The following is a 143,559-nucleotide window of genomic DNA, read 5'->3' as shown; positions in this document are numbered from 1 at the left end:
AAAAGTTGTTCTAGGTAATGAACAGGTACATGGTGGAGCAAAGTTGTAGTCTAAGGAGGTGTAGTCTAAGGAGGTGTAGTCTAAGGAGGTGTAGTCTAAGGAGGTGTAGTCTAAGGAGGTGTAGTCTAAGGAGGTGTAGTCTAAGGAGGTGTAGTCTAAGGAGGTGTAGTCTAAGGAGGTGTAGTCTAAGGAGGTGTAGTGTAGTCTAAGGATGTGTAGTCTAAGGAGGTGTAGTCTAAGGAGGTGTAGTCTAAGAAGGTGTAGTGTAGTCTAAGGATGTGTAGTCTAAGGATGTGTAGTGACGTGTAGTTTAGTCTAAGGATGTGTAGTCTAAGGATGTGTAGTGACGTGTAGTTTAGTCTAAGGACGTGTAGTCTAAGGACGTGTAGTCTAAGGACGTGTAGTCTAAGGACGTGTAGTCTAAGGATGTGTAGTCTAAGGATGTGTAGTCTAAGGATGTGTAGTGACGTGTAGTTTAGTCTAAGGATGTGTAGTCTAAGGATGTGTAGTGATGTGTAGTGTAGTCTAAGGATGTGTAGTGACGTGTAGTTTAGTCTAAGGATGTGTAGTCTAAGGATGTGTAGTCTAAGGATGTGTAGTGACGTGTAGTTTAGTCTAAGGACGTGTAGTCTAAGGACGTGTAGTTTAGTCTAAGGATGTGTAGTCTAAGGATGTGTAGTGACGTGTAGTTTAGTCTAAGGATGTGTAGTCTAAGGATGTGTAGTGACGTGTAGTTTAGTCTAATGATGTGTAGTCTAAGGATGTGTAGTGACGTGTAGTGTAGTCTAAGGATGTGTAGTGACGTGTAGTTTAGTCTAAGGATGTGTAGTCTAAGGATGTGTAGTCTAAGGATGTGTAGTCTAAGGATGTGTAGTTTAGTCTAAGGATGTGTAGTGTAGTCTAAGGATGTGTAGTGACGTGTAGTTTAGTCTAAGGATGTGTAGTCTAAGGATGTGTAGTCTAAGGATGTGTAGTCTAAGGATGTGTAGTGACGTGTAGTTTAGTCTAAGGATGTGTAGTCTAATGATGTGTAGTGACGTGTAGTTTAGTCTAATGATGTGTAGTCTAATGATGTGTAGTCCAGTCCAATGATGTGTAGTGCAATGATATGTAGCGTAGCGTAGACTAAGGATGTGTAGCGTAGACTAAGGATGTGTAGCGTAGACTAAGGATGTGTAGCGTAGACTAAGGATGTGTAGCGTAGACTAAGGATGTGTAGCGTAGACTAAGGATGTGTAGCGTAGACTAAGGATGTGTAGCGTAGACTAAGGATGTGTAGCGTAGACTAAGGATGTGTAGCGTAGACTAAGGATGTGTAGCGTAGACTAAGGATGTGTAGCGTAGACTAAGGATGTGTAGCGTAGACTAAGGATGTGTAGCGTAGACTAAGGATGTGTAGCGTAGACTAAGGATGTGTAGCGTAGACTAAGGATGTGTAGCGTAGACTAAGGATGTGTAGCGTAGACTAAGGATGTGTAGCGTAGACTAAGGATGTGTAGCGTAGACTAAGGATGTGTAGCGTAGACTAAGGATGTGTAGCGTAGACTAAGGATGTGTAGCGTAGACTAAGGATGTGTAGCGTAGACTAAGGATGTGTAGCGTAGACTAAGGATGTGTAGCGTTGACTAAGGATGTGTAGCGTAGACTAAGGATGTGTAGTGTAGACTAAGGATGTGTAGCGTAGACTAAGGATGTGTAGCGTAGACTAAGGATGTGTAGTGTAGACTAAGGATGTGTAGTGTTGACATAGAAAATAGAGGAAAACCACTTCCCTGATAGCTCTGTTATATCTGTTAGCTCCGCTATGACACAGAAAGCAGTTTATTTCTGACAGTAATTATCAGTGTTTTCCCTGGTGGAAACTAACCTCATTACCCTCAGCCCCAGTCTTAAAGTGGTAGCTGTGTGTGTGTGTGTGTGTGTTCCTACCTTGTTGACCTCAGCCCCAGTCTTAAAGTGGTAGCTCTCATCTCTACCACTCAGCAGCTGCAGAGCCTGATTCACATGGTTCCTAGCATCCTGGATCTGAGGGAGAAACGGGGACAGAGTCAGTATTATTAGATCTGAGACAGGGTCAGTATTATTAGATCTGAGACGGGGACAGAGTCAGTATTATTAGATCTGAGACGGGGACAGAGTCAGTATTATTAGATCTGAGACGGGGACAGAGTCAGTATTATTAGATCTGAGACAGAGTCAGTATTATTAGATCTGAGACAGAGTCAGTATTATTAGATCTGAGACAGGGTCAGTATTATTAGATCTGAGACAGGGTCAGTATTATTAGATCTGAGACAGGGTCAGTATTATTAGATCTGAGACAGGGTCAGTATTATTAGATCTGAGACGGGGACAGAGTCAGTATTATTAGATCTGAGACGGGGACAGAGTCAGTATTATTAGATCTGAGACAGAGTCAGTATTATTAGATCTGAGACAGAGTCAGTATTATTAGATCTGAGACAGAGTCAGTATTATTAGATCTGAGACAGAGTCAGTATTATTAGATCTGAGACAGGGTCAGTATTATTAGATCTGAGACAGGGTCAGTATTATTAGATCTGAGACAGGGTCAGAGTCAGTATTATTAGATCTGAGACAGGGACAGGGTCAGTATTATTAGATCTGAGACAGGGACAGAGTCAGTATTATTAGATCTGAGACAGGGTCAGTATTATTAGATCTGAGACAGGGACAGGGTCAGTATTATTAGATCTGAGACAGGGACAGGGTCAGTATTATTAGATCTGAGACGGGGACAGAGTCAGTATTATTAGATCTGAGACGGGGACAGGGTCAGTATTATTACATCTGAGACAGGGACAGAGTCAGTATTATTAGATCTGAGACAGGGACAGAGTCAGTATTATTAGATCTGAGACAGGGACAGGGTCAGTATTATTAGATCTGAGACAGGGACAGAGTCAGTATTATTAGATCTGAGACAGGGACAGGGTCAGTATTATTAGATCTGAGACAGGGTCAGTATTATTAGATCTGAGACAGGGTCAGTATTATTAGATCTGAGACAGGGTCAGTATTATTAGATCTGAGACAGGGTCAGTATTATTAGATCTGAGACAGGGACAGTATTATTAGATCTGAGACAGAGTCAGTATTATTAGATCTGAGACAGGGTCAGTATTATTAGATCTGAGACAGGGACAGGGTCAGTATTATTAGATCTGAGACAGGGACAGGGTCAGTATTATTAGATCTGAGACAGGGTCAGAGTCAGTATTATTAGATCTGAGACGGGGACAGGGTCAGTATTATTAGATCTGAGACAGGGTCAGTATTATTAGATCTGAGACAGGGACAGAGTCAGTATTATTAGATCTGAGACGGGGACAGAGTCAGTATTATTAGATCTGAGACAGGGTCAGTATTATTAGATCTGAGACAGGGACAGGGTCAGTATTATTAGATCTGAGACGGGGACAGGGTCAGTATTATTAGATCTGAGACAGGGACAGGGTCAGTATTATTAGATCTGAGACAGGGACAGGGTCAGTATTATTAGATCTGAGACAGAGTCAGTATTATTAGATCTGAGACAGGGTCAGTATTATTAGATCTGAGACAGGGTCAGTATTATTAGATCTGAGACAGAGTCAGTATTATTAGATCTGAGACAGAGTCAGTATTATTAGATCTGAGACAGAGTCAGTATTATTAGATCTGAGACAGAGTCAGTATTATTAGATCTGAGACAGGGTCAGTATTATTAGATCTGAGACAGAGTCAGTATTATTAGATCTGAGACAGGGTCAGTATTATTAGATCTGAGACAGGGTCAGTATTATTAGATCTGAGACGGGGACAGAGTCAGTATTATTAGATCTGAGACGGGGACAGAGTCAGTATTATTAGATCTGAGACAGAGTCAGTATTATTAGATCTGAGACAGGGTCAGTATTATTAGATCTGAGACAGGGTCAGTATTATTAGATCTGAGACAGGGTCAGTATTATTAGATCTGAGACGGGGACAGAGTCAGTATTATTAGATCTGAGACGGGGACAGAGTCAGTATTATTAGATCTGAGACAGAGTCAGTATTATTAGATCTGAGACAGAGTCAGTATTATTAGATCTGAGACAGAGTCAGTATTATTAGATCTGAGACAGAGTCAGTATTATTAGATCTGAGACAGAGTCAGTATTATTAGATCTGAGACAGAGTCAGTATTATTAGATCTGAGACAGAGTCAGTATTATTAGATCTGAGACAGAGTCAGTATTATTAGATCTGAGACAGGGTCAGTATTATTAGATCTGAGACAGGGTCAGTATTATTAGATCTGAGACAGGGTCAGAGTCAGTATTATTAGATCTGAGACAGGGACAGGGTCAGTATTATTAGATCTGAGACAGGGACAGAGTCAGTATTATTAGATCTGAGACAGGGTCAGTATTATTAGATCTGAGACGGGGACAGAGTCAGTATTATTAGATCTGAGACGGGGACAGGGTCAGTATTATTACATCTGAGACAGGGACAGAGTCAGTATTATTAGATCTGAGACAGGGACAGAGTCAGTATTATTAGATCTGAGACAGGGACAGGGTCAGTATTATTAGATCTGAGACAGGGACAGTATTATTAGATCTGAGACAGGGACAGTATTATTAGATCTGAGACAGGGACAGTATTATTAGATCTGAGACAGAGTCAGTATTATTAGATCTGAGACAGAGTCAGTATTATTAGATCTGAGACAGGGTCAGTATTATTAGATCTGAGACAGGGTCAGTATTATTAGATCTGAGACAGGGTCAGTATTATTAGATCTGAGACAGGGACAGGGTCAGTATTATTAGATCTGAGACAGGGTCAGAGTCAGTATTATTAGATCTGAGACGGGGACAGGGTCAGTATTATTAGATCTGAGACAGGGTCAGTATTATTAGATCTGAGACAGGGACAGAGTCAGTATTATTAGATCTGAGACGGGGACAGAGTCAGTATTATTAGATCTGAGACAGGGTCAGTATTATTAGATCTGAGACAGGGACAGGGTCAGTATTATTAGATCTGAGACGGGGACAGGGTCAGTATTATTAGATCTGAGACAGGGACAGGGTCAGTATTATTAGATCTGAGACAGGGACAGGGTCAGTATTATTAGATCTGAGACAGAGTCAGTATTATTAGATCTGAGACAGGGTCAGTATTATTAGATCTGAGACAGGGTCAGTATTATTAGATCTGAGACAGGGTCAGTATTATTAGATCTGAGACGGGGACAGGGTCAGTATTATTAGATCTGAGACAGGGACAGGGTCAGTATTATTAGATCTGAGACAGGGACAGGGTCAGTATTATTAGATCTGAGACAGGGTCAGTATTATTAGATCTGAGACAGGGTCAGTATTATTAGATCTGAGACAGGGTCAGTATTATTAGATCTGAGACAGGGTCAGTATTATTAGATCTGAGACAGAGTCAGTATTATTAGATCTGAGACAGAGTCAGTATTATTAGATCTGAGACAGAGTCAGTATTATTAGATCTGAGACAGGGTCAGTATTATTAGATCTGAGACAGAGTCAGTATTATTAGATCTGAGACAGAGTCAGTATTATTAGATCTGAGACAGAGTCAGTATTATTAGATCTGAGACAGGGTCAGTATTATTAGATCTGAGACAGAGTCAGTATTATTAGATCTGAGACAGGGTCAGTATTATTAGATCTGAGACAGAGTCAGTATTATTAGATCTGAGACAGGGTCAGTATTATTAGATCTGAGGGAGAGATGGGAATTTAGGAATGTGGCCAGGTTGGGTATTTAGCCATAACACCAGGGTGTACACTCCTACTCTGACATTAAATGCCAAGGGATTTTGAATGACCACAGAGAGTCAGGACACCCGTTTTAACGTCCCATCTGGAAGACGGCACCCGACGCAGGGCAATGTCCCCAAATGTAATCAAGGTTTGAAATGATTATGTTTTAGTCTAATATTATATCTGTTTAGGGTTCTTGTGGTCAATGCTTGTTGCACCCTCGACAACTACTATGATTATTATTATTTGACCATGCTGGTCATTTATGAACATTTGAACATCTAGGCCATGTGCTGTTATAATCTCCACCCAGCACTGCCAGAAGAGGACTGGCCACCCCTCATAGCCTGGTTCCTCTCTAGGTTTTTGGCCTTTCTAGGGAGTTTTTCCTAGGGAGTTTTTCCTAGCCACCGTGCTTCTTTCACATGCTTTGCTTGCTGTTTGGGGTTTTAGGCTGGGTTTCTGTACAGCACTTTGAGATATCAGCTGATGTACGAAGGGCTATATAAATACATTTGATTTGAATTCACAATCTATAAATATTTGTTTTATTTTGTTCTGAATCCCAACCCTCCTCTCAACAAAAAGTTGGGACTGAATCTAGTTGATGATCCTTGGTTTAGAGGCTGCAACAAAGGCCTTTCACTGTCCTTATGCACATGACTTTACAACTTGAAACACACCACACACACAGTACCTGTTGTAATTTCCAGTGCTTATCATCCCTGAATGTGAAATGCATCACTTGGTTGCTTTTAGCAGTTTTCAGATTGATGTCCTGTGAAGACAAAAGGTGAACATTACAGAAAGAACCTGACATAGTAACATGTTCTCTCTACTAAAACACATTACAGAAAGAACCTGACATAGTAACATGTTCTCTCTACTAAAACACATTACAGAAAGAACCTGACATAGTAACATGTTCTCTCTACTAAAACACATTACAGAAAGAACCTGACATAGTAACATGTTCTCTCTACTAAAACACATTACAGAAAGAACCTGACATAGTAACATGTTCTCTCTACTAAAACACATTACAGAAAGAACCTGACATAGTAACATGTTCTCTCTACTAAAACACATTACAGAAAGAACCTGACATAGTAACATGTTCTCTCTACTAAAACACATTACAGAAAGAACCTGACATAGTAACATGTTCTCTCTACTAAAACACATTACAGAAAGAACCTGACATAGTAACATGTTCTCTCTACTAAAACACATTACAGAAAGAACCTGACATAGTAACATGTTCTCTCTACTAAAACACATTACAGAAAGAACCTGACATAGTAACATGTTCTCTACTAAAACACATTACAGAAAGAACCTGACATAGTAACATGTTCTCTACTAAAACACATTACAGAAAGAACCTGACATAGTAACATGTTCTCTACTAAAACACATTACAGAAAGAACCTGACATAGTAACATGTTCTCTACTAAAACACATTACAGAAAGAACCTGACATAGTAACATGTTCTCTACTAAAACACATTACAGAAAGAACCTGACATAGTAACATGTTCTCTCTACTAAAACACATTACAGAAAGAACCTGACATAGTAACATGTTCTCTCTACTAAAACACATTACAGAAAGAACCTGACATAGTAACATGTTCTCTCTACTAAAACACATTACAGAAAGAACCTGACATAGTAACATGTTCTCTACTAAAACACATTACAGAAAGAACCTGACATAGTAACATGTTCTCTCTACTAAAACACATTACAGAAAGAACCTGACATAGTAACATGTTCTCTCTACTAAAACACATTACAGAAAGAACCTGACATAGTAACATGTTCTCTCTACTAAAACACATTACAGAAAGAACCTGACATAGTAACATGTTCTCTACTAAAACACATTACAGAAAGAACCTGACATAGTAACATGTTCTCTACTAAAACACATTACAGAAAGAACCTGACATAGTAACATGTTCTCTCTACTAAAACACATTACAGAAAGAACCTGACATAGTAACATGTTCTCTCTACTAAAACACATTACAGAAAGAACCTGACATAGTAACATGTTCTCTACTAAAACACATTACAGAAAGAACCTGACATAGTAACATGTTCTCTACTAAAACACATTACAGAAAGAATCTGACATAGTAACATGTTCTCTACTAAAACACATTACAGAAAGAACCTGACATAGTAACATGTTCTCTCTACTAAAACACATTACAGAAAGAACCTGACATAGTAACATGTTCTCTCTACTAAAACACATTACAGAAAGAACCTGACATAGTAACATGTTCTCTCTACTAAAACACATTACAGAAAGAACCTGACATAGTAACATGTTCTCTACTAAAACACATTACAGAAAGAACCTGACATAGTAACATGTTCTCTCTACTAAAACACATTACAGAAAGAACCTGACATAGTAACATGTTCTCTCTACTAAAACACATTACAGAAAGAACCTGACATAGTAACATGTTCTCTCTACTAAAACACATTACAGAAAGAACCTGACATAGTAACATGTTCTCTACTAAAACACATTACAGAAAGAACCTGACATAGTAACATGTTCTCTACTAAAACACATTACAGAAAGAACCTGACATAGTAACATGTTCTCTACTAAAACACATTACAGAAAGAACCTGACATAGTAACATGTTCTCTACTAAAACACATTACAGAAAGAACCTGACATAGTAACATGTTCTCTACTAAAACACATTACAGAAAGAACCTGACATAGTAACATGTTCTCTCTACTAAAACACATTACAGAAAGAACCTGACATAGTAACATGTTCTCTCTACTAAAACACATTACAGAAAGAACCTGACATAGTAACATGTTCTCTCTACTAAAACACATTACAGAAAGAACCTGACATAGTAACATGTTCTCTCTACTAAAACACATTACAGAAAGAACCTGACATAGTAACATGTTCTCTACTAAAACACATTACAGAAAGAACCTGACATAGTAACATGTTCTCTCTACTAAAACACATTACAGAAAGAACCTGACATAGTAACATGTTCTCTACTAAAACACATTACAGAAAGAACATGACATAGTAACATGTTCTCTCTACTAAAACACATTACAGAAAGAACCTGACATAGTAACATGTTCTCTCTACTAAAACACATTACAGAAAGAACCTGACATAGTAACATGTTCTCTACTAAAACACATTACAGAAAGAACCTGACATAGTAACATGTTCTCTCTACTAAAACACATTACAGAAAGAACCTGACATAGTAACATGTTCTCTCTACTAAAACACATTACAGAAAGAACCTGACATAGTAACATGTTCTCTACTAAAACACATTACAGAAAGAACCTGACATAGTAACATGTTCTCTACTAAAACACATTACAGAAAGAACATGACATAGTAACATGTTCTCTACTAAAACACAGCCAAACACTGCCAGTGAGACTGTTTACAGAGAATAGTGTACAACCAGAGAAAGGAGACTCACAGCTTGAGTCAGGGCTTCTCCCTGTAGAGTCAGTACTCCTTTCACCTGGTCCATGCTGCGAAGACAAGACAGCAGGACTCACAAGACTGTAATAATGACACTGTGGAAGTCCCAGATAGAACCCTATCCCCTACACACTACACTACTGTTGACCTGAGTCCTATGTCATAATGTCACCTTGTCATAGACTCAAGTCCCGGCAGATTAGAAACTTGTTGTTGATGTCTGTAAACAGAAGGTTGTGTAATGTATAAATAAGCCCTCCACTATAACAAATGTTAACAGACTGGGGTTTCCCCTCAACCAAGACACATACAGTACGTACAGCCATGGACCTGAAGCACACACACACACACACACACACACACACACACACACAAACACACACACACACACACGAGATGTTGGGACTGGCTTCTGCACTTTAAATAGGTGCAACAGGGCATCAATAATAAGCCTATTTTCGTGCTCTATAGATTATATCACATTACCCCCCCAAAAAAGACCATTAGAAAATAACTTGCTTTGGTTATGCATGTTGTGTGAGAATTTTATATATATTTTTTATTTATTTTACCTTTATTTAACTAGGCAAGGCAGTTAAGAACAAATTCTTATTTACATTGACAGTCTAGGAACAGTTGGTTAACTGTCTTGTTCAGGGGCAGAACGACAGATTTGTACCTTGTCAGTTCTGGGATTTGATCTTGCAACCTTTCAGTTATTGGCCCAACGCTCTAACCACTAGGCTACCTGCTCTGACCACTAGGCTACCTGCTCTAACCACTAGGCTACCTGCTCTAACCACTAGGCTACCTGCTCTAACCACTAGGCTACCTGCTCTAACCACTAGGCTACCTGCTCTAACCACTAGGCTACCTGCTCTAACCACTAGGCTACCTGCTCTAACCACTAGGCTACCTGCTCTAACCACTAGGCTACCTGCTCTAACCACTAGGCTACCTGCTCTAACCACTAGGCTACCTGCCACCCCTCTAACCACTAGGCTACCTGCCACCCCTCTAACCACTAGGCTACCTGCCACCCCTCTAACCACTAGGCTACCTGCCACCCCTCTAACCACTAGGCTACCTGCCACCCCTCTAACCACTAGGCTACCTGCCACCCCTCTAACCACTAGGCTACCTGCCACCCCTCTAACCACTAGGCTACCTGCCACCCCTCTAACCACTAGGCTACCTGCCACCCCTCTAACCACTAGGCTACCTGCCACCCCTCTAACCACTAGGCTACCTGCCACCCCTCTAACCACTAGGCTACCTGCCACCCCTCTAACCACTAGGCTACCTGCCACCCCTCTAACCACTAGGCTACCTGCCGCCCCTCTAACCACTAGGCTACCTGCCGCCCCTCTGACCACTAGGCTACCTGCCACCCCTCTAACCACTAGGCTACCTGCCACCCCTCTAACCACTAGGCTACCTGCCACCCCTCTAACCACTAGGCTACCTGCCACCCCTCTAACCACTAGGCTACCTGCCACCCCTCTAACCACTAGGCTACCTGCCACCCCTCTAACCACTAGGCTACCTGCCACCCCTCTAACCACTAGGCTACCTGCCACCCCTCTAACCACTAGGCTACCTGCCACCCCTCTAACCACTAGGCTACCTGCCACCCCTCTAACCACTAGGCTACCTGCCACCCCTCTAACCACTAGGCTACCTGCCACCCCTCTAACCACTAGGCTACCTGCCACCCCTCTAACCACTAGGCTACCTGCCACCCCTCTAACCACTAGGCTACCTGCCGCCCCTCTAACCACTAGGCTACCTGCCACCCCTCTAACCACTAGGCTACCTGCCACCCCTCTAACCACTAGGCTACCTGCCACCCCTCTAACCACTAGGCTACCTGCCGCCCCTCTAACCACTAGGCTACCTGCCACCCCTCTAACCACTAGGCTACCTGCCACCCCTCTAACCACTAGGCTACCTGCCACCCCTCTAACCACTAGGCTACCTGCCGCCCCCAGAAGGAATGTAAAGGTAAATAACATAACCCAACATGCGTTTCTAATCTATGTCATGTGTTAACAACAGATCTTCATTAGGCTGGACGAGACGGGGTTTCTTATAATGTACATTATATTCATGTTTTCTGTCTTACATTGTCTATTGTATTGCTATGAATCAAGGAGACACATTTAATGTTTTTAAAATGGCTAATAAAGAATCAAAGTCACTAACTCAACCAATCAATCCCCCAACTGATCAATTAACCAATCAAATCAAGCAATGAATCCCTCCAAGTCTTACGTTGAGCTGCCCAGGATGAAGTTCTCCTGTTTCAGTTGGCTCTCCAGTCCTGGGGTGGGAATGAAGAACCTCCTGGATGCCTCCTGGTGACATAAACATAGTACACAATCTAGTACACAATCTAGTACACAATCTAGTTATATAGACACAATCTGCACTGAACAAAAATATAAAGACACCATGTAAAATGTTGGTTTCATGAGCTGAAATAAAAGATCCCAGAAATGTTCCATACGCACAAAAAAAGTATTTCTCTCAAATTTTGTGCACAAACTTGTTTACACCCCTGTTAATGAGCATTTCTCCTTGCCAAGATAATCCATCCACCTGACAGGTGTGGCATATCAAGAAGCTGATTAAACAGCATAACATTACACAGATGCACCTTGTGCTGGGGACAATAAAAGGCCACTCTAAAATGTGCAGTTTTGTCACACAACGCCACAGATGTCTCAAGTTGAGGGATCGTGCAATTGCCATGTTGACTGCAGGAATGTCCACCAGAGATGTTGCCAGAAAAGTGAATGTTCATTTCTCTACTACAAGCCACCTCCAACCTCGTTTTAGAGAATTTGCAAACCACAGACCACGTGTACGGCGTTGTGTGGGCAAGCGGTTTGCTGATGTCAACGTTGTGAACAGAGTGCCCCATGGTGACAGTGGGGTTATGGTATGGCCAGGCATAAACTATGGACAACAAACACAGCTGCATTTTAATCTATGGTAATTTGAATGCACAAAAATACCGTGACGAGATCCTGAGGCCCATTGTGAGGCCCAATTTTTTGCAAGGTATGTGTGATCAAGAGATGCATATCTGTATTCCCAGTCATGTGAAATCCATAGATTATGGCCTAATGAATATATTTAATTTGACTGATTTCCTCATTAGAACTGTAACTCAGTAAAATCAGTTAAATTGCTGCATGTTGCGTTTATATTTTGGTTCAGTATAGTAAACCTGTACACAATCTAGTTACAGCATTGTAAATATCTCCATCAATAACTCAATAAAATGTCTTGAGAAGCGTGAATACAAATAGCAATCAACTCTGACAACAGTACACCAAAATCAAACAACATTTGAAGAATTTAGTTACACAACAACCTAGCCAAAGTTGAAATGTCTTGAAATGCATTTGTTCTACATGGTTTATCATTAGTCATGATAATCTCCTGTTAAAGTATCCTCCTCTATGGCTATGGGGTCAGTGTACCTCCTCTATGGCTGTGGGGTCAGTGTACCTCCTCTATGGCTGTGGGGTCAGTGTACCTCCTCTATGGCTGTGGGGTCAGTGTACCTCCTCTATGGCTGTGGGGTCAGTGTACCTCCTCTATGGCTGTGGGGTCAGTGTACCTCCTCTATGGCTATGGGGTCAGTGTACCTCCTCTATGGCTGTGGGGTCAGTGTACCTCCTCTATGGCTGTGGGGTCAGTGTACCTCCTCTATGGCTGTGGGGTCAGTGTACCTCCTCTATGGCTGTGGGGTCAGTGTACCTCCTCTATGGCTATGGGGTCAGTGTACCTCCTCTATGGCTATGGGGTCAGTGTACCTCCTCTATGGCTGTGGGGTCAGTGTACCTCCTCTATGGCTGTGGGGTCAGTGTACCTCCTCTATGGCTGTGGGGTCAGTGTACCTCCTCTATGGCTGTGGGGTCAGTGTACCTCCTCTATGGCTATGGGGTCAGTGTACCTCCTCTATGGCTATGGGGTCAGTGTACCTCCTCTATGGCTATGGGGTCAGTGTACCTCCTCTATGGCTATGGGGTCAGTGTACCTCCTCTATGGCTATGGGGTCAGTGTACCTCCTCTATGGCTATGGGGTCAGTGTACCACAGCTAGGTCCAACCCAATATTGACAACTCAGCCGTGTTAAGACACCTCAGTGACACCATTGTCTTGTGATCGGAGCTCTTTGATCCTATGGAGCCAATACTTAGTTGTTGGGTGAGGTTGATCCTACTGATCTTGGATCAGTTTGGGATTTCCCCCCACTAACGGTAAGGTTAGGATAGGGAGAGAGGAAGCTGATCTTAGATCTGTACCAAAGAGAAACTTCACCCCAGAGTTAATATTTACCTTCAGTATATCCTGGAGCTGCTTCAAAACAGCATGAACCTCCTCTTTCAGCAACCAGTTAAACTCCTCCTCCTGAAGGGAAGGAAGGGAGGGAGGGAGAGAACGAGAGGGGTGAAAGGGAGAGAGAGGAGACAAACAAGATAGTTATTGTGGTGGTCAGCAGAGATAGGGATGGTCAGCAGAGATAGGGATGGTCAGCAGAGATAGGGACAGATAGATAGGCTTATTCAGTTCTAGAATGATCACATGATCATGGTTCCAATTACAATTCCACTGGTGTTCTGAGAATGCTGTGGGTCTACTTCCCTGAATGCAGGAATCATAGCATTACAATGATTCACTCTAATTCTATGGTAGAAATGTCATCTGACAGGAAGCAACAGAGACATGTTGCTCTTGTGCCTGTGTATCTACATACATACCAGTAGCTTTAAGAGACCTGCTTCTGTATACTAGCTAGCTATATAGAAAGCCCTGCATATATCTTCTCTCACTGGGGAGTTCTTGGATGAAGCCCACCCTTGAGGACTGAATGTGACGCTTGACACCTATGGATCTATAGGTGGAGCGGTGTACAGAAAGCTAGATATATGGGGTTGGCAGGGCAGCAGTGACCTCACCCATCGAAGGCTGTAAATGTGACAATCATTCAATGTGACTTATGAGGACTTGGATCATACTGTATATCACGTTGTCATTGACAACCAGCAGAACAGAGCTTGCCGACGCAAGGCAGCAGAGCAGTTTTATTCTTGGCACTGTCAGGCGCTACGGCAGTGAGTGTACAAAACATTAAGGACACCTTCCTAATATTGAGTCGTACAGGGATGCTGACTCCCATGTTGACTCCAATGCTTCCCACAGTTGTGTCAAGTTGGCTGGATGTCCTTTGGGTGGTGGAACATTCTTGATACACACAGGAAACTGTTGTGCGTGGGAAACCCAGCAGCTTTGCAGTTCTTGACACAAACCAGTGCACCTGGTACCTACTACCATACCCGTTCAAAAGGCACTTCAATCTTTTGTCTTGCCCATTCACCCTCTGAATGGCACACATACACACCATCTCTCAAGTCTTAAAAATCCTTATTTAACCTGTCTCAAGTCCTCTCCTTCGTCTACACTGGTTGAAGAGGATTTAACAAGTGACAAGAGATCATAGCTTTCACCTGGTCAGTCTATGTCATGGACAGAGCAGGTGTCCCTAATGTCCCTTTTAATCACGCAAGAAGATCGCATGAGAAAATATACTCATATAACAATAACAATCAATAGTTGGCTAGCAAAATAGCTAGCTAGACGTCGGTGAATAACTAGCTAGCCAAGGTTAACCCATTTATGTTGTTAGCTAGCTTGTCATGATACCGACCCTTCTAGTTCTGCTTACCAAAACAGCCCTCTCGGCTTGGCTTGGACCCGACATCTTTGGTAGTTCAGATAAAGATCTTTGAGGATTGAGCATTCCCGCAGGCAGACTGGTCCACCAAGTATGTAAACCAGAAGATCTTCAACCCGTCTTCTTCTAGGGTTGTGTTTACGTTCAGCAAGATAGTTTAGTCACACATTAACAATTAATCTTGGCCCCGCCCCCTAATCCCTTCTTTGGGAATGCACTTCCGGTTTGCGTCACATTAAACCATTTTCCGCAGCAGGCCAAGAAAAGCGGAAGAGAGAGGTTGGAGCAGGCAGTTCTTACTATACCTCAGTGAAAGGCAGCAGGCCCCTAAGCTTTTCTCCCTCGGTCGACCTCAAAACACAACAGTACTGTTTAATCAAGTACCGATTGCAATCTATATCAACTGAATTAGATCTGTGTTCCCTTGTGAAAACAATATGTTCTCACTACTGTGTGTGTGAGTTTCATGATAACACACCATTTAAATCACTAGAGGATTTAATAAACTGCACAAAAAGCCGTGATGTTTCACATAAATATCCCAGATCCATACAGTTTCACCGTCCCTGCACAGAAAGGGCCCAACTGTCATTTCAACATCACCTGTATAAGCCACATAAAGACGAGGTTTACAACAGATTCATTTAAAACAGCTAACACTGAACAGAACAATCTACAGTATTAAGACAGTGTTTCATATGGTACCCTATTCCCTATGCAGTGCACTACTTCACACCAAGGTCCATAGGGTAGTGTACAACATTAGACCGCGGGCCATAGGATAGTGTACTACTTTAGTCCAGGGTCACTTTATAGGGAATATGATGCCATTTGGGACACATCAGATGATTGACAGTCAGTAGAGGAGTCTAACCAAAAGTATTTTTATATTACCCTTTATTTATAAAGCGTACATCCACTCAACCAATATGGGCTATTTACAAGTCATTTGTTTGAATGTTTCCTACTAAAAACAGTACTTAAATCTTTAAACTATTTCCGTGTTTAAACAAATTAAACCTAAAAAACTTAATTTACATCTTGTTTGGCAAAAGGAAAATCTACTTCTACAAATGGGATGATCAAGACCTTGCGACATGAAAATTATATTAAGCCAAAATCAGATGTTATACATGTTCAATTGTGTTTTAACAATGAGTTGAATAGTTTCACATTTTTCCAAATCAAAATGAACTAAAACAGAAAGGGATAAAATCATTATTGAAAGTGAGCAATATTTTATTTTGCCAGGACAATAACCCATCTCAAGCAGGTTACAAGGTCTTTCAATGGTGACTAATTCTCTTTAAAGTAAATTATTTTGTTATGTTTTATGTGGCCTAAATTCCCCCACTGCCATTCAGGTAACAATTGCCTGTCTTCTCATGGCCCTGCCAGGTAACCCTTTGAAGGAGAACGTAAAAGGTTGTAGTTTGGGCCCTGAATCTCAGGGAGCGGTTATGATTCAACTGAAATTCACATTCTGTAGTTAGACAGTTTCCTATATGGTGATTGATCTGGTAATAAATACATCTTTCCTCCTTAGTCTGATCCCAGATCTGTTTGTGGTCTTGGCCAACTTCCTTGCTGTACTTGTCAAGCCCAACATGTTTGATATGACAATGAGTTGGCATGACAGCACAAACAGACTGGGACCCAGGCTAATCTATCCCCACTGCAAAGGGCAACAGTTGAGGTACAATAACCCAAGTCATCAACCCAAGAGATCTATAGTCATGTTAAAATACAAAACAGGTCGCTAAGCAACGTGGCTCCAAAACATACATGTACAATAAAAAGTGATCGACTTGCCTGTTTTTAATAATGTTAGACCACTGCATGGGTTTTAAACGTGATCCCCTTAATGTCCTGGGATGAGTCCAAATGGAACCCTATTCCCTATCTAGCGCAATACTTTTGACCAGATTTCTGGTCTAAACAAGTTCACTATAAAGGGAGTAGGGTGCCATTTGGGGTGAATCCCGGTTAGAAGAAGGATTAAGTCATTACTGTATTACAAGGCGTCAGAATAACCTTATTAATATAACCTTATTAATATAACCTTATTAATATAACCTTAAGGGAGCAGGTTCTCTAACAAGCTAACACAACAAACAAAACACTGTTCAGATTCAGACAACTACGGAAACAACTCCAGGCCAAACTGCACCAAAAGAGAAGTAGAATAGAGAGATCTAGAGCGTCTAAAAATAAATAAATACATGTCAGAAGATTTCAAATGGTTCCAATATTAAGGCAATGCAGTGGCATTATTCCTCTTGGTGCTTCTCAAGCCTTTGCCCTCTTTTTAAAAGATAATATCAACAGCTTTATACGTTTATATGAAATTCTGGACATTCTAATTAAAGATGACATTTTCACACATAGAATTAAATAAAATGCAAAGAAAGAAAGAGTGATAAATTAATCCATGGCCCGTGCAGCTTCAAAACCCACCCGACAGCAACAGGCAATGTGTCGCGTTCCATATCACTACTGAACATCTTACCTTGCGTCAGCAATGGGGCCGTATCCCAAAATCTGTTCTGAACACCCTGCAGTACTTTACCATCAGAAACTTGAACAACACTATCGACAACAAAACGCAAATATGTGGGGGGAAAAAGCTACCTTCTGTGGACCATTCTACTAGCATTATTAGAAACCTCAGTCAGTGCAATGTTCCAGGTGGACTAGTTCGAGGTTCCCATCACGTTACCGGGAAGGAATAGCTGCCTCCCAGATGACATACTATTCCCCATGTAGTGCACAACTTCTGACCAGAGCCCTATGGGCCCTGATTCTGCAGAGTTGGGTATTCAGCTTCATGCACGAGGAAATCATGGACCCTGGTCAAAAGTAGAGTACTATATAGGAAATAGGATGGCATTTGGGAAGTACACCAATATCTCTGGTGCCAGGCAAAAATACTTAATAAAATGGGAATAAAAATGTATAAAAGATAAGTGTGGTCCAGAGGAGAGGAGGACAGGTCGAGGAGAGGACAGGGAAACGACAGGTCGGGGGGGAGAGGACAGGTCGGGGGAGAGGACAGGTCGGGGGGGAGAGGACAGGTCGGGGGGGAGAGGACAGGTCGGGGGGGAGAGGACAGGTCGGGGGAGAGGACAGGTCGGGGACAGGCTCTTCAGGAGGTTTAGTGAATGTAGGCTCTGTAGACAGCCGACATGTCGTTGTCTGACTGGTCCAGTGCTTTAGCCCTCTTGTAGACCTACAGATGACACAGACAGAAATGCTTAGTATGTATCAAAAAGTAACGTTGTCATAAAGTGAGACTAAACATACAACTTTATTGTTCACGGAAACAGAATTTGGTCCAAAGAAAAGGAGAGGTGTTCCAAAAGAAACAATCTCACTGGGTTAGAAAACATGAGAGATGAGATGCTTGTTTAATTCTTCTCTGGTAAATATGAGGTTTCAATCAGTCTCTGCGTCCCAGGGGCCTCGTGTCCCTCAGTGTCTCTATGCCCCCCCCCCCCGCGACAGGTTAGGAACCCGCGTTCCCCCCGCGACAGGTTAGGAACCCGCGTTCCCCCCGCGACAGGTTAGGAACCCGCGTTCCCCCGCGACAGGTTAGGAACCCGCGTTCCCCCCGCGACAGGTTAGGAACCCGCGTTCCCCCCGCGACAGGTTAGGAACCCGCGTTCCCCCCGCGACAGGTTAGGAACCCGCGTTCCCCCCGCGACAGGTTAGGAACCCGCGTTCCCCCCGCAACAGGTTAGGAACCCGCGTTCCCCCCACAACAGGTTATTATATATCAGTTAGTAATGTTGACATATGTACACCTTATGTAGAATACGTATATATCCCATTTTATATACTGCAAGTCCTGGGCTAACACTATGGGTAAAATATCTATGGGTATGTGGACAGTTATACCGTTTGAAACAGCTAAGATCTACCCCCAATGCCATTTGGAATCTCATTTTGTGTGTGTCAATCCATTTTGTGTGTGTCAATCCAACAACATCTTACCTCATTGGCTGCTGCAGCCATAGGGGTCGGGTGATTGGCTGTGTCGCCCATGGAGATGGCTAGCCTCAGATCCTTCTGAATGTGTTTCAAATAGTAGTCTGGTTTGAAGTTTCCCTGTAGGATATCTGGAAAGATCCGGGGGGGAAGACCTCATCATTACCAGTGGAGAGATGTAATGAAACATATGTACCATTTTGAATAGTTTAAATCATAGACGAGGAAGGTATTACAACATGAACATGTAACAATCAGGGGAACTTCTGTAACCATCAAAACTGGGACATATTTCACTAACTAGGCAAGTCAGTTAAGAACAAATTCTTATTTTCAATGACGGCCTAACCCTCCCCTAACCCGGACGACGCTGGGCCAATTGTGCACCACCCGATCACGGCCGGTTGTGATACAGCCCAGGATTGAACCAGGGTCTGTAGTGATGCCTCTAGCACGTTGCTTGTGCAAGTGTTGAATTCACTATGCTCCGAGTTTCCAATTTTCCCCTGGTCTAAAGCAGTGCACTATATAGGGAATAGGGCCCTGGTCTAAAGCAGTGCACTATATAGGGAATAGCTTCCGTTTCTGACTCAGCAGTGCTTCCGTTTCTGACTCAGCAGTGCTTCCGTTTCTGACTCAGCAGTGCTTCCGTTTCTGACTCAGCAGTGCTTCCGTTTCTGACTCAGCAGTGCTTCCGTTTCTGACTCAGCAGTGCTTCCGTTTCTGACTCAGCAGTGCTTCCGTTTCTGACTCAGCAGTGCTTCCGTTTCTGACTCAGCAGTGCTTCCGTTTCTGACTCAGCAGTGCTTCCGTTTCTGACTCAGCAGTGCTTCCGTTTCTGACTCAGCAGTGCTTCCGTTTCTGACTCAGCAGTGCTTCCGTTTCTGACTCAGCAGTGCTTCCGTTTCTGACTCAGCAGTGCTTCCGTTTCTGACTCAGCAGTGCTTCTGTTTCTGACTCACTCTGGCATTTTTGGTCCACGAAGGTGCTGGCCATCTGACCCTGAGACAGGATGTCCAGGAAGGTATGCTGTGATTGGCCTGTGGCCTGGGCTAGGGTCAGCCCCTCGGCGATGGTTGCCATGAAGCTTCCCTGTACCATGTTGAGGATCAGCATCATCCTCGCTGCGTTACCCACCTCACCTGATAACACACACACACACACACACACACACACACACACACACACACACACACACACACACACACACACACACACACACACACACACACACACACACACACACACACACACACACACACACACACACACGTTAGCCTGCTTCACCTGATAACACACAGGAAATTGGATAGTCCTGGGATAAGACACTGGTAAAACTCAGACCATCTACCTAGGAAGAATGAGGTCTTGCCCATGGCCTGGAAACAGGAGCTGCAGTCTTCGTAGACCGTCCTGTCTCCGGCCGCTAGGATGACCAGCATGCCTTCGTTAGATACCTGCTGGCTCCCAGCCACAGGAGCCTCCAGGAAGCGCCCGCCCCGCGACGATATCACCTAATGACAGACAGAGACGGGAGCCAATCAGACAGTGGTGTGGCAGTAGAGGAGCCAATGAGAGAGCATAGGATAAGATGATTGATGTAACGACAGTACCCAATGGGAGAGTGATGACCTAGCGACAGTGGAAGAAGCATACACCTGGAATCACAAGCTGTGTGTGTGTGTGTGTGTGTGTGTGTGTGTGTGTGTGTGTGTGTGTGTGTGTGTGTGTGTGTATACCTGTGAGAGCTCTGTGATGGTCTCTGGGTCCACGGTAGACATCTCTACGTAACATTTCCCTGGCCTGATGCCCTGGAGCACTCCACTGGGACCCAGCACCAACTGGCAGAGAGAGAGAACGAGAGAGGAGAGAAAGAGAGGGAGGGGTATTAAGAGTCATATGTAGTGAGATAAATGAGTCACTGCAGTCAGAACTAAAAAGGCATTACAATACTTATCACGCCAAGCTTACTAACTACAGCAACATGGCAGCCAGTCTGTTTGTGCTAACATTTCACTCTTTTTCATCTGCCTGTAAATCTGGCCTGACTACACACATACAAACATCGTCTGTTGAGATGTGTCCCCGTTTCCTTAGTACTTACATCCCTGGCAGCCTTGGGGTCTGAGACGCAGGAGAAGGTGATGTCACACAGGGAGACCACCTCTGCTGGGGTCCGCCCTAACCTGGCCCCCTCCTGGATGAACAGGTCACACTGCAGCGGGAAGACAACAGGAACAAGACAGGAAGTGAGCTCACAGGAAGCGATGTCACAACAGGACGTAGGTCAAAATCAGCACCAAACCCAAACGTTGCTACATTACATTATAAATAAATGATTTATTGCATAGAATAAAATACTGCATCCAAATAACTGTGGTTTTAATAATAATAGTTATGATGGAATCACAGGAGTAAATTCTGTATCGTATTTTCTCACATGTTGGTTGTCTTGCGGTACCTTTTCTACTGTGCGATTCCACACTGTGACGACGTGACCCATCTTTAACAGGTTGGACACTATTCCGCTACCCATGAGCCCCAGCCCTAGGAACCCTATCCTGTAAAGGAAAGATACAAGTTTACATTTTTATTCCTTTTCCTGATGGACAAAAAATAAAACTGGGGCCAGTATTCATAGTCATAAAGCAGGAGTGCTGGTCTAGGATCAGGTCCCCCTGTCCATGTAATCTAAAAGGACCAGTATTCAGTCATAGAGCTGGTCTAGGATCAGGTCCCACCTGTCCATGTAATCTAAAAGGACCAGTATTCAGTCATAGAGCTGGTCTAGGATCAGGTCCCCCCTGTCCATGTAATCTAAAAGGACCAGTATTCAGTCATAGAGCTGGTCTAGGATCAGGTCCCACCTGTCCATGTAATCTAAAAGGACCAGTATTCAGTCATAGAGCTGGTCTAGGATCAGGTCCCCCCTGTCCATGTAATCTAAAAGGACCAGTATTCAGTCATAGAGCTGGTCTAGGATCAGGTCCCCCCTGTCCATGTAATCTAAAAGGACCAGTATTCAGTCATAGAGCTGGTCTAGGATCAGGTCCCACCTGTCCATGTAATCTAAAAGGACCAGTATTCAGTCATAGAGCTGGTCTAGGATCAGGTCCCACCTGTCCATGTAATCTAAAAGGACCAGTATTCAGTCATAGAGCTGGTCTAGGATCAGGTCCCACCTGTCCATGTAATGTAAAAGGGAAATCTGAGCCCTTATCAGCAGTGTGTAAATACAGACCCTGGTCTACTATATAGGTGCAGCCAGTGACCAACACGTCGCTCCATCATCAAGTTACACTGCATCAGAGTTGCCTACAGGCAGTTTCATCAAAGCCACAACGGCTTGGAAGACCATCGTGAGAAACATCACTTGCAGGAGAGCTTATTTTATTCCATGATCTGTTATTACACGTAGAGTGAACAGCCTGTACTACTGATGAACTATAGGAGAGACATGGTGATAATACAGTTACATACACATTATTACAGTATCTCCTACCGTTTGTCTGTGGGAGTAATACTGCCGTTGATGGCGGTGCTGTCTGCAGCTTGGATAGACGGTGACCTTGTGTCCTGTACAGACCAAAAAACACCATCATCATTTTAACACGCGCATCGAGAGTTCCCGACCACAGAGGAGTACAAACATACTGTATCTACTGGGGCTTACTTGTTTTTGGAATATTTGATCTAGTACTTGCTGTTAGTATGAAAATAAATGCCATTCAGTAATGTGTGTCATGTAGGAAGCACCTTGGGGCTCTGTGGTACAAATAGAGTCTTCCTCAGAGTTAAGACTGAAACCAATGACATACATTCATGTGATAAATATATACACGTCTGAAACCCACATGCAAAACCAACACTGGCAGTAGCTGTCCCCCTACACAACATACGCCTCCAGCTGTCCCCCTACACAACATACGCCTCCAGCTGTCCCCCTACACAACATACGCCTCCAGCTGTCCCCCTACACAACATACGCCTCCAGCTGTCCCCCTACACAACATACGCCTCCAGCTGTCCCCCTACATAACATACGCCTCCAGCTGTCCCCCTACATAACATATGCCTCCAGCTGTCCCCCTACATAACATACGCCTCCAGCGGCCGCTGTACCCCAACATAACATACGCCTCCAGCGGCCGCTTATTGGTTTCAAGTCACTGCTTCCTAAGGCGAGCCAAAGTAGACTCAGACAGCAAATAGAGAAAGGTACTGAGGGTGAGTGAAGAGGTCAAGCATTAAGACTGTCACAAATGGCACGCTATTCCCTATATAGTGAACTACTTTTGACCAGAATGACCAGAGGTTAAAGCAGTGCCTCAATTCGGTCAGAATGTGGGGTGGAAAAGTCGTGCCAAACACAGGGCCCTAGTTACAGGGAGCCGTTTGAGACAGACTGCTTGCTCACCTCCTCAACGATCTTCAGGCGTTTACTGATAGGCTCCATGGACGAGGCAGGCTGAGGAGGGAGAGAAAAGGTTAAAGGACATTAGTTTACACAGACAGTGCTGCTAACATCCTCCAAAAACCATCACACTGGATGCATCCCAAAACAGCACTGTATTCCCTTTATAGTGCACTACTGGTGACCAGGGCCCAGATAGGGCTTTGGCCAAAAGTAGCCATTTGGGATTCACTCATTGACTGAACAGAGACACTTTTTATTCCTAGTTCTGGTGGTGCTGTTGAACGGCTAAGCTAATGCTAGCTAGGGTTTGTAGCATGCTGCTAGACTTGCTTTGGTAACACTGACGAGGACTGTGTGATTGCACAAATTCAGTGTCGAGTTGATTCATCCAATTCTAGGAGGAAGTAGAAAACGAGAGGGGGATTTATATTAAAAATATATATTTTTTCATTGTTTTATACACAGAGTTGCTAACTTTCCACCAAAGCTGTGTTATGGAGTGTCTTCTTGAGTTTGTGTATATTCACTCTGAATCTCCCTCAGACAATATACATAGTGTGTGTGTGTGTGTGACTAGAGCAGCGGTGTCAAACTCACTTTGCCAAGGGGCCGCATTCAATCTTCCACGAGTTGCGGAGGGCCACAATGAAAATGTATTAATTATCCTCTGTCAAAATGGGCCAAAATAGTCCTCTCTATCCATCATTTTTAGGGAATTTGATGCTTCCTGACGGTCTAGCTTTTAATTAAAATGATTATTAACAACAAGGACACAGTCAATAAACTGTATGAATGTAGGTCCATTATCACGTTTCTATTTGGTTTCAGTCATTGGAAAGTATATTCAGTTTGTTCCGTATGTTTGACACCCTGGACTGGACTTTGGCGGTTTGTGCTGTACGATTAGATAACTGTCTGTAACATGCAGGTAATACCAGTTACAACTGTACTGCTGGAGTTATCAGACTGACCACGTGGTGCTACAGTTTAACAGTTACACCTTCAGGGCTGTGGCTTGCCATGTGTCCAAGGCAAGGAATTATGGAACTCAGAGTCCATTTTGTTGCCTGAGGAGGGGGAGATTCAGAGTGCATAGTGTTGCCTGAAAAAGTAGTGCACTATATAGGCAATAGGGTGCCATCTGGGATGCAAGAAGGATTCAGAGGGAAATCCATGCAAGAGCAGCAGGATAGGGAGAAGGGAGGAGGGAGGAAAGGAAGGGAGGGAAGGGAGCTCTACAAACAATAGATTTCACATGCTTCCAGATGAAATAAACCATCTAATTGATCTTTCATTAAAAACTGTGCCCCATAGAAGTACCAGTGAAATGTAAAAGGAAATTGCCACAGTAGAGTGCAGATAAACATTTACATTGAATTAACTACCTAATAAAGCATCACACTGAACTACACCACACAGAAAAAGGTAGGGGAAGAAAGGGTTAATTAATGATCAATGGAGAAAACAGTTACAAGCAACAACAAAAAGTCTCCAAACAGTCTGCTTCCTGATTCTATAACCTTCTCCTGAAGTGTGCCCTTGCACACTCCCCATGGTGGATTTAAAAAGCATCGGCTGGACGAAGTCATGTTTCCACCATTCTGAAATCCATGATGGGGAGCGTAAGAGTCTTCAAGAGAAGGATAGACAATTGGAACACAGACTTTATCCCTATGAAGCTCATACACACTATGTTATGCTCCCACCTAACAGAGTAGGGTGAAGTTGCCCGTAGACGCTGATCTTGGGTCAGTTTAGAATGGGGGAGGGGAAGCTGATTCTAGATCTGTACCTAGGGGGAACCTCACCCCCTGAGCCCTTAAACCCCAACAGTGTGCAGTCACAGTGCAACAGCTGCAAAACCAACCAACCAACCAGCCCCCCCCCCAAGCAAAAATGTTGAACAAATGTTCAGCAAACTTTCCCTCTTACCTTCTCAGTCTGGCTGAGCAGAAAGTGGTGGAAATGGGGATCATCCTGTACTGGCTACAATGGAAGAGAGTTCAACTGTTGAAATGGGGATCATCCTGTACTGGCTACAATGGAAGAGAGTTCAGTATTCTCTAAACTGGTAGTACTACTAGCAGTATTCTCTAAACCACTATAACAGTATTCTCTAAACCACTATAGCAGTATTCTCTAAACCACTAACAGTATTCTCTAAACCACTAGCAGTATTCTCTAAACCACTAGCAGTATTCTCTAAACCACTAGCAGTATTCTCTAAACCACTAACAGTATTCTCTAAACCACTAACAGTATTCTCTAAACCACTAACAGTATTCTCTAAACCACTAACAGTATTCTCTAAACCACTAACAGTATTCTCTAAACCACTAACAGTATTCTCTAAACCACTAGCAGTATTCTCTAAACCACTAGCAGTATTCTCTAAACCACTAGCAGTATTCTCTAAACCACTAACAGTATTCTCTAAACCACTAACAGTATTCTCTAAACCACTAACAGTATTCTCTAAACCACTAACAGTATTCTCTAAACCACTAGTAGTATTCTCTAAACCCCTAACAGTATTCTCTAAACCAGTGTTTCCCAACCCCCCAACGGCCCAACCGTGATCCTCCAGTACCACCAACCCTGGCCCAACCCTGATCCTCCAGTACCACCAACCCTGATCCTCCAGTACCACCAACCCTGGTCCTCCAGTACCCCCAACAGCCCAACCCTGGTCCTCCAGTACCCCCAACAGCCCAACCCTGGTCCTCCAGTACCACCAACGGCCCAACCCTGGGCCTCCAGTACCACCAACAGCCCAACCCTGGTCCTCCAGTATCACCAACAGCCCAACCCTGGTCCTCCAGTATCACCAACAGCCCAACCCTGGTCCTCCAGTATCACCAACAGCCCAACCCTGGTCCTCCAGTACCACCAACCCTGGTCCTCCAGTATCACCAACAGCCCAACCCTGGTCCTCCAGTATCACCAACAGCCCAACCCTGGTCCTCCAGTACCACCAGCAGCCCAACCCTGGTCCTCCAGTACCACCAACAGAACACATTGTTATTGTAACCCTGGACAAGCAAACCTGATTCAACTGGTCAACTAATCATCAAGCCTCGATGAGTTGAACAAGGTGTGTTTGTCCAGGGATACAACTAAACTGTACTGTTGGGGGTACTGGAGGAGCAGGGATACAACTAAACTGTACTGTTGGGGTACTGGAGGAGCAGGGATACAACTAAACTGTACTGTTGGGGTACTGGAGGAGCAGGGATACAACTAAACTGTACTGTTGGGGTACTGGAGGAGCAGGGATACAACTAAACTGTACTGTTGGGGTACTGGAGGAGCAGGGATACAACTAAACTGTACTGTTGGGGTACTGGAGGAGCAGGGATACAACTAAACTGTACTGTTGGGGTACTGGAGGAGCAGGGATACAACTAAACTGTACTGTTGGGGTACTGGAGGAGCAGGGATACAACTAAACTGTACTGTTGGGGTACTGGAGGAGCAGGGATACAACTAAACTGTACTGTTGGGGTACTGGAGGAGCAGGGATACAACTAAACTGTACTGTTGGGGTACTGGAGGAGCAGGGATACAACTAAACTGTACTGTTGGGGTACTGGAGGAGCAGGGATACAACTAAACTGTACTGTTGGGGTACTGGAGGAGCAGGGATACAACTAAACTGTACTGTTGGGGTACTGGAGGAGCAGGGATACAACTAAACTGTACTGTTGGGGTACTGGAGGAGCAGGGATACAACTAAACTGTACTGTTGGGGTACTGGAGGAGCAGGGATACAACTAAACTGTACTGTTGGGGTACTGGAGGAGCAGGGATACAACTAAACTGTACTGTTGGGGTACTGGAGGAGCAGGGATACAACTAAACTGTACTGTTGGGGTACTGGAGGACCAGGGATACAACTAAACTGTACTGTTGGGGTACTGGAGGACCAGGGATACAACTAAACTGTACTGTTGGGGTACTGGAGGACCAGGGTTGGGAAACATAGCTCTAAGCTCCCACTACTACCAATATTCTCTAACAACATGCACTAATTTCAAAGATTTTACTGAGTTATAGTTCATAAAGAAATCAGTCAATTTAAATTAATGAATTAGGCCCTAATCTATGGATTCCACATGACTGGGAATACAGATATGCATCTATTGGTCACAGACACCTTAAAAAAAAAGTAGGGGCGTGGATCAGAAAACCAATCCGTATCAGGTGTGACCAACATTTTCCTGAAACATGAGGTGATGGTGGCGGATGAATGGGGCCGTGCATTATCATGCTGAAACATGAGGTGATGGTGGTGGATGAACGACGACAATGTCACGGTATCTCTGCATTCAAATTGCCATCGATAAAATGGTGTCCGTTGTCCATAACTTATGCCTGCCCATCCCACCATTGGGCACCGTGCACAACGCTGACATCAGCAAACCACTCGCCCACACGACGCCATACATGTGGCTTGCAGTTGAGGCGGGTTGGACGTACTGCCAAATTCTCTATGGTAGAGAAATGAACATTCAATTATCTGGCAACAGCTCTGGTGGACATTGCTGCAGTCAGCATGCCAATTTCACGCTCCCCCAAAACTTGGAGACATTTGTGGCATTGTGTTGTGACACAACTGCACATTCTAGAGAGGCCTTTTATTGTCCCCAGCACAAGGTGCACCTGTGTAATTATCATGCTGTGTAATCAGCTTCTTGATACACACACACACAATAGTATGTGGAAACCCCTTCAAATGAGTGGAGTCGGCTATTTCAGCCGTGAATAAAATCGAGCACACAACCATGCATTCTCTATAGACAAACATTGGCAGTATAAGGACCTTACAGAAGAGCTCAGTGACTTTCAATGTGGCACCATCATAGAATGCCACCTTTCCAACAAGTCAGTTTGTCAAATCTCTGCCCTGCTAGAGCTGTCCCGGTCAACTATAAGTGCTGTTATTGTGAAGTGGAAACCGATAGGAGCAGCAAAGGCTCAGCCACGAACTGGTAGGCCACACAAGCTCACAGAAGGGGACTGCTGAACGCTGAGAAATAAGCTTTTTGTGCGTATGGAACATTTCTGGGATCTTTTATTTCAGCTCATGAAACCAACACTTTACATGGTGTCTTTATATTTTTGCTCCATGTAGCAGCAGCAGCAGCAGTAGTAGCAGAAGCAGTAGTGGCAGCAGTAGCAGTAGTAGCAGTAGCGGCAGTAGCGGCAGTAGCAGTAGTAGCGGCAGTAGCAGCAGTAGCGGCAGTAGCAGCAGTAGCGGCAGTAGCAGCAGTAGCAGTAGTGGCAGCAGTAGTAGTAGTAGCAGCAGTAGCAGCAGTGGCAGCAGTAGTAGTAGTAGTAGCAGCAGTAGCAGCAGTAGTAGTAGCAGCAGTAGCGGCAGTAGCAGCAGTGGCAGCAGTGGCAGCAGTAGCAGTAGTAATAGTAGCAGCAGTAGCAGCAGTAGTAGCAGTGGTAGTAGCAGCAGCAGTAGTAGCAGCAGCAGCAGCAGTAGTAGTCGTAGCATCAGCAGTAGCAGCGGTAGTAGTAGTAGCAGCAGCAGTAGTAGCAGCAGCAGTAGTAGTCGTAGCATCAGCAGTAGCAGCGGTAGTAGTAGTAGCAGCAGCAGCAGTAGCAGCAGCAGTAGTGGCAGTGGCAGCAGCGGCAGCAGTGGTAGCAGCAGCAGTGGTGGCAGCAGTGGTAGTAGCAGTAGCAGCAGCGGCAGTGGTAGCAGCAGTAGTGGCAGCGGTAGTGGCAGCGGTAGTGGTGGCAGCAGCAGTGGTGGCAGCAGCAGTGGTGGCAGCAGCAGTGGTGGCAGCAGCAGTGGTGGCAGCAGCAGCAGTGGCGGCAGCGGTAGTAGCGGTAGCGGTAGTAGCGGTAGCGGTGGCGGCAGCAGTAGTGGCGGCAGCAGTGGTGGCGGCAGCAGTAGTAGCAGTGGTAGCAGCGGTGGTGGCGGCAGCGGTAGTAGCAGCAGTGGTAGCGGTAGCGGTGGCGGTGGTAGTAGCAGCAGTGGTAGCAGCGGTAGTAGTAGCAGCAGCAGTGGTAGCGGCGGTGGCAGCAGCAGCAGTAGTAGCAGCAGCAGCAGTGGCAGCAGCAGTAGTAGTAGCAGTAGCAGCAGTAGTAGTAGCAGTAGCAGTAGTAGCAGTAGCGGCAGCAGCAGTAGCGGCAGCAGCAGTAGCGGCAGCAGCAGTAGCGGCAGCAGCAGTAGCGGCAGCAGCAGTAGTGGCAGCAGTAGCAGTAGTAGCAGCAGTAGTAGTAGCAGCAGCAGCAGTAGCAGTAGTAGCGGCAGCAGTAGTGGCAGCAGCAGTAGCGGCAGCAGCAGTAGCAGTAGTAGCAGTAGTGGCAGCAGCAGTAGTGGCAGCAGCAGTAGTGGCAGCAGTAGCGGCAGCAGCAGTAGCAGTAGTAGCAGTAGTGGCAGCAGCAGTAGTGGCAGCAGCAGTAGTAGCAGCAGCAGTAGCAGTAGTGGCAGCAGCAGTAGTGGCAGCAGTAGTAGCAGTAGCAGCAGCAGCAGCGGTAGTAGCAGCAGCGGCAGCAGTAGTAGTAGTAGTAGCAGTAGCAGTCGTAGCAGCAGTGGCAGCACCAGCAGTAGTAGCACCAGCAGTAGTAGCACCAGCAGTAGTAGCACCAGCAGTAGTAGCACCAGCAGTAATAGTAGCAGCAGCAGTAATAGTAGCAGCAGCAGTAATAGTAGCAGCAGCAGTAATAGTAGCAGCAGCAGTAATAGTAGCAGCAGCAGTAATAGTAGCAGCAGCAGTAATAATAGCAGCAGCAGTAATAATAGCAGCAGCAGTAATAATAGCAGCAGCAGTAATAGTAGCAGCAGCCGTAATAGTAGCAGCAGCAGTAATAATAGCAGCAGCAGTAATAGTAGCAGCAGCAGTAATAATAGCAGCAGCAGTAATAATAGCAGCAGCAGTAATAGTAGCAGCAGCCGTAATAGTAGCAGCAGCCGTAATAGTAGCAGCAGCCGTAATAGCAGTAGCCGTAATAGCAGTAGCCGTAATAGCAGTAGCAGCAGCAGTATTAGTAGCTGCAGTAATAGTAGCAGCAGTAATAGTAGCAGCAGTAATAGTAGCAGCAGTAATAGTAGCAGCAGTAATAGTAGCAGCAGTAATAGTAGCAGCAGTAATAGTAGCAGCAGTAATAGTAGCAGCAGCAGCAGTAGCAGCAGCAGTAGCAGCAGCAGCAGTAGCAGCAGTATTTGCTAAACTAGTAGTAGTATTCTCACAAGAGACTCCATGGCCTGATTGAGGTTGCATCATATTCCCTAGGCTATATAGTGCACTTCTTTTGACACGAGTCCTATGGACCCTGGTCAATAGTAATACACTATACAGGAAATAGGCTGGCATTTGGGACATCCATAGAGGTATTGTTCCAGAAATACATTCTACACAGGTCTACTCTGCACAGATGATCAGATATTGTTGGATGCCTGGTAACATGTTTTAACATGTCAGGGACCAGATTAAACTGAGACTCAGCGATGTGACTGCCATGAGCAGCAGGATGAACCACAGATCTTGTAGACGAGCATGATGCAAGATGTTTCACTTGCGGAAAATATCAGAAGTTTAGCGTCAGGATTCATACTTTGTCATTGCTGAAGTCCATCTGATATCGCTGTTAACTTTGTCACTGACTCCCATCTTTAATATGGTGTAAGAATCTATTATAATCATATGCTGAATTTGTGTTTCTGGAATGCGCAAATGTTGCTGTATAGCAAAAGTTACAAACTTTTGTTAACTTAAAATCAGAAAAATCAAGTATTTATCTCCAATATGAAACTCTAGCTTTTCTTCTGACATGTTGGAATGACTGGGATTACACCTCATCACATTGTTTCCTTCTGACTAATCATGATGAAGAGGACTCCCACCCAGCATTGTTTCCTTCTGACTAATCATGATGAAGAGGACTCCCACCCAGCATTGTTTCCTTCTGACTAATCATGATGAAGAGGACTCCCACCCAGCATTGTTTCCTTCTGACTAATCATGATGAAGAGGACTCCCACCCAGCATTGTTTCCTTCTGACTAATCATGATGAAGAGGACTCCCCCTCAGCATTGTTTCCTTCTGACTAATCATGATGAAGAGGACTCCCACCCAGCATTGTTTCCTTCTGACTAATCATGATGAAGAGGACTCCCACCCAGCATTGTTTCCTTCTGACTAATCATGATGAAGAGGACTCCCACCCAGCATTGTTTCCTTCTGACTAATCATGATGAAGAGGACTCCCACCCAGCATTGTTTCCTTCTGACTAATCATGATGAAGAGGACTCCCACCCAGCATTGTTTCCTTCTGACTAATCATGATGAAGAGGACTCCCACCCAGCATTGTTTCCTTTGACTAATCATGATGAAGAGGACTCCCACCCAGCATTGTTTCCTTCTGACTAATCATGATGAAGAGGACTCCCCCTCAGCATCTACCACAGTGGTCACCAACCCTGGTCCTGGATGAGTAACCAGAGGATGCAGGCTTTTGTTCCAGCCCAGCACTAAAACTTGATTAGAAAAGTCCCATTTGTATGTGCTTTAGCAAATCCTGGCAAACGTCAAGTCAAACAACTTTACAGCGGGGTTCCCCAACACAGACTAAGTCTAGTCCTGGACTAAAAATATTTCCTCTGAGTTAGGATTAGGATAAAGCACAGACAGATCTCAGATAACCAAGCTAATCAGATCTTAGTGCTGGGCTGGGACAAAACCCTGCATCCTCTACCTCTCCAGGTCCAGTGGTCAGTCACTACCCACTGCGTTCTGGAGCGTGCAGAGGTAAAGGGAGCTGAAGGGGTAAGTTAAGGCAGGCGGGCTGTGTGAAGGGTTCCACCTACACTGCTCTCCCATTTGAATCCTGAGACAGGTCCAGTAGTTCCCAGGCCCCCTAGTCGCTCAACACTGGACGGCTCTGGTTCAGAGTCAGTTAGGTCCTTCAGGGAGAGAGACACACATTACCCTGGAAGTTAAAGACAGACACTACACGCCTAATACTGGGGAGTGGGGTTGATCAGATAGACTCTACTCCCTGGTAGTTCATCTATGGAAGCAACAATAGATCTGCAGTGTAAGGCTGGTCTTCAGGGAGACTGTAGACTACATTACCTATACATCTACAGGGGTGTGACGTTGACTACAGTCACTGTTGAGACTAGATAAACTATAATAACTGTCCTATACATCTCATGTGGAGTGTCAGTCAGGTCTGTCAGGGAGAGAGACATTACCCTTGGAGTCACTTTAAAGACTAGATACACTATGATAATGTGGAGTGGGGTGTCAGGTCTGTCAGGGAGAGAGACATTACCCTTGGAGTCACTTTAAAGACTAGATACACTATGATAATGTGGAGTGGGGTGTCAGGTCTGTCAGGGAGAGAGACATTATCCTTGGAGTCACTTTAAAGACTAGATACACTATGATAATGTGCAGTGGGGTGTCAGGTCTGTCAGGGAGAGAGACATTATCCTTGGAGTCACTTTAAAGACTAGATACACTATGATAATGTGCAGTGGGGTGTCAGGTCTGTCAGGGAGAGAGACATTATCCTTGGAGTCACTTTAAAGACTAGATACACTATGATAATGTGCAGTGGGGTGTCAGGTCTGTCAGGGAGAGACACATTATCCTTGGAGTCACTTTAAAGACTAGATACACTATGATAATGTGGAGTGGGGTTGACTACAGTAACTTATAGATGTAGAGGTGCTTTCCCAGACTCAGGGTTTAGTCTAGTGCTGGACTACAAAACAAGCTCAATAGAGAATCTACATTGAAAATGGGTCTTTTTGCCCATTATTAAGCTTCACCTGTGTCCGGGAAACAGTCCCCTAGTGTGTAGTGAGACGCCACCCAGGGCTTCCAGGGAGACACACATTACCCTGTGGGTTCAGTCACTACGGTAGATAGACTTCACCTATTGGGGTGTGGGGTTGACTAGATAGTCACTTTGTAGACTAGACAGTCTATACATCTACCAGGGAGTGAGATGTCAGTCACTTTGTAGACTAGACAGTCTATACATCTACCAGGGAGTGAGATGTCAGTCACTTTGTAGACTAGACAGTCTATACATCTACCAGGGAGTGAGATGTGAGCTAGAGCCTTCAGGGAGAGAGAGGTTGTGGGTTCACAGTCACCCTGTAGAACCCACTAGGGCTGATCAGAGAGTCTATATCTAGTGAGATGTATGTATTTACCTGGCTGTGGGTTCACAGTCACCCTGTAGAACCTACTAGGGCTGATCAGAGAGTCTATATCTAGTGAGATGTATGTATTTACCTGGCTGTGGGTTCACAGTCACCCTGTAGAACCTACTAGGGCTGATCAGAGTCTATATCTAGTGAGATGTATGTATTTACCTGGCTGTGGGTTCACAGTCACCCTGTAGAACCTACTAGGGATGTATATCAGTGAGATCTTCAGTGGTCTCTGTGTGAGTTCAAGCCAATCAGTGGGACTGAGGATGCTGAAAAGGGAGTGGGACCAACACCTAGCTGTAACCTGATGCCACAGCAGGTGTTGGACAACTGGCCCTTTTAAATGATATCAGCTTCTGTAAGTCTGAGTGTCCACCACACTAGTCCACTACTAACCTTCTCAGAGGGGTCTTTCAGGGCACTGAGGTCTTCATCATCTTCCTCTAGGATCTTCAGAGGTTTAGTTGGTGTCTTCTTTCCTTTAGAGTCTCCTTTCCCCTCAGAGCTCTGTGGGAATAACAGAGCCATACATTAACCCTTTCCCCTCAGAGCTCTGTGGGAATAACAGAGCCATACATTAACCCTTTCCCCTCAGAGCTCTGTGGGAATAACAGAGCCATACATTAACCCTTTCCCCTCAGAGCTCTGTGGGAATAACAGAGCCATACATTAACCCTTTCCCCTCAGAGCTCTGTGGGAATAACAGAGCCATACATTAACCCTTTCCCCTCAGAGCTCTGTGGGAATAACAGAGCCATACATTAACCATTTCACCTCAGAGCTCTGTGGGAATAACAGAGCCATACATTAACCCTTTCCCCTCAGAGCTCTGTGGGAATAACAGAGCCATACATTAACCCTTTCCCCTCAGAGCTCTGTGGGAATAACAGAGCCATACATTAACCCCTTTCATCCCAAACCCAGTTGTAACTAACCTGGTTCAGTTTATCAAACAGCTAATTATTAGAATCAGGTGTGCTAGATTAGGATTGGAGTGTAAACCTACAGGAGGGTAGCTCTCCAGGAACAGGGTTGGAGTGTAAACCTACAGGAGGGTAGCTCTCCAGGAACAGGGTTGGAGTTAAAACCTACAGGAGGGTAGCTCTCCAGGAACAGGGTTGGAGTGTAAACCTACAGGAGGGTAGCTCTCCAGGAACAGGGTTGGAGTGAAAACCTACAGGAGGGTAGCTCTCCAGGAACAGGGTTGGAGTGTAAACCTACAGGAGGGTAGCTCTCCAGGAACAGGGTTGGAGTGAAAACCTACAGGAGGGTAGCTCTGCAGGAACAGGGTTGGGGTTAAAACCTACAGGAGGGTAGCTCTCCAGGAACAGGGTTGGAGTGAAAACTTACAGGAGGGTAGCTCTCCAGGAACAGGGTTGGAGTGAAAACCTACAGGAGAGTAGTACTCCAGGAACAGGGTTGGAGTGTAAACCTACAGGAGGGTGTCTCTCCAGGAACAGGATTGGAGTGAAAACCTACAGGAGGGTAGCTCACAAGAACAGGGTTGGAGTGAAAACCTACAGGAGAGTAGTACTCCAGGAACAGGGTTGGAGTGTAAACCTACAGGAGAGTAGCTCTCCAGGAACAGGGTTGGAGTGAAAACCTACAGGAGGGTAGCTCTCCAGGAACAGGGTTGGAAAGCCCTGGTCTAACCTATGAATGTATAGACAAGGCACGTGGGTATACCTACTTCTCCACTTCAGTATTACAGTGACATAGTCCAACTGTTGTTGAACTCATTTAGATGAACAGTTAAGAGTGTTGACCTGAGGTCAATTTTTTGATGGTTGGACAAATCCCATCTGTCTGGTGGCAATGTGACAGACATCACATCGCTTGCTTAGCCATACCACTTCCTCTCGCTTACACCGAGACTAGAACCCATACCACTTCCTCCCGCTTACACCGAGACTAGAACCCATACCACTTCCTCCAGCTTACACCGAGACTAGAACCCATACCACTTCCTCCAGCTTACACCGAGACTAGAACCCATACCACTTCCTCCAGCTTACACTGAGACTAGAACCCATACCACTTCCTCCCGCTTACACCGAGACTAGAACCCATACCACTTCCTCCCGCTTACACCGAGACTAGAACCCATACCACTTCCTCCCGCTTACACCGAGACTAGAACCCATACCACTTCCTCCCGCTTACACTGAGACTAGAACCCATACCACTTCCTCCCGCTTACACTGAGACTAGAACCCATACCACTTCCTCCCGCTTACACTGAGACTAGAACCCATACCACTTCCTCCCGCTTACACTGAGACTAGAACCCATACCACTTCCTCCAGCTTACACTGAGACTAGAACCCTGGATATCTGCCTCGCAAACTCACATAACCGCCCTCCTGAAACGGTCTTTCCAGCTGCGTCACAGAAAATCTAGCAATTCAGCAACGCAAGTGGAGACATTTCACACTGAGGAGGGAGGTTACGGAAAGCAGCAGGTAGCCTAGCGGTTAAGAGCATTGGGCAAGTAAACAATAGGTCACTGGTTCGAATCCCAGAGCCTACTAGGTGAAAAAAAATTAAAATGTCAATGTGCCATTGAGCAAGGCACTTAACCCTAGTTGCTTTGCTTAAGAGCGTCTGCTAAAATCTTATTTAATTTCACCTTTATTTAACCAGGTAGGCAAGTTGAGAACAAGTTCTCATTTACAACTGCGACCTGGGCAAGATAAAGAAAAGCAGTTCGACACAAACAACAACACAGAGTTACACATGGAGTAAAACAAACATACAGTTAATAATAATACAGTAGAAAAATAAGTCTATATACAATGTGAGCAAATGACTAAAGTGTGTCTGGGTTATCCAGGTGATATCACCTGTTGACTACAACATTATAGCCTCCTCACCTGTTCTCTACCTGTGGCTTTTGGACTAACAGTCATGTTCACTGGGTATGAAACGGAAGAAAACGGTCTAGAAATGACTTTTCAGGCTACTTTCTTCCTGTCTGGGGGTACAACTACCTCACCTGTTCTTTCCCCCCCTGTTTCTCTTTCTTCTTCAGGAAGTCTTCCACCGCATCCACAGCCTGTTGGAAACGTTTGCCCTTGTTGATCTTGATCATCTCCTCTTTGTGGGGGTGGTATGGCTTCAGCTGCTCCACCTTTATCCAGGCACTGCACACACACACACACACACACACACACAGTTGGATAAGTGATGGAAGCAAGCTAGATATGGATATTAGTGATAAGTGACAGATATTGTCGTAGGTTTTGTTTGTTTACTTACTGGTCTTCAGTTCCAAAGAATTTGACAAAATGACATTTTTTCCCTCTTGGCTTTTTCAGGTCCTTTGGAGGACTGACGACCTGGAAAGACAAAGAAAGTTAATCACAATATCACTTACGTGTAGCTAGTCAGTTTAGCATACAATATAATTCTTAGTCAAAACGACCATGGTGTTCAGATTTCGCTAGCTTGAATTCGTCAGATCTTACCTTGCCTGGCCACGGAGGATAGCGCCCGAGCTTTCCCCTAAAACAAGAACATTGCAATTTGATTGATGATTAAACTTTGCATTATCGAGATAACGTTTTGATTTTCAGAATATAAATTCCACTACCCCTTGTATTCGCCGTCGCAGTAAACATTGTCTTCGAACAAGATGTCCCGGGTGGCACAGTCACCAGATTATTATCTAGTCAGCTAGCTAAACTGGCTAATTAAAGATTGATGTTGTTTCTCAAACATCACAGTACACACTTTTCAGATGTCATCAGTAAACACGTAGAGAACTAAACTAACCAGTGTATAGATATAGTTAGTATATGGATTGAGCAATATTTACTTACAGATGCGTCCGGTATCACTTCTCTGGGTGCGGCAAGGCTAAGTAGTTTACTAGCTAGCTAATGGCTATGCTGACTCGGGCTAAACAGGCAGTAACGTATTTGTCTTGAGTTCGATCGACAACTACCATTAGTAAACGAATATTTTGTCACATCTACCTGATCTAATGTAACGGAAATGCACGAATTCAGTTGATCCGACACGGATTCGATGTAAACAATGAAATTCGAATGGAATAAGACGATTAAAGTAAGTTGAAATGCATATCTCACCAAACTAGGTCCCCGATTCTCAGATGCACCGTCGCCATCTTAGAACTTTACTGAAACGTCGCACTGAACACGGTGAAAGAACACACCCACCAGAAAACACATGCGTCACCCCAAACCACAGAGTTTCTAAATCCAGAGGTACAGCATCGCGAGACTTCCGGGGACGCTAACGAAAAAGAACAAACGTACCAGGTCGGGGTTTGGGGTATAAGAAGTCAATGAGAGAAGTAAAAATGTCGTCCTTAGTTGTTAATGTTCTCAAAATCTAAAGGTACAACCTAGATTGGAGCCAATGTATTAAGTAGTTGAACATGCTATTACTCCAACCTCGTAAAAGTGACAAACTGACACGTTTTAATTTTTCTCAAAAACTACTTTATATCGAAGGAGTGCCTTTGACTGCAAGCACATGCGCAGTTCGGCGCAAGACGAACGTTAGTCCCAATGACGTGTTTCTACTCAGCGCTTTGCTAGCCAACGTTGCCATGACATCGCCTAAATGCGTGATCTGGGATTTCAGATTTAGCCAATCTTCATACTGTCTGCCCAAATCTCGTAGTTACCACACACACAAAGTCAAAATTGGCTACATCATTTTTATTTTTTATTTCACCTTTATTTAACCAGGTAGGCTAGTTGAGAACAAGTTCTCATTTACAACTGCGACCTGGCCAAGATAAAGCAAAGCAGTGCGACAAAAACAACATCAGAGTTACACATAAACAAACATACAGTCAATAACACAATAGAAAAATCAATGTACAGTGTGTGCAAATGTAGAAGAGCAGGGAGGTAAGGCAATAAATAGGCCATAGAGCGACATAATTACAATGTAGCATTAACACTGGAGTGATAGATGAACAGATGATGATGTGGAAGTAGAGATACTGGGGTGCAAAGGAGCAAGAGGATAAATAACAATATGGGGATGAGGTAGTTGGGTGTGCTATTTACAGATTGGCTGTGTACGGGTACAGTGATCGGTAAGCTGCTCTGACAGCTGGTGCTTAAAGTTAGAGAGGGAGATATAAGACTCCAGCTTCACAGATTTTTGCAATTCGTTCCAGTCATTGGCAGCAGAGAGCTGGAAGGAAAGGCGGCCAAAGGAAGTGTTGGCTTTGGGGATGACCAGTGAAATATACCTGCTGGAGCGCGTGCTACGGGTGTGTGTTGCTGTGGTGACCAGTGAGCTAAGTCAGAGCTTTACCTAGCAAAGACTTATAGATGACCTGGAGCCAGTGGGTTTGGCGACGAATATGTAGTGAGGACCAGCCAACGAGCGCATACAGGTCGCAGTGGTGGGTAGTATATGGGGCTTTGGTGACAAAATGGATGGCACTGTGATAGACTACATCCAGTTTGCTGAGTAGAGTGTTGGAGGCTATTTTGTAAATGACATCGCCGAAGTCAAGGATCGGTAGGATAGTCAGTTTTACGAGGGTATGTTTGGCAGCATGAGTGAAGGATGCTTTGTTGCGAAATAGGAAGACGATTCTAGATTTCATTTTGGATCGGAGATGCTTAATGTGAGTCTGGAAGGAGAGTTTGCAGTCTAACCAGACACCTAGGTATTTGTAGTTGTCCACATATTGTCCACATAGTCAGAGCCGTCCAGAGTAGTGATGTTAGTCGGGCGGGCGGGTGCGGGCAGCAATCGGTTGAAGAGCATGCACTTAGTTTTATTAGCATGTAAAATCAGTTGGAGGCCACGGAAGCAATGTTGTATGGCTACATCATACAAATTCATGAAAACAAAAATGTGCTTTTTGGTCATAATTTAAGGTCATGGTTAGACATACGGTTAGTAGAGCAGTGTGGTTAAGGTTACATTTTAAATCAGATTTTAAGACAATAAATTGTTGAAATAGGAGGGGTTTAGCCAGAATTATGACTTTGTGGCTGTGGTAACTAGTGACAACCCAAACAGTCAACAAAGCAACTTGAAAGCGTGAATAAAACATTTTCTAAATTCTATTAAATATACTGTATCCCTAGGCAAGAGTAGAAGGCAGTTTCAATCAGATACTTTCATTCATCAGACTAGAGATTCAGTTGCTCTTATGTTCCCTCCTGCAACTCGAGGGTGGGGTGGTGCACTGTCCTTACATCTCAATGGGTGTTCTTCTCAAAAACTGTAATGGGGGGTGTTCTCCTCAACAACTGTAATGGGGGGTGTTCTCCTCAACAACTGTAATGGGGGTGTTCTCCTTAACAACTGTAATGGGGGTGTTCTCCTCAACAACTGTAATGGGGGGTGTTCTCCTTAACAACTGTAATGGGGGGTGTTCTCCTCAACAACTGTAATGGGGGGTGTTCTCCTCAACAACTGTAATGGGGGGTGTTCTCCTCAACAACTGTAATGGGGGGTGTTCTCCTCAACAACTGTAATGGGGGTGTTCTCCTTAACAACTGTAATGGGGGGTGTTCTCCTTAACAACTGTAATGGGGGTGTTCTCCTCAACAACTGTAATGGGGGTGTTCTCCTCAACAACTGTAATGGGGGTGTTCTCCTCAACAACTGTAATGGGGGTGTTCTCCTTAACAACTGTAATGGGGGTGTTCTCCTCAACAACTGTAATGGGGGTGTTCTCCTCAACAACTGTAATGGGGGGTGTTCTCCTCAACAACTATAATGGGGGGTGTTCTCCTCAACAACTGTAATGGGGGGTGTTCTCCTCAACAACTGTAATGGGGGGTGTTCTCCTCAACAACTGTAATCGGGGGTGGATGGTACACTCTCCTTACATCTCAATGGATGTGCTCCTCAATGGGGTAGGAATGTTAGTTTGGTCTGTCATCCAAGTCATAGACTGTTCTCTCTGCTACCGCACGGCAAGTGGTACTGGAGCGCAACGTCTAGTTCCAATAGGTTCCTTAACAGCTTCTACCCCCAGCCATAAGACTGATGAACAATAAATCAATTGGCCACCTGGACTGTTTACATTGACCTCTTTAACTTTTTTTTACAGTTTCTCAGCGCACTGGCTCTATGAACAGTCATTAGACTCTACCCACACATCTCACACATATGACAATGACTCACACACACACACACACACACGCACACACGCACACACACACACACACACACACACACACACACACACACACACACACACACACACACACACACACACACACACACACACACACACACACACACACACACACACACACACACACACACACACACACACACACACACACACACCTAGTCACTTTTACCCCTACCTACATGTACATATTTGTTCAATTACCTAAACTACATGGTACCCCTGCACACTGACTATTTTATTGTGTTAGTATTTCCTTCTTTTTATTTAGCTAATTCTTCTTACTTTTTAACTCTGCATTGTTGGGAAAGGGTTTGTAAATAAGCATTTGACGGTCCACACCTTTTGTATTCGGAGCATGTGACAAATAAAACACAGATTCCAACATGAATGGATGAAATGAAGGTAATATTCACAGCCCCAGACAACCCCTTTTATCTGTAGGCCTAAGCAATGCTAAATCTGTTTCTAGAAGCCTTTATGAAGGATAGGTGTGTCTGATTGGTGTGTAACATGTTGCCACCAATTAACCTTTTTACAGTGTGCCTATTTAACCTTTCCCCCATGCGCCACTGAAAACATGTTTTTATTAGTTTGATCTCCCACAATAGGGACTACAATAAGGGGAGTTTCTCTCTTTATTGTAAACCCTCACCTCACAATACAGTGGTATAAAGACAGCTACAGTTGTTCATATTTGACTGTAAATCACCTGTGTTACAAACAGCCCACGTTTTACTAATCTAGTTAAACCAAAACAATGCATATTACATCATTATCCTAATGAGTGTTTTATAAATCAGACACCTTCTAAACTCTTTGTTTTCCCCGAATGACATCTGAACATGGAACATTTGGCATGTTCCGGAATAGAAGCCCGGAACAAGAGGAATATTTTATTCAAGGGTTTAATTCATAAAAGCAGATTGAAAATAGAAATCCTCCTAGTGGTGAAATCATTTCCTCACAACATTATCCTGACAATGCAATAAACACAGACACTGAATTTAAATCAGATGACATAAGGTATTTCTGGATAAGACATCTCTTAGGTCTGAGTTTACATCACAGATGGCACCCTATTCCATATATAGTGCACTACTTTAGACAAGGGGCCATAAGGAGCTGGTCAAAAGTAGTGCGTTATATAGGGGGTAGGTTGCCATTTCAGAGGCACCCATTTTTAATAAATTGGTGAATTGTGTTTCTTACATAACACAAGATTACATTGTCTGTCTAGACCGGATTTAGTAATTTCATCAAAATCCCAGGATTAATTGTTCTAATTATATTTTTGTGTATTTCCTATCATAAGCCCCATCGGGACGGTCTGTCCAGTCCACTGTGTCCGAGGTGTTATCCCAAATGGCACCCTATTCCCTTTTGAACAGCCCTATTGGCTCTGGTTAAAATAAGGTCACTATGTAGGGAATATGCTTCCATTTGGGACACATATCCAGGGTGAATGGCTTGTATACCCACATAAACAAAATACTACAGTTTACAATACTGCCCTACCAAGCAAAAAGGCAGTAACTACTCATAGTGTGGAACTAAGAAAAATTGCTTTTATTTACCTTGGTTTCACAGTAACTTTATGCAGTTACTGCTAATACAACCCCCATTTTCTCCAAAACACAATACAATAGAGGCAGGATACTTATCCACATGATTAAGCATGTATTTAATGTAGCAAAAATTACATTAACTCATTTTTCGACCAAATGAGCAGTTACTGCCTTTTTGCTTGGTAGGGCAGAATAGTATACTATAGTACTTACAACGGGTCGATTGTTCTGAATGGTATGTGTTGAGTTTGATCATTAGTGAGTCTATTCATGTGTGACAATATTCAAGATGGTCATTATGTAAAGCCACTGTAATAACGTCCATTTTGTTTTCAGTTGGTTTGTTTGGATAGGCTTTGCTGGTTTGAGGTCCAGGCAGTTTATTGGCAGTACCCTCTTTAAGTAAAATTATTTTGTATTTCTAAAATATCTATTGTGTATGTAACTGCAGTGGTTCACTGTTCTTTCTTTCCTACCATCAGAAGTACAGTATTGTCTGTCACAGTTCTTTGGTCTTCTTGTGAACTTGGGTCAGCTGAATCTCTGTTGTATTTCAGAAAGCTATCTAGCGGAAGTAACAGATCTAAGAAGTGATTTTGGAGTACTCTTGTTAATGTCCATTATCTGTGTCAAACAAGCAAACCTCGAAGCTTTAATAAACTTTGCTTGTTCTTCACATCTGATTCTACCGTTTCCCGTTAACGGGACCAGGACCGGTCTAACGTTTAGAAGTGACAGTTGTAAAATATTTTTTTATATTTCTGGTGTTGTCTGGGCCGTTGCATTGCTCAGAACTGTTGACCCAACTCAGTAGGTGGCCTGTCATCAACCTGTGTCTTGTGTTCTGGTTGAGGTGTTCTCCTCATTAAACAGTAACTGGTGTAGTCTGGTAGTTGTGCCATTTTAGCACTAGTCGACAGGTGTTACTTCAATATACTACAGTGATGTCCGCAAAAACACTACAGTAAATACTAGTCATGTCTGCAAAAACACTTGAGTTAATACTACTGTCATGTCCTCAAAAACACTACAGTAAATTCTGCAGGTTACTACAGTAATGTTCGCAAAAACACTACAGTGAATACTATAGTATACTACAGTCATGTCTGCAAAAACACTACAGTGAATACTATAGTATACCACAGTCATGTCCGCAAAAACACTACAGTGAAAACTACAATATACTACAGTAATGTCCGCAAAAACACTACAGTGAATACTATAGTATATAAATATAGTAAGACTACAGTATTTAGACCATAGTATGTTTTTATATGGGTAACGATGACCTTCATGTAGTCTACTGTAGCCTACTGTGATAAAGCCGTGGATGGTTTTGGCTGGTTTGGTTGGTGGGAGGACTGTTCTTTCACCATTACAAACAAATTGCTGAAGATAAGAGGGTAACTGACTGGTTCAATGACCAGATCTGTCCTTGAGATTAGCAGGAATACGGTGGTTTTCAAGAAAAGCTGTACAGTTATATTTCTTTCAATAAATACAAGCTTCATGTATGGAACATATGCCTAAAGTTGACTTATCACGCTTATCTATAAGCAATATATCTTTGTAAATCTATTTGTGTTTAAAACTGGCCTACTTTTTAAAGAAACACACAACAAGTTTACCCTTTACCATTTGACTGTTTTATTTCTTATGTAAGACATGTAAAACAGGACAACTGAGAGACCAGACCGTTTTACAGTAGCATACCACAGACCGATATTACCAATATCCATTCATATCCTTGTGTATGTAAATTCAATCCCATGTTCAAAACAAAATACAGATATTTAAAGTACTACCTCTAACCCTGTACCCAGTGTAAGTAGTTTAACAAGCTTATTCCAGGGACAGACAGAAAACACTTCTACAACCATTTGACTGGCTATAAACACCAGTTTGTGTATTTATAGTGTATTATGCGTTTGAAAATAAATATAACAGTGCAATGTAGAGAGAGAGAGAGACAGAGAGGAGGAAGTATACATATAAAACGAACATATTGTTTAATGTTAGATCAAGAACGTCAGAATTAAAACATTTTGGAAGATTCAAATCTAGTGAAATCCAAAATCAAGAAACGGCACACATTTCAAACTCATGGTAGTCAGAAACATAGACCGTTAAAAAAGTAGTTTGTTCAGATGTTTATTTTTCATTTGGTCTTTCCCGACACCATGACTCCGAACTCCTGGATGGTGATCTCCTTGTCATGGTACTGCTGCAGCTGGCGGTTGGTGATGTTCCCAGCCCTCAGGGCGTCTTCAATGGAGAACCTCTTCCCAGACTTCCTGTCGTGGAGAACAGAGGACTCCCCCTTGGGGCCCTTGACACTGATCTCCTCCCAGTCGCACTCCTGGCTCTGGAGGTTCACAAACATCTTCCAGTCGATCAGCCCCAGCTTGTAGGCCTCCTCCGGCCTCATCTCCTTACCCGAGTCGGGGTCAATGACCACGATGGATCTCCTCAGGTGGCTCTCCCTCTGCTCCCTCTTGATCTGGATAGCCGACAGGCTCTTCTGTAGCTTCTCGATCTCCTCATCCTTCTGGCTGGTGATGGCCCTGAGTTCGGCCAGCTCCCTCTGCAGTGAGTCTAACCTCAGCTCTAGGTTCTTCCCGCTCTCCATGGGGGCCGAGTTGGAGATGCTCCGGGTCTCCGTGGAGGTGATCTGGATCTCGGACTGTAGCCTGCGGATGTCATTCTGTAGCCTCTGGTTCTCCTGCTGGAGGCGACTGCTCTCGTCGCGGATGTAGTCCAGCTCCTTGGACGACTTGGTGTTGGTGAACTCCATGTCGGACAGGCGGGACTTGAGGCTGCCCAGCTCCTGGTCCAGCTCGAGCCTCCTCCTCTTCTCCTGTTCCAGCGTCCTCGTCATCGTCTCGATCTCCAGCTCAGCCTCCGGGTCTTTCTCTACCTGGATGGTCTCGGTGCGCACCACCTTCTCCTTCACCACCATCCTCTCCAGGGTGACCTGCTGCTGGAGCAGGACGTTCAGCTCCTTCTCCAGCAGGGTGCGCTTGTGTCTCTCCTCTTCCACCTGCAGCTTGAGGATGGAGTGCTCTTTCTCTTGCTGGGGGTCCTGCTGGAGAACCACCATCTGTTTCACTGTGACCCTCTCCCTGTTCTCCTTGTCCCTGATCTCCATCTCGTTCAGCCTGACCCTCAGCCTCTGGATCTCCAGCTCTGCATCACGCCTAGCTCGGCGTTCTCGCTCCAGCTCCTCCAGCTGTGCGTCCAGGTTGGCCTTCTGCTTCTGAAGTTGGTAGAGCTCCTCTTTCAGGGTCTCCCTCTGCCTTTGTTCATTGTTGATGTTCTGTATGAAGGTGCTGCACTCTGACCTCAGTAATGGGTCCTCCTCCATCTTAACCACCTCCTGCTGCACCACCTTCTCCCTGACCTGGGACAGGTCGATCTTCCTTAGCCGGATCTTCTCCTCATTAGCTGATCGCTCCCTCTCCAGGTCCAGGCGTTTCTTCTGCTCGTCCGCCAGCTTCCTCTTCAGAATCTCAATCTCCTCCTTGGTCTTGGGGTTTTCTTTGTACTCCAGCACCTCATTAACCACCTCTTTAATTTGCACCTGGGGCTTGGTGTCCTTCCACCGCTGAATCTCGTCCCTCAGCTGCCTGATCTCCATCTCTGACTTCTCCGTCTGGTGCGTCTTGTCCACAATCTCGTTGCGGAGTTTCTCCAGCTCCCTCTCGGTCTGCGGGTCTGTCTTGTACTTGATGACTTCCTTGATGATCTCCTTGATCTCGATCTGCGGACCTCTGTTTCTCAGCATCTTCAGCTCGTCCTGGTGGGACTTCAGCTGCTGGTCGGCGTCTCTGTACCTCCTCTGGTGCTCCACCAGTTCCATGCGTAGGTTGGCCACTTCAGCCTCAGCCTTGGGGTCGGGCCTGACGATCTCCCTCACCTTCTCCTGAACTATGACCCTTGACCTTTCCTCCTCTAGGCTGGAGATCTTCCTCTGGAGGTCGGCGCGCTCCCTTTGGGAAGACCGGTGCTTGGCCTTCTCATTCTCGTGTTGCATCCTGAGATTCTCTACCTCCCTCTCGAAGGCCATATCCTTCTCTACCTTCAGCACCTCCTTGATGGAGATCTTCTCCTCAGCCATGGACTTCTCCTTCTCCAGCCTGCGGAGCTTGTCCTGGAGGAAGCGCAGCTCGTCCTCAAGTTGCTTCCTGGCCTCCTGCTCCTTCTGCTTCCTGTCCAAGAGGATGCGGTACTCGTTCTCCAGTTGCGGGTCGTTTTGCACTTTAATCACCTCCTCCTCTGTGATCACCTCCTGCTCCTTGGACTTCTGCTGTGCCAGGAGCGTCACCTGCTTGGTGATCTGGATCACCTCATTGTCCTTGATGGTCTTCTTCCTCCTCAGCTCTTCCAGCTCCTCCCTGAGCCTCCTCACCTCCTCCTCCTGGCCACGGTCCCTCTCGATACGCAGGACCTCCTTCACGGTGTACTGCTGTGCTCCTTCTTTGATCTCTGTTTCGATGCGGCGCAGCTTCAGCCTCAGCGCCTCCAGCTCGTTGTCCATGACCCGGGTGACCCGGGTTTCATCTGATAGTTTCTGACGGACATTGTGGACCTCGTCGTCCAGAGTAGGATCTGGAACCTTCTTGATGATCTCCTTCTTGACGATGGTGTCCTCCGGCTTCTGGCCCTCCAACATGTAGATGTCCGTCTGGATTTTCTCTAGATCCTTCTCCAGCTGCTCCCTCCTCTGGATCTCGTCTTTCAGTTGACTCTCGATCCTCCAGGCTTCTTCTCCGGGAGCGGCAGATTTCACTTGCTGGACATTGTTTGCAACGATCACGTCTGATTGCTGAGAGAGAGGGAGAGGAGGCTGGGGTTATTTTTTTAGAAGTAATGGCAATGATGTTTATTTAGAATGATGTGACATTTAAATTCTATTTTGGATCTATATAAAGATGTGCAACATTGATTGTTGAACATTCAGGAGTATCTCACCTGATTCATAAGGCCTTGCGCAAACTGCAGATTTGCCATCCTTTGCTTGTTAACTGCATTCACTTCGGTGAATTTAGCTTCAATGGCAGATTCCTGTAAACAAGGAGATTAAGAAAACGTATGGAACCAGGGGCATCATTTGCTACTGTTATTTTACTGCTGCTCTTTAATCATTTATATCTTTATTTTTTACTTCACACTCATTTTTCTTAACTGCATTGTTGGTTAAGGGCTTGTAAGTAAGCATTTCACTGTGAGGTCTACACCTGTATTCGGCGCATGTGACATAACATTTGATTAGATTTGTTTTTCAGAATGTTCATTAGAAGATGTCGTTCAAAAGACTTCCTGAAAATGTATCAAAAGGTATCACATTACAACGTGTAATATGCATTGAGGTAATTGTCAAGGGCTGACTCTCAAATTACACAATATTCCATATCAGTGGACTACTTTTGACCAGGGCCCATGCACCCTATTCCCTATACAGTGCACTACTTTTGACCTGGGCCTTATGACCAGAGTCCAAAAGTAGCGCACTAAATAGGGAAATGGGTTCCATTTGGGCCACAGCTGCAGTCTTCCTTACCTCTTCCTTGACCCTGAGTGCAGGGGACTCCAGTCTGCTTCTCTTGTAGGTCTGAGGGACCAGCCCATCTTCAAGGTCCAGAATTGACTTGAACTTCTCAGTGTCATTCTCATAGTCCTGCAAACACAAATTAGTCAAATCAATTATTCATTGAGAGGAAGAAAAATTAGAGAAAGAGTTACATCAAATCGTATACATTTCTCCTAGCCGTAGGTAATCACAACTGATGTGTCGATCAGTGTTCATTCCCCTACCTTGACGGCTTGCTGGTAAAGTTGGGCATTTTTCGATACGTTGTTCAACTCAGACTCCTTCTTTTTAATGTCGGAGAGCAGGTTCTGTGACAACACAGAAATCAACATTTTAGACCAAAAAACAGGACAGGACCAGTAGAGGTAGAGGACTTTGACTAGAGGTATAGAAACAACAGGACCATTAGAGGTTGAGGACTTTGACTAGAGGTATAGAAACATAACAGGACCATTAGAGGTAGAGGACTTTGACTAGAGGTATAGAAACATAACAGGACCATTAGAGGTTGAGGACTTTGACTAGAGGTATAGAAACATAACGGGACCATTAGAGGTAGAGGACTTTGACTAGAGGTATAGAAACATAACAGGACCATTAGAGGTTGAGGACTTTGACTAGAGGTATAGAAACATAACAGGACCATTAGAGGTAGAGGACTTTGACTAGAGGTATAGAAACATAACAGGACCATTAGAGGTAGAGGACTTTGACTAGAGGTATAGAAACATAACAGGACCATTAGAGGTTGAGGACTTTGACTAGAGGTATAGAAACATAACAGGACCATTAGAGGTAGAGGACTTTGACTAGAGGTATAGAAACATAACAGGACCATTAGAGGTTGAGGACTTTGACTAGAGGTATAGAAACATAACGGGACCATTAGAGGTAGAGGACTTTGACTAGAGGTATAGAAACATAACAGGACCATTAGAGGTTGAGGACTTTGACTAGAGGTATAGAAACATAACAGGACCATTAGAGGTTGAGGACTTTGACTAGAGGTATAGAACCATAACAGGACCATTAGAGGTTGAGGACTTTGACTAGAGGTATAGAACCATAACAGGACCATTAGAGGTTGAGGACTTTGACTAGACGTATAGAAACATAACGGGACCATTAGAGGTAGAGGACTTTGACTAGAGGTAGAATAAAAGATTAGTCTAATGCTTTGGATCAAAATAGTACTCTTTCCATTACAACTAGAAAACTGACTGGAACCTCTCAGCAGAAAATATTTTTTGAGCTCAGGACAGGATTGTGAACACCTGACTATCCTCAACCGTGCTGGGGTGAAGTTTTCCCTAGGTACAGATCTAAAATCAGTTTCCCCTAGGTACAGATCTAAAATCAGTTTCCCCTAGGTACAGATCTAAAATCAGTCTCCCCTAGGTACAGATCTAAAATCAGTCTCCCCTAGGTACAGATCTAAAATCAGTTTCCCCTAGGTACAGATCTAAAATCAGTCTCCCCTAGGTACAGATCTAAAATCAGTCTCCCCTAGGTACAGATCTAATATCAGTCTCCCCTAGGTACAGATCTAAAATCAGTCTCCCCTAGGTACAGATCTAAAATCAGTCTCTCCTAGGTACAGATCTAAAATCAGTTTCCCCTAGGTACAGATCTAACTCAGCTTACCTCCCCCAATCCTAATATTAACCATTAGTGGGACAATCAGAAACCAGCCACCTACCTTCTGTTTTTCCAGCTTGGTTTCCACCTGACTGAGGTTGTCTTTCTCAGTTGGCTCATAGTTTGGCACGCGGGACAGCCAGTTGTTCAGGTTGTCGTAGTCACTGCGGTAGTTGCTGTACGACGTCTTAGCCCTCTGCAGGCTCTGAGTTCTGTAACACACCACAACACAAAATGAACGTAACACACCCACAACACAAAATGAACGTAACACACCCACACCACAACGTGAACGTAACACACCACAACGTGAACGTAACACACCTCAACGTGAAAGTAACACACCACAACGTGAACGTAACACACCGCAACGTGAACGTAACAGTAACACACCGCAATGTGAACGTAACACACCACAACGTGAACGTAACACACCACAACGTGAACGTAACAGTAACACACCACAACGTGAACGTAACACACCACAACGCGAACGTAACACACCACAACGCGAATGTAACACACCACAAGGCGAACGTAACACACCACAACGCGAATGTAACACACCACAATGTGAACGTAACACACCACAACACAACGTGAACGTAACAGTAACACACCACAACGCGAACGTAACACACCACAACGCGAACGTAACACACCACAACGCGAACGTAACACACCACAACGTGAACGTAACACACCACAACGTGAACGTAACACACCACAACGTGAACGTAACACACCACAACGCGAACGTAACATACCACAACGTGAACGTAACAGTAACACAACGTGAACGTAACAGTAACACAACGCAACGTGAACGTAACAGTAACACACCACAACGTGAACGTAACACACCACAACGTGAACGTAACACACCACAACGCGAACGTAACACACCACAACGCGAATGTAACACACCACACCACAACGTGAACGTAACACACCACAACGTGAACGTAACAGTAACACACAACGTGAACGTAACAGTAACACACCACAACGCGAACGTAACACACCACAACGCGAACGTAACAGTAACACACCACAACGTGAACGTAACACACCACAACGTGAACGTAACACACCACAACGCGAACGTAACACACCACAACGCGAACATAACAGTAACACACCACAACGTGAACGTAACAGTAACACACCTCAACGTGAACTTAACACACCACAACGTGAACGTAACACACCACAACGTGAACGTAACAGTAACACAACGTGAACGTAACAGTAACACAACGCAACGTGAACGTAACAGTAACACAACGCAACGTGAACGTAACAGTAACACAACGCAACGTGAACGTAACACACCACAACGTGAACGTAACACACCACAACGTGAACGTAACACACCACAACGTGAACGTAACACACCACAACGTGAACGTAACAGTAACACAACGCAACGTGAACGTAACAGTAACACACCACAACGTGAACGTAACAGTAACACACCACAACGAGAACGTAACACACCACAACACGAACGTAACACACCACAACGTGAACGTAACACACCACAACGTGAACGTAACACACCACAACGCGAACGTAACAGTAACACACCACAATGTGAACGTAACACACCACAACGTGAACGTAACACACCACAACGTGAACGTAACACACCACAACGCGAACGTAACATACCACAACGCGAACGTAACAGTAACACACCACAACGTGAACGTAACACACCACAACGTGAATGTAACACACCACAACGCAAACGTAACACACCACAACGCGAACGTAACAGTAACACACCACAACGTGAACGTAACACACCACAACGTGAACGTAACACACCACAACGTGAACGTAACAGTAACACACCACAACGTGAACGTAACAGTAACACACCACAACGCGAAAGTAACACACCACAACGCGAACGTAACACACCACAACGCGAACGTAACACACCACAACGCGAACGTAACAGTAACACACCACAAAGGGACCGTAACACACCACAACGTGAACGTAACACACCACAACGTGAACGTAACAGTAACACACCACAACGTGAACGTAACAGTAACACACCACAACGTGAATGTAACACACCACAACGCAAACGTAACACACCACAACGCGAACGTAACAGTAACACACCACAACGTGAACGTAACACACCACAACGTGAACGTAACACACCACAACGTGAACGTAACAGTAACACACCACAACGTGAACGTAACAGTAACACACCACAACGCGAAAGTAACACACCACAACGCGAACGTAACACACCACAACGCGAACGTAACACACCACAACGTGAACGTAACACACCACAATGCGAATGTAACACGTAAAATCACAATACAGGTCTGGCTACGATGATTCTTGTTCTTGGCTTCAACCTTTTTTTTTACCAGTAGTAAAGGGCGACGAACGCTCAATCAGTCCTCTAACTTCACAATTATAATTTATGGATGTCAAAGGTTACATTCCAATTCTCTACCTTCTCCCGAAGTGTGCACTTGTACACTTCCCTTTATGTATTTAAAATGATTGGACTGGTGTAAGAAATATGTTGGAAATGGGAACGCCCTCCAGTCATACTTGTACCAATCCAATGATTTTGAGTTCTGGAGAAGGGTAGAAAATCGGAACGCAGCCACAGGGTTCAAATGCACCTTAGAGACTGCTGCCTTATGTACAGTACATAGTCATTGAACACTGGTCACTTTAATAACGTTTACATACTGTTTTACCTACTTCATGTCTATATACTGTATTCTAGTCAAGGCAATTCTATATAACTACTGCTGTACACACCGTTTCTATTCATATACTGTCTATACACACCATCCTATATAACTACTGCTGTACACACCGTTTCTATTCATATACTGTCTATACACACCATCCTATATAACTACTGCTGTACACACCGTTTCTATTCATATACTGTCTATACACACCATCCTATATAACTACTGCTGTACACACCGTTTCTATTCATATACTGTCTATAATGTTTATACACACCATCCTATATAACTACTGCTGTACACACCGTTTCTATTCATATACTGTCTATACACACCATCCTATATAACTACTGCTGTACACACCGTTTCTATTCATAAACTCTATGTCTATACACACAATCATCAACATAGATGTTTATATTCCAGAGTCTGACAGTCTTGTTCTAATATTTCTATATTCCTGTCATTTGTATTTTGTAGATTTACATGTATTGTTACTACTGCACTGTTGGAGCTAGGAACACAAACGTTTCACTACACCCACGATAACATCTGCTAAATATGTGTACCCAACCAAGAACATTTGATTTGATAATTTATTTGAAGTCAAAGTTGTGTCAGTCCCTTTACCTGGAGTCGATCTGCCTGTTGAGGTTGTCGTAGCGTTTGTTAAGTTTCCGGACCTCGCCCTCCTGCCTCTCGATGTCGGGGCAGTGCTCCTGCAGCTTGGTTGCCATGGTGTCACAGCTGCCTTTGGCCGCACGCAGGTTAGCCTCCGTCTCCGTCACCGCGGACCTCTTGGTCTTCAGCTCTGATGCAATATCCTGTCAGGAGAGGAAGTGAGGTTGAATTGTGTGTCTGGGGGAAGTTCTGCCCCAACCAGGACAAACTTGAGATATGAGTGTGTGGCTCAGATCTTCCAGCTCATCATATATTTGTACTGTATGTCATTAGAAAATATGCTTTTGCCTTTGGTATCTGAACTGTAAAAGTACAATACATTTCCTTTGTGGAGATGATCTATTTGGATCTAAACATGAATCCTGATGAGAATAAATGAGCGATCAGAGGGCAGCCATCTTACAGCCAGTTGACGCTGTGTCTTCTCCAGAGATGAGATGTCTGCTGGGGCGACTTCCTCCCTGACCAACTTGTTCTCGTAGCTGGACAATAAAGATTTCCCATTTTGAAGGGAGTTCTCCAGGCGGTTGGAATTCTGAAGCCTGTAAACAAACACATGATATGATTAAATTACATTTGATTAAAATGACATTTAAAATGTGTTTAAATAGTGTCATAGTAGCCTACAGGTTAGTCATCCTAGTGAAACAGGAAAACTCTCTCATAAAGTAGAACTGGTCCTGAGTTTTGTGTAACTACTACCATCTCTACTAACAAGTCAAGTAGAAAAGCTACTCACTTGTCCTCGGAGCACTTGAGCAGCAGGTTGATCTTGTCGTATTTGTTGTTGGCCTCGTTCACCTTGCCGTTCAGCTGAGGGGCGCTGGCACATTTAGGGTTAGAGGTCAGGAACTTCTCAGCCTCCCTCACCTTGGATGACTTCTCCGGCTCGATCTTACGAACCACGGCCGCAATGTCCTGGTGGAAGAATATGGGATAAGCATAAAACAAAAGTGTACACTTCCTGGAACTAACTAATAGTACTTCCTCGATAAGCATAAAAAAACTGTCTCAAGACTTTCTTTGGTAGGATTAAATGGGTTTGAAAACTGTATCGAAAGGATTCTAGTCTAAATAGGACAGGAGAAGAGTAGAGGAGGAAAAGCATCTCTACCGCTCCACACCCTCTGTGCAGAGAAAGGAGAAAAACGATGAACTACCTTGACGTCCTGCAGACGGTCAGCGCTGTCCTGCAGTGGCCTGGTCTGCTCCAGCGGGGGGCGCACTCGAGAGTAGATGGCCTTCTCCTGTTTGTCCAGATCACTGGTCACCTTGTCCAGACCGGCCATCAGCTGGCGACACTGCTGCTCCTCCTTGTCTACAATGTTCATCAATCAATCAATCACACACCAAAATAACACACACAACAAATCATATACAACCAGACTCAACAATCACAACATCCATACACAATCAATCACACACACACACCAAATCAGATACGACAACACACACACACACACACACACACAGAATATAGAACCAGACACTCAACATAACATCACATTCACAATCAGACAATCACACTGGCCTACAAATCACTACATGTTTTATGTTTTGTTTTAAGCTGCAGTTCTAGTGATTAACTCCAGTAGTAATATGATGATGACATGACATGCCAACCAATCAATCACATTTATTTATAAAGTGCTTTTTACACCAGTAGATGTCACAAAGTGCTTATACAGAAACTCTGTAGCTGTAGAAACACGGTGGCTAGAAACACCTTCCTAGAAAGGGCAGGAACCTAGGAAGAAACCTAGAGAGGAACCAGGCTCTGAGGGGCTGACCAGTCCTCTTTCTGGTTGTACTGGGTAGAGAGGAACCAGGCTCTGAGGGGTTGACCAGTCCTCTTTCTGGTTGTACTGGGTAGAGAGGAACCAGGCTCTGAGGGGCTGACCAGTCCTCTTTCTGGTTGTACTGGGTAGAGAGGAACCAGGCTCTGAGGGGCTGACCAGTCCTCTTTCTGGTTGTACTGGGTAGAGAGGAACCAGGCTCTGAGGGGCTGACCAGTCCTCTTTCTGGTTGTACTGGGTAGAGAGGAACCAGGCTCTGAGGGGCTGACCAGTCCTCTTTCTGGTTGTGCTGGGTAGAGAGGAACCAGGCTCTGAGGGGCTGACCAGTCCTCTTTCTGGTTGTACTGGGTAGAGAGGAACCAGGCTCTGAGGGGCTGACCAGTCCTCTTTCTGGTTGTACTGGGTAGAGAGGAACCAGGCTCTGAGGGGTTGACCAGTCCTCTTTCTGGTTGTACTGGGTAGAGAGGAACCAGGCTCTGAGGGGCTGACCAGTCCTCTTTCTGGTTGTACTGGGTAGAGAGGAACCAGGCTCTGAGGGGTTGACCAGTCCTCTTTCTGGTTGTACTGGGTAGAGAGGAACCAGGCTCTGAGGGGCTGACCAGTCCTCTTTCTGGTTGTACTGGGTAGAGAGGAACCAGGCTCTGAGGGGCTGACCAGTCCTCTTTCTGGTTGTGCTGGGTAGAGAGGAACCAGGCTCTGAGGGGTTGACCAGTCCTCTTTCTGGTTGTACTGGGTAGAGAGGAACCAGGCTCTGAGGGGCTGACCAGTCCTCTTTCTGGTTGTACTGGGTAGAGAGGAACCAGGCTCTGAGGGGTTGACCAGTCCTCTTTCTGGTTGTGCTGGGTGGTGATTATAAGGAGTATACAGCCATTAAGGCCAGATGGTTCTTGAAGATGTTCAGATGATCATAGATGACCAGCAGGGTGAAATAATAATCACAGTGGTTATAGATCAGGGCTCTCCAATAGGTGGATGGAGATCTACCAGTAGCTCACAGCCTACCTATGAGTAGCTCGCCATGTAGCTGGAATCCTGAGTGGCGCAGCGGTCTAAGGACCTGCATCTCAGTGCAAGAGGCGTCACTACAGACCCTGGTTCGATTCTAGGCTGTATCACAACCAGCCGTGATTGGGGGATCCCATAGGGCGGCGCACAATTGGCCCAGCGTCGTCTCGGTTAGGGTTTGGCCGGGGTAAGGCCGTCATTGTAAATAAGAATTTGTTCTTAACTGACTTGCCTAGTTAAATAAAAAGGTTAAATAAGACATGCATTTTTTTTCATGTGTTCCTTCGCAAACTGTCATAAACATAAAACTCCAGGCTGCCACCCAATCAAAGATACATTGACATTCACCCACCCCTAGTTAGCTACACCTGGCTTCAAAATCCTAACCCGAACACAATATCTGCCAACCTGAACAGCCTAACCTGAACACAATATCTGCCAATACATTTCCAGCAATATTACCCGTCTGTCTGTCTGGTCTGCGTGTTTGTTTATCAATCCATGTAGCCAGTTAGTTATCATTAGCATCGCTATCTTAAAATCAGATGTTATTGGTCACATACAGGTGTTTAGCAGATGTTATTGTGGGTGTAGTGAAATGCTTGAGCTTCTATCTCCAACAGTGCAGTAATATCTAACAAGTATTATCTAACCATTTCACAACATATACCCAATACACACACATCTAAGTAAAGGAATGGAATTAAGAATATATAAATATATGGTCGAGCAATGTCAGAGCGGCATGGACAGAAAGACTTTCCCCAATAACCTTGTTAATTAAATGTTAACTGTAAAGTAGGCTTACCTGACAGAACTGTCATGATTATTTACATCAAACTCTGCCATGACACGAGCTGCAGTAGGCCGACAGAAACATCCCTAGAGCAACACATCTCTCTCTGGCTTGAGGCGCAATTAAAGGGGAATTCCACTCAAAAAGCGTTATGTTTAGGTCTGAAGGAAAAGGTATTCTGATGTGATTTAAGCACGGACATGGACTCAGAACACGGACATGGACTCAGAACACGGACATGGACTCAGAACACGGACATGGACTCAGAACACGGACATGGACTCAGAACATCCATTTGCTGTTTCTCTGTGAACAATTGTACTATTGAGAGTAAGAAACCGAGTCAAAACCAGGAGAAGAAAACAAATCTGGAAAATACTAAAGATGATTTTATGGGGCTGTCGTGTTGAATACTGGTTATTAACCATTATTTTACCAGGTATATTGACATATTTTGTACAGCAAGGACCCGGGGAAGAGTTGCCGGGTAGAGGAGAAGAGAAGAATGTGCCTATTTAAAAGCTATAAATACATTAAAAAAGAGTTGCTTGCTAGATGTTTCATTTTTTTAAAGCATCTCATGATAGAAAAGGCTGGAGAGCCCTGTTATAGAGGGTCAACAGCTCAGCACCTCAGGAGTAAAATGTCAGTTGGCTTTTCATAGCCGAGCATTCAGAGGTTGAGACAGGCACATAACATGACATAACATGACATACCATGACATACCATGACATACCATGACATACCATGACATAACAGTACCTACCAGAGCCAGCGGAGCCGTCTTTCTTCAGTTCCTCCAGGCGTTTGACCAGGGTAGTCTTACTGCCAGACACCTTCATCTTAATACCCTTCTGCTGACTGGCCAGACTGGAAACACACAACAGACCCTGTTACACAGTGTACAAGTACACCGTCTCTGGAAACAACAGACCCTGTCACACAGTGTACAAGGAACCAACAGACCCTGTTACACAGTGTACAAGTACACCGTCTCTGGAAACAACAGACCCTGTCACACAGTGTACAAGGAACCAACAGACCCTGTTACACAGTGTACAAGTACACCGTCTCTGGAGACAACTGACCCTGTTACACAGTGTACAAGTACACCATCTCTGGAGACAACTGACCCTGTTACACAGTGTACAAGTACACCGTCTCTGGAGACAACTGACCCTGTTACACAGTGTACAAGTACACCGTCTCTGGAGACAACAGACCCTGTTACACAGTGTACAAGTACACCGTCTCGGGAAACAACAGACCCTGTTACACAGTGTACAAGTACACCGTCTCTGGAGACAACAGACCCTGTTACACAGTGTACAAGTACACCGTCTCTGGAAACAACTGACCCTGTTACACAGTGTACAAGTACACCGTCTCTGGAAGCAACACAATCACAGGCACACAGTAGACAGACACATGCACCCCGCCCACCCCATAACACACATACACACACCTCTCCACCCTACCCCCATAACACACATACACACACCTCTCCACCCTACCCCCATAACACACACACCTCTCCACCATACCCCCATAACACACATACACACACTTCTCCACCCTACCCCCATAACACACATACACACCTCTCCACCATACCCCCATAACACACATACACACACCTCTCCACCCTACCCCCATAACACACATACACACCTCTCCACCCTACCCCCATAACACACACACCTCTCCACCCTACCCCCATAACACACACACACACCTCTCCACCCTACCCCCATAACACACACACACCTCTCCACCATACCCCCATAACACACACACACACACCTCTCCACCCCTACCCCCATAACACACACACACACACCTCTCCACCCTACCCCCATAACACACACACACACCTCTCCACCCTACCCCCATAACACACACACACACACATCTCTCCACCCCTACCCCCATAACACACAAACACCTCTCCACCCTACCCCCATAACACACACACACACACCTCTCCACCCTACCCCCATAACACACACACACCTCTCCACCCTACCCCCATAACACACACACACACACACACACACACACACACACACCTCTCCACCCTACCCCCATAACACACACACACACACACACACACACACACACACACACACACACACACACACACACACACACACACACACACACACACACACACACACACACAATACACACACACCACTCTCCACCCTACCCCCGTAACACACACACACCTCTCCACCTCTCCACCCTACCCCCATAACACACACACTTACCTGTTGGAGAGGGCGACAGACTCTGGGTCTGTGGGGGGGACCATGAAGCAGGCCCCTGGAGCCGTCAGTTTACGCCCGGCCGCGTCCTTCACCTCCCACTTGGGCCCCTTGTTACTCAGGAGGGTGTACCTCTCTCCACGCAGGATCTGACCCTGGGATGGACAACCACAACATTACACATAGTTTCACTCACTGATCTGGTATGGAAGAACCAGAACACAAACAGAGGTTCACTCACTGAACCACTTTGGATAAGGCCCTTAGCTTTTCCTGACCACATGACCTGACCAGGGAAACACTAAGCCCTAGTTAGTAAATTAGAGTTCACTGTTTTTACCGGTCAGGTCACATGGGGAAAAATCTAAACACAACACTGCGTTTCCCCTCACTGTTTGATCCAGTACCTAAATCTTAAGAGCTCTCGACTGCGCCACACACACCCCTTCCCTCACTGTTTGATCCGGTTTCTAAATCTTAAGAGCTCTCGACTGCGCCACACACACACCCCTTCCCTCACTGTTTGATCCGGTTCCTAAATCTTAAGAGCTCTCGACTGCGCCACACACACACACACACACACACACCCCTTCCCTCACTGTTTGATCCAGTACCTAAATCTTAAGAGCTCTCGACTGCGCCACACACACACCCCTTCCCTCACTGTTTGATCCGGTTCCTAAATCTTAAGAGCTCTCAACTGAGCCACACACACACACACACACACACACACACCCCTTCCCTCACTGTTTGATCCGGTTTCTAAATCTTAAGAGCTCTCGACTGCGCCACACACACACCCCTTCCCTCACTGTTTGATCCAGTACCTAAATCCTAAGAGCTCTCGACTGCGCCACACACACCCCTTCCCTCACTGTTTGATCCGGTTCCTAAATCTTAAGAGCTCTCGACTGCGCCACACACACACACACACACACACCCCTTCCCTCACTGTTTGATCCAGTTCCTAAATCTTAAGAGCTCTCGACTGCGCCACACACACCCCTTCCCTCACTCTCCAGCTCATAAAATCCACTCCTAAAACCCCCCTCAGCCTGTGGCTGATCCACCAAAGGCTTAAATAAGATGCAGAGAGCACAGGCCTCTTAAAGGATTTAAATACATTACAACACAACACCACAGTCAAGGGACTGGAATGAAAGGAGTGAGAGTGAAGGAGGATGAGAGGAGGAGGAACCAGCGGAGAGAGAGATGTGGTGCAGTCAGATCGTGCTTAGTCATGATAACAGAAAAACATACCACACATAGGGATTACAGAATGACTGGAGACAGAGACAGGGGGGTAAAGCAGGGAGGGAGGAGAGGAAAGAGAGACGGAAAGGAGGAGAGAGAGGGGAAAAGGAGGAGAGAGAGGGAAAAGGAGGAGAGAGAGGGAAAAGGAGGAGAGAGAGGGGAAAAGGAGGAGAGAGAGGGGAAAAGGAGGAGAGAGAGGGGAAAAGGAGGAGAGAGAGGAGAAAAGGAGGAGAGAGAGGGAAAAGGAGGAGAGAGAGGGAAAAGGAGGAGAGAGAGGGAAAAGGAGGAGAGAGAGGGGAAAAGGAGGAGAGAGAGGGGAAAAGGAGGAGAGAGAGGGAAAAGGAGGAGAGAGGGGAAAAGGAGGAGAGAGAGGGAAAAGGAGGAGAGAGAGGGGAAAAGGAGGAGAGAGAGGGGAAAAGGAGGAGAGAGAGGGAAAAGGAGGAGAGAGAGGGGAAAGGAGGAGAGAGAGGGAAAAGGAGGAGAGAGAGGGGAAAAGGAGGAGAGAGAGGGGAAAAGGAGGAGAGAGAGGAGAAAAGGAGGAGAGAGAGGGAAAAGGAGGAGAGAGAGGGAAAAGGAGGAGAGAGAGGGGAAAAGGAGGAGAGAGAGGGGAAAAGGAGGAGAGAGAGGGAAAAGGAGGAGAGAGGGGAAAAGGAGGAGAGAGAGGGGAAAAGGAGGAGAGAGAGGGGAAAAGGAGGAGAGAGAGGGGAAAGGAGGAGAGAGAGGGGAAAAGGAGGAGAGAGAGGGGAAAAGGAGGAGAGAGAGGGGAAAAGGAGGAGAGAGAGGGGAAAAGGAGGAGAGAGGGGAAAAGGAGGAGAGAGAAGGGAAAAGGAGGAGAGAGAGGGAAAAGGAGGAGAGAGAGGGAAAAGGAGGAGAGAGAGGGAAAAGGAGGAGAGAGAGGGAAAAGGAGGAGAGAGAGGGGAAAAGGAGGAGAGAGAGGGGAAAAGGAGGAGAGAGAGGGGAAAAGGAGGAAAGAGAGGGAAAAGGAGGAGAGAGAGGGAAAAGGAGGAGAGAGAGGGAAAAGGAGGAGAGAGAGGGGAAAAGGAGGAGAGAGAGGGGAAAAGGAGGAGAGAGAGGGAAAAGGAGGAGAGAGAGGGGAAAGGAGGAGAGAGAGGGGAAAGGAGGAGAGAGAGGGAAAAGGAGGAGAGAGAGGGGAAAAGGAGGAGAGAGAGGGAAAAGGAGGAGAGAGAGGGGAAAGGAGGAGAGAGAGGGGAAAAGGAGGAGAGAGAGGGAAAGGAGGAGAGAGAGGGGAAAAGGAGGAGAGAGAGGGGAAAAGGAGGAGAGAGAGGGAAAAGGAGGAGAGAGAGGGGAAAAGGAGGAGAGAGAGGGAAAAGGAGGAGAGAGAGGGGAAAAGGAGGAGAGAGAGGGAAAAGGAGGAGAGAGAGGGGAAAAGGAGGAGAGAGAGGGAAAGGAGGAGAGAGAGGGAAAAGGAGGAGAGAGAGGGAAAAGGAGGAGAGAGAGGGGAAAAGGAGGAGAGAGAGGGAAAAGGAGGAGAGAGAGGGAAAAGGAGGAGAGAGAGGGAAAGGAGGAGAGAGAGGGGAAAAGGAGGAGAGAGAGGGGAAAAGGAGGAGAGAGAGGGAAAAGGAGGAGAGAGAGGGAAAAGGAGGAGAGAGAGGGGAAAGGAGGAGAGAGAGGGGAAAAGGAGGAGAGAGAGGGAAAAGGAGGAGAGAGAGGGGAAAAGGAGGAGAGAGAGGGAAAAGGAGGAGAGAGAGGGAAAAGGAGGAGAGAGAGGGGAAAGGAGGAGAGAGAGGGAAACTACAGTCTGAAACTACAGTAGGGTGGTGGCATATCCAGGTTTACCACATCAGTGTCTCACACACACAGGGTGAGGTAAAGTAGTGGAGGTGTCCAGGTGTAAAGGTTTACCTCGTCAGTGTCGAACTCACACAGCGCCTCGACGGGGAGCAGCTTCTGAGGGGTGTTCCTGCGGAACTGGAGGGGGAGAACCTGTAGACTGCGCTTCTCCAGAGCCTTCACACGCTCATCAAAGTGGTCCATGGCCTTCGCCTGGTCCTGCACCACACACACACACACACACACACTTTTTTAAAGAGCATTTTGGATTTATAGTTCTAAGGCTAATACGTTTGTCAAAATGTAAATGCTCTTGATTGAGTTAGGAGTTTAGATACCAGCCTGATAAGCAGACAGACCTGACAGACCAAAGAATTGTCTCTGCTTTATCCAACAGCTTTGTCATTGTTTGGCTGAAGCAGAAACAGATCTGTCTCCCAGACTTGTAGTAAACTACACTAGTGTAAAGCCCAGTCTTAGTAAACTACGGTAGTGTAAAGCCCAGTCTTAGTAAACTACAGTCGTGTAAAGCCCAGTCTTAGTAAACTACGGTAGTGTAAAGCCCACTGTTAGTAAACTACAGTCGTGTAAAGCCCAGTCTTAGTAAACTACGGTAGTGTAAAGCCCAGTCTTAGTAAACTACGGTAGTGTAAAGCCCACTCTTAGTAAACTACGGGTAGTGTAAAGCCCACTGTTAGTAAACTACGGTAGTGTAAAGCCCACTCTCAGTAAACTACGGTAGTGAAAAGCCCACTCTTAGTAAACTACGGTAGTGTAAAGCCCACTCTTAGTAAACTACGGTAGTGAAAAGCCCACTCTTAGTAAACTACGGGTAATGTAAAGCCCACTCTTAGTAAACTACGGTAGTGTAAAGCCCACTCTCAGTAAACTACACTAGTGTAAAGCCCAGTCTTAGTAAACTACGGTAGTGTAAAGCCCACTGTTAGTAAACTACGGTAGTGTAAAGCCCACTCTTAGTAAACTATGGGTAGTGTAAAGCCCACTCTTAGTAAACTACGGTAGTGTAAAGCCCACTCTTAGTAAACTACGGTAGTGTAAAGCCCACTCTTAGTAAACTACGGGTAATGTAAAGCCCCCTCTTAGTAAACTACGGTAGTGTAAAGCCCACTGTTAGTAAACTACGGTAGTGTAAAGCCCACTCTTAGTAAACTACGGTAGTGTAAAGCCCACTCTTAGTAAACTACGGTAGTGTAAAGCCCACTCTTAGTAAACTACGGTAGTGTAAAGCCCACTCTTAGTAAACTATGGGTAGTGTAAAGCCCACTCTTAGTAAACTACGGTAGTAAAAAGCCCACTCTTAGTAAACTACGTGTAGTGTAAAGCCCACTCTTAGTAAACTACGGTAGTGTAAAGCCCACTCTTAGTAAACTATGGGTAGTGTAAAGCCCCCTCTTAGTAAACTACACTAGTGTAAAGCCCACTCTTAGTAAACTACGGTAGTGTAAAGCCCACTCTTAGTAAAACATTGTAGTTGTAAAGTCCACTCACGTCCAGGTCTCTGATGAGGCTCTCCATCTGGTACATGTCCTTGAACTCTGGTTTGTACTTCTGGTCCACCTCTTTGTCCATTCTCTTCAGAAGGTCCTGGGTGTCTCGGGCCTCTTTGTGGAACTGGAGAGAAAACAGACACCGTCAGGAAAAACACTGAGGTAACAACATCACTGAAAGCAGCTAGGGTTTATTTACACTAAGTTCGACTGGCAGCCAGTCGGTCTCTGCCTTAACCAACTCTGTTCATGTACCATGACATGCCAAGTCTGTAACTCAGAAACTGTTGCTTTGTGCAGCACATGCTTGTACACAAGCCTATCAAAATCCAATGACCCTGTTCAAACATTCAGGATTTCTTAAACTGAGGCTTTCTGAATAGATGTTGCTGTGACTCACCTTGTGGTTGTGGTCCATGTGTTTCAGGTGGTATTCAGGTCAGGTTGTGTTACAGTAGACTAATCACCTTGTGGTTGTGGTCCATGTGTTTCAGGTGGTATTCAGGTCAGGTTGTGTTACAGTAGACTAATCACCTTGTGGTACTCATCCATGTGTTTCAGGTGGTATTCAGGTCAGGTTGTGTTACAGTAGACTAATCACCTTGTGGTACTCATTCATGTGTTTCAGGTGGTATTCAGGTCAGGTTGTGTTACAGTAGACTAATCACCTTGTGGTACTCATCCATGTGTTTCAGGTGGTATTCAGGTCAGGTTGTGTTACAGTAGACTAATCACCTTGTGGTACTCATCCATGTGTTTCAGGTGGTATTCAGGTCAGGTTGTGTTACAGTAGACTAATCACCTTGTGGTACTCATCCATGTGTTTCAGGTGGTATTCAGGTCAGGTTGTGTTACAGTAGACTAATCACCTTGTGGTACTCATCCATGTGTTTCAGGTGGTATTCAGGTCAGGTTGTGTTACAGTAGACTAATCACCTTGTGGTTGTGGTCCATGTGTTTCAGGTGGTATTCAGGTCAGGTTGTGTTACAGTAGACTAATCACCTTGTGGTACTCATCCATGTGTTTCAGGTGGTATTCAGGTCAGGTTGTGTTACAGTAGACTAATCACCTTGTGGTACTCATCCATGTGTTTCAGGTGGTATTCAGGTCAGGTTGTGTTACAGTAGACTAATCACCTTGTGGTACTCATTCATGTGTTTCAGGTGGTATTCAGGTCAGGTTGTGTTACAGTAGACTAATCACCTTGTGGTACTCATCCATGTGTTTCAGGTGGTATTCAGGTCAGGTTGTGTTACAGTAGACTAATCACCTTGTGGTTGTGGTCCATGTGTTTCAGGTGGTATTCAGGTCAGGTTGTGTTACAGTAGACTAATCACCTTGTGGTACTCATCCATGTGTTTCAGGTGGTATTCAGGTCAGGTTGTGTTACAGTAGACTAATCACCTTGTGGTACTCATCCATGTGTTTCAGGTGGTATTCAGGTCAGGTTGTGTTACAGTAGACTAATCACCTTGTGGTACTCATCCATGTGTTTCAGGTGGTATTCAGGTCAGGTTGTGTTACAGTATACTAATCACCTTGTGGTTGTGGTCCATGTGTTTCAGGTGGTATTCAGGTCAGGTTGTGTTACAGTAGACTAATCACCTTGTGGTACTCATCCATGTGTTTCAGGTGGTATTCAGGTCAGGTTGTGTTACAGTAGACTAATCACCTTGTGGTACTCATCCATGTGTTTCAGGTGGTATTCAGGTCAGGTTGTGTTACAGTAGACTAATCACCTTGTGGTACTCATCCATGTGTTTCAGGTGGTATTCAGGTCAGGTTGTGTTACAGTAGACTAATCACCTTGTGGTTGTGGTCCATGTGTTTCAGGTGGTATTCAGGTCAGGTTGTGTTACAGTAGACTAATCACCTTGTGGTACTCATCCATGTGTTTCAGGTGGTATTCAGGTCAGGTTGTGTTACAGTAGACTAATCACCTTGTGGTACTCATTCATGTGTTTCAGGTGGTATTCAGGTCAGGTTGTGTTACAGTAGACTAATCACCTTGTGGTACTCATCCATGTGTTTCAGGTGGTATTCAGGTCAGGTTGTGTTACAGTAGACTAATCACCTTGTGGTACTCATCCATGTGTTTCAGGTGGTATTCAGGTCAGGTTGTGTTACAGTAGACTAATCACCTTGTGGTACTCATCCATGTGTTTCAGGTGGTTCTCCTCACAGATGAGCAGGTTCAGGTACTCCTTCCAGTCTGCATGCACAGCCTCCATATGAGCCTGACAGGTGGAGTAAAGCTCTGTTACATTACTGTCTGTTTGCTGCTTTCATTCACATTCATTTAGAGGATTTTAATCTCAGTAGGGGTGAATCCTAACTTCCACTAAAATAGTCTGATTTTACCTTCGTCTCCCATTGACATCATTGCATGACTTAAGTCAACATTGACTAAAGTGGAAGTTAGGATTTGCCCCAATAGTAGAATGATAGAGGACAAATGAAGTGTACCTCAATAACATTCTTGCCAGGATGGTCAGTAGAGATGTGTGTGTGTGTGTGTGTGTGTGTGTGTGTGTGTGTGTGTGTGTGTGTGTGTGTGTGTGTGTGTGTGTGTGTGTGTGTGTGTGTGTGTGTGTGTGTGTGTGTGTGTACCTCAATAACATTCTTGCCAGGATGGTCAGTAGAGATGTGTATGTGTGTGTGTGTGTGTGTGTGTGTGTGTGTGTGTGTGTGTGTGTGTGTGTGTGTGTGTGTGTGTGTGTGTGTGTTGTACCTCAATAACATTCTTGCCAGGATGGTTGGTAGCGATGAGTTTATCTCCATCATCATTCAGCTTGGTAACAGTGGCCTCCTTGGACTCCAGACACTTACTGATGAAGTTCTGGTGGGAGATTTAAAGAGATACAAGTCTCTCTTTACGTTCTAACACACGTAATGTGTAGGATCAGGTGTGACGTAACGTGTAGGATCAGGTGTGACATAACGTGTAGGATCAGGTGTGACGTAACATGTAGGATCAGGTGTGACATCACGTGTAGGATCAGGTGTGACATAACGTGTAGGATCAGGTGTGACGTAACGTGTAGGATCAGGTGTGACGTAACGTGTAGGATCAGGTGTGACGTAACGTGTAGGATCAGGTGTGACGTAACGTGTAGGATCAGGTGTGACGTAACGTGTAGGATCAGGTGTGACGTAACGTGTAGGATCAGGTGTGACGTAACGTGTAGGATCAGGTGTGACGTAACATGTAGGATCAGGTGTGACATCACGTGTAGGATCAGGTGTGACATAACGTGTAGGATCAGGTGTGACGTAACGTGTAGGATCAGGTGTGACGTAACGTGTAGGATCAGGTGTGACATAACGTGTAGGATCAGGTGTGACGTAACGTGTAGGATCAGGTGTGACGTAACGTGTAGGATCAGGTGTGACGTAACGTGTAGGACGTAACGTGTAGGATCAGGTGTGACGTAACGTGTAGGATCAGGTGTGACGTAACGTGTAGGATCAGGTGTGACATAACGTGTAGGATCAGGTGTGACGTAACGTGTAGGATCAGGTGTGACATAACGTGTAGGATCAGGTGTGACGTAACGTATAGGATCAGGTGTGACGTAACGTGTAGGATCAGGTGTGACATAACGTGTAGGATCAGGTGTGACATAATGTGTAGGATCAGGTGTGACGTAACGTGTAGGATCAGGTGTGACATAGCGTGTAGGATCAGGTGTGACATAACGTGTCACATGTATTACTCTGTCAGTGTAGGTGAAGGAGTGTGTGTGTGTGTGTGTGTGTGTGTGTGTGTGTGTGTGTGTGTGTGTGTGTGTGTGTGTGTGTGTGTGTGCGTGTGTGTGTGTGTGTGTGTGCCTCTCTACCTCATACTGTCTGTGACGTGCAGGGTAGTCCAGGTTAGTATCGCTCCAGTCATAGTTGATCCTCTCCCCTGCCTGCTGGTCCATCCAGTACAGCTCATTAGTGCAGCGCTGCATGTAGTCACGCAGGCTCAACAGGTGGCGCTGTCGAGCACTGGAACTGGCCTGGAGAGGGAGAGGAGAGATAGTTACTATAAACAGGAACTGGTCTGGGGAGAGAGAGGAGAGATAGTTACTATAGACTGGAACTGGTCTGGGGAGAGATAGTTACTATAGACTGGAACTGGTCTGGGGAGAGAGAGGAGAGATAGTTACTATAGACTGGAACTGGCCTGGGGAGGGAGAGGAGAGATAGTTACTATAGACTGGAACTGGTCTGGGGAGAGATAGTTACTATAGACTGGAACTGGTCTGGGGAGAGAGAGGAGAGATAGTTACTATAGACTGGAACTGGCCTGGGGAGAGAGAGGAGAGATAGTTACTATAGACTGGAACTGGTCTGGGGAGAGATAGTTACTATAGACTGGAACTGGTCTGGGGAGAGAGAGGAGAGATAGTTACTATAGACTGGAACTGGCCTGGGGAGAGAGAGGAGAGATAGTTACTATAGACTGGAACTGGCCTGGGGAGAGATAGTTACTATAGACAGGAACTGGCCTGGGGAGAGATAGTTACTATAGACTGGAACTGGCCTGGGGAGAGATAGTTACTATAGACTGGAACTGGTCTGGGGAGAGAGAGGAGAGATAGTTACTATAGACTGGAACTGGTCTGGGGAGAGAGAGGAGAGATAGTTACTATAGATAGGAACTGGTCTGGGGAGAGTATTCTTCTACGGTCTGGGGAGAATAGTTACTATAGACAGGAACTGGCCTGGGGAGAGATAGTTACTATAGACTGGAACTGGTCTGGGGAGAGAGAGGAGAGATAGTTACTATAGACTGGAACTGGTCTGGGGAGAGATAGTTACTATAGACTGGAACTGGCCTGGAGAGAGAGAGGAGAGATAGTTATTATAGACTGGAACTGGCCTGGGGAGAGATAGTTACTATAGACTGGAACTGGCCTGGGGAGAGATAGTTACTATAGACTGGAACTGGTCTGGGGAGAGATAGTTACTATAGACTGGAACTGGTCTGGGGAGAGAGAGGAGAGATAGTTACTATAGACAGGAACTGGTCTGGGGAGGGAGAGGAGAGATAGTTACTATAGACTGGAACTGGTCTGGGGAGAGAGAGGAGAGATAGTTACTATAGACTGGCACTGGTCTGGGGAGAGATAGTTACTATAGACTGGAACTGGTCTGGGGAGAGATAGTTACTATAGACTGGAACTGGCCTGGGGAGAGATAGTTACTATAGACAGGAACTGGCCTGGAGAGGGAGAGGAGAGATAGTTACTATAGACTGGCACTGGTCTGGGGAGAGATAGTTACTATAGACTGGAACTGGTCTGGGGAGAGATAGTTACTATAGACTGGAACTGGCCTGGGGAGAGATAGTTACTATAGACTGGAACTGGCCTGGAGAGAGAGAGGAGAGATAGTTACTATAGACTGGAACTGGTCTGGGGAGAGAGAGGAGAGATAGTTACTATAGACAGGAACTGGTCTGGAGAGGGAGAGGAGAGATAGTTACTATAGACTGGAACTGGCCTGGGGAGAGATAGTTACTATAGACAGGAACTGGCCTGGGGAGAGATAGTTACTATAGACAGGAACTGGTCTGGGGAGAGAGAGGAGAGATAGTTACTATAGACTGGAACTGGCCTGGGGAGAGATAGTTACTATAGACAGGAACTGGCCTGGGGAGAGATAGTTACTATAGACTGGAACTGGCCTGGGGAGAGATAGTTACTATAGACTGGAACTGGTCTGGGGGGAGAGAGAGGAGAGATAGTTACTATAGACTGGAACTGGCCTGGGGAGGGAGAGGAGAGATAGTTACTATAGACTGGAACTGGCCTGGGGAGGGAGAGGAGAGATAGTTACTATAGACCTACCCACTGGAACTGAGCAGGCATCCCACACTGGTACACATATTGAGGTACACACTCTCTGAACAAAAGAAGGGAAGGAAAGCCAGGGTGTAGGTGGATAAAACATGAACACTTTGTACACACAGACACAGGTACACATAAGCTCTCCTCAAGCTCTCCCTGAGTCCATGCTTCAGATGAAGTCATTATTAAAGTCAATCTTACCAGGAGCTTGTTGTACTTCAGCTGGAGGGCACTGGCAGAGTCCTAGAGAGAGAGAGAGAGAGAGAGAGAGAGAGAGAGAGAGAGAGAGAGAGAGAGAGAACGAGAGGAGAGAGAGAACGAGAGGAGAGAGAGAACAAGAGAAAACAAGAGGAGAGAGAGAACGAGAGGAGAGAGAGAGAACGAGAGAGAGAGAGAGAGAAAGAGAGAGAGAGAAAGAGAGAGAACGAGAGAGAGCGAGAGAGAACGAGAGAGAGAGAGAGATAGAGAGAGAACGAGAGAGAAGAAAGGAGAGAGCGTGAGAGTGAGGAGAGAGGGAGAGAGCAGAAAGGAGAGAGCGTGAGAGTGAGGGAGAGAGAAGTAAAGAGAATATTACTGCATGGACCTTTCTGTGAGCGCTCCTCCCTTTCAGGCATTTTAAATGATATTGAGCTTGACTGGGGATACAGAAATCCTCACTAACATACGTCATGTCCATGTGGCATTGTACGCATTGAACGACTGGAATTTTAGTGAAACCTCAAAATGTAAAAACAGTCTTTGTTTTTCAAATGCAACAGTTTCTAACTGGAGTGGGCTTGGAGTTGGCCTGAGTGGCTGTTAGTCCTACCGTGTTTTCGCTGTCTGAAATGCCTGGTTATTTAAACAACGTTATTGAAAGTCCCTCTGGAGCAGAGACTCCACTAAAGAACTACATTTGAATGTGATGTGTGAAGGTTTGTTTTGTGAGTAATGAGTCATTGTTGACAATCATTCAGTACAATATATGTCTGTTTATTTCCTCATAACTGGAACTTTCAGAGTGGTTGCTGTTGTCGCTGTCAGGTAAGTGGGCTATAAATAAAGCCATGATTATCTTCCTGGATAGGAGACTAGTAAATGACTGAGTATAAACACAACGAATCAGTTAGTTTCTATGCTGGTTGTTAGTCCTACCTTGTCGTCGCTGGCTGAGATGTGAGGGGCCAGGGCCTCCACCTCACTGTGAAAGATGTTGTGTTCCTCCACCTCGTTCTCTATGGTCGGCAGGTCCTGACCAAAACCCTTGTTGCTCAGGTTGCCCTGGTCGGAAGAAGAAAGAGATTAGGTTTATGTTATTGTGTGTGTAAACTGTGTGTGTGTGTGTGTGTGTGTGCGCGCGTGTTCCCCTCACCTGTTTCTCCTCTATGATCTTGCCCCAGTTGATGCTCGGCAGGCCCTCAGAGCGGGTCAGGTGGTAGATGCGGTCATGGTCCTCTCTCAGCTTCCTCAGTCTCACTCTCAGCTGCTTCATACTGGAGAAGACAACACAGGGTGACGACACAGGGTGACAACACAGGGTGACGACTCAACAGTGGAGTGAGTGAGTGGAGCTCAGGGTTGAGCTAAAGAGGGTATAATATCTATTATAAACTGGGTAGTTCCAGCCCTGAAAGCTGATTGGCTGACAGCCGTGGTATATCAGACTGTATACCACGGGTATGATAAAACATGTATTTTTACTGCTCTAATTACATTGGCAACCAGTTTATAATAGCAATAAGGCACCTCGGGGGTTTGTGGTATATGGCCAATATACCACACCCCCTTGTGCCTTATTGCTTAAGTGCATCAGTGTATTATATCTACTATATAATATAACTCCTGCTCAATCATCTCAGCCTGGCGGTGCTGCAGGTACATATCTACTATATAATATAACTCCTGCTCTATCATCTCAGCCTGGCGGTGCTGCAGGTACATATCTACTATATAATATAACTCCTGCTCTATCATCTCAGCCTGGCGGTGCTGCAGGTACATATCTACTATATAATATAACTCCCGCTCTATCATCTCAGCCTGGCGGTGCTGCAGGTACATATCTACTATATAATATAACTCCTGCTCTATCATCTCAGCCTGGCGGTGCTGCAGGTACATATCTACTATATAATATAACTCCTGCTCTATCATCTCAGCCTGGCGGTGCTGCAGGTACATATCTACTATATAATATAACTCCTGCTCTATCATCTCAGCCTGGCGGTGCTGCAGGTACATATCTACTATATAATATAACTCCCGCTCTATCATCTCAGCCTGGCGGTGCTGCAGGTACATATCTACTATATAATATAACTCCCGCTCTATCATCTCAGCCTGGCGGTGCTGCATGTACATATCTACTATATAATATAACTCCTGCTCTATCATCTCAGCCTGGGGGTGCTGCAGGTACATATCTACTATATAATATAACTCCCGCTCTATCATCTCAGCCTGGCGGTGCTGCAGGTACATATCTACTATATAATATAACTCACTCCTGTTCGATCATCTCAGCCTGGGGGTGCTGCAGGTACAGTAGGTATATCTAGTGTAGTGTATATCTACTAGATAATATAACTCACTCCTGTTCGATCATCTCAGCCTGGGGGTGCTGCTGGTACAGTAGGTATATCTAGTGTAGTGTATATCTACTAGATAATATAACTCACTCCTGTTCTATCATCTCAGCCTGGGGGTGCTGCTGGTACAGTAGGTATATCTAGTGTAGTGTATATCTACTAGATAATATAACTCACTCCTGCTCAATCATCTCAGCCTGGGGGTGCTGCAGGTACAGTAGGTATATCTAGTGTAGTGTATATAACTCACTCCTGTTCGATCATCTCAGCCTGGGGGTGCTGCTGGTACAGTAGGTATATCTAGTGTAGTGTATATCTACTAGATAATATAACTCACTCCTGTTCGATCATCTCAGCCTGGGGGTGCTGCTGGTACAGTAGGTATATCTAGTGTAGTGTATATAACTCACTCCTGTTCGATCATCTCAGCCTGGGGGTGCTGCTGGTACAGTAGGTATATCTAGTGTAGTGTATATAACTCACTCCTGTTCGATCATCTCAGCCTGGGGGTGCTGCAGGTACAGTAGGTATATCTAGTGTAGTGTATATAACTCACTCCTGTTCGATCATCTCAGCCTGGGGGTGCTGCAGGTACAGTAGGTATATCTAGTGTAGTGTATATAACTCACTCCTGTTCGATCATCTCAGCCTGGGGGTGCTGCAGGTACAGTAGGTATATCTAGTGTAGTGTATATAACTCACTCCTGTTCGATCATCTCAGCCTGGGGGTGCTGCTGGTACAGTAGGTATATCTAGTGTAGTGTATATAACTCACTCCTGCTCTATCATCTCAGCCTGGCGGTGCTGCTGGTACAGTAGGTATATCTAGTGTAGTGTATATAACTCACTCCTGTTCGATCATCTCAGCCTGGGGGTGCTGCTGGTACAGTAGGTATATCTAGTGTAGTGTATATCTACTAGATAATATAACTCACTCCTGTTCGATCATCTCAGCCTGGCGGTGCTGCAGGTACAGTAGGTATATCTAGTGTAGTGTATATCTACTAGATAATATAACTCACTCCTGTTCGATCATCTCAGCCTGGGGGTGCTGCAGGTACAGTAGGTATATCTAGTGTAGTGTATATAACTCACTCCTGTTCGATCATCTCAGCCTGGGGGTGCTGCAGGTACAGTAGGTATATCTAGTGTAGTGTATATAACTCACTCCTGTTCGATCATCTCAGCCTGGGGGTGCTGCAGGTACAGTAGGTATATCTAGTGTAGTGTATATAACTCACTCCTGTTCGATCATCTCAGCCTGGGGGTGCTGCTGGTACAGTAGGTATATCTAGTGTAGTGTATATAACTCACTCCTGCTCTATCATCTCAGCCTGGCGGTGCTGCTGGTACAGTAGGTATATCTAGTGTAGTGTATATAACTCACTCCTGTTCGATCATCTCAGCCTGGGGGTGCTGCTGGTACAGTAGGTATATCTAGTGTAGTGTATATCTACTAGATAATATAACTCACTCCTGTTCGATCATCTCAGCCTGGCGGTGCTGCAGGTACAGTAGGTATATCTAGTGTAGTGTATATCTACTAGATAATATAACTCACTCCTGTTCGATCATCTCAGCCTGGGGGTGCTGCAGGTACAGTAGGTATATCTAGTGTAGTGTATATAACTCACTCCTGTTCGATCATCTCAGCCTGGGGATGCTGCAGGTACAGTAGGTATATCTAGTGTAGTGTATATCTACTAGATAATATAACTCACTCCTGTTCGATCATCTCAGCCTGGGGGTGCTGCAGGTACAGTAGGTATATCTAGTGTAGTGTATATCTACTAGATAATATAACTCACTCCTGTTCGATCATCTCAGCCTGGGGGTGCTGCAGGTACAGTAGGTATATCTAGTGTAGTGTATATCTACTAGATAATATAACTCACTCCTGTTCGATCATCTCAGCCTGGGGGTGCTGCAGGTACAGTAGGTATATCTAGTGTAGTGTATATCTACTAGATAATATAACTCACTCCTGTTCGATCATCTCAGCCTGGGGGTGCTGCAGGTACAGTAGGTATATCTAGTGTAGTGTATATCTACTAGATAATATAACTCACTCCTGTTCGATCATCTCAGCCTGGGGGTGCTGCAGGTACAGTAGGTATATCTAGTGTAGTGTATATAACTCACTCCTGTTCGATCATCTCAGCCTGGGGGTGCTGCTGGTACAGTAGGTATATCTAGTGTAGTGTATATCTACTAGATAATATAACTCACTCCTGTTCGATCATCTCAGCCTGGGGGTGCTGCAGGTACAGTAGGTATATCTAGTGTAGTGTATATCTACTAGATAATATAACTCACTCCTGTTCGATCATCTCAGCCTGGGGGTGCTGCAGGTACAGTAGGTATATCTAGTGTAGTGTATATCTACTAGATAATATAACTCACTCCTGTTCGATCATCTCAGCCTGGGGGTGCTGCAGGTACAGTAGGTATATCTAGTGTAGTGTATATCTACTAGATAATATAACTCACTCCTGTTCGATCATCTCAGCCTGGGGGTGCTGCAGGTACAGTAGGTATATCTAGTGTAGTGTATATCTACTAGATAATATAACTCACTCCTGTTCGATCATCTCAGCCTGGGGGTGCTGCAGGTACAGTAGGTATATCTAGTGTAGTGTATATCTACTAGATAATATAACTCACTCCTGTTCGATCATCTCAGCCTGGGGGTGCTGCAGGTACAGTAGGTATATCTAGTGTAGTGTATATCTACTAGATAATATAACTCACTCCTGTTCGATCATCTCAGCCTGGGGGTGCTGCTGGTACAGTAGGTATATCTAGTGTAGTGTATATCTACTAGATAATATAACTCACTCCTGTTCGATCATCTCAGCCTGGGGGTGCTGCAGGTACAGTAGGTATATCTAGTGTAGTGTATATCTACTAGATAATATAACTCACTCCTGTTCGATCATCTCAGCCTGGGGGTGCTGCAGGTACAGTAGGTATATCTAGTGTAGTGTATATCTACTAGATAATATAACTCACTCCTGTTCGATCATCTCAGCCTGGGGGTGCTGCAGGTACAGTAGGTATATCTAGTGTAGTGTATATAACTCACTCCTGTTCGATCATCTCAGCCTGGGGGTGCTGCAGGTACAGTAGGTATATCTAGTGTAGTGTATATCTACTAGATAATATAACTCACTCCTGTTCGATCATCTCAGCCTGGGGGTGCTGCAGGTACAGTAGGTATATCTAGTGTAGTGTATATCTACTAGATAAAACTCACTCCTGTTCGATCATCTCAGCCTGGGGGTGCTGCAGGTACAGTAGGTATATCTAGTGTAGTGTATATCTACTAGATAATATAACTCACTCCTGTTCGATCATCTCAGCCTGGGGGTGCTGCAGGTACAGTAGGTATATCTAGTGTAGTGTATATTATAAACTCACTCCTGTTCGATCATCTCAGCCTGGGGGTGCTGCAGGTACAGTAGGTATATCTAGTGTAGTGTATATCTACTAGATAATATAACTCACTCCTGTTCGATCATCTCAGCCTGGGGGTGCTGCAGGTACAGTAGGTATATCTAGTGTAGTGTATATCTACTAGATAATATAACTCACTCCTGTTCGATCATCTCAGCCTGGGGGTGCTGCAGGTACAGTAGGTATATCTAGTGTAGTGTATATCTACTAGATAATATAACTCACTCCTGTTCGATCATCTCAGCCTGGGGGTGCTGCAGGTACAGTAGGTATATCTAGTGTAGTGTATATAACTCACTCCTGTTCGATCATCTCAGCCTGGGGGTGCTGCAGGTACAGTAGGTATATCTAGTGTAGTGTATATCTACTAGATAATATAACTCACTCCTGTTCGATCATCTCAGCCTGGGGGTGCTGCAGGTACAGTAGGTATATCTAGTGTAGTGTATATAACTCACTCCTGTTCGATCATCTCAGCCTGGGGGTGCTGCAGGCGTTTTGCGTCGACGGCGTCCTCATCCAGGCCTTGCAGCAGCTCCAGAGAGCTTAGGATGCGCTTGTTGGTGTCGTCCTGGTACAGAGGCTTCTTGCCCTCGTTGATCTTACTCACATCCTGATACAACACAGAGCAGTCAAAGGTTTTCATATGATATTGTCAAAGACATTATGAGCCACACAGTGCCAATTAGGATAATGCAAACAGTCTGTTCTGTGACATTCTATGAAGTTCTGTGTGTTTCTTTGAGGTTCTATGTAGTTCTGAGGTTCTATGCGGTTCTACGCGATTCTACGATGTTATATGATGATCTTTGAGATTCTATCCAGTTCTGTGTGGTTTTATGATGTTCTAAGCGGTTCTATGAGGTTCTGTGTGATGCGGTTCTTTACCTTGTTGAGGTTCTGCTCTGTCTCAAGGATGAGCTTCTCCACCTTGTCAGCATTCTTCTGCAGCTTCTCAATCAGAGCAGACAGCTCAGAGGAGGGTGCCCTGGAAGGAGGAGGTGACAACAGTTACATTTTAGTCATTTAACTTATACAGAGCGACTTACAGTCAATGCATTCAACCGAAGTAGGTCAAAACAACCATATATGACTGTCATTGCAAGTAAAACATTCTTCAAAACGTTCTTCTAGTCCAGGGATGGAAACTCCAGTCCTCAGGGGCCTGATTGGTGTCCCACTTTGGCCCCAGCTAACACACCTGACTCCAATAATCAACTGATCATGATCTTCAGTTTAGAACGTAATTAGTTTAATCAGCTGTGTTTGCTAGGGATGATGGGGAACAGTGTGACCCCCCCATACAGACCATCTGAGGGGAGAAGACACCAGTTAGTTCTACATACAGACCATCTGAGGGGAGAAGACACCAGTTAGTTCTACATACAGACCATCTGAGGGGAGATGACACCAGTTAGTTCTACATACAGACCACCTGAGGGGAGAAGACACCAGTTAGTTCTACATACAGACCACCTGAGGGGAGAAGACACCAGTTAGTTCTACACACAGACCATCTGAGGAGAGAAGACACCAGTTAGTTCTACATACAGACCATCTGAGGGGAGAAGACACCAGTTAGTTCTACATACAGACCATCTGAGGGGAGAAGACACCAGTTAGTTCTACATACAGACCATCTGAGGGGAGAAGACACCAGTTAGTTCTACATACAGACCATCTGAGGGGAGAAGACACCAGTTAGTTCTACATACAGACCACCTGAGGGGAGAAGACACCAGTTAGTTCTACATACAGACCACCTGAGGGGAGAAGACACCAGTTAGTTCTACATACAGACCACCTGAGGGGAGAAGACACCAGTTAGTTCTACATACAGACCACCTGAGGGGAGAAGACACCAGTTAGTTCTACATACAGACCACCTGAGGGGAGAAGACACCAGTTAGTTCTACATACAGACCATCTGAGGGGAGAAGACACCAGTTAGTTCTACATACAGACCACCTGAGGGGAGAAGACACCAGTTAGTTCTACATACAGACCACCTGAGGGGAGAAGACACCAGTTAGTTCTACATACAGACCACCTGAGGGGAGAAGACACCAGTTAGTTCTACATACAGACCACCTGAGGGGAGAAGACACCAGTTAGTTCTACATACAGACCATCTGAGGGGAGAAGACACCAGTTAGTTCTACATACAGACCACCTGAGGGGAGATGACACCAGTTAGTTCTACATACAGACCATCTGAGGGGAGAAGACACCAGTTAGTTCTACATACAGACCACCTGAGGGGAGAAGACACCAGTTAGTTCTACATACAGACCATCTGAGGGGAGAAGACACCAGTTAGTTCTACATACAGACCATCTGAGGGGAGAAGACACCAGTTAGTTCTACATACAGACCACCTGAGGGGAGAAGACACCAGTTAGTTCTACATACAGACCACCTGAGGGGAGATGACACCAGTTAGTTCTACATACAGACCACCTGAGGGGAGAAGACACCAGTTAGTTCTACATACAGACCATCTGAGGGGAGAAGACACCAGTTAGTTCTACATACAGACCATCTGAGGGGAGAAGACACCAGTTAGTTCTACATACAGACCATCTGAGGGGAGAAGACACCAGTTAGTTCTACATACAGACCATCTGAGGGGAGAAGACACCAGTTAGTTCTACATACAGACCATCTGAGGGGAGAAGACACCAGTTAGTTCTACATACAGACCATCTGTGAGTTCTGTTCTAAGTACAGAAAGACCACTGTTAGGTTACAGGGATAGTTCACAGTTGGGTGAACTATGCCTTTAAAAGGAAAGAGTCTGCAGTGACCGTATCTCTCTGAAAACCTTTAGAGACCATCTGTGAGTTCTGTTCCGAGTACAAAATGGACTTGAGCAACAGACATTAAAACTATGTGTCATAATGTGGGCCTACACTAGTAAACAGGACCCTACGTTGATACTTTCCCAAATCGCGGACTGTAGCTTTAAACTTGAACAAAAATGTTAACTTTGACATGCTAACGTTGACTGAGGGATAAATCAACTCTTCAGACTGTTAGAAATGAAAGATGGATCCAGTCAGTAACTAAGCTCCAGTCTTCATCTTAGTAACAGACTCAGTCAGGATTAACACTGCTCTTCAGCAGGGATGCTTAAAATGGTAGCTGTCATTAAGGAGGTAATCAGATGAGTGACTGAATGAAGTGCACTTGCCTTGCCCTCACTTCACTGTCTGCCTGCCGTGTCTGCTAACCCTGAATGAACCTGAAAGCTCCCTGCTGCACATCTCCCATGGTTCAGATAACATGGGCTGCATCTCAATAGTACAGTAGTTTCCTCTCCTTCATCCAATAGACTAATAGCTTCCTCATCTCTCTCCTCTCCTTCATCTCACTATACTAATAGCTTCCTCTCCTCGTCTCCTCTCCTTAATCTCAATAGTCTAGTAGCTTCCTCTCCTTCATCTCAATAGTCTAGTAGCTTCCTCTCCTCATCTCCTCTCCTTCATCTCAATAGTCTGAGGGGAGAATCTCAATAGTCTAGAAGCTTCCTCTCCTCATCTCCTCGTCATCTCAATAGGGTAGTAGCTTCCTCTCCTCGTTTCCTCTCCTCCCCTTAATCTCAATAGTCTAGATTCTAGAAGCTTCCTCTCCTCATCTCTTCTCCTTCATCTCAATAGTCTAGAAGCTTCCTCTCCTTGTCTCCTCTCCTTTATCTACACCGATGTGAGAGGCATCCACCATCTTTCTTCCTGTCAGTGATCTTGTGCAGGGTTCCGATCTCAGCGGGTCAGATCCGTACAGATGAAGGGAGACTGTTGACATCTACCCCATGGTAAGAGAAATGTTGCTGATGCTATCAGTAGAGGCGTGTAAATCAGGCCATCGCCATCGCCAGACCAGGACAGGAACACCATTGTCTAATCTGACATACTGTTTGCATAGTGCTGTGGAAAACATTGACATTAAAACACACCTTTGTTCATACTCAGTGTAATTGATTAAATAAAACACATTGGCTCATATAACCTAAAAGTACTGCAGTGGAGGCAACAAGAGACTACAGTATATAGCTTGGGAACTAACTACATGACTATTCCTCACTCATCTTTACCATATTTTCCTTGCCCAACAACAACAGCAACTAGATTACTAAAGCAGAGACAGACTGATACCCTGGATAATATTAGAAGTGTTTCTATAAAAAGCTTTTTGCGTCAGAAAACATGTCTCCAGTCTGTTTACCTGTGAGTTTAAAATGGAACACCTGATCTCTGTTCAGAACACCATGCAGAGAGGAGACATTCCAGAACACCCAGCCCATCACACTAACTACTGATCTCTGTTCAGAACACCATGCAGAGAGGAGACATTCCAGAACACCCAGCCCATCACACTAACTACTGATCTCTGTTCAGAACACCATGCAGAGAGGAGACATTCCAGAACACCCAGCCCATCACACTAACTACTGATCTCTGTTCAGAACACCATGCAGAGAGGAGACATTCCAGAACACTCAGCCCATCACACTAACTACTGATCTCTGTTCAGAACACCATGCAGAGAGGAGACATTCCAGAACACCCAGCCCATCACACTAACTACTGATCTCTGTTCAGAACACCATGCAGAGAGGAGACATTCCAGAACACCCAGCCCATCACACTAACTACTGATCTCTGTTCAGAACACCATGCAGAGAGGAGACATTCCAGAACACCCAGCCCATCACACTAACTACTGATCTCTGTTCAGAACACCATGCAGAGAGGAGACATTCCAGAACACCCAGCCCATCACACTAACTACTGATCTCTGTTCAGAACACCATGCAGAGAGGAGACATTCCAGAACACCCAGCCCATCACACTAACTACTGATCTCTGTTCAGAACACCATGCAGAGAGGAGACATTCCAGAACACCCAGCCCATCACACTAACTACTGATCTCTGTTCAGAACACCATGCAGAGAGGAGACATTCCAGAACACCCAGCCCATCACACTAACTACTGATCTCTGTTCAGAACGCCATGCAGAGAGGAGACATTCCAGAACACCCAGCCCATCACACTAACTACTGATCTCTGTTCAGAACACCATGCAGAGAGGAGACATTCCAGAACACCCAGCCCATCACACTAACTACTGATCTCTGTTCAGAACGCCATGCAGAGAGGAGACATTCCAGAACACCCAGCCCATCACACTAACTACTGATCTCTGTTCAGAACACCATGCAGAGAGGAGACATTCCAGAACACCCAGCCCATCACACTAACTACTGATCTCTGTTCAGAACGCCATGCAGAGAGGAGACATTCCAGAACACCCAGCCCATCACACTAACTACTGATCTCTGTTCAGAACACCATGCAGAGAGGAGACATTCCAGAACACCCAGCCCATCACACTAACTACTGATCTCTGTTCAGAACACCATGCAGAGAGGAGACATTCCAGAACACCCAGCCCATCACACTAACTACTGATCTCTGTTCAGAACACCATGCAGAGAGGAGACATTCCAGAACTCCCAGCCCATCACACTAACTACTGATCTCTGTTCAGAACACCATGCAGAGAGGAGACATTCCAGAACTCCCAGCCCATCACACTAACTACTGATCTCTGTTCAGAACACCATGCAGAGAGGAGACATTCCAGAACACCCAGCCCATCACACTAACTACTGATCTCTGTTCAGAACACCATGCAGAGAGGAGACATTCCAGAACACCCAGCCCATCACACTAACTACTGATCTCTGTTCAGAACACCATGCAGAGAGGAGACATTCCAGAACACCCAGCCCATCACACTAACTACTGATCTCTGTTCAGAACGCCATGCAGAGAGGAGACATTCCAGAACACCCAGCCCATCACACTAACTACTGATCTCTGTTCAGAACACCATGCAGAGAGGAGACATTCCAGAACTCCCAGCGTTCCTTCTGCGGCACGGTTCTTAGATCATACTGTACATGCAAATAAGCTACTATAAATCATCTTTGCTTTCATACAATACTTCACACACACACACACACACACACACACACACACACACACACACACACACACACACACACACACACACACACACACACACACACACACACACACACACACACACACACACACACACAACCTCTCTATTGAAGAGAAGACATGATGAAACATGATTGGACTCAACAGCCTACATTCATCTTGTCATTGGAAACAGTATTGTGTGACTCACTCCTCTCTCATGGGAGCCTGCTGTCATTGATGGAGGAGCTGGTGAAGTGCCATCAACCAGTAAACCACATTCTGATGGCACATAAATCAAATCAACGTTTATTTGTCACGTGCGCCGAATACAACAGGTGTAGACCTTACAGTGAAATGTTTACTTACACCAGGCTCTAACCAACAGTGAAATTTCGAAGTAAAAAAAAAAAGGTATTAGGTGAACAATAGATAAGTAAGGAAATAAAAAACAACAATAAACAACAGTGAATAATAACAGTAGTGAGGCTATAAAAGTAGTGAGGCTATTTATAGTAGTGAGGCTATAAAAGTAGCGAGGCTATTTACAGACACCGGTTAGTTGGGCTAATTGAGGTAGTATGTACATGAATGTATAGTTAAAGTGACTATGCATATATGATAAACAGAGTAGCAGCAGCGTAAAAAGGGGTTGGGGGGGGGGGGGGGCACACAGTGCAAATAGTCCGGGTAGCCATTTGATTACCTGTTCAGGAGTCTTATGGCTTGGGGGTAAAAACTGTTGAGAAGCCTTTTTGTCCTAGACTTGGCACTCCAGTACCACTTGCCAATTCCACTCTCCTAGGTCATGATTACACAGTGTTGATCCTGGTTATGATGTCCTCCTGAGGACAGAACTAGTTATAGCACAGTGTTGATCCTGGTTATGATGTCCTCCTGAGGACAGAACTAGTTATAACACAGTGTTGATCCTGGTTATGATGTCCTGCTGAGGACAGAACTAGTTATAACACAGTGTTGATCCTGGTTATGATGTCCTCCTGAGGACAGAACTAGTTAAAACACAGTGTTGATCCTGGTTATGATGTCCTGCTGAGGACAGAACTAGTTATAACACAGTGTTGATCCTGGTTATGATGTCCTTCTGAGGACAGAACTAGTTATAACACAGTGTTGATCCTGGTTATGATGTCCTCCTGAGGACAGAACTAGTTATAACACAGTGTTTATCCTGGTTATGATGTCCTGCTGAGGACAGAACTAGTTATAACACAGTGTTGATCCTGGTTATGATGTCCTGCTGAGGACAGAACTAGTTATAACACAGTGTTGATCCTGGTTATGATGTCCTGCTGAGGACAGAACTAGTTATAACACAGTGTTGATCCTGGTTATGATGTCCTCCTGAGGACAGAACTAGTTATAACACAGTGTTGATCCTGGTTATGATGTCCTCTTGAGGACAGAACTAGTTCTAGCACAGTGTTGATCCTGGTTATGATATCCTCCTGAGGACAGAACTAGTTATAACACAGTGTTGATCCTGGTTATGATGTCCTCTTGAGGACAGAACTAGTTATAGCACAGTGTTGATCCTGGTTATGATATCCTCCTGAGGACAGAACTAGTTATAACACAGTGTTGATCCTGGTTATGATGTCCTTCTGAGGACAGAACTAGTTATAACACAGTGTTGATCCTGGTTATGATGTCCTCCTGAGGACAGAACTAGTTATAACACAGTGTTTATCCTGGTTATGATGTCCTCCTGAGGACAGAACTAGTTAAAACACAGTGTTTATCCTGGTTATGATGTCCTCCTGAGGACAGAACTAGTTAAAACACAGTGTTGATCCTGGTTATGATGTCCTTCTGAGGACAGAACTAGTTATAACACAGTGTTGATCCTGGTTATGATGTCCTCCTGAGGACAGAACTAGTTATAACACAGTGTTTATCCTGGTTATGATGTCCTCCTGAGGACAGAACTAGTTGTTGCACAGTGTTTATCCTGGTTATGATGTCCTCCTGAGGACAGAACTAGTTATAACACAGTGTTGATCCTGGTTATGATGTCCTCTTGAGGACAGAACTAGTTCTAGCACAGTGTTTATCCTGGTTATGATGTCCTCCTGAGGACAGAACTAGTTGTAGAGTATTTTTGTAATCTGTCATCTCCAGAAGGTGCTTCTTCTTCTCCTCCTACAGAACTGGTCCAACAGGTTCCATTCTCCTTTATGTAACAGAGAATGATCTTTAAATCACCTGCAGTATGAAGTGATGAAGTGATGAGTGCATTGAAGAGTAAGAGTTTTATATTTTTGATATTAGAACACCTGTTGTTTATACATATCTATCTATAGTAGTGTCTATTTCTACGTCCCTGAAGCTGGGTATTGGACTGGGGTTCTGATCAAGTCTAAACAATGGTGGGATCTTATTCAGACAGGTTGATTTATCACATACCAGACTTGGGTTCAAATGCTTTTCAAAATACTTGAAACACTTTCAGCGTTTGCTTTCGTCTGCCCGGGGTGCCAGCTGAACAGGGTTGGGTCTCTTGTGACGGTTTCATATTCTATTGGATCCATTGCGCCAGGCAAGCTCAATCAAACCCAGAAAGAAGATATGAAAGGATTTGAACCCAGGGCTGGTATGTGATAAATCAGCGTGTCTGAATAAGATCTCACTGTTGTATGGACTTGAGCAGAAACCCAGTATCCAGCTTCAGGCACATAGAAATAGACAGTACTAGAAAGTAATAGATATGATATATATAGCATTAGTAGACAGGTGTTCTAATATCAGAAATGTACAACTGTTTGCATATGTGACCTTTCAAGGTATTCATAGTTTGATTAAATCATATGTTGAGGTTTATTTTAATTAAATAATAAATTAGAGTCCTTGCCATATCTATTCAAAAGTCAGTGTGATTGCATTGCACACTGTGCAAAGAGTCTGGGTGTTTTCAACCACTGACAAACTGCTGGATTCTTGTGAAACTGGCACTGGCTCCAACTGGGGCAAAATGATATGATGTCCCTGGATCCAACTGGGGCAAAATTATATGATGTCCCTGGATCCAACTGGGGCAAAATTATATGATGTCCCTGGATCCAACTGGGGCAAAATGATATGATGTCCCTGGTTCCAAGTGGGGAAAAATGATATGATGTCCCTGGTTCCAAGTGGGGCAAAATGATATGATGTCCCTGGTTCCAAGTGGGGCAAAATGATATGATGTCCCTGGTTCCAAGTGGGGCAAAATGATATGATGTCCCTGGTTCCAAGTGGGGCAAAATGATATGATGTCCCTGGTTCCAAGTGGGGCAAAATGATATGATGTCGCTGGTTCCAAGTGGGGCAAAATGATATGATGTCCCTGGATCCAAGTGGGGCAAAATTATATGATGTCCCTGGATCCAAGTGGGGCAAAATGATATGATGTCCCTGGATCCAAGTGGGGCAAAATGATATGATGTCCCTGGTTCCAAGTGGGGCAAAATGATATGATGTCGCTGGTTCCAAGTGGGGCAAAATGATATGATGTCCCTGGATCCAAGTGGGGCAAAATGATATGATGTCGCTGGTTCCAAGTGGGGCAAAATGATATGATGTCCCTGGTTCCAAGTGGGGCAAAATGATATGATGTCCCTGGTTCCAAGTGGGGCAAAATGATATGATGTCCCTGGATCCAAGTGGGGCAAAATGATATGATGTCCCTGGATCCAAGTGGGGCAAAATGATATGATGTCGCTGGTTCCAAGTGGGGCTAAATGATATGATGTCCCTGGTTCCAACTGGGGCAAAATGATATGATGTCCCTGGTTCCAACTGGGGCTAAATGATATGATGTCCCTGGTTCCAACTGGGGCAAAATGATATGATGTCCCTGGTTCCAACTGGGGCTAAATGATATGATGTCCCTGGTTCCAACTGGGGCTAAATGATATGATGTCCACAGTTTTTGTAAACTCTTACTTCTGTTGAGTTGATTATTTGACAATGTGATGTTTTGTGCAGAAAGTTGTTCTGTGTCTTGTGTTGTTTCCTGATTGTCAAGAAGGCTAGGAGGTTATACAAATAGATGTTTACAGTCTATAGGGCGAGGGATGGAGGAGTGGTGAGGGATGGAGGAGTGGGGAGGGATGGAGGAGGGATGGATGGATGGAGGAGTGGGGGTGGATGGAGGAGGGATGGAGGAGTGGGGGTGGATGGAGGAGGGATGGAGGAGTGGGGGTGGATGGAGGAGTCTGGGTGTATGGGGAGGGATGGAGGAGGGGTAGAGGATGGAGGAGGGATGGAGGAGTGGGGGTGGATGGAGGAGTCTGGGTGTATGGGGAGGGATGGAGGAGTGGGGGTGGATGGAGGAGGGATGGAGGAGTGAGGGTGGATGGAGGAGGGATGGAAAAGTGGGGGTGGATGGAGGAGTCTGGGTGTATGGGGAGGGATGGAGGAGTGGGGGTGGATGGAGGAGTGGGGTGGATGGAGGAGGGATGGAGGAGTGGGGGTGGATGAAGGAGGGATGGAGGAGTGGGGGTGGATGGAGGAGTCTGGGTGTATGGGGAGGGATGGAGGAGTGGGGGTGGATGGAGGAGGGGTGGAGGATGGAGGAGTGGGGGTGGATGGAGGGGTGGAGGATGGAGGAGTGGGAGTGGGGGTGGATGGAGGAGGGGTGGAGGATGGAGGAGGAGTGGAGGATGGAGGAGTGGGGGTGGATGGAGGAGGGGTGGAGGATGGAGGAGTGGGAGTGGGGGTGGATGGAGGAGGGGTGGAGGATGGAGGAGGAGTGGGAGTGGGGGTGGATGGAGGAGTGGGGAGGGATGGAGGAGTGGGAGTGGGGGTGGGTGGAGGAGGGATGGAGGAGGGATGGAGGAGTGGGAGTGGGGTTGGATGGAGGAGGGGTGGAGGATGGAGGAGGGATGGAGGAGTGGGGGAGAATGGAGGAAGGATGGAGGATGGAGGAGGGATGGAGGAGTGGGGGTGGGGGTGGATGGAGGATTTGAGGAGGGGTGGAGGATGGAGGAGAGGTGGAGGATGGAGGAGGGATGGAGGAGTGGGAGTGGGGGTGGATGGAGGATGGAGGAGGGATGGAGGATGAAGGAGGGGTGGAGGATGGAGGAGGGATGGAGGAGTGGGAGTGGGGGTGGATGGAGGATGGAGGAGGGATGGAGGAGTGGGAGTGGGGGTGGATGGAGGATGGAGGACGGATGTTATTATTGGTCAGTCATTTCTCTCCAACTCACTAATGAGGATGTGGGTGGCTTTCCTTTTCCTGATATATGCTGATGAATAGACTCCTTACTGTCCTGTCCTGAGTGTGTGTCTTACAACATACATTCTCCCTACAACTGCTACTGCATGAAAAGCTAACATATGAGATGCATAATCTGAGTACTGGACATTCAAATGGTTCTCTTTAGATTCACAGCCCAGCTCTCACTGTAGGACTTAATGTGAGGCCTTGGGTCATACAGCATGTTTCCTCCTTTATAGAACAGAGGTCTCAGGGTCATACAGCATGTATCCTCCTTTATAGAACAGAGGTTTCAGGGCCATACAGCATGTATCCTCCTTTATAGAACAGAGGTTTCAGGGTCATACAGCATGTATCCTCCTTTATAGAACAGAGGTCTCAGGGCCATACAGCATTATCCTCCTTTATAGAACAGAGGCCTCAGGGCCATACAGCATGTATCCTCCTTTATAGAACAGAGGTTTCAGGGCCATACAGCATGTATCCTCCTTTATAGAACAGAGGTCTCAGGGCCATACAGCATGTATCCTCCTTTATAGAACAGAGGTTTCAGGGCCATACAGCATGTATCCTCCTTTATAGAACAGAGGTTTCAGGGTCATACAGCATGTATCCTCCTTTATAGAACAGAGGTCTCAGGGCCATACAGCATTATCCTCCTTTATAGAACAGAGGTTTCAGGGCCATACAGCATGTATCCTCCTTTATAGAACAGAGGTTTCAGGGTCATACAGCATGTATCCTCCTTTATAGAACAGAGGTCTCAGGGCCATACAGCATTATCCTCCTTTATAGAACAGAGGTTTCAGGGCCATACAGCATGTATCCTCCTTTATAGAACAGAGGTCTCAGGGCCATACAGCATGTATCCTCCTTTATAGAACAGAGGTTTCAGGGTCATACAGCTTGTATCCTCCTTTATAGAACAGAGGTTTCAGGGCCATACAGCATGTATCCTCCTTTATAGAACAGAGGTCTCTGGGCCATACAGCATGTATCCTCCTTTATAGAACAGAGGTCTCAGGGCCATACAGCATGTATCCTCCTTTATAGAACAGAGGTTTCAGGGCCATACAGCATGTATCCTCCTTTATAGAACAGAGGTCTCAGGGCCATACAGCATGTATCCTCCTTTATAGAACAGAGGTCTCAGGGCCATACAGCATGTATCCTCCTTTATAGAACAGAGGTCTCAGGGCCATACAGCATGTATCCTCCTTTATAGAACAGAGGTCTCAGGGCCATACAGCATGTATCCTCCTTTATAGAACAGAGGTCTCAGGGCCATACAGCATGTATCCTCCTTTATAGAACAGAGGTTTCAGGGCCATACAGCATGTATCCTCCTTTATAGAACAGAGGTTTCAGGGTCATACAGCATGTATCCTCCTTTATAGAACAGAGGTTTCAGGGTCATACAGCATGTATCCTCCTTTATAGAACAGAGGTCTCAGGGCCATACAGCATGTATCCTCCTTTATAGAACAGAGGTTTCAGGGCCATACAGCATGTATCCTCCTTTATAGAACAGAGGTCTCAGGGCCATACAGCATGTATCCTCCTTTATAGAACAGAGGTCTCAGGGCCATACAGCATGTATCCTCCTTTATAGAACAGAGGTCTCAGGGCCATACAGCATGTATCCTCCTTTATAGAACAGAGGTCTCAGGGCAATACAGCATGTATCCTCCTTTATAGAACAGAGGTCTCAGGGCCATACAGCATGTATCCTCCTTTATAGAACAGAGGTTTCAGGGCCATACAGCATGTATCCTCCTTTATAGAACAGAGGTTTCAGGGTCATACAGCATGTATCCTCCTTTATAGAACAGAGGTTTCAGGGTCATACAGCATGTATCCTCCTTTATAGAACAGAGGTCTCAGGGCCATACAGCATGTATCCTCCTTTATAGAACAGAGGTTTCAGGGTCATACAGCATGTATCCTCCTTTATAGAACAGAGGTTTTAGGGTCATACAGCATGTATCCTCCTTTATAGAACAGAGGTTTCAGGGCCATACAGCATGTATCCTCCTTTATAGAACAGAGGTCTCAGGGCCATACAGCATGTATCCTCCTTTATAGAACAGAGGTCTCAGGGCCATACAGCATGTATCCTCCTTTATAGAACAGAGGTTTCAGGGCCATACAGCATGTATCCTCCTTTATAGAACAGAGGTTTCAGGGCCATACAGCATGTATCCTCCTTTATAGAACAGAGGTCTCAGGGCCATACAGCATGTATCCTCCTTTATAGAACAGAGGTCTCAGGGCCATACAGCATGTATCCTCCTTTATAGAACAGAGGTCTCAGGGCCATACAGCATGTATCCTCCTTTATAGAACAGAGGTTTCAGGGCCATACAGCATGTATCCTCCTTTATAGAACAGAGGTTTCAGGGCCATACAGCATGTATCCTCCTTTATAGAACAGAGGTCTCAGGGCCATACAGCATGTTTCCTCCTTTATAGAACAGAGGTCTCAGGGCCATACAGCATGTATCCTCCTTTATAGAACAGAGGTCTCAGGGCCATACAGCATGTATCCTCCTTTATAGAACAGAGGTTTCAGGGCCATACAGCATGTATCCTCCTTTATAGAACAGAGGTTTCAGGGCCATACAGCATGTATCCTCCTTTATAGAACAGAGGTCTCAGGGCCATACAGCATGTATCCTCCTTTATAGAACAGAGGTCTCTGGGCCATACAGCATGTATCCTCCTTTATAGAACAGAGGTCTCAGGGCCATACAGCATGTATCCTCCTTTATAGAACAGAGGTTTCAGGGCCATACAGCATGTATCCTCCTTTATAGAACAGAGGTCTCAGGGCCATACAGCATGTATCCTCCTTTATAGAACAGAGGTCTCAGGGCCATACAGCATGTATCCTCCTTTATAGAACAGAGGTCTCAGGGCCATACAGCATGTATCCTCCTTTATAGAACAGAGGTCTCAGGGCCATACAGCATGTATCCTCCTTTATAGAACAGAGGTCTCAGGGCCATACAGCATGTATCCTCCTTTATAGAACAGAGGTTTCAGGGCCATACAGCATGTATCCTCCTTTATAGAACAGAGGTTTCAGGGTCATACAGCATGTATCCTCCTTTATAGAACAGAGGTTTCAGGGTCATACAGCATGTATCCTCCTTTATAGAACAGAGGTCTCAGGGCCATACAGCATGTATCCTCCTTTATAGAACAGAGGTTTCAGGGCCATACAGCATGTATCCTCCTTTATAGAACAGAGGTCTCAGGGCCATACAGCATGTATCCTCCTTTATAGAACAGAGGTCTCAGGGCCATACAGCATGTATCCTCCTTTATAGAACAGAGGTCTCAGGGCCATACAGCATGTATCCTCCTTTATAGAACAGAGGTCTCAGGGCAATACAGCATGTATCCTCCTTTATAGAACAGAGGTCTCAGGGCCATACAGCATGTATCCTCCTTTATAGAACAGAGGTTTCAGGGCCATACAGCATGTATCCTCCTTTATAGAACAGAGGTTTCAGGGTCATACAGCATGTATCCTCCTTTATAGAACAGAGGTTTCAGGGTCATACAGCATGTATCCTCCTTTATAGAACAGAGGTCTCAGGGCCATACAGCATGTATCCTCCTTTATAGAACAGAGGTTTCAGGGTCATACAGCATGTATCCTCCTTTATAGAACAGAGGTTTTAGGGTCATACAGCATGTATCCTCCTTTATAGAACAGAGGTTTCAGGGCCATACAGCATGTATCCTCCTTTATAGAACAGAGGTCTCAGGGCCATACAGCATGTATCCTCCTTTATAGAACAGAGGTCTCAGGGCCATACAGCATGTATCCTCCTTTATAGAACAGAGGTTTCAGGGCCATACAGCATGTATCCTCCTTTATAGAACAGAGGTTTCAGGGCCATACAGCATGTATCCTCCTTTATAGAACAGAGGTCTCAGGGCCATACAGCATGTATCCTCCTTTATAGAACAGAGGTCTCAGGGCCATCCAGCATGTATCCTCCTTTATAGAACAGAGGTTTCAGGGCCATACAACATGTATCCTCCTTTATAGAACAGAGGTTTCAGGGCCATACAGCATGTATCCTCCTTTATAGAACAGAGGTTTCAGGGCCATACAGCATGTATCCTCCTTTATAGAACAGAGGTCTCAGGGCCATACAGCATGTTTCCTCCTTTATAGAACAGAGGTTTCAGGGCCATACAGCATGTATCCTCCTTTATAGAACAGAGGTCTCAGGGCCATACAGCATGTATCCTCCTTTATAGAACAGAGGTTTCAGGGCCATACAGCATGTATCCTCCTTTATAGAACAGAGGTCTCAGGGCCATCCAGCATGTATCCTCCTTTATAGAACAGAGGTTTCAGGGCCATACAACATGTATCCTCCTTTATAGAACAGAGGTTTCAGGGCCATACAGCATGTATCCTCCTTTATAGAACAGAGGTTTCAGGGCCATACAGCATGTATCCTCCTTTATAGAACAGAGGTCTCAGGGCCATACAGCATGTTTCCTCCTTTATAGAACAGAGGTTTCAGGGCCATACAGCATGTATCCTCCTTTATAGAACAGAGGTCTCAGGGTCATACAGCATGTATCCTCCTTTATAGAACAGAGGTTTCAGGGCCATACAGCATGTATCCTCCTTTATAGAACAGAGGTTTCAGGGCCATACAGCATGTATCCTCCTTTATAGAACAGAGGTTTCAGGGCCATACAGCATGTATCCTCCTTTATAGAACAGAGGTTTCAGGGCCATACAGCATGTATCCTCCTTTATAGAACAGAGGTTTTAGGGTCATACAGCGTGTTTCCTCCTTTATAGAACAGAGGTTTCAGGGCCATACAGCATGTATCCTCCTTTATAGAACAGAGGTCTCAGGGCCATACAGCATGTATCCTCCTTTATAGAACAGAGGTCTCAGGGCCATACAGCATTATCCTCCTTTATAGAACAGAGGCCTCAGGGCCATACAGCATGTATCCTCCTTTATAGAACAGAGGTTTCAGGGCCATACAGCATGTATCCTCCTTTATAGAACAGAGGTCTCAGGGCCATACAGCATGTATCCTCCTTTATAGAACAGAGGTTTCAGGGCCATACAGCATGTATCCTCCTTTATAGAACAGAGGTCTCAGGGCCATACAGCATGTATCCTCCTTTATAGAACAGAGGTTTCAGGGCCATACAGCATGTATCCTCCTTTATAGAACAGAGGTCTCAGGGCCATACAGCATGTATCCTCCTTTATAGAACAGAGGTTTCAGGGCCATACAGCATGTATCCTCCTTTATAGAACAGAGGTCTCAGGGTCATACAGCATGTTTCCTCCTTTATTAAACCATGACAGACAGACCAGGCAGAAAGACTTTCACACTTGACAGTGTGTGTGAGTTCAAAGGCCATGTTGAAAGGGCCCTAATGCAGCGCTGTGTATTTTTAACCAGCCGTAGATAGTCTGTGTGTGTACACAGCTGATTCAAATGACCAAAGCTGGATGATTAGTTCATTATTTGAATCAGCTGTGTAGTGTGTTAGGACAGAGTCTGGGAAACCCTGGTCTAAAGGAAAGAGTACGCATATAGACTGTCCGGAAAAATACATTTGTAGGAGTTCTTATGACATTGTCATAGCAATAAGATGGCTGGCTAGCCTAGCGGGTAAGATCAAATCAAATGTTATTGGTCACATACACATGTTTAGCAGATGTTATTGTGGGTGTAGTGAAATGCTTGAGCTTCTATCTCCAACAGTGCAGTAATATCTAACAAGTATTATAAACTGGGTGGTTCGAGCCCTGAATGCTGATTGGCTGTATTTTTACTGCTCTAATTATGTTGGTAACCAGTTTATAATAGCAATATGGCACCTCGGGCGTTTGTGCTATATGGCTAATATACCACAACTAAGGGCTGTATCCAGGTACTCCTTGTTGCGTCGTGCTTAAGAACAGCCCTTAGCCGTGATATATTTGCCATATACCACACCCCCTTGGGCATTATTGCTTAAATATCTAACAATTTCACAACATATACCCAATACACACAAATCTAAGTAAAGAAATGTAATTAACAATATATACATATACGGATGAGCGATGTCAGAGCGGCATGGACTAAGATACAGTAGAATAGTATAGAATACAGTATATACATATGAGATGAGTAATACATAGACTAAGATACAGTAGAATAATATAGAATACAGTATATACATATGAGATGAGTAATACATAGACTAAGATACAGTAGAATAGTATAGAATACAGTATATACATATGAGATGAGTAATACATAGACTAAGATACAGTAGAATAATATAGAATACAGTATATACATATGAGATGAGTAATACATAGACTAAGATACAGTAGAATAATATAGAATACAGTATATACATATGAGATGAGTAATACAAGATGTGTAAACATTATTAAAGTGACTAGTGTTCAATTTCTTAAAGTGGCCAGTGATTTCTAGTCTATGTCTATAGGAGTGGCCAGTGATTTCTAGTCTATGTCTATAGGCAGCAGCCTCTAAGATCATTGAGCCAGTAACTGAAAGGTCGTTGGTTCAAATCCCAGAGCTGGCTATGTGAAAAATCTGTTGATGTGCCCTTGAGCAAGGCACTAACCCTAATTGTTCTTGTAAGTCGCTCTGGATAAATATGCATACAAGACAGTCTGCTTGGATGACCTGGGGGAGGTGGACCTCTGGTCTACAGTTTGTATTAGGATGGATGACCTGGGGGAGGTGGACCTCTGGTCTACAGTTTGTATTAGGATGGATGACCTGGGGGAGGTGGACCTCTGGTCTACAGTTTGTATTAGAAGGATGGATGGTCTGGGGGAGGTGGACCTCTGGTCTACAGTTTGTATTAGGATGGATGACCTGGGGGAGGTGGACCTCTGGTCTACAGTTTGTATTAGAAGGATGGATGACCTGGGGGAGGTGGACCTCTGGTCTACAGTTTGTATTAGAAGGATGGATGGTCTGGGGGAGGTGGACCTCTGGTCTACAGTTTGTATTAGAAGGATGGATGACCTGGGGGAGGTGGACCTCTGGTCTACAGTTTGTATTAGAAGGATGGATGGTCTGGGGGAGGTGGACCTCTGGTCTACAGTTTGTATTAGAAGGATGGATGGCCTGGGGGAGGTGGACCTCTGGTCTACAGTTTGTATTAGGATGGATGGTCTGGGGGAGGTGGACCTCTGGTCTACAGTTTGTATTAGAAGGATGGATGGTCTGGGGGAGGTGGACCTCTGGTCTACAGTTTGTATTAGGATGGATGGCCTGGGGGAGGTGGACCTCTGGTCTACAGTTTGTATTAGAAGGATGAATGGCCTGGGGGAGGTGGACCTCTGGTCTACAGTTTGTATTAGGATGGATGGCCTGGGGGAGGTGGACCTCTGGTCTACAGTTTGTATTAGGATGGATGGTCTGGGGGAGGTGGACCTCTGGTCTACAGTTTGTATTAGAAGGATGGATGGTCTGGGGGAGGTGGACCTCTGGTCTACAGTTTGTATTAGAAGGATGGATGGTCTGGGGGAGGTGGATCTCTGGTCTACAGTTTGTATTAGGATGGATGGCCTGGGGGAGGTGGATCTCTGGTCTACAGTTTGTATTAGAAGGATGGATGGCCTGGGGGAGGTGGACCTCTGGTCTACAGTTTGTATTAGAAGGATGGATGGCCTGGGGGAGGTGGACCTCTGGTCTACAGTTTGTATTAGAAGGATGGATGGCCTGGGGGAGGTGGACCTCTGGTCTACAGTTTGTATTAGAAGGATGGATGACCTGGGGGAGGTGGACCTCTGGTCTACAGTTTGTATTAGAAGGATGGATGGCCTGGGGGAGGTGGACCTCTGGTCTACAGTTTGTATTAGAAGGATGAATGGCCTAGGGGAGGTGGACCTCTGGTCTACAGTTTGTATTAGAAGGATGAATGGCCTGGGGGAGGTGGACCTCTGGTCTACAGTTTGTATTAGGATGGATGGCCTGGGGGAGGTGGACCTCTGGTCTACAGTTTGTATTAGAAGGATGGATGACCTGGGGGAGGTGGACCTCTGGTCTACAGTTTGTACTAGAAGGATGGATGGTCTGGGGGAGGTGGACCTCTGGTCTACAGTTTGTATTAGAAGGATGGATGGTCTGGGGGAGGTGGACCTCTGGTCTACAGTTTGTATTAGAAGGATGGATGACCTGGGGGAGGTGGACCTCTGGTCTACAGTTTGTATTAGAAGGATGGATGGCCTGGGGGAGGTGGATCTCTGGTCTACAGTTTGTATTAGGATGGATGGTCTGGGGGAGGTGGACCTCTGGTCTACAGTTTGTATTAGGATGGATGGCCTGGGGGAGGTGGACCTCTGGTCTACAGTTTGTATTAGGATGGATGGCCTGGGGGAGGTGGACCTCTGGTCTACAGTTTGTATTAGGATGGATGGCCTGGGGGAGGTGGACCTCTGGTCTACAGTTTGTATTAGAAGGATAGATGGCCTGGGGGAGGTGGACCTCTGGTCTACAGTTTGTATTAGAAGGATGGATGGCCTGGGGGAGGTGGACCTCTGGTCTACAGTTTGTATTAGGATGGATGGTCTGGGGGAGGTGGACCTCTGGTCTACAGTTTGTATTAGAAGGATGGATGGCCTGGGGGAGGTGGACCTCTGGTCTAAGGTTTGTATTAGAAGGATGGATGGTCTGGGGGAGGTGGACCTCTGGTCTACAGTTTGTATTAGGATGGATGGCCTGGGGGAGGTGGACCTCTGGTCTACAGTTTGTATTAGGATGGATGGTCTGGGGGAGGTGGACCTCTGGTCTACAGTTTGTATAGAAGGATGGATGGCCTGGGGGAGGTGGACCTCTGGTCTACAGTTTGTATTAGGATGGATGGCCTGGGGGAGGTGGACCTCTGGTCTACAGTTTGTATTAGGATGGATGACCTGGGGGAGGTGGATCTCTGGTCTACAGTTTGTATTAGAAGGATGGATGGTCTGGGGGAGGTGGACCTCTGGTCTACAGTTTGTATTAGGATGGATGGTCTGGGGGAGGTGGATCTCTGGTCTACAGTTTGTATTAGGATGGATGGCCTGGGGGAGGTGGATCTCTGGTCTACAGTTTGTATTAGAAGGATGGATGGTCTGGGGGAGGTGGACCTCTGGTCTACAGTTTGTATTAGAAGGATGGATGGCCTGGGGGAGGTGGACCTCTGGTCTACAGTTTGTATTAGAAGGATGGATGACCTGGGGGAGGTGGACCTCTGGTCTACAGTTTGTATTAGAAGGATGGATGGCCTGGGGAGGTGGACCTCTGGTCTACAGTTTGTATTAGAAGGATGGATGGCCTGGGGGAGGTGGACCTCTGGTCTACAGTTTGTATTAGAAGGATGGATGGCCTGGGGGAGGTGGACCTCTGGTCTACAGTTTGTATTAGAAGGATGAATGGCCTGGGGGAGGTGGACCTCTGGTCTACAGTTTGTATTAGAAGGATGAATGGCCTGGGGGAGGTGGACCTCTGGTCTACAGTTTGTATTAGGATGGATGGCCTGGGGGAGGTGGACCTCTGGTCTACAGTTTGTATTAGAAGGATGGATGACCTGGGGGAGGTGGACCTCTGGTCTACAGTTTGTACTAGAAGGATGGATGGTCTGGGGGAGGTGGACCTCTGGTCTACAGTTTGTATTAGAAGGATGGATGGTCTGGGGGAGGTGGACCTCTGGTCTACAGTTTGTATTAGAAGGATGGATGACCTGGGGGAGGTGGACCTCTGGTCTACAGTTTGTATTAGAAGGATGGATGGCCTGGGGGAGGTGGATCTCTGGTCTACAGTTTGTATTAGGATGGATGGTCTGGGGGAGGTGGACCTCTGGTCTACAGTTTGTATTAGGATGGATGGCCTGGGGGGTGGACCTCTGGTCTACAGTTTGTATTAGGATGGATGGCCTGGGGGAGGTGGACCTCTGGTCTACAGTTTGTATTAGAAGGATAGATGGCCTGGGGGAGGTGGACCTCTGGTCTACAGTTTGTATTAGAAGGATGGATGGCCTGGGGGAGGTGGACCTCTGGTCTACAGTTTGTATTAGGATGGATGGTCTGGGGGAGGTGGACCTCTGGTCTACAGTTTGTATTAGAAGGATGGATGGCCTGGGGGAGGTGGACCTCTGGTCTACAGTTTGTATTAGAAGGATGGATGGTCTGGGGGAGGTGGACCTCTGGTCTACAGTTTGTATTAGGATGGATGGCCTGGGGGAGGTGGACCTCTGGTCTACAGTTTGTATTAGGATGGATGGTCTGGGGGAGGTGGACCTCTGGTCTACAGTTTGTATAGAAGGATGGATGGCCTGGGGGAGGTGGACCTCTGGTCTACAGTTTGTATTAGGATGGATGGCCTGGGGGAGGTGGACCTCTGGTCTACAGTTTGTATTAGGATGGATGGCCTGGGGGAGGTGGATCTCTGGTCTACAGTTTGTATTAGAAGGATGGATGGCCTGGGGGAGGTGGACCTCTGGTCTACAGTTTGTATTAGGATGGATGACCTGGGGGAGGTGGACCTCTGGTCTACAGTTTGTATTAGAAGGATAGATGGCCTGGGGGAGGTGGACCTCTGGTCTACAGTTTGTATTAGAAGGATGGATGGCCTGGGGGAGGTGGACCTCTGGTCTACAGTTTGTATTAGAAGGATGGATGGTCTGGGGGAGGTGGACCTCTGGTCTACAGTTTGTATTAGGATGGATGGTCTGGGGGAGGTGGACCTCTGGTCTACAGTTTGTATTAGAAGGATGGATGGCCTGGGGGAGGTGGACCTCTGGTCTACAGTTTGTATTAGGATGGATGGTCTGGGGGAGGTGGACCTCTGGTCTACAGTTTGTATTAGAAGGATGAATGGCCTGGGGGAGGTGGACCTCTGGTCTACAGTTTGTATTAGAAGGATGGATGGTCTGGGGGAGGTGGACCTCTGGTCTACAGTTTGTATTAGAAGGATGGATGGTCTGGGGGAGGTGGACCTCTGGTCTACAGTTTGTATTAGGATGAATGGCCTGGGGGAGGTGGACCTCTGGTCTACAGTTTGTATTAGGATGGATGGCCTGGGGGAGGTGGACCTCTGGTCTACAGTTTGTATTAGAAGGATGGATGACCTGGGGGAGGTGGATCTCTGGTCTACAGTTTGTATTAGAAGGATGGATGGCCTGGGGGAGGTGGACCTCTGGTCTACAGTTTGTATTAGGATGGATGGCCTGGGGGAGGTGGACCTCTGGTCTACAGTTTGTATTAGGATGGATGACCTGGGGGAGGTGGATCTCTGGTCTACAGTTTGTATTAGAAGGATGGATGACCTGGGGGAGGTGGACCTCTGGTCTACAGTTTGTATTAGAAGGATGGATGGCCTGGGGGAGGTGGACCTCTGGTCTACAGTTTGTATTAGAAGGATGGATGGCCTGGGGGAGGTGGACCTCTGGTCTACAGTTTGTATTAGGATGGATGACCTGGGGGAGGTGGACCTCTGGTCTACAGTTTGTATTAGGATGGATGGCCTGGGGGAGGTGGACCTCTGGTCTACAGTTTGTATTAGAAGGATGGATGGTCTGGGGGAGGTGGACCTCTGGTCTACAGTTTGTATTAGGATGGATGGTCTGGGGGAGGTGGACCTCTGGTCTACAGTTTGTATTAGGATGGATGGTCTGGGGGAGGTGGACCTCTGGTCTACAGTTTGTATTAGGATGAATGGTCTGGGGGAGGTGGACCTCTGGTCTACAGTTTGTATTAGAAGGATGGATGGCCTGGGGGAGGTGGACCTCTGGTCTACAGTTTGTATTAGAAGGATGGATGGTCTGGGGGAGGTGGACCTCTGGTCTACAGTTTGTATTAGAAGGATGGATGGCCTGGGGGAGGTGGACCTCTGGTCTACAGTTTGTATTAGAAGGATGGATGGCCTGGGGGAGGTGGACCTCTGGTCTACAGTTTGTATTAGGATGGATGGCCTGGGGGAGGTGGACCTCTGGTCTACAGTTTGTATTAGGATGGATGGCCTGGGGGAGGTGGACCTCTGGTCTACAGTTTGTATTAGAAGGATGAATGGCCTGGGGGAGGTGGACCCCTGGTCTACAGTTTGTATTAGGATGGATGGTCTGGGGGAGGTGGACCTCTGGTCTACAGTTTGTATTAGAAGGATGGATGGTCTGGGGGAGGTGGATCTCTGGTCTACAGTTTGTATTAGAAGGATGGATGGCCTGGGGGAGGTGGACCTCTGGTCTACAGTTTGTATTAGAAGGATGGATGGTCTGGGGGAGGTGGACCTCTGGTCTACAGTTTGTATTAGGATGGATGGCCTGGGGGAGGTGGACCTCTGGTCTACAGTTTGTATTAGGATGGATGGTCTGGGGGAGGTGGACCTCTGGTCTACAGTTTGTATTAGAAGGATGGATGGCCTGGGGGAGGTGGACCTCTGGTCTACAGTTTGTATTAGAAGGATGAATGACCTGGGGGAGGTGGACCTCTGGTCTACAGTTTGTATTAGAAGGATGGATGGCCTGGGGGAGGTGGACCTCTGGTCTACAGTTTGTATTAGAAGGATGAATGGCCTGGGGGAGGTGGACCTCTGGTCTACAGTTTGTATTAGGATGGATGACCTGGGGGAGGTGGACCTCTGGTCTACAGTTTGTATTAGAAGGATGGATGACCTGGGGGAGGTGGACCTCTGGTCTACAGTTTGTATTAGAAGGATGGATGGCCTGGGGGAGGTGGATCTCTGGTCTACAGTTTGTATTAGGATGGATGGCCTGGGGGAGGTGGACCTCTGGTCTACAGTTTGTATTAGAAGGATGGATGGTCTGGGGGAGGTGGACCTCTGGTCTACAGTTTGTATTAGGATGGATGGTCTGGGGGAGGTGGACCTCTGGTCTACAGTTTGTATTAGAAGGATGGATGGCCTGGGGGAGGTGGACCTCTGGTCTACAGTTTGTATTAGGATGGATGGCCTGGGGGAGGTGGACCTCTGGTCTACAGTTTGTATTAGAAGGATGGATGGCCTGGGGGAGGTGGACCCCTGGTCTACAGTTTGTATTAGGATGGATGACCTGGGGGAGGTGGACCTCTGGTCTACAGTTTGTATTAGAAGGATGGATGGTCTGGGGGAGGTGGACCTCTGGTCTACAGTTTGTATTAGAAGGATGGATGGCCTGGGGGAGGTGGACCTCTGGTCTACAGTTTGTATTAGGATGGATGGCCTGGGGGAGGTGGACCTCTGGTCTACAGTTTGTATTAGAAGGATGGATGGCCTGGGGGAGGTGGACCTCTGGTCTACAGTTTGTATTAGGATGGATGGCCTGGGGGAGGTGGACCTCTGGTCTACAGTTTGTATTAGGATGGATGGCCTGGGGGAGGTGGACCTCTGGTCTACAGTTTGTATTAGAAGGATGGATGGCCTGGGGGAGGTGGACCTCTGGTCTACAGTTTGTATTAGAAGGATGAATGGCCTGGGGGAGGTGGACCTCTGGTCTACAGTTTGTATTAGAAGGATGGATGGTCTGGGGGAGGTGGACCTCTGGTCTACAGTTTGTATTAGAAGGATGGATGGTCTGGGGGAGGTGGACCTCTGGTCTACAGTTTGTATAGAAGGATGGATGGCCTGGGGGAGGTGGACCTCTGGTCTACAGTTTGTATAGAAGGATGGATGGTCTGGGGGAGGTGGACCTCTGGTCTACAGTTTGTATTAGAAGGATGGATGGTCTGGGGGAGGTGGACCTCTGGTCTACAGTTTGTATTAGGATGGATGGCCTGGGGGAGGTGGACCTCTGGTCTACAGTTTGTATTAGAAGGATGGATGGCCTGGGGGAGGTGGACCTCTGGTCTACAGTTTGTATTAGGATGGATGGCCTGGGGGAGGTGGACCTCTGGTCTACAGTTTGTATTAGGATGGATGGCCTGGGGGAGGTGGACCTCTGGTCTACAGTTTGTATTAGAAGGATGGATGGCCTGGGGGAGGTGGACCTCTGGTCTACAGTTTGTATTAGGATGAATGGCCTGGGGGAGGTGGACCTCTGGTCTACAGTTTGTATTAGGATGGATGGTCTGGGGGAGGTGGACCTCTGGTCTACAGTTTGTATTAGAAGGATGGATGACCTGGGGGAGGTGGATCTCTGGTCTACAGTTTGTATTAGAAGGATGGATGGTCTGGGGGAGGTGGACCTCTGGTCTACAGTTTGTATTAGAAGGATGGATGACCTGGGGGAGGTGGACCTCTGGTCTACAGTTTGTATTAGGATGAATGGCCTGGGGGAGGTGGACCTCTGGTCTACAGTTTGTATTAGGATGGATGGTCTGGGGGAGGTGGATCTCTGGTCTACAGTTTGTATTAGGATGGATGGTCTGGGGGAGGTGGACCTCTGGTCTACAGTTTGTATTAGAAGGATGGATGGCCTGGGGGAGGTGGACCTCTGGTCTACAGTTTGTATTAGGATGGATGGTCTGGGGGAGGTGGACCTCTGGTCTACAGTTTGTATTAGAAGGATGGATGGCCTGGGGGAGGTGGACCTCTGGTCTACAGTTTGTATTAGAAGGATGGATGGCCTGGGGGAGGTGGACCTCTGGTCTACAGTTTGTATTAGAAGGATGGATGGCCTGGGGGAGGTGGACCTCTGGTCTACAGTTTGTATTAGGATGGATGGCCTGGGGGAGGTGGACCTCTGGTCTACAGTTTGTATTAGAAGGATGGATGGTCTGGGGGAGGTGGACCTCTGGTCTACAGTTTGTATTAGGATGGATGACCTGGGGGAGGTGGACCTCTGGTCTACAGTTTGTATTAGAAGGATGGATGGTCTGGGGGAGGTGGATCTCTGGTCTACAGTTTGTATTAGAAGGATGGATGGTCTGGGGGAGGTGGACCTCTGGTCTACAGTTTGTATTAGGATGGATGGTCTGGGGGAGGTGGATCTCTGGTCTACAGTTTGTATTAGAAGGATGGATGGTCTGGGGGAGGTGGACCTCTGGTCTACAGTTTGTATTAGAAGGATGCTAACAAACATTGTTCCAATATGCTAAACATCTTATATTTTATTTATTTTTATTTAACCTTTATTTAACCAGATAGATGTGTGTTGAACACACATCTCTCCGAATAAGGAGTAAAGTATTTCCAAGGAGAGAGAGAGAGAGACAAATTGTAACCAGAAGGTAAGTATGAGTCATTGAGGGTATGGAGGGAGGGATGAGATCCAGATGAACTTCCCAGCAACCAAGGCCCAGATCAGATCCACTAGGCCCTCCAGTATTAATGAATAGATCTGTGAAGGAGTAGGAGATAAGGGAAGGTACTAGGAACCTAAATGGAACTGGGCCCATGTGTCCATTCTGTCTCATCTGTCTAGGGTTCAGAAAGCTGAAACGTTCACAGCGTTTCAGAATACAGCTAGATCCACACTACATAGATAATCACTGTTCACTAGCCTCCAGCTGATAGGAGTACTAGAGCAGACATGTGTCTCCTATCTGCAAAGCTCTGATGAGATCACCAATAACCCTGATCTGACTCAATCACGACCTATTGAACACCCTTAAGACCACCAATCACCCTGATCTGACTCAATCAAGACCTATTGAACACCCTTAAGATCACCAATCACCCTGATCTGACTCAATCAAGACCTATTCAACACCCTTAAGATCACCAATCACCCTGATCTGACTCAATCAAGACCTATTGAACACCCTTAAGATCACCAATCACCCTGATCTGACTCAATCAAGACCTATTGAACACCCTTAAGATCACCAATCACCCTGATCTGACTCAATCAAGACCTATTGAACACCCTTAAGATCACCAATCACCCTGATCTGACTCAATCAAGACCTATTGAACACCCTTAAGATCACCAATCACCCTGATCTGACTCAATCAAGACCTATTGAACACCCTTAAGATCACCAATCACCCTGATCTGACTCAATCAAGACCTATTGAACACCCTTAAGACCACCAATCACTGCCCCCAGGAAGTTGTGATGTGTTGACCCACATTAAATCACTGCCCCCAGGAAGTTGTGATGTGTTGACCAACATTAAATCACTGCCCCCAGGAAGTTGTGATGTGTTGACCCACATTAAATCACTGCCCCCAGGAAGTTGTGATGTGTTGACCAACATTAAATCACTGCCCCCAGGAAGTTGTGATGTGTTGACCCACATTAAATCACTGCCCCCAGGAAGTTGTGATGTGTTGACCAACATTAAATCACTGCCCCCAGGAAGTTGTGATGTGTTGACCAACATTAAATCACTGCCCCCAGGAAGTTGTGATGTGTTGACCAACATTAAATAACTGATGCAGTGTAGAGTCCACACTCAAAAGAAGAGAGTTGCTTTATGGTTAGGTTAGGTTGCTTTATGGTTAGGTTAGGTTGCTTTATGGTTAGGTTAGGTTGCTTTATGGTTAGGTTAGGTTGCTTTATGGTTAGGTTAGGTTGCTTTATGGTTAGGTTAGGTTGCTTTATGGTTAGGTTAGGTTGCTTTATGGTTAGGTTAGGTTGCTTTATGGTTAGGTTAGGTTGCTTTATGGTTAGGTTAGGTTGCTTTATGGTTAGGTTAGGTTGCTTTATGGTTAGGTTAGGTTAGGTTGCTTTATGGTTAGGTTAGGTTGCTTTATGGTTAGGCTGATACAGTTAGACAGTTGGAAACCAACATGTAATATATCACTCTTAACATCCAATATAAATAATCACTCAACGTTTAATACAGCTTTACTATGGCAACATAAATAGGGTTTCCCTGGTTTTCTAGAAATCCTGGTTGTAGGACTCCGGATTCCCTCCTGATTCCATAAATCCTATAACCAGCATTTCGGGAAAATCAGGGAATATATTCAGGAATTTTGCAACCCTACACATAAATTACACACGCCCGCACCCACGCACACACACACGCACGCAAGCATGCATATACACACGCACGCACACACACGCCCACACACACACAATGTGTGTGGTTTTCATTATTCCAACATTGTGTCTGACTCATATGTTGAAACATAAAAGCCTCATTCACTAACTAGAAACAGTTTTAAGCAGCTTGCTAGGTCTTTCCTTCGACATCAGACAAGATACATTCCCTTCTTTACTGAAGTCATTGATGAGCCACCCATTAAGGCTGTGTCCCAAATGGCTCCCTATTCCCAAAGGGCTCTGGTCAAAAGTAGTGTCCCATTTTGGACGCAGACATCCCGGAGCCATACATTACATAGATAACCATTGGAAACAGATTAGCTTGCTAACCTCTCATGTTCCAAGCCAAAGGAGTGTTGTTATTACAAGGTGGCCCTGACTCTATCCTGCCCTCCTCCTCCTCCTACTCTCACTTGACGAGTGACAACCTGCCTGCTCTGTCCTCTCTCTGTTCAGAGACACTGACTACAACCCAAATTAAACCCTATATAGTGCACTACTTTTGACCAGGGCCCATAGGGCTCTGATCCCCATATAGTGCACTACTTTAGACCAAGGCCCATAGGGCTCTGTTCCCTATATAGAGCACTACTTTAGACCAGGGCCCATAGGGGTATAATGTGGGATGCAGCCACTGACTGCCCCAGAGAATATCCCATATAGCAAGTTCCTGAAGTGAGAGTGAAAAGTGACAGTTGAAAATGTAGATAAATATTTAGAGATTTTGGGGGGGCAGGTCGTCACTAATTACACTATTGACAGGTAGGAGTGCATGGTTAAACACCCCACTGTATCATTATATAGGGATTTATATTGTTTATAAGAACAAAGACACGATTGGCTTCAATTTCTTTTTTTTTGCCGATACAGTAGCCTGATATTTTACTATACTTCGGCAAAAGTGAGGTCAATACTTTCTTTAAGTGAAAAGTAGTTGAACAGGGCTGGGTTGAAGTCCATCACCATGTATTCTCTCACTCTACCCCGAAAGCCAACGTTATCAAACCAGTTACTGCCACTAACATACAGCCACACCCTCTGGTCAACTTAAAAGGACGTTCAGTGTATAAACTAACAATATCATTAAAAGCAATTTTCCAGAGTTGTATAAACTTTGGAATATGACTTAACCCCATGCAACGTGGCTTAATTTATTCTATGACATAGTACTACAATGTCCCAGAATTGTCGTCAAATTACAATACACGCATTATCCCAAACGATCATAAACAGAATCCTGAAGCATACTGACAGTGTTGTCAACTTGTCAAACGTCCAACTTTACGTTATCTTTCCGAATGCGACATTAAAATAAACTTGCACAGTGATTAAAGTTACAACTCGCTATCAATAACCACCAAGATAACTTTCAACATAGAAACAAATACTCACTTTTTCGTTTGCGTGATGGTCACGCTATTCTTGGAGGGTTTTTTCTTGAACATTCTGTCAGCGGGACGACTCGGATTCTTCTCCCGTAAACACCTGTCTCTTCTTGTGCTTCTCTCTGTGAAGATATCCCGTGGGGAGAGGTGAGGCTTCTTGCTGAGTTCTCTGGTATGTTCTCTCTCCTCGGACAGGTAGGTTTGCCCCAGGACGCTCCACACACACAAATGGGAACGTCAAACGATGAGATTCAGCGACGCCCACTAGCTAATTCCTCCCAGCAGTCAGTCAGCACAGGACAAGTGAACTGCAGTAAAGGAAGGGGGGTTTGGTTTCTCCCTGTATGTGCTGCATACCTGTCACCTATGAACGCCTGGGCGCGGCTGCTTTTCTGCTTTTCCATACAGGTTACAGGTGGATACCGCACCTTTTAGGCATGGACATTGCTACTATGTTATCAACATATTGCCATTTGCTCAGATGAAAATGAAAATACCAGTGTTTGAGAGCAGTCAAAGCAATGTTCAAAAGCAAATCTATGACATTGTTATTACAGGTCAGGCTGTAATACATTAATATGTTGGTTACAGGTCAGGCTGTAATACATTAATATGTTGCTTACAGGTCAGGCTGTAATACATTGATATGTTGCTTACAGGTCAGGCTGTAATACATTGATATGTTGGTTACAGGTCAGACTGTAATACATTGATATGTTGGTTACAGGTCAGGCTGTAATACATTGATATGTTGGTTACAGGTCAGACTGTAATACATTGATATGTTGGTTACAGGTCAGGCTGTAATACATTGATATGTTGGTTACAGGTCAGACTGTAATACATTGATATGTTGGTTACAGGTCAGACTGTAATACATTGATATGTTGGTTACAAGTCAGACTGTAATACATTGGCACATGTTGGTTACAGGTCAGGCTGTAATACATTAATATGTTGGTTACAGGTCAGGCTGTAATACATTAATATGTTGGTTAGAGGTCAGGCTGTAATACATTAATATGTTGATTACAGGTCAGGCTGTAATACATTGATATGTTGGTTACAGGTCAGACTGTAATACATTGATATGTTGGTTACAGGTCAGACTGTAATACATTGATATGTTGGTTACAGGTCAGACTGTAATACATTGGCACATGTTGGTTACAGGTCAGGCTGTAATACATTAATATGTTGGTTACAGGTCAGGCTGTAATATATTAATATGTTGGTTACAGGTCAGGCTGTAATACATTGGCACATGTTGGTTACAAGTCAGGCTGTAATACATTGGCACATGTTGGTTACAAGTCAGGCTGTAATACATTGATATGTTGATTACAGGTCAGGCTGTAATACATTGGCACATGTTGGTTACAAGTCAGGCTGTAATACATTGATATGTTGATTACAGGTCAGGCTGTAATACATTGATATGTTGGTTACAGGTCAGGCTGTAATACATTAATATGTTGATTACAGGTCAGGCTGTAATACATTGATATGTTGGTTACAGGTCAGACTGTAATACATTGATATGTTGGTTACAGGTCAGACTGTAATACATTGATATGTTGGTTACAGGTCAGGCTGTAATACATTGATATGTTGGTTACAGGTCAGACTGTAATACATTGATATGTTGGTTACAGGTCAGACTGTAATACATTGATATGTTGGTTACAGGTCAGGCTGTAATACATTGATATATTGGTTACAGGTCAGACTGTAATACATTGATATGTTGGTTACAGGTCAGGCTGTAATACATTGGCACATGTTGGTTACAGGTCAGGCTGTAATACATTAATATGTTGGTTACAGGTCAGGCTGTAATACATTAATATGTTGGTTACAGGTCAGGCTGTAATACATTGGCACATGTTGGTTACAAGTCAGGCTGTAATACATTGGCACATGTTGGTTACAAGTCAGGCTGTAATACATTGATATGTTGATTACAGGTCAGGCTGTAATACATTGGCACATGTTGGTTACAAGTCAGGCTGTAATACATTGATATGTTGATTACAGGTCAGGCTGTAATACATTGATATGTTGGTTACAGGTCAGGCTGTAATACATTATTATGTTGATTACAGGTCAGGCTGTAATACATTGGCACATGTTGGTTACAAGTCAGGCTTTAAAACATTGATATGTTGATTACAGGTCAGGCTGTAATACATTGATATGTTGGTTACAGGTCAGGCTGTAATACATTAATATGTTGATTACAGGTCAGGCTGTAATACATTGATATGTTGGTTACAGGTCAGACTGTAATACATTGATATGTTGGTTACAGGTCAGACTGTAATACATTGATATGTTGGTTACAGGTCAGGCTGTAATACATTGATATGTTGGTTACAGGTCAGACTGTAATACATTGATATGTTGGTTACAGGTCAGACTGTAATACATTGATATGTTGGTTACAGGTCAGGCTGTAATACATTGATATGTTGATTACAGGTCAGGCTGTAATACATTGATATGTTGGTTACAGGTCAGGCTGTAATACATTGATATGTTGGTTACAGGTCAGACTGTAATACATTGGCACATGTTGGTTACAGGTCAGACTGTAATACATTAATATGTTGATTACAGGTCAGGCTGTAATACATTAATATGTTGATTACAGGTCAGGCTGTAATACATTAATATGTTGATTACAGGTCAGGCTGTAATACATTGATATGTTGATTACAGGTCAGGCTGTAATACATTAATATGTTGATTACAGGTCAGGCTGTAATACATTAATATGTTGATTACAGGTCAGACTGTAATACATTGATATGTTGGTTACAGGTCAGGCTGTAATACATTAATATATTTGCTACAGGTCAGACTGTAATACATTGACACATGTTGAGTTACTGCATCTCAGTGCTTGAGGCGTCATTACAGACACCCTGGTTCGAATCCAGGCTGTATCACAATCGGCCTGAATTGGGAGTCCCATAGGGCGGCACACGATTGGCCCAGCGTCGTCCGGGTTTGGCCGGGGTAGGCCGTCATTGTAAATAAGAATTTGTTTTTAACTGACATGCCTAGTTAAATAAAGGTTAAATAAAAAATAAATGTAACAATTCAATGTAAAATGTTGGACCAGTTGACCATTATCAGAAGTAATGTGTGTCATAATATAGTGTAACAGTGTTGACCATGGTTCTAGTCGACCAATGGTGGGGTAGCTGCATTGTAACCATGGAGACAGAACAGCATATGTTACTCCCCTCTCAGCTATGGGACCCTAGTGTGACTCGACGACAAGGACACTCCCTTGGGGTGTGTGTTTGTGTTTGTTTGGGAGAGGTAGTTACTCTTCAAAAGGACTGGCAGAGCCTGTCTGACCTGCCACAGCCTCCTCACACTGTGTGTGTCTGAGTGGGACAGTGATATGACTCAAGTTTCAGGAGTCTTCTCATCCTAACTAGGCCATGTGTGTCTTCTTGACCCAGACAGACAGACAGACAGACAGACAGACAGACAGACAGACAGACAGACAGACAGACAGACAGACAGACAGACAGACAGACAGACAGACAGACAGACAGACAGACAGACAGACAGACAGACAGACAGACAGACAGACAGACAGACAGAACAGAACAGAACAGAACAGAAATGTAAACAACGAGTCAGCACTACACCAAGGTTGCGTCCCAAACAGCACCCTATTCCCTATGGGCCCTGGTCTAAAGTAATGCACTATATTGGGAACAGACCCCTATGGTCCTGGTCTAAAGTAGTGCACTATAAAGGGACTAGGGTGACATTTGGAATACTGCCAGTGTTTACACTGTCATGTCTGCAGCCTGTGATTATATGCAGTGCTGCTCTGCTCCCTGGCCCCTGCATCTCTGTGTATGTGTGTGTGTGTGTGTGTGTGTGTGTGTGTGTGTGTGTGTGTGTGTGTGTGTGTGTGTGTGTGTGTGTGTGTGTGTGTGTGAGAGAGAGCTGTGGTCAGGAAACACCACTATCTGCTGAAAGGAAGAGCCAGAGGAACTGATCACGCTGAACACAACTAGAACCAGTTAGTCATGGGACGTGTGTCTGTGTTACTCTGACTGTGTTACTGTGACTGTGTTACTGTGACTGTGTGTCTGTGTGTCTGTATCTGTGTGTCTGTGACTGTGTGTCTGTGTTACTTTGACTGTGTTACTGTGACTGTGTTACTGGGTGTCTGTGTCTGTGTGTCTGTGTGTGTGTGTGTGCTGTGTTACTGTGACTGTGTTACTGTGACTGTGTTACTGGGTGTCTGTGTCTGTGTTACTGTGACTGTGTTACTGTGTCTGTGTCTGTGTTACTGTGTCTGTGTTACTGTGACTGTGTTACTGTGTCTGTGTTACTGTGTGTCTGTGCCTGTGTGTCTGTGTTACTGTGTCTGTGTTACTGTGACTGTGTTACTGGGTGTCTGTGTCTGTGTTACTGTGTCTGTGTCTGTGTTACTGTGTCTGTGTTACTTTGACTGTGTTACTGTGACTGTGTCTGTGTTACTGTGTGACTGTGTTAGTGTTACTGTGTGACTGTGTGTCTGTGTGACTGTGTGACTGTGTGTCTGTGTTACTTTGACTGTGTTACTGTGTGTCTGTGACTGTGTTACTGTGTGTCTGTGTTACTGTGTGACTGTGTTACTGTGTGACTGTGTTACTGTGACTGTGTGTCTGTGTTACTGTGTGTCTGTGTTAGTGTTACTGTGTGTCTGTGTTACTGTGTGTCTGTGTTACTGTGTGTCTGTGTCTGTGTTACTGTGACTGTGTGTCTGTGTTACTGTGTGTCTGTGTTAGTGTTACTGTGTGTCTGTGTTACTGTGTGTCTGTGTTAGTGTGTGTCTGTGTTACTGTGTGTCTGTGTTACTGTGTGTCTGTGTTAGTGTGTGTCTGTGTTACTGTGTGTCTGTGTCTGTGTTACAGTAACTGTGTGTCTGTGTTTGTCACGGCTGTCGAAAGGAGCAGACCAAAGTGCAGCGTGGTTGTAGTTCCACATTTATTTATTTATTTAATCCGTGAAACTTTGCAAAACATAAATAACTGAATTGACAAAAACAACAAACCGTGACGCAGAGAGAAACAAACACTACTCAAAATATAATCACCCACAAACCCCTGGAAGAAAAACCCCTACTTAAATATGATCTCCAATTAGAGACAACGAGGACCAGTTGCCTCCAATTGGAGATCAACCCAAAAAACCCAACCTTGAAATAGAAACCTAGAACATAAACATAGAAATACAAAACACAGAAAAACACAAAACACCCCGTCACGCCCTGACCTACTCTACCATAGAAAATAACCTCTTACTCTGGTCAGGACGTGACAGTGTTACTGTGACTGTGTTACTGTGACTGTGTTACTGTGTGTCTGTGTGAATGTGTCTGTGTGACTGTGTTACTGTGTCTGTGTTACTGTGACTGTGTTACTGTGACTGTGTTACTGTGACTGTGTGTCTGTGTGTCTGTGTTACTGTGACTGTGTGTCTGTGTCTGTGTGTCTGTGTCTGTGTGACGGTGTGTCTGTGTCTGTGTGACTGTGTCTGTGTGACTGTGTGTCTGTGACTGTGTTACTGTGTCTGTGTGACTGTGTCTGTGTGTCTGTGTTACTGTGACTGTGTGTCTGTGTCTGTGTGTCTGTGTCTGTGTGACGGTGTGTCTGTGTCTGTGTGACGGTGTGTCTGTGTCTGTGTGTCTGTGTGACTGTGTCTGTGTGACTGTGTGTCTGTGACTGTGTTACTGTGTCTGTGTGACTGTGTCTGTGTGTCTGTGTTACTGTGACTGTGTGTCTGTGTGACTGTGACTGTGTCTGTGTGTCTGTGTCTGTATCTGTGACTGTGTCTGTATCTCTGTGAATGTGACTGTGTCTGTGTGTCTGTGTGTCTGTGACTGTGTGACTGTGTCTGTGTGACTGTGTCTGTGTGTCTGTGTTACTGTGTGTCTGTGTGACTGTGTGTCTGTGACTGTGTTACTGTGTCTGTGTGTCTGTGTCTGTGTGTCTGTGTTACTGTGACTGTGTGTCTGTGTGACTGTGACTGTATCTGTGACTGTGTCTGTGTCTGTGTGAATGTGACTGTGTCTGTGTGTCTGTGTGTCTGTGTCTGTATCTGTGTCTGTGTGTCTGTGACTGTGTGACTGTGTGACTGTGTCTGTGTGACTGTGACTGTGTGACTGTGTCTGTGTTACTGTGTCTGTGTGACTGTGTGTCTGTGACTGTGTTACTGTGACTGTGTGACTGTGTCTGTGTGACTGTGTCTGTGTGACTGTGTCTGTGTGAATGTGACTGTGTCTGTGTGACTGTGTATGTGTCTGTGTGACTGTGTGGCTGTGTCTGTGTGACTGTGACTGTGTCTGTGTGTCTGTGTGACTGTGTCTGTGTGTCTGTGTCTGTGTGACTGTGTCTGTGACTGTGTCTGTGTGACTGTGTCTGTGTGACTGTGTCTGTGTGACTGTGTCTGTGTGTCTGTGTGTCTGTGTCTGTGTGACTGTGTCTGTGACTGTGTCTGTGTGACTGTGTCTGTGTGACTGTGTGTCTGTGTCTGTGTGACTGTGTGTCTGTGTCTGTGTGACTGTGACTGTGTCTGTGCATCTGTGTGACTGTGTCTGTGCATCTGTGTGTCTTTGTGACTGTGTGACTGTGTGTCTGTGACTGTGTCTGTGACCACAGCAAAAAGGGAGAAAGAGAAAGTGTGTGTGTTAATGTTCAGACCTGTGTAGGGAAGTGTGTGTGAGGCTGTGTGTGTGTGTGTGTGTATGTGAGGCTGTGTGTGTGTGTGTATATGTGTTCAGATGGATGGAAACTTAACAGCATGTTGTTGAGTTATCCCTCCCCCCTCCCAGACCCCATCAGCCCAAGGCCTTGCTGAATGTAATGTCAACAGCACCACCATTGTTCCCTGCATCACAGTCAACAGGTGTCAGATGGACATGTCATTGCTGGGCTGCTGACAGAGATAACTAAACTAACCAAAGGTGTAAATATGAACCATTGACTAGCAATGGTTCCTTGAGGAACTTGAGGGGTTTCCTGAGGACCTCTAGGGTTCCTTGAGTCAACACTAATTGCTACAAGACAGAGCTAAAGCCTATGCATTAGGTTGGGAAGATAATAGAAGGCTTCAGATCGCAGTCAACGTTAATAATCACACAAACATCCTGACAACCTGGATCTACAATATTCTACGTTCTGTATCTGTCCGTACCCTTACGCTGACCCAATCAGTAGTGCATTCTTCCACTGATACAGTCAGTGTTTAGCTGTTAGCTTAAGGACCAAGTCTTCAGTCTCAGGCAGAAGATGCCCTGTACTCCCAAGGTGGCCAAGATCATTATGTCTAAGTAATTCATATATCTGTCACATAGCCCTACAACGCCTGACAAGCTGTATTTACATTTTAACATTTACATTTGAGTAATTTAGCAGATGTTCTCATCCAGAGCGACTTACAGTACATTCATCATAAGATAGTTAGGTGGGACAACCTTATATCTCAGTCATAGTCAGTACATTTCTCTCAATAAAGTAGCTATCAGTAAAGTCAGAGTTAGTAGGGGGAAAAAGTAGAAAAATATAAATAAATAGGAATAAATACACAGTGAATAATGAATAACAATAAAGAGTACAAATAAAATGGCTATATACAGGGAGCAGGTAATAACATGGCTATATACAGGGAGCAGGTAATAACATGGCTATATACAGGAAGTACCAGGTAATAACATGGCTATATACAGGGAGCAGGTAATAACATGGCTATATACAGGGAGCAGATAATAACATGGCTATATACAGGGAGCAGATAGTAACATGGCTATATACAGGGAGCAGATAATAACATGGCTATATACAGGGAGCAGGTAATAACATGGCTATATACAGGGAGCAGATAATAACATGGCTATATACAGGGAGCAGATAATAACATGGCTATATACAGGGAGCAGATAATAACATGGCTATATACAGGGAGCAGATAATAACATGGCTATATACAGGGAGCAGATAATAACATGGCTATATACAGGGAGCAGATAATAACATGGCTATATACAGGGAGCAGATAATAACATGGCTATATACAGGGAGCAGATAATAACATGGCTATATACAGGGAGCAGATAATAACATGGCTATATACAGGGAGCAGATAATAACATGGCTATATACAGGGAGCAGATAATAACATGGCTATATACAGGGAGCAGATAATAACATGGCTATATACAGGGAGCAGATAATAACATGGCTATATACAGGGAGCAGATAATAACATGGCTATATACAGGGAGCAGATAATAACATGGCTATATACAGGGAGCAGATATACAGGGAGCAGATAATAACATGGCTATATATATATGTAACGGTCGTTGTAGTGGATGGACCAAGGCGCAGCGGGTTGAGTGCTCATGTTAACTTTATTAGAACACTTATAAACAAAACAAGAAAAACGAACGGACGACAAACAGTCTTGCAGGCAACACACAGCTATGCAAAGAACAACCTCCCACAAATCCCATGACAAACACATTCCTATTTATAGGACCTTCAATCAGAGGCAACGATAGACAGCTGCCTCCAATTGAAGGCCCCAACCCCAATTACCTAAACATAGAAATGGAAATGACTAGACAGAACATAGAAATACACTAACATAGAACAATGACAAAAACCCCGGAATACATAAACCAAACACCCCTCTACATACACACACACCCCGAACCATATAAAACAAATACCCCCTGCCACGCCCTGACCAAACAAAAATAACAAATAACCCCTTTACTGGTCAGGACGTGACAATATATATATATATATATATATATATATATATATATATATATCAGGGAGCAGATAATAACATGGCTATATACAGGGAGCAGATAATAACATGGCTATATACAGGGAGTACCAGGTAATAACATGGCTATATACAGGGAGCAGGTAATAACATGGCTATATATATATATATATATATATATATATATATATATATATATATATATATATATATATATATATATATATATATATATACAGGGAGAAGATAATAACATGGCTATATACAGGGAGCAGATAATAACATGGCTATATACAGGGAGCAGATAATAACATTGCTATATACAGGGAGCAGATAATAACATGGCTATATACAGGGAGCAGATAATAACATGGCTATATATATATATATATATATACAGGGAGAAGATAATAACATGGCTATATACAGGGAGCAGATAATAACATGACTATATATATATATATATATATATATACAGGGAGCAGATAATAACATGGCTATATATATATATATATATATATATATACAGGGAGCAGATAATAACATGGCTATATATATATATATATATATATATATATATATACAGGGAGCAGGTAATAACATGGCTATATACAGGGAGCAGATAATAACATGGCTATATACAGGGAGCAGATAATAACATGGCTATATACAGGGAGTACCAGATAATAACATGGCTATATACAGGGAGCAGGTAATAACATGGCTATATACAGGGAGCAGATAATAACATGGCTATATACAGGGAGCAGATAATAACATGGCTATATACAGGGAGCAGATAATAACATGGCTATATACAGGGAGTAGCAGATAATAACATGGCTATATACAGGGAGTACCAGATAATAACATGGCTATATACAGGGAGCAGATAATAACATGGCTATATACAGGGAGTACCAGATAATAACATGGCTATATACAGGGAGCAGATAATAACATGGCTATATACAGGGAGCAGATAATAACATGGCTATATACAGGGAGCAGATAATAACATGACTATATATATATATATATATATATATATATATATATACAGGGAGCAGATAATAACATGGCTATATATATATATATATATATATATATATATATATATATATATATACAGGGAGAAGATAATAACATGGCTATATACAGGGAGCAGATAATAACATGACTATATATATATATATATATATATATATATATATATATATATATATATTACATACAGGGAGCAGATAATAACATGGCTATATATATATATATATATATATATACAGGGAGCAGATAATAACATGGCTATATATATATATATATATATATATACAGGGAGCAGGTAATAACATGGCTATATACAGGGAGCAGATAATAACATGGCTATATACAGGGAGTACCAGATAATAACATGGCTATATACAGGGAGCAGATAATAACATGGCTATATACAGGGAGCAGATAGTAACATGGCTATATACAGGGAGCAGATAATAACATGGCTATATACAGGGAGCAGATAATAACATGGCTATATACAGGGAGCAGATAATAACATGGCTTTATACAGGGAGCAGATAATAACATGGCTATATACAGGGAGTACCAGATAATAACATGGCTATATACAGGGAGCAGATAATAACATGGCTATATACAGGGAGTACCAGATAATAACATGGCTATATACAGGGAGCAGATAATAACATGGCTATATACAGGGAGCAGATAATAACATGGCTATATACAGGGAGCAGATAATAACATGGCTATATACAGGGAGCAGGTAATAACATGGCTATATACAGGGAGCAGATAATAACATGGCTATATACAGGGAGCAGATAATAACATGGCTATGCAGTTGAAGTCAGAAGTTTACATACACCTTAGCCAAATATGTTTAAATTCAGTTTTTCACAATTCCTGACATTTAATCCTTGTTCAAATTCCCTGTCTTAGGTCAGTTAGGATCACCATTTTATTTTAAGAATGTGAAATGTCAGAATAATAGCAGAGAGAATGATTTATTTCAGCTTTTATTTCTTCCATCACATTCCCAGTGGGTCATAAGTTTACATACACTCAATTAGTATTTGGTAGCATTGCCTTTAAATTGTTTAATTTGGGTCAAACGTTTCGGATAGCCTTCCACAAGCTTCCCACAAATAGTTGGGTGAATTTTGGCCCATTCCTCCTGACAGAGCTTGTGTAACTAAGTCAGATTTGTAGGCCTCCTTGCTCGCACACACTTTTTCACTTCTGTCCACAAATGTTCTATGGGATTGAGGTCAGGGCTTTGTGATGGCCACTCCAATACCTTGACTTTGTTGTCCTTAAGCCGTTTTGCCACAACTTTGGAAGTGTGCTTGGGGTCAATGTCCATTTGGAAGACCCATTTGCGACCAAGCTTTAACTTCCTAACTGATGTCTTGAGATGTTGCTTCAATATATCCACATCATTTTCCTGCCTCATGATGCCTTCCTGAGCGATATGACGGCTGCGTGGTCCCATGGTGTTTATACTTGCGTACTATTGTTTGTACAGATGAACGTGGTAACTTCAATCTTTTGGAAATTGCTCCCAAGGATGAACCAGACTTGTGGAGGTCTACAATTGTTTTTCTGAGGTCTTGGATGATTTATTTTGATTTTCCCATGATGTCAAGCAAAGAGGCACTGAGTTTGAAGGTAGGCCTTGAAATACATCCACAGGTACACCTCCAATTGACTCAAATGATGTCAATTAGCCTATCAGAAGCTTCTAAAGCCATGACATCAATTTCTGGAATTTTCCAAGCTGTTTAAAGGCATAGTCAACTTAGTGTATGTAAACTTCTGACCCACTGGAATTGTGATACAGTGAATTATAAGTGAAATAATCTGTCTGTAAACAATTGTTGGAAAAATTACTTGTGTCATGCACAAAGTAGATGTCCTAACCGACTTGCCAAAACTATAGTTTGTTAACAAGAAATTTGTGGAGTGGTTGAAAAACGAGTTTTAATGACTCCAACCTAAGTGTGTGTATATATATACAGAGAGTACCAGTACTGAGTCGATATGAAGGGGTCGAGGTAATTGAGGTAGCTATGTACTCTACATATAGGTAGGACTAAAGTGACTAGGCAACAGGATAGATAATAGATGGTAGCAGAGGCATATGTTGTGTGTGTGTGTGTGTGTGTGTGTGTGTGTGTGTGTGTGTGTTTGTGTGTGTGTGTGTGTGTGGCGTCAGTATGCATGTGTGTGCATATTATGTGTGTGTGTGTGTGTGTGTGTGTGTGTGTGTGTGTGTGTGTGTGTGTGTGTGTGTGTGTGTGTGTGTGTGTGTGTGTGTGTGTGTGTGTGTGTGTGTGTGTGTGTGTGAGTGTGTGGGTAGAGTCCAGTTTGTGGGTAGAGTCCAGTGTGTGGGTAGAGTCCAGTTTGTGGGTAGAGCCCAGTTTGTGGGTAGAGTCTAGTTTGTGGGTAGAGTCCAGTTTGTGGGTAGAGTCCAGTGTGTGGATAGAGTCCAGTGTGTGGGTAGAGTCCAGTTTGTGGGTAGAGTCCAGGTTGTGGGTAGAGTCCAGGTTGTGGGTAGAGTCCAGGTTGTGGGTAGAGTCCAGTGTGTGGGTAGAGTCCAGTGTGTGTGAGTGTGTGGGTAGAGTCCAGTGTGTGGGTAGAGTCCAGAGTGTAGGTAGAGTCAGTGTGTGGGTAGAGTCAGTGTGTGGGTAGAGTCCAGTGTGTGGGTAGAGTCCAGTGTGTGTGAGTGTGTGGGTAGAGTCCAGTGTAGGTAGAGTCCAGTGTGTGTGAGTGTGTGGGTAGAGTCAGGTGTGTGGGTAGAGTCCAGTGTAGGTAGAGTCCAGTTTGTCGGTAGAGTCCAGTGTGTGGGTAGAGTCCAGTTTGTCGGTAGAGTCCAGTGTGTGGGTAGAGTCCAGTTTGTGGGTAGAATCCAGTTTGTGGGTAGAGTCCAGTGTGTGGGTAGAGTCCAGTTTGTGGGTAGTCTGTGTGTGGGTAGAGTCCAGTTTGTGGGTAGTCTGTGTGTGGGTAGAGTCCAGTGTGTGGGTAGAGTCCAGTGTAGGTAGAGTCCAGTGTGTGTGTGTGTGTGTGTAGTGTCCAGTGTGTGTAGTGTCCAGTGTGTGTGTGTGTGGGTAGAGTCCAGTTTGTGGGTAGTCTGTGTGTGGGTAGAGTCCAGTGTGTGGGTAGAGTCCAGTGTGTGTGAGTGTGTGGGTAGAGTCCAGTTTGTGTGTAGTGTCCAGTTTGTGGGTAGAGTCCAGTTTGTGGGTAGAGTCCAGTGTGTCGGTAGAGTCCAGTGTGTGTGAGTGTGTGGGTAGAGTCCAGTTTGTGGGTAGAGTCCAGTGTGTGGGTAGTGTCAGGTGTGTGGGTAGAGTCCAGTGTGTGTGAGTGTGTGGGTAGAGTCCAGTTTGTAGGTAGAGTCTGTGTGTGGGTAGAGTCCAGTGTGTGGGTAGAGTCCAGGTTGTGGGTAGAGTCCAGTGTGTGGGTAGAGTCCAGTGTGTGTGAGTGTGTGGGTAGAGTCCAGTGTGTGGGTAGAGTCCAGAGTGTAGGTAGAGTCAGTGTGTGGGTAGAGTCCAGTGTGTGGGTAGAGTCCAGTGTGTGTGAGTGTGTGGGTAGAGTCCAGTGTAGGTAGAGTCCAGTTTGTGGGTAGAGTCCAGTTTGTGGGTAGAGTCCAGTGTGTGGGTAGAGTCCAGTGTGTGGGTAGAGTCCAGTGTGTGGGTAGAGTCCAGTTTGTGGGTAGTCTGTGTGTGGGTAGAGTCCAGTTTGTGGGTAGTCTGTGTGTGGGTAGAGTCCAGTGTGTGGGTAGAGTCCAGTGTAGGTAGAGTCCAGTGTGTGTGAGTGTGTGGGTAGAGTCCAGTGTAGGTAGAGTCCAGTGTGTGTGAGTGTGTGGGTAGAGTCCAGTTTGTGGGTAGTCTGTGTGTGGGTAGAGTCCAGTGTGTGGGTAGAGTCCAGTGTGTGTGAGTGTGTGGGTAGAGTCCAGTTTGTGTGTAGTGTCCAGTTTGTGGGTAGAGTCCAGTTTGTGGGTAGAGTCCAGTTGTGGGTAGAGTCCAGTGTGTCGGTATAGTCCAGTGTGTGGTTGTGTGAGTGTGTGGGTAGAGTCCAGTTTGTGGGTAGAGTCCAGTTTGTGGGTAGAGTCCAGTGTGTGGGTATAGTCCAGTGTGTGGGTAGAGTCCAGTGTGTGGGTAGTGTCCAGTGTGTGGGTAGAGTCCAGTGTGTGTGTATCAGTGTGTGTGGGTAGAGTCCAGTTTGTGGGTAGAGTCCAGTGTGTGGGTAGTGTCAGGTGTGTGGGTAGAGTCCAGTTTGTGGGTAGAGTCCAGTGTGTGGGTAGTGTCAGGTGTGTGGGTAGAGTCCAGCGTGTGGGTAGTGTCAGGTGTGTGGGTAGAGTCCAGCGTGTGGGTAGAGTCAGTGTGTGGGTAGAGTCCAGTGTGTGGGTAGAGTCAGGTGTGTAGGTAGAGTCCAGTGTGTGGGTAGAGTCCAGTGTGTGGGTAGAGTCCATTGTGTGTCAGTGTGTGGGTAGAGTCCAGTTTGTGGGTAGAGTCCAGTGTGTGGGTAGAGTCCATTGTGTGTGAGTGTGTGGGTAGAGTCCAGTGTGTGGGTAGAGTCCAGTTTGTGGGTAGAGTCAGGTGTGTGGGTAGAGTCCAGTGTGTGGGTAGAGTCCAGTGTGTGGGTATAGTCCAGTGTGTAGGTAGAGTTCAGTGTGTGGGAGGGGTGCGTCACTTGAGTGGGTTGAGTCACTGACGTGGTCTTCCTGTCTGGGTTGGCGCCCCCCCTTGGGTTGTGCCATGGCGGAGATCGTTGTGGACTATACTCGGCCTTGTCTTAGGACGGTAAGTTGGTGGTTGGAGACATCCCTCTAGTGGTGTGGGGGCTGTGCTTTGGCAAAGTGGGTGGGGTTATATCCTGCCTGTTTGGCCCTGTCCGGGGGTATCATCGGATGGGGCCACAGTGTCTTCTGATCCCTCCTGTCTCAGCCTCCAGTATTTATGCTGCAGTAGTTTATGTGTCGGGGGGCTAGGGTCAGTCTGTTACATCTGGAGTATTTCTCTTGTCTTATCCGGTGTCCTGTGTGAATTTAAATATGCTCTCTCTAATTCTCTCTTTCTCTCTTTCTGTCTTTCTCTCGGAGGACCTGAGCCCTAGGACCATGCCTCAGGACTACCTGGTATGATGACTCCTTGCTGTCCCCAGTCCACCTGGCCGTGCTGCTGCTCCAGTTTCAACTGTTCTGCCTGCGGCTATGGAACCCTGACCTGTTCACCGGACGTGCTTGTTGCACCCTCGACAACTACTATGATTATTATTATTTGACCATGCTGGTCATTTATGAACATTTTAACATCTTGGCCATGTTCTGTTATAATATCCACCCTGCACAGCCAGAAGAGGACTGGCCACCCCTCATAGCCTGGTTCCTCTCTAGGTTTCTTCCTAGGTTTTTGGCCTTTCTAGGGAGTTTTTCCTAGGGAGTTTTTCCTAGCAACCGTGCTTCTTTCACATGCATTGCTTGCTGTTTGGGGTTTTAGGCTGGGTTTCTGTACAGCACTTTGAGATATCAGCTGATGTACGAAGGGCTATATAAATACATTTGATTTGATTTGATTTGTGGGTAGAGTCCAGTTTGTGGGTAGAGTCCAGTTTGTGGGTAGAGTCCAGTTTGTGGGTAGAGTCAGGTGTGTGGGTAGAGTCCATTGTGTGTGAGTGTGTGGGTAGAGTCCAGTGTGTGGGTAGAGTCCAGTTTGTGGGTAGAGTCAGGTGTGTGGGTAGAGTCCAGTGTGTGGGTAGAGTCCAGTGTGTGGGTATAGTCCAGTGTGTGGGTAGAGTCCAGTGTGTAGGTAGAGTCCAGTGTGTGGGTAGAGTCCAGTTTGTGGGTAGAGTCCAGTGTGTGGGTAGAGTCCAGTGTGTGGGTAGAGTCCAGTGTGTGGGTAGAGTCCAGTGTGTGGGTATAGTCCAGTGTGTGGGTAGAGTCCAGTGTGTGGGTAGAGTCCAGGTGTGTGGGTATAGTCCAGTGTGTGGGTAGAGTCCAGTGTGTAGGTGAGTCCAGTGTGTGGGTAGAGTCCAGTTTGTGGGTAGAGTCCAGTGTGTGGGTATAGTCCGTGTGTGGGTATAGTCCATGTGTGGTGGTGGGTAGAGTCCAGTGTGTGGGTAGAGTCCAGTGTGTGGGTAGAGTCCAGTTTGTGGGTAGAGTCCAGTGTGGGTAGAGTCCAGTGTGTGGGTATAGTCCAGTGTGTGGGTAGAGTCCAGTGTGTAGGTAGAGTCCAGTGTGTGGGTAGAGTCCAGTTTGTGGGTAGAGTCCAGTGTGTGGGTAGAGTCCAGTGTGTGGGTAGAGTCCAGTGTGTGGGTAGAGTCCAGTGTGTGGGTATAGTCCAGTGTGTGGGTAGAGTCCAGTGTGTAGGTAGAGTCCAGTGTGTGGGTAGAGTCCAGTGTGTGGGTAGAGTCCAGTGTGTGGGTATAGTCCAGTGTGTGGGTAGAGTCCAGTGTGTGGGAGGGGTGCGTCACTTGAGTGGGTTGAGTCACTGACGTGGTCTTCCTGTCTTGGTTGGCGCCCCCCCTTGGGTTGTGCCATGGCGGAGATCGTTGTGGGCTATACTCGGCCTTGTCTTAGGACGGTAAGTTGGTGGTTGGAGACATCCCTCTAGGGGTGTGGGGGCTGTGCTTTGGCAAAGTGGGTGGGGTTATATCCTGCCTGTTTGGCCCTGTCCGGGGGTATCATCGGATGGGGCCACAGTGTCTTCTGATCCCTCCTGTCTCAGCCTCCAGTATTTATGCTGCAGTAGTTTATGTGTCGGGGGGCTAGGGTCAGTCTGTTACATCTGGAGTATTTCTCTTGTCTTATCCGGTGTCCTGTGTGAATTTAAATATGCTCTCTCTAATTCTCTCTTTCTCTCTTTCTGTCTTTCTCTCGGAGGACCTGAGCCCTAGGACCATGCCTCAGGACTACCTGGTATGATGACTCCTTGCTGTCCCCAGTCCACCTGGCCGTGCTGCTGCTCCAGTTTCAACTGTTCTGCCTGCGGCCATGGAACCCTGACCTGTTCACCGGACGTGCTTGTTGCACCCTCGACAACTACTATGATTATTATTATTTGACCATGCTGGTCATTTATGAACATTTTAACATCTTGGCCATGTTCTGTTATAATATCCACCCTGCACAGCCAGAAGAGGACTGGCCACCCCTCATAGCCTGGTTCCTCTCTAGGTTTCTTCCTAGGTTTTTGGCCTTTCTAGGGAGTTTTTCCTAGGGAGTTTTTCCTAGCCACCGTGCTTCTTTCACATGCATTGCTTGCTGTTTGGGGTTTTAGGCTGGGTTTCTGTACAGCACTTTGAGATATCAGCTGATGTACGAAGGGCTATATAAATACATTTGATTTGATTTGATTTGATTTGTGGGTAGAGTCCAGTTTGTGGGTAGAGTCCAGTGTGTGGGTAGAGTCCAGTTTGTGGGTAGAGTCCAGTTTGTGGGTAGAGTCAGGTGTGTGGGTAGAGTCCATTGTGTGTGAGTGTGTGGGTAGAGTCCAGTGTGTGGGTAGAGTCCAGTTTGTGGGTAGAGTCAGGTGTGTGGGTAGAGTCAGGTGTGTGGGTAGAGTCCAGTGTGTGGGTATAGTCCAGTGTGTGGGTAGAGTCCAGTGTGTAGGTAGAGTCCAGTGTGTGGGTAGAGTCCAGTTTGTGGGTAGAGTCCAGTGTGTGGGTAGAGTCCAGTGTGTGGGTAGAGTCCAGTGTGTGGGTATAGTCCAGTGTGTGGGTAGAGTCCAGTGTGTGGGTAGAGTCCAGTGTGTGGGTATAGTCCAGTGTGTGGGTAGAGTCCAGTGTGTGGGTAGAGTCCAGTTTGTGGGTAGAGTCCAGTGTGTGGGTAGAGTCCAGTGTGTGGGTAGAGTCCAGTGTGTGGGTATAGTCCAGTGTGTGGGTAGAGTCCAGTGTGTAGGTAGAGTCCAGTGTGTGGGTAGAGTCCAGTTTGTGGGTAGAGTCCAGTGTGTGGGTAGAGTCCAGTGTGTGGGTATAGTCCAGTGTGTGGGTAGAGTCCAGTGTGTGGGAGGGGTGCGTCACTTGAGTGGGTTGAGTCACTGACGTGGTCTTCCTGTCTGGGTTGGCGCCCCCCCTTGGGTTGTGCCATGGCGGAGATCGTTGTGGGCTATACTCGGCCTTGTCTTAGGACGGTAAGTTGGTGGTTGGAGACATCCCTCTAGTGGTGTGGGGGCTGTGCTTTGGCAAAGTGGGTGGGGTTATATCCTGCCTGTTTGGCCCTGTCCGGGGTATCGTCGGATGGGGCCACAGTGTCTTCTGATCCCTCCTGTCTCAGCCTCCAGTATTTATGCTGCAGTAGTTTATGTGTCGGGGGCTAGGGTCAGTCTGTTACATCTGGAGTATTTCTCTTGTCTTATCCGGTGTCCTGTGTGAATTTAAATATGCTCTCTCTAATTCTCTCTTTCTCTCTTTCTGTCTTTCTCTCGGAGGACCTGAGCCCTAGGACCATGCCTCAGGACTACCTGGTATGATGACTCCTTGCTGTCCCCAGTCCACCTGGCCGTGCTGCTGCTCCAGTTTCAACTGTTCTGCCTGCGGCTATGGAACCCTGACCTGTTCACCGGACGTGCTTGTTGCACCCTCGACAACTACTATGATTATTATTATTTGACCATGCTGGTCATTTATGAACATTTTAACATCTTGGCCATGTTCTGTTATAATATCCACCCTGCACAGCCAGAAGAGGACTGGCCACCCCTCATAGCCTGGTTCCTCTCTAGGTTTCTTCCTAGGTTTTTGGCCTTTCTAGGGAGTTTTTCCTAGGGAGTTTTTCCTAGCCACCGTGCTTCTTTCACATGCATTGCTTGCTGTTTGGGGTTTTAGGCTGGGTTTCTGTACAGCACTTTGAGATATCAGCTGATGTACGAAGGGCTATATAAATACATTTGATTTGATTTGATTTGTGGGTAGAGTCCAGTTTGTGGGTAGAGTCCAGTGTGTGGGTAGAGTCCAGTTTGTGGGTAGAGTCCAGTTTGTGGGTAGAGTCAGGTGTGTGGGTAGAGTCCATTGTGTGTGAGTGTGTGGGTAGAGTCCAGTGTGTGGGTAGAGTCCAGTGTGTGGATAGAGTCCAGTTTGTGGGTAGAGTCAGGTGTGTGGGTAGAGTCAGGTGTGTGGGTAGAGTCCAGTGTGTGGGTATAGTCCAGTGTGTGGGTAGAGTCCAGTTTGTGGGTAGAGTCCAGTGTGTGGGTAGAGTCCAGTTTGTGGGTAGAGTCCAGTGTGTGGGTAGAGTCCAGTGTGTGGGTAGAGTCCAGTGTGTGGGTAGAGTCCAGTTTGTGGGTAGAGTCCAGTGTGTGGGTAGAGTCCAGTGTGTGGGTAGAGTCCAGTGTGTGGGTATAGTCCAGTGTGTGGGTAGAGTCCAGTGTGTAGGTAGAGTCCAGTGTGTGGGTAGAGTCCAGTTTGTGGGTAGAGTCCAGTGTGTGGGTAGAGTCCAGTGTGTGGGTATAGTCCAGTGTGTGGGTAGAGTCCAGTGTGTGGGTGGTAGAGTCTTGTGGGAGTCCAGTGTGTTGGGTAGAGTCCAGTTTGTGGGTAGAGTCCAGTTTGTGGGTAGAGTCCAGTGTGTGGGTAGAGTCCAGTGTGTGGGTAGAGTCCAGTGTGTGGGTATAGTCCAGTGTGTGGGTAGAGTCCAGTGTGTAGGTAGAGTCCAGTGTGTGGGTAGAGTCCAGTTTGTGGGTAGAGTCCAGTGTGTGGGTAGAGTCCAGTGTGTGGGTAGAGTCCAGTGTGTGGGTATAGTCCAGTGTGTGGGTAGAGTCCAGTGTGTAGGTAGAGTCCAGTGTGTGGGTAGAGTCCAGTTTGTGGGTAGAGTCCAGTGTGTGGGTAGAGTCCAGTGTGTGGGTATAGTCCAGTGTGTGGGTAGAGTCCAGTGTGTGGGAGGGGTGCGTCACTTGAGTGGGTTGAGTCACTGACGTGGTCTTCCTGTCTGGGTTGGCGCCCCCCTTGGGTTGTGCCATGGCGGAGATCGTTGTGGGCTATACTCGGCCTTGTCTTAGGACGGTAAGTTGGTGGTTGGAGACATCCCTCTAGTGGTGTGGGGGCTGTGCTTTGGCAAAGTGGGTGGGGTTATATCCTGCCTGTTTGGCCCTGTCCGGGGTATCATCGGATGGGGCCACAGTGTCTTCTGATCCCTCCTGTCTCAGCCTCCAGTATTTATGCTGCAGTAGTTTATGTGTCGGGGGCTAGGGTCAGTCTGTTACATCTGGAGTATTTCTCTTGTCTTATCCGGTGTCCTGTGTGAATTTAAATATGCTCTCTCTAATTCTCTCTTTCTCTCTTTCTGTCTTTCTCTCGGAGGACCTGAGCCCTAGGACCATGCCTCAGGACTACCTGGTATGATGACTCCTTGCTGTCCCCAGTCCACCTGGCCGTGCTGCTGCTCCAGTTTCAACTGTTCTGCCTGCGGCTATGGAACCCTGACCTGTTCACCGGACGTGCTTGTTGCACCCTCGACAACTACTATGATTATTATTATTTGACCATGCTGGTCATTTATGAACATTTTAACATCTTGGCCATGTTCTGTTATAATATCCACCCTGCACAGCCAGAAGAGGACTGGCCACCCCTCATAGCCTGGTTCCTCTCTAGGTTTCTTCCTAGGTTTTTGGCCTTTCTAGGGAGTTTTTCCTAGGGGAGTTTTTCCTAGCCACCGTGCTTCTTTCACATGCATTGCTTGCTGTTTGGGGTTTTAGGCTGGGTTTCTGTACAGCACTTTGAGATATCAGCTGATGTACGAAGGGCTATATAAATACATTTGATTTGATTTGATTTGTGGGTAGAGTCCAGTTTGTGGGTAGAGTCCAGTGTGTGGGTAGAGTCCAGTTTGTGGGTAGAGTCCAGTTTGTGGGTAGAGTCAGGTGTGTGGGTAGAGTCCATTGTGTGTGAGTGTGTGGGTAGAGTCCAGTGTGTGGGTAGAGTCCAGTTTGTGGGTAGAGTCAGGTGTGTGGGTAGAGTCCAGTGTGTGGGTAGGGTCCAGTGTGTGGGTATAGTCCAGTGTGTGGGTAGAGTCCAGTGTGTGGGTAGAGTCCAGTTTGTGGGTAGAGTCCAGTTTGTGGGTAGAGTCAGGTGTGTGGGTAGAGTCCATTGTGTGTGAGTGTGTGGGTAGAGTCCAGTGTGTGGGTAGAGTCCAGTTTGTGGGTAGAGTCAGGTGTGTGGGTAGAGTCCAGTCTGTGGGTAGAGTCCAGTGTGTGGGTATAGTCCAGTTTGTGGGTAGAGTCCAGTGTGTGGGTAGAGTCCAGTGTGTGGGTAGAGTCCAGTTTGTGGGTAGAGTCAAGGTGTGTGGGTAGAGTCCAGTGTGTGGGTAGAGTCCAGTGTGTGGGTATAGTCCAGTGTGTGGGTATAGTCCAGTGTGTGGGTAGAGTCCAGTGTGTGGGTAGAGTCCAGTTTGTGGGTAGAGTCCAGTTTGTGGGTAGAGTCCAGTGTGTGGGTAGAGTCCAGTGTGTGGGTAGAGTCCAGTGTGTGGGTAGAGTCCAGTGTGTGGGTAGAGTCCAGTGTGTAGGTAGAGTCCAGTGTGTGGGTAGAGTCCAGTTTGTGGGTAGAGTCCAGTGTGTGGGTAGAGTCCAGTGTGTGGGTATAGTCCAGTGTGTGGGTAGAGTCCAGTGTGTGGGAGGGGTGCGTCACTTGAGTGGGTTGAGTCACTGACGTGGTCTTCCTGTCTGGGTTGGCGCCCCCCCTTGGGTTGTGCCATGGCGGAGATCGTTGTGGGCTATACTCGGCCTTGTCTTAGGACGGTAAGTTGGTGGTTGGAGACATCCCTCTAGGGGTGTGGGGGCTGTGCTTTGGCAAAGTGGGTGGGGTTATATCCTGCCTGTTTGGCCCTGTCCGGGGGTATCATCGGATGGGGCCACAGTGTCTTCTGATCCCTCCTGTCTCAGCCTCCAGTATTTATGCTGCAGTAGTTTATGTGTCGGGGGGCTAGGGTCAGTCTGTTACATCTGGAGTATTTCTCTTGTCTTATCCGGTGTCCTGTGAGAATTTAAATATGCTCTCTCTAATTCTCTCTTTCTCTCTTTCTGTCTTTCTCTCGGAGGACCTGAGCCCTAGGACCATGCCTCAGGACTACCTGGTATGATGACTCCTTGCTGTCCCCAGTCCACCTGGCCGTGCTGCTGCTCCAGTTTCAACTGTTCTGCCTGCGGCCATGGAACCCTGACCTGTTCACCGGACGTGCTTGTTGCACCCTCGACAACTACTATGATTATTATTATTTGACCATGCTGGTCATTTATGAACATTTTAACATCTTGGCCATGTTCTGTTATAATATCCACCCTGCACAGCCAGAAGAGGACTGGCCACCCCTCATAGCCTGGTTCCTCTCTAGGTTTCTTCCTAGGTTTTTGGCCTTTCTAGGGAGTTTTTCCTAGGGAGTTTTTCCTAGCCACCGTGCTTCTTTCACATGCATTGCTTGCTGTTTGGGGTTTTAGGCTGGGTTTCTGTACAGCACTTTGAGATATCAGCTGATGTACGAAGGGCTATATAAATACATTTGATTTGATTTGATTTGTGGGTAGAGTCCAGTTTGTGGGTAGAGTCCAGTGTGTGGGTAGAGTCCAGTTTGTGGGTAGAGTCCAGTTTGTGGGTAGAGTCAGGTGTGTGGGTAGAGTCCATTGTGTGTGAGTGTGTGGGTAGAGTCCAGTGTGTGGGTAGAGTCCAGTTTGTGGGTAGAGTCAGGTGTGTGGGTAGAGTCCAGTGTGTGGGTAGAGTCCAGTGTGTGGGTATAGTCCAGTGTGTGGGTAGAGTCCAGTGTGTGGGTAGAGTCCAGTGTGTGGGTAGAGTCCAGTTTGTGGGTAGAGTCCGGTGTGTGGGTAGAGTCCAGTGTGTGGGTAGAGTCCAGTGTGTGGGTAGAGTCCAGTTTGTGGGTATAGTCCAGTGTGTGGGTAGAGTCCAGTGTGTGGGTAGAGTCCAGTGTGTGGGTATAGTCCAGTGTGTGGGTAGAGTCCAGTGTGTAGGTAGAGTCCAGTGTGTGGGTAGAGTCCAGTTTGTGGGTAGAGTCCAGTGTGTGGGTAGAGTCCAGTGTGTGGGTAGAGTCCAGTGTGTGGGTAGAGTCCAGTTTGTGGGTAGAGTCCAGTGTGTGGGTAGAGTCCAGTGTGTGGGTAGAGTCCAGTGTGTGGGTAGAGTCCAGTGTGTGGGTAGAGTCCAGTGTGTGGGTAGAGTCCAGTGTGTGGGTAGAGTCCAGTGTGTGGGTAGAGTCCAGTGTGTGGGTAGAGTCCAGTGTGTGGGTAGAGTCCAGTTTGTGGGTAGAGTCCAGTGTGTGGGTAGAGTCCAGTGTGTGGGTATAGTCCAGTGTGTGGGTAGAGTCCAGTGTGTGGGTATAGTCCAGTGTGTGGGTAGAGTCCAGTGTGTGGGAGGGGTGCGTCACTTGAGTGGGTTGAGTCACTGACGTGGTCTTCCTGTCTGGGTTGGCGCCCCCCCTTGGGTTGTGCCATGGCGGAGATCGTTGTGGGCTATACTCGGCCTTGTCTTAGGACGGTAAGTTGGTGGTTGGAGACATCCCTCTAGTGGTGTGGGGGCTGTGCTTTGGCAAAGTGGGTGGGGTTATATCCTGCCTGTTTGGCCCTGTCCGGGGTATCATCGGATGGGGCCACAGTGTCTTCTGATCCCTCCTGTCTCAGCCTCCAGTATTTATGCTGCAGTAGTTTATGTGTCGGGGGGCTAGGGTCAGTCTGTTACATCTGGAGTATTTCTCTTGTCTTATCCGGTGTCCTGTGTGAATTTAAATATGCTCTCTCTAATTCTCTCTTTCTCTCTTTCTGTCTTTCTCTCGGAGGACCTGAGCCCTAGGACCATGCCTCAGGACTACCTGGTATGATGACTCCTTGCTGTCCCCAGTCCACCTGGCCGTGCTGCTGCTCCAGTTTCAACTGTTCTGCCTGCGGCTATGGAACCCTGACCTGTTCACCGGACGTGCTTGTTGCACCCTCGACAACTACTATGATTATTATTATTTGACCATGCTGGTCATTTATGAACATTTTAACATCTTGGCCATGTTCTGTTATAATATCCACCCTGCACAGCCAGAAGAGGACTGGCCACCCCTCATAGCCTGGTTCCTCTCTAGGTTTCTTCCTAGGTTTTTGGCCTTTCTAGGGAGTTTTTCCTAGGGAGTTTTTCCTAGCCACCGTGCTTCTTTCACATGCATTGCTTGCTGTTTGGGGTTTTAGGCTGGGTTTCTGTACAGCACTTTGAGATATCAGCTGATGTACGAAGGGCTATATAAATACATTTGATTTGATTTGATTTGTGGGTAGAGTCCAGTTTGTGGGTAGAGTCCAGTGTGTGGGTAGAGTCCAGTTTGTGGGTAGAGTCCAGTTTGTGGGTAGAGTCAGGTGTGTGGGTAGAGTCCATTGTGTGTGAGTGTGTGGGTAGAGTCCAGTGTGTGGGTAGAGTCCAGTTTGTGGGTAGAGTCAGGTATGTGGGTAGAGTCCAGTGTGTGGGTAGAGTCCAGTGTGTGGGTATAGTCCAGTGTGTGGGTAGAGTCCAGTGTGTGGGTAGAGTCCAGTTTGTGGGTAGAGTCCAGTTTGTGGGTAGAGTCAGGTGTGTGGGTAGAGTCCATTGGTGTGTGGGTAGAGTCCAGTGTGTGGGTAGAGTCCAGTTTGTGGGTAGAGTCCGGTGTGTGGGTAGAGTCCAGTCTGTGGGTAGAGTCCAGTTTGTGGGTATAGTCCAGTGTGTGGGTAGAGTCCAGTGTGTGGGTAGAGTCCAGTGTGTGGGTAGAGTCCAGTTTGTGGGTAGAGTCCAGTGTGTGGGTAGAGTCCAGTGTGTGGGTAGAGTCCAGTGTGTGGGTAGAGTCCAGTGTGTGGGTATAGTCCAGTGTGTGGGTAGAGTCCAGTGTGTAGGGGTAGAGTCCAGTGTGTGGGTTGAGTCCAGTTTGTGGGTAGAGTCCAGTGTGTGGGTAGAGTCCAGTGTGTGGGTAGAGTCCAGTGTGTGGGTATAGTCCAGTGTGTGGGTAGAGTCCAGTGTGTATGTAGAGTCCAGTGTGTGGGTAGAGTCCAGTGTGTGGGTAGAGTCCAGTGTGTGGGTAGAGTCCAGTGTGTGGGTATAGTCCAGTGTGTGGGTAGAGTCCAGTGTGTGGGAGGGGTGCGTCACTTGAGTGGGTTGAGTCACTGACGTGGTCTTCCTGTCTGGGTTGGCGCCCCCCCTTGGGTTGTGCCATGGCGGAGATCGTTGTGGGCTATACTCGGCCTTGTCTTAGGACGGTAAGTTGGTGGTTGGAGACATCCCTCTAGTGGTGTGGGGGCTGTGCTTTGGCAAAGTGGGTGGGGTTATATCCTGCCTGTTTGGCCCTGTCCGGGGGTATCATCGGATGGGGCCACAGTGTCTTCTGATCCCTCCTGTCTCAGCCTCCAGTATTTATGCTGCAGTAGTTTATGTGTCGGGGGCTAGGGTCAGTCTGTTACATCTGGAGTATTTCTCTTGTCTTATCCGGTGTCCTGTGTGAATTTAAATATGCTCTCTCTAATTCTCTCTTTCTCTCTTTCTGTCTTTCTCTCGGAGGACCTGAGCCCTAGGACCATGCCTCAGGACTACCTGGTATGATGACTCCTTGCTGTCCCCAGTCCACCTGGCCGTGCTGCTGCTCCAGTTTCAACTGTTCTGCCTGCGGCTATGGAACCCTGACCTGTTCACCGGACGTGCTTGTTGCACCCTCGACAACTACTATGATTATTATTATTTGACCATGCTGGTCATTTATGAACATTTTAACATCTTGGCCATGTTCTGTTATAATATCCACCCTGCACAGCCAGAAGAGGACTGGCCACCCCTCATAGCCTGGTTCCTCTCTAGGTTTCTTCCTAGGTTTTTGGCCTTTCTAGGGAGTTTTTCCTAGGGGAGTTTTTCCTAGCCACCGTGCTTCTTTCACATGCATTGCTTGCTGTTTGGGGTTTTAGGCTGGGTTTCTGTACAGCACTTTGAGATATCAGCTGATGTACGAAGGGCTATATAAATACATTTGATTTGATTTGATTTTGGGTAGAGTCCAGTTTGTGGGTAGAGTCCAGTGTGTGGGTAGAGTCCAGTTTGTGGGTAGAGTCCAGTTTGTGGGTAGAGTCAGGTGTGTGGGTAGAGTCCATTGTGTGTGAGTGTGTGGGTAGAGTCCAGTGTGTGGGTAGAGTCCAGTTTGTGGGTAGAGTCCAGTGTGTGGGTAGAGTCCAGTGTGTGGGTAGAGTCCAGTGTGTGGGTAGAGTCCAGTGTGTGGGTAGAGTCCAGTGTGTGGGTAGAGTCCAGTGTGTGGGTAGAGTCCAGTGTGTGGGTAGAGTCCAGTGTGTAGGTAGAGTCCAGTGTGTGGGTAGAGTCCAGTGTGTGGGTAGAGTCCAGTGTGTGGGTATAGTCCAGTGTGTGGGTATAGTCCAGTGTGTAGGTAGAGTCCAGTTTGTGGGTAGAGTCCAGTGTGTGGGTAGAGTCCAGTGTGTGGGTAGAGTCCAGTGTGTGTGTAGAGTCCAGTGTGTGGGTAGAGTCCTGTGTGTGGGTATAGTCCAGTGTGTGGGTAGAGTCCAGTGTGTGGGAGGGGTGCGTCACTTGAGTGGGTTGAGTCACTGACGTGGTCTTCCTGTCTGGGTTGGCTCCCCCCCTTGGGTTGTGCCATGGCGGAGATCGTTGTGGGCTATACTCGGCCTTGTCTTAGGACGGTAAGTTGGTGGTTGGAGACATCCCTCTAGTGGTGTGGGGGCTGTGCTTTGGCAAAGTGGGTGGGGTTATATCCTGCCTGTTTGGCCCTGTCCGGGGTATCATCGGATGGGGCCACAGTGTCTTCTGATCCCTCCTGTCTCAGCCTCCAGTATTTATGCTGCAGTAGTTTATGTGTCGGGGGGCTAGGGTCAGTCTGTTACATCTGGAGTATTTCTCTTGTCTTATCCTGTGTCCTGTGTGAATTTAAATATGCTCTCTCTAATTCTCTCTTTCTCTCTTTCTGTCTTTCTCTCGGAGGACCTGAGCCCTAGGACCATGCCTCAGGACTACCTGGTATGATGACTCCTTGCTGTCCCCAGTCCACCTGGCCGTGCTGCTGCTCCAGTTTCAACTGTTCTGCCTGCGGCTATGGAACCCTGACCTGTTCACCGGACGTGCTTGTTGCACCCTCGACAACTACTATGATTATTATTATTTGACCATGCTGGTCATTTATGAACATTTTAACATCTTGGCCATGTTCTGTTATAATATCCACCCTGCACAGCCAGAAGAGGACTGGCCACTCCTCATAGCCTGGTTCCTCTCTAGGTTTCTTCCTAGGTTTTTGGCCTTTCTAGGGAGTTTTTCCTAGGGAGTTTTTCCTAGCCACCGTGCTTCTTTCACATGCATTGCTTGCTGTTTGGGGTTTTAGGCTGGGTTTCTGTACAGCACTTTGAGATATCAGCTGATGTACGAAGGGCTATATAAATACATTTGATTTGATTTGATTTGTGGGTAGAGTCCAGTTTGTGGGTAGAGTCCAGTGTGTGGGTAGAGTCCAGTTTGTGGGTAGAGTCCTGTTTGTGGGTAGAGTCAGGTGTGTGGGTAGAGTCCATTGTGTGTGAGTGTGTGGGTAGAGTCCAGTGTGTGGGTAGAGTCCAGTTTGTGGGTAGAGTCAGGTGTGTGGGTAGAGTCCAGTGTGTGGGTAGAGTCCAGTGTGTGGGTATAGTCCAGTGTGTGGGTAGAGTCCAGTGTGTAGGTAGAGTCCAGTGTGTGGGTAGAGTCCAGTTTGTGGGTAGAGTCCAGTGTGTGGGTAGAGTCCAGTGTGTGGGTAGAGTCCAGTGTGTGGGTAGAGTCCAGTGTGTGGGTATAGTCCAGTGTGTGGGTAGAGTCCAGTGTGTGGGTAGAGTCCAGTGTGTGGGTAGAGTCCAGTGTGTGGGTAGAGTCCAGTGTGTGGGTATAGTCCAGTGTGTGGGTAGAGTCCAGTGTGTGGGTAGAGTCCAGTGTGTGGGTATAGTCCAGTGTGTGGGTAGAGTCCAGTGTGTAGGTAGAGTCCAGTGTGTGGGTAGAGTCCAGTTTGTGGTTAGAGTCCAGTGTGTGGGTAGAGTCCAGTGTGTGGGTATAGTCCAGTGTGTGGGTAGAGTCCAGTGTGTAGGTAGAGTCCAGTGTGTGGGTAGAGTCCAGTTTGTGGGTAGAGTCCAGTGTGTGGGTAGAGTCCAGTGTGTGGGTATAGTCCAGTGTGTGGGTAGAGTCCAGTGTGTGGGAGGGGTGCGTCACTTGAGTGGGTTGAGTCACTGACGTGGTCTTCCTGTCTGGGTTGGCGCCCCCCCTTGTGTTGTGCCATGGCGGAGATCGATGTGGGCTATACTCGGCCTTGTCTTAGGACGGTAAGTTGGTGGTTGGAGACATCCCTCTAGTGGTGTGGGGGCTGTGCTTTGGCAAAGTGGGTGGGGTTATATCCTGCCTGTTTGGCCCTGTCCGGGGGTATCATCGGATGGGGCCACAGTGTCTTCTGATCCCTCCTGTCTCAGCCTCCAGTATTTATGCTGCAGTAGTTTATGTGTCGGGGGGCTAGGGTCAGTCTGTTACATCTGGAGTATTTCTCTTGTCTTATCCGGTGTCCTGTGTGAATTTAAATATGCTCTCTCTAATTCTCTCTTTCTCTCTTTCTGTCTTTCTCTCGGAGGACCTGAGCCCTAGGACCATGCCTCAGGACTACCTGGTATGATGACTCCTTGCTGTCCCCAGTCCACCTGGCCGTGCTGCTGCTCCAGTTTCAACTGTTCTGCCTGCGGCTATGGAACCCTGACCTGTTCACCGGACGTGCTTGTTGCACCCTCGACAACTACTATGATTATTATTATTTGACCATGCTGGTCATTTATGAACATTTTAACATCTTGGCCATGTTCTGTTATAATATCCACCCTGCACAGCCAGAAGAGGACTGGCCACCCCTCATAGCCTGGTTCCTCTCTAGGTTTCTTCCTAGGTTTTTGGCCTTTCTAGGGAGTTTTTCCTAGGGAGTTTTTCCTAGCCACCGTGCTTCTTTCACATGCATTGCTTGCTGTTTGGGGTTTTAGGCTGGGTTTCTGTACAGCACTTTGAGATATCAGCTGATGTACGAAGGGCTATATAAATACATTTGATTTGATTTGATTTGTGGGTAGAGTCCAGTTTGTGGGTAGAGTCCAGTGTGTGGGTAGAGTCCAGTTTGTGGGTAGAGTCCAGTTTGTGGGTAGAGTCAGGTGTGTGGGTAGAGTCCATTGTGTGTGAGTGTGTGGGTAGAGTCCAGTGTGTGGGTAGAGTCCAGTTTGTGGGTAGAGTCAGGTGTGTGGGTAGAGTCCAGTGTGTGGGTAGAGTCCAGTGTGTGGGTATAGTCCAGTGTGTGGGTAGAGTCCAGTGTGTAGGTAGAGTCCAGTGTGTGGGTAGAGTCCAGTTTGTGGGTAGAGTCCAGTGTGTAGGTAGAGTCCAGTGTGTGGGTAGAGTCCAGTTTGTGGGTAGAGTCCAGTGTGTGGGTAGAGTCCAGTGTGTGGGTACAGTCCAGTGTGTGGGTAGAGTCCAGTGTGTGGGTATAGTCCAGTGTGTGGGTAGAGTCCAGTGTGTAGTTAGAGTCCAGTGTGTGGTTAGAGTCCAGTTTGTGTAGAGTCCAGTGTGTGGGTAGATTCCAGTGTGTGGGTAGAGTCCAGTGTGTGGGTATAGTCCAGTGTGTGGGTAGAGTCCAGTGTGTATGTAGAGTCCAGTGTGTGGGTAGAGTCCAGTGTGTGGGTAGAGTCCAGTGTGTGGGTAGAGTCCAGTGTGTGGGTATAGTCCAGTGTGTGGGTAGAGTCCAGTGTGTGGGAGGGGTGCGTCACTTGAGTGGGTTGAGTCACTGACGTGGTCTTCCTGTCTGGGTTGGCGCCCCCCTTGGGTTGTGCCATGGCGGAGATCGTTGTGGGCTATACTCGGCCTTGTCTTAGGACGGTAAGTTGGTGGTTGGAGACATCCCTCTAGTGGTGTGGGGGCTGTGCTTTGGCAAAGTGGGTGGGGTTATATCCTGCCTGTTTGGCCCTGTCCGGGGTATCATCGGATGGGGCCACAGTGTCTTCTGATCCCTCCTGTCTCAGCCTCCAGTATTTATGCTGCAGTAGTTTATGTGTCGGGGGGCTAGGGTCAGTCTGTTACATCTGGAGTATTTCTCTTGTCTTATCCGGTGTCCTGTGTGAATTTAAATATGCTCTCTCTAATTCTCTCTTTCTCTCTTTCTGTCTTTCTCTCGGAGGACCTGAGCCCTAGGACCATGCCTCAGGACTACCTGGTATGATGACTCCTTGCTGTCCCCAGTCCACCTGGCCGTGCTGCTGCTCCAGTTTCAACTGTTCTGCCTGCGGCTATGGAACCCTGACCTGTTCACCGGACGTGCTTGTTGCACCCTCGACAACTACTATGATTATTATTATTTGACCATGCTGGTCATTTATGAACATTTTAACATCTTGGCCATGTTCTGTTATAATATCCACCCTGCACAGCCAGAAGAGGACTGGCCACCCCTCATAGCCTGGTTCCTCTCTAGGTTTCTTCCTAGGTTTTTGGCCTTTCTAGGGAGATTTTCCTAGGGAGTTTTTCCTAGCCACCGTGCTTCTTTCACATGCATTGCTTGCTGTTTGGGGTTTTAGGCTGGGTTTCTGTACAGCACTTTGAGATATCAGCTGATGTACGAAGGGCTATATAAATACATTTGATTTGATTTGATTTGTGGGTAGAGTCCAGTTTGTGGGTAGAGTCCAGTGTGTGGGTAGAGTCCAGTTTGTGGGTAGAGTCCAGTTTGTGGGTAGAGTCAGGTGTGTGGGTAGAGTCCATTGTGTGTGAGTGTGTGGGTAGAGTCCAGTGTGTGGGTAGAGTCCAGTTTGTGGGCATAGTCCAGTGTGTGGGTAGAGTCCAGTGTGTGGGTAGAGTCCAGTGTGTGGGTATAGTCCAGTGTGTGGGTAGAGTCCAGTGTGTGGGTAGAGTCCAGTGTGTGGGTAGAGTCCAGTGTGTGGGTAGAGTCCAGTGTGTGGGTAGAGTCCAGTGTGTGGGTAGAGTCCAGTGTGTGGGTAGAGTCCAGTGTGTGGGTATAGTCCAGTGTGTGGGTATAGTCCAGTGTGTAGGTAGAGTCCAGTTTGTGGGTAGAGTCCAGTGTGTGGGTAGAGTCCAGTGTGTGGGTAGAGTCCAGTGTGTGTGTAGAGTCCAGTGTGTGGGTAGAGTCCAGTGTGTGGGTATAGTCCAGTGTGTGGGTAGAGTCCAGTGTGTGGGAGGGGTGCGTCACTTGAGTGGGTTGAGTCACTGACGTGGTCTTCCTGTCTGGGTTGGCGCCCCCCTTGGGTTGTGCCATGGCGGAGATCGTTGTGGGCTATACTCGGCCTTGTCTTAGGACGGTAAGTTGGTGGTTGGAGACATCCCTCTAGTGGTGTGGGGGCTGTGCTTTGGCAAAGTGGGTGGGGTTATATCCTGCCTGTTTGGCCCTGTCCGGGGTATCATCGGATGGGGCCACAGTGTCTTCTGATCCCTCCTGTCTCAGCCTCCAGTATTTATGCTGCAGTAGTTTATGTGTCGGGGGCTAGGGTCAGTCTGTTACATCTGGAGTATTTCTCTTGTCTTATCCGGTGTCCTGTGTGAATTTAAATATGCTCTCTCTAATTCTCTCTTTCTCTCTTTCTGTCTTTCTCTCGGAGGACCTGAGCCCTAGGACCATGCCTCAGGACTACCTGGTATGATGACTCCTTGCTGTCCCCAGTCCACCTGGCCGTGCTGCTGCTCCAGTTTCAACTGTTCTGCCTGCGGCTATGGAACCCTGACCTGTTCACCGGACGTGCTTGTTGCACCCTCGACAACTACTATGATTATTATTATTTGACCATGCTGGTCATTTATGAACATTTTAACATCTTGGCCATGTTCTGTTATAATATCCACCCTGCACAGCCAGAAGAGGACTGGCCACCCCTCATAGCCTGGTTCCTCTCTAGGTTTCTTCCTAGGTTTTTGGCCTTTCTAGGGAGATTTTCCTAGGGAGTTTTTCCTAGCCACCGTGCTTCTTTCACATGCATTGCTTGCTGTTTGGGGTTTTAGGCTGGGTTTCTGTACAGCACTTTGAGATATCAGCTGATGTACGAAGGGCTATATAAATACATTTGATTTGATTTGATTTGTGGGTAGAGTCCAGTTTGTGGGTAGAGTCCAGTGTGTGGGTAGAGTCCAGTTTGTGGGTAGAGTCCAGTTTGTGGGTAGAGTCAGGTGTGTGGGTAGAGTCCATTGTGTGTGAGTGTGTGGGTAGAGTCCAGTGTGTGGGTAGAGTCCAGTTTGTGGGTAGAGTCAGGTGTGTGGGTAGAGTCCAGTGTGTGGGTAGAGTCCAGTGTGTGGGTATAGTCCAGTGTGTGGGTAGAGTCCAGTGTGTGGGTAGAGTCCAGTGTGTGGGTAGAGTCCAGTGTGTGGGTAGAGTCCAGTGTGTGGGTATAGTCCAGTGTGTGGGTAGAGTCCAGTGTGTGGGTAGAGTCCAGTGTGTGGGTATAGTCCAGTGTGTGGGTAGAGTCCATTGTTGTATGTGTGGGTAGAGTCCAGTGTGTGGGTAGAGTCCAGTTTGTGGGTATAGTCCAGTGTGTGGGTAGAGTCCAGTGTGTAGGTAGAGTCCAGTGTGTGGGTAGAGTCCAGTTTGTGGGTAGAGTCCAGTGTGTGGGTAGAGTCCAGTGTGTGGGTATAGTCCAGTGTGTGGGTAGAGTCCAGTGTGTAGGTAGAGTCCAGTGTGTGGGTAGAGTCCAGTGTGTGGGTAGAGTCCAGTGTGTGGGTATAGTCCAGTGTGTGGGTATAGTCCAGTGTGTAGGTAGAGTCCAGTTTGTGGGTAGAGTCCAGTGTGTGGGTAGAGTCCAGTGTGTGGGTAGAGTCCAGTGTGTGTGTAGAGTCCAGTGTGTGGGTAGAGTCCAGTGTGTGGGTATAGTCCAGTGTGTGGGTAGAGTCCAGTGTGTGGGAGGGGTGCGTCACTTGAGTGGGTTGAGTCACTGACGTGGTCTTCCTGTCTGGGTTGGCGCCCCCCCTTGGGTTGTGCCATGGCGGAGATCGTTGTGGGCTATACTCGGCCTTGTCTTAGGACGGTAAGTTGGTGGTTGGAGACATCCCTCTAGTGGTGTGGGGGCTGTGCTTTGGCAAAGTGGGTGGGGTTATATCCTGCCTGTTTGGCCCTGTCCGGGGTATCATCGGATGGGGCCACAGTGTCTTCTGATCCCTCCTGTCTCAGCCTCCAGTATTTATGCTGCAGTAGTTTATGTGTCGGGGGCTAGGGTCAGTCTGTTACATCTGGAGTATTTCTCTTGTCTTATCCGGTGTCCTGTGTGAATTTAAATATGCTCTCTCTAATTCTCTCTTTCTCTCTTTCTGTCTTTCTCTCGGAGGACCTGAGCCCTAGGACCATGCCTCAGGACTACCTGGTATGATGACTCCTTGCTGTCCCCAGTCCACCTGGCCGTGCTGCTGCTCCAGTTTCAACTGTTCTGCCTGCGGCTATGGAACCCTGACCTGTTCACCGGACGTGCTTGTTGCACCCTCGACAACTACTATGATTATTATTATTTGACCATGCTGGTCATTTATGAACATTTTAACATCTTGGCCATGTTCTGTTATAATATCCACCCTGCACAGCCAGAAGAGGACTGGCCACCCCTCATAGCCTGGTTCCTCTCTAGGTTTCTTCCTAGGTTTTTGGCCTTTCTAGGGAGATTTTCCTAGGGAGTTTTTCCTAGCCACCGTGCTTCTTTCACATGCATTGCTTGCTGTTTGGGGTTTTAGGCTGGGTTTCTGTACAGCACTTTGAGATATCAGCTGATGTACGAAGGGCTATATAAATACATTTGATTTGATTTGATTTGTGGGTAGAGTCCAGTTTGTGGGTAGAGTCCAGTGTGTGGGTAGAGTCCAGTTTGTGGGTAGAGTCCAGTTTGTGGGTAGAGTCAGGTGTGTGGGTAGAGTCCATTGTGTGTGAGTGTGTGGGTAGAGTCCAGTGTGTGGGTAGAGTCCAGTTTGTGGGTAGAGTCAGGTGTGTGGGTAGAGTCCAGTGTGTGGGTAGAGTCCAGTGTGTGGGTATAGTCCAGTGTGTGGGTAGAGTCCAGTGTGTGGGTAGAGTCCAGTGTGTGGGTAGAGTCCAGTGTGTGGGTAGAGTCCAGTGTGTGGGTATAGTCCAGTGTGTGGGTAGAGTCCAGTGTGTGGGTAGAGTCCAGTGTGTGGGTATAGTCCAGTGTGTGGGTAGAGTCCATTGTGTGTGAGTGTGTGGGTAGAGTCCAGTGTGTGGGTAGAGTCCAGTTTGTGGGTATAGTCCAGTGTGTGGGTAGAGTCCAGTGTGTAGGTAGAGTCCAGTGTGTGGGTAGAGTCCAGTTTGTGGGTAGAGTCCAGTGTGTGGGTAGAGTCCAGTGTGTGGGTATAGTCCAGTGTGTGGGTAGAGTCCAGTGTGTAGGTAGAGTCCAGTGTGTGGGTAGAGTCCAGTGTGTGGGTAGAGTCCAGTGTGTGGGTATAGTCCAGTGTGTGGGTATAGTCCAGTGTGTAGGTAGAGTCCAGTTTGTGGGTAGAGTCCAGTGTGTGGGTAGAGTCCAGTGTGTGGGTAGAGTCCAGTGTGTGTGTAGAGTCCAGTGTGTGGGTAGAGTCCAGTGTGTGGGTATAGTCCAGTGTGTGGGTAGAGTCCAGTGTGTGGGAGGGGTGCGTCACTTGAGTGGGTTGAGTCACTGACGTGGTCTTCCTGTCTGGGTTGGCGCCCCCCCTTGGGTTGTGCCATGGCGGAGATCGTTGTGGGCTATACTCGGCCTTGTCTTAGGACGGTAAGTTGGTGGTTGGAGACATCCCTCTAGTGGTGTGGGGGCTTTGCTTTGGCAAAGTGGGTGGGGTTATATCCTGCCTGTTTGGCCCTGTCCGGGGTATCATCGGATGGGGCCACAGTGTCTTCTGATCCCTCCTGTCTCAGCCTCCAGTATTTATGCTGCAGTAGTTTATGTGTCGGGGGCTAGGGTCAGTCTGTTACATCTGGAGTATTTCTCTTGTCTTATCCGGTGTCCTGTGTGAATTTAAATATGCTCTCTCTAATTCTCTCTTTCTCTCTTTCTGTCTTTCTCTCGGAGGACCTGAGCCCTAGGACCATGCCTCAGGACTACCTGGTATGATGACTCCTTGCTGTCCCCAGTCCACCTGGCCGTGCTGCTGCTCCAGTTTCAACTGTTCTGCCTGCGGCTATGGAACCCTGACCTGTTCACCGGACGTGCTTGTTGCACCCTCGACAACTACTATGATTATTATTATTTGACCATGCTGGTAATTTATGAACATTTTAACATCTTGGCCATGTTCTGTTATAATATCCACCCTGCACAGCCAGAAGAGGACTGGCCACCCCTCATAGCCTGGTTCCTCTCTAGGTTTCTTCCTAGGTTTTTGGCCTTTCTAGGGAGATTTTCCTAGGGAGTTTTTCCTAGCCACCGTGCTTCTTTCACATGCATTGCTTGCTGTTTGGGGTTTTAGGCTGGGTTTCTGTACAGCACTTTGAGATATCAGCTGATGTACGAAGGGCTATATAAATACATTTGATTTGATTTGATTTGTGGGTAGAGTCCAGTTTGTGGGTAGAGTCCAGTGTGTGGGTAGAGTCCAGTTTGTGGGTAGAGTCCAGTTTGTGGGTAGAGTCAGGTGTGTGGGTAGAGTCCATTGTGTGTGAGTGTGTGGGTAGAGTCCAGTGTGTGGGTAGAGTCCAGTTTGTGGGCATAGTCCAGTGTGTGGGTAGAGTCCAGTGTGTAGGTAGAGTCCAGTGTGTGGGTAGAGTCCAGTTTGTGGGTAGAGTCCAGTGTGTGGGTAGAGTCCAGTGTGTGGGTATAGTCCAGTGTGTGGGTAGAGTCCAGTGTGTAGGTAGAGTCCAGTGTGTGGGTAGAGTCCAGTGTGTGGGTAGAGTCCAGTGTGTGGGTATAGTCCAGTGTGTGGGTATAGTCCAGTGTGTAGGTAGAGTCCAGTTTGTGGGTAGAGTCCAGTGTGTGGGTAGAGTCCAGTGTGTGGGTAGAGTCCAGTGTGTGTGTAGAGTCCAGTGTGTGGGTAGAGTCCAGTGTGTGGGTATAGTCCAGTGTGTGGGTAGAGTCCAGTGTGTGGGAGGGGTGCGTCACTTGAGTGGGTTGAGTCACTGACGTGGTCTTCCTGTCTGGGTTGGCGCCCCCCCTTGGGTTGTGCCATGGCGGAGATCGTTGTGGGCTATACTCGGCCTTGTCTTAGGACGGTAAGTTGGTGGTTGGAGACATCCCTCTAGTGGTGTGGGGGCTGTGCTTTGGCAAAGTGGGTGGGGTTATATCCTGCCTGTTTGGCCCTGTCCGGGGGTATCATCGGATGGGGCCACAGTGTCTTCTGATCCCTCCTGTCTCAGCCTCCAGTATTTATGCTGCAGTAGTTTATGTGTCGGGGGGCTAGGGTCAGTCTGTTACATCTGGAGTATTTCTCTTGTCTTATCCGGTGTCCTGTGTGAATTTAAATATGCTCTCTCTAATTCTCTCTTTCTCTCTTTCTGTCTTTCTCTCGGAGGACCTGAGCCCTAGGACCATGCCTCAGGACTACCTGGTATGATGACTCCTTGCTGTCCCCAGTCCACCTGGCCGTGCTGCTGCTCCAGTTTCAACTGTTCTGCCTGCGGCTATGGAACCCTGACCTGTTCACCGGACGTGCTTGTTGCACCCTCGACAACTACTATGATTATTATTATTTGACCATGCTGGTCATTTATGAACATTTTAACATCTTGGCCATGTTCTGTTATAATATCCACCCTGCACAGCCAGAAGAGGACTGGCCACCCCTCATAGCCTGGTTCCTCTCTAGGTTTCTTCCTAGGTTTTTGGCCTTTCTAGGGAGATTTTCCTAGGGAGTTTTTCCTAGCCACCGTGCTTCTTTCACATGCATTGCTTGCTGTTTGGGGTTTTAGGCTGGGTTTCTGTACAGCACTTTGAGATATCAGCTGATGTACGAAGGGCTATATAAATACATTTGATTTGATTTGATTTGTGGGTAGAGTCCAGTTTGTGGGTAGAGTCCAGTGTGTGGGTAGAGTCCAGTTTGTGGGTAGAGTCCAGTTTGTGGGTAGAGTCAGGTGTGTGGGTAGAGTCCATTGTGTGTGAGTGTGTGGGTAGAGTCCAGTGTGTGGGTAGAGTCCAGTTTGTGGGTAGAGTCAGGTGTGTGGGTAGAGTCCAGTGTGTGGGTAGAGTCCAGTGTGTGGGTATAGTCCAGTGTGTGGGTAGAGTCCAGTGTGTGGGTAGAGTCCAGTGTGTGGGTAGAGTCCAGTGTGTGGGTAGAGTCCAGTGTGTGGGTATAGTCCAGTGTGTGGGTAGAGTCCAGTGTGTGGGTAGAGTCCAGTGTGTGGGTATAGTCCAGTGTGTGGGTAGAGTCCATTGTGTGTGAGTGTGTGGGTAGAGTCCAGTGTGTGGGTAGAGTCCAGTTTGTGGGTATAGTCCAGTGTGTGGGTAGAGTCCAGTGTGTAGGTAGAGTCCAGTGTGTGGGTAGAGTCCAGTTTGTGGGTAGAGTCCAGTGTGTGGGTAGAGTCCAGTGTGTGGGTATAGTCCAGTGTGTGGGTAGAGTCCAGTGTGTGGGTAGAGTCCAGTGTGTGGGTAGAGTCCAGTGTGTGGGTAGAGTCCAGTGTGTGGGTATAGTCCAGTGTGTGGGTATAGTCCAGTGTGTAGGTAGAGTCCAGTTTGTGGGTAGAGTCCAGTGTGTGGGTAGAGTCCAGTGTGTGGGTAGAGTCCAGTGTGTGTGTAGAGTCCAGTGTGTGGGTAGAGTCCAGTGTGTGGGTATAGTCCAGTGTGTGGGTAGAGTCCAGTGTGTGGGAGGGGTGCGTCACTTGAGTGGGTTGAGTCACTGACGTGGTCTTCCTGTCTGGGTTGGCGCCCCCCCTTGGGTTGTGCCATGGCGGAGATCGTTGTGGGCTATACTCGGCCTTGTCTTAGGACGGTAAGTTGGTGGTTGGAGACATCCCTCTAGTGGTGTGGGGGCTGTGCTTTGGCAAAGTGGGTGGGGTTATATCCTGCCTGTTTGGCCCTGTCCGGGGTATCATCGGATGGGGCCACAGTGTCTTCTGATCCCTCCTGTCTCAGCCTCCAGTATTTATGCTGCAGTAGTTTATGTGTCGGGGGCTAGGGTCAGTCTGTTACATCTGGAGTATTTCTCTTGTCTTATCCGGTGTCCTGTGTGAATTTAAATATGCTCTCTCTAATTCTCTCTTTCTCTCTTTCTGTCTTTCTCTCGGAGGACCTGAGCCCTAGGACCATGCCTCAGGACTACCTGGTATGATGACTCCTTGCTGTCCCCAGTCCACCTGGCCGTGCTGCTGCTCCAGTTTCAACTGTTCTGCCTGCGGCTATGGAACCCTGACCTGTTCACCGGACGTGCTTGTTGCACCCTCGACAACTACTATGATTATTATTATTTGACCATGCTGGTCATTTATGAACATTTTAACATCTTGGCCATGTTCTGTTATAATATCCACCCTGCACAGCCAGAAGAGGACTGGCCACCCCTCATAGCCTGGTTCCTCTCTAGGTTTCTTCCTAGGTTTTTGGCCTTTCTAGGGAGATTTTCCTAGGGAGTTTTTCCTAGCCACCGTGCTTCTTTCACATGCATTGCTTGCTGTTTGGGGTTTTAGGCTGGGTTTCTGTACAGCACTTTGAGATATCAGCTGATGTACGAAGGGCTATATAAATACATTTGATTTGATTTGATTTGTGGGTAGAGTCCAGTTTGTGGGTAGAGTCCAGTGTGTGGGTAGAGTCCAGTTTGTGGGTAGAGTCCAGTTTGTGGGTAGAGTCAGGTGTGTGGGTAGAGTCCATTGTGTGTGAGTGTGTGGGTAGAGTCCAGTGTGTGGGTAGAGTCCAGTTTGTGGGTAGAGTCCAGTGTGTGGGTAGAGTCCAGTGTGTGGGTATAGTCCAGTGTGTGGGTAGAGTCCAGTGTGTGGGTAGAGTCCAGTGTGTGGGTAGAGTC

General features: G+C 46.1%; 3 protein-coding genes, 2 long non-coding RNA genes and 1 other non-coding gene across 17 annotated transcripts in view; 1 reads left to right on the top strand and 5 right to left on the bottom strand.

The window, feature by feature from the left end:
- The window catches only part of LOC106594201 (protein rogdi homolog), a 21,054-nt gene extending 5,785 nt beyond the window's left edge, over window positions 1-15,269 (bottom strand). For both annotated transcript variants that reach the window (XR_006769293.1, XM_045715844.1), the window contains exons 1-6: window positions 15,043-15,269; window positions 13,656-13,727; window positions 11,577-11,659; window positions 9,298-9,352; window positions 6,490-6,570; window positions 1,930-2,025 (exon numbers count right to left, since the gene is read on the bottom strand). Coding sequence is in view for 1 of the 2 variants with exons in the window: in XM_045715844.1 (XP_045571800.1) it covers window positions 1,930-2,025; window positions 6,490-6,570; window positions 9,298-9,352; window positions 11,577-11,659; window positions 13,656-13,727; window positions 15,043-15,117 (462 nt within the window). In the remaining variant the exon portion in view is untranslated. The remainder of the gene's footprint in view (window positions 1-1,929; window positions 2,026-6,489; window positions 6,571-9,297; window positions 9,353-11,576; window positions 11,660-13,655; window positions 13,728-15,042) is intronic.
- A 662-nt stretch (window positions 15,270-15,931) lies between these two features.
- Window positions 15,932-37,979, bottom strand: LOC106594200 (putative oxidoreductase GLYR1). Of its 8 annotated transcripts, none has more exons than XM_045715833.1 (16): window positions 37,733-37,979; window positions 37,109-37,145; window positions 36,900-36,979; window positions 36,637-36,784; window positions 34,038-34,148; window positions 32,280-32,375; window positions 25,388-25,441; window positions 23,456-23,506; window positions 22,541-22,614; window positions 21,479-21,599; window positions 21,143-21,253; window positions 20,778-20,879; window positions 20,390-20,552; window positions 20,001-20,180; window positions 19,045-19,169; window positions 15,932-18,280 (listed from the first exon to the last, which is right to left on the bottom strand). In XM_045715833.1, exons 1-16 carry the CDS (start codon window positions 37,768-37,770, stop codon window positions 18,206-18,208), a joined length of 1,566 nt encoding a protein of 521 aa, XP_045571789.1. In that variant the 5' UTR covers window positions 37,771-37,979; the 3' UTR covers window positions 15,932-18,205. The 8 variants fall into 8 exon arrangements, with proteins under 8 accessions (XP_045571789.1, XP_045571790.1, XP_045571796.1 ...); XM_045715834.1 differs by having other exon boundaries at window positions 21,500-21,599; window positions 37,733-37,978; XM_045715840.1 differs by lacking the exon at window positions 37,733-37,979 and adding an exon at window positions 37,463-37,705.
- Window positions 22,335-22,416, bottom strand: LOC123741943 (small nucleolar RNA SNORD35). The gene has a single exon (XR_006769466.1). It is a non-coding gene; the product is annotated as a small nucleolar RNA SNORD35 (small nucleolar RNA).
- Window positions 33,237-34,030, bottom strand: LOC123741749 (uncharacterized). The gene is made up of 2 exons (XR_006769294.1): window positions 33,836-34,030; window positions 33,237-33,755 (listed from the first exon to the last, which is right to left on the bottom strand). It is a non-coding gene; the product is annotated as an uncharacterized lncRNA (long non-coding RNA).
- A 5,997-nt stretch (window positions 37,980-43,976) lies between the features above and the next one.
- On the bottom strand, window positions 43,977-105,132 carry LOC106596322 (periplakin). Of its 3 annotated transcripts, XM_045715828.1 has the most exons (22): window positions 104,852-105,132; window positions 76,176-76,275; window positions 75,746-75,900; window positions 70,616-70,736; window positions 70,399-70,524; window positions 69,466-69,507; window positions 67,267-67,428; window positions 66,159-66,266; window positions 65,569-65,664; window positions 63,428-63,550; window positions 61,991-62,137; window positions 58,877-59,028; window positions 57,373-57,476; window positions 54,170-54,327; window positions 53,749-53,927; window positions 53,413-53,551; window positions 52,959-53,152; window positions 49,643-49,793; window positions 48,168-48,251; window positions 47,914-48,030; window positions 47,325-47,417; window positions 43,977-47,178 (listed from the first exon to the last, which is right to left on the bottom strand). In XM_045715828.1, exons 1-22 carry the CDS (start codon window positions 104,902-104,904, stop codon window positions 44,512-44,514), a joined length of 5,271 nt encoding a protein of 1,756 aa, XP_045571784.1. In that variant the 5' UTR covers window positions 104,905-105,132; the 3' UTR covers window positions 43,977-44,511. The 3 variants fall into 3 exon arrangements, with proteins under 3 accessions (XP_045571784.1, XP_045571785.1, XP_045571786.1); XM_045715829.1 differs by lacking the exons at window positions 75,746-75,900; window positions 76,176-76,275; window positions 104,852-105,132 and adding an exon at window positions 71,748-71,876; XM_045715830.1 differs by lacking the exons at window positions 65,569-65,664; window positions 66,159-66,266; window positions 67,267-67,428; ... (4 more) ...; window positions 76,176-76,275; window positions 104,852-105,132 and adding an exon at window positions 63,961-64,784.
- LOC123741748 (uncharacterized) lies at window positions 64,497-65,051 on the top strand. Of its 2 annotated transcripts, none has more exons than XR_006769291.1 (3): window positions 64,497-64,523; window positions 64,725-64,941; window positions 65,009-65,051. It is a non-coding gene; the product is annotated as an uncharacterized lncRNA (long non-coding RNA). The 2 variants fall into 2 exon arrangements; XR_006769292.1 differs by lacking the exon at window positions 64,497-64,523 and adding an exon at window positions 64,565-64,590.
- Window positions 105,133-143,559: the final 38,427 nt, after the last annotated feature.

The sequence above is a fragment of the Salmo salar genome, chromosome ssa03 (genome assembly GCF_905237065.1).
Source record: "Salmo salar chromosome ssa03, Ssal_v3.1, whole genome shotgun sequence".
NCBI lineage: Eukaryota > Metazoa > Chordata > Actinopteri > Salmoniformes > Salmonidae > Salmo > Salmo salar.
The sequence above is the reverse complement of the archived record's forward strand: the minus strand, read 5'-3'. Positions and strand labels throughout refer to the sequence as shown.

What these genes read in the sequence shown, in the direction of transcription:
- LOC106596322 (XM_045715828.1), bottom strand. Translation starts at nt 104,904, where the DNA reads ATGTTCAAGAAAAAACCCTCCAAGAATAGCGTGACCATCACGCAAACG. An exon ending in TGAAGTACAACAAGCTCCTG is followed by an intron (nt 67,429 to 69,465) that starts GTAAGATTGACT and finishes CTCCCTCTCCAG; the next exon opens with GCCAGTTCCAGTGCTCGACA. An exon ending in TTTACCAGCAAGCCGTCAAG is followed by an intron (nt 48,031 to 48,167) that starts GTAGGGGAATGA and finishes TTGTGTTTGCAG; the next exon opens with GACTATGAGAATGACACTGA.
- LOC106594200 (XM_045715833.1), bottom strand. Translation starts at nt 37,770, where the DNA reads ATGGCGACGGTGCATCTGAGAATCGGGGACCTAGTTTG. An exon ending in ACCCCAAGGCTGCCAGGGAT is followed by an intron (nt 20,880 to 21,142) that starts GTAAGTACTAAG and finishes TCTCTCTGCCAG; the next exon opens with TTGGTGCTGGGTCCCAGTGG. An exon ending in CAAGACCTCATTCTTCCTAG is followed by an intron (nt 20,181 to 20,389) that starts GTAGATGGTCTG and finishes GTGTGTTATCAG; the next exon opens with GTGAGGTGGGTAACGCAGCG.